This window comes from Mustela erminea, chromosome 14, assembly GCF_009829155.1.
Source record: "Mustela erminea isolate mMusErm1 chromosome 14, mMusErm1.Pri, whole genome shotgun sequence".
NCBI lineage: Eukaryota > Metazoa > Chordata > Mammalia > Carnivora > Mustelidae > Mustela > Mustela erminea.
The window spans coordinates 16608016-16735697 of record NC_045627.1 but is presented as its reverse complement, the minus strand read 5'-3'; the positions used below and the strand labels follow the sequence as shown (position 1 = coordinate 16735697).

Genomic DNA, 127682 nt, shown 5'->3' with positions numbered 1-127682 from the left:
GTCTGCTAGGATCAACTAGGGAAGCAGGGAGACAAGTTGCAAGTCTACTGCAATAGTCCAAGCGAGAGTTAATGATGGCTTAGAACGGGGCAGTGAGAGCAGTGGAGGTGAAGACAAATACTCGAATTCAAATGAAGAAAGCATCAAGAAGAGCAGCTTGGGAGGGGAATCAAGAGTTGGTTTTAGATGTGTTTATTTTGAGATACTCGTTAGGGAGCTGTCTAGCTAAGGCCCTGTCAGCAGACAGAACCCACTGTATTCCAAACAGGGAATGGTTGCACAGGTGGCAGAATTGTTGGGAAGCCAAATAGGATGTAGGCAAACCCCAAAGAGACCAGCAACAGCAGGAAGGGCAGAGGTGGTGTTAGGGGAAGAGAGGGTCACCAGACACCAGAGGTGGTTGTGTTGTGTTGAGCAGCCTCTTTCAGAGACGTTTCTAAGGCCAAGAGAGGAGGATTAGACATGTTGTGGCCTTTCTTGCCTCCTTCCCTCCCGTGTCCCACCAGTACCTCCTCTGGGTCAATTACAACCTGACTCTGGCTAACAGAGGAGCCTAAGAAATGCAAGCTACAGGGCCCAGACCCCTACACCCTCAATGACACAGAGGAGAGGATGGGTAGGGAATGGATCTAGAGACAAAATGGCAAAGATCAGCACTGGCACATACACAGCTAGTGTTCAAAGTCAAATCCCAGCCTGGAGACAGAGATAGAGCTCAAAGCCCCAAGACTGGGTAAAGTCTCCTGGAAAGAAACATAAGAAACAAAGAACACACACAGAGGAAACTAAATAAAGTGAGCCGTGCATTTGCCCCAGATAACAGTCTGGGGAGAATTTCAAGGCTGCAGTTCAGGGAGAGGGGAACATAGGTTAAAAAAAAAAATCAGCAGTTTTGGGACACCTAGGTGGCTCAGTCAGTTGGACATCTGCCTTCAGCTCAGGTCAAAAGCCCCGGGTCCTGGGATCCAGCCCCACACCAGGCTCCCAGCTCGGCTGGGAGTTTGTGTCTTCCTCTGTCCCTTCCCTCTGCTCAGGCATTCTCTTTCTCAAATGAATAAATAAAATCTTTTTTTAAAAAAATCTGGCAGTTTCTCTGCGTGGACTCAGATGAGAATTCATGAAGGCTAAGGCAATCAAGTTTGCAGGGCAGAGGAGTGAGGTGTTAAGAGTTGCAGAGAGAATGAGCTCTCGGGGTCTGCCGAGGGTTCCCCTCAAGTCTGGCATGGAGAAGTAACTGGAGTTTGCATATGATGAAACTATACTAGACCAGGAGAAAAAACACCTGAAAGGAGCAAATGGGAAAATCTCCCAAGTTTACACAGGATTGGGAATAGTTCAGGTGGCACGGGCCAGAATGGAAAAACCTTGTTAGAGAAAAGGCACAAGGTAGAAGACTCACAAGGATATTATTGCCTTAGCATGAAGCAAAATTATCCCTGAGTAAGACTACTTCAAAGTAGTCTTTGAAAATAGACTGCCAGTTGATTTTCACAAGACAATGCCTTGGGGAAAGAATAATCTTTTTAACAAGCAGAACTGGAGCGATTGGCTAGTTAAATGCAAAATGGTAAACTTCAACCTTATGCAAAAATTAACTCAAAATGGACCATAGATAGACATGCATCTGAAAGCTAAAACTATAGGACTTTCTTGGGGGTGGGGGGAGTGGAAATAAGAGAAAATAATGGATTTGCCAAAAGGATTTCTTAAACAGAACATAAAAAGTGCAGCCCATGAGAGGAAAAAAGATTAACAAACTGGACTTCTTCAAAATAATAATAATAAAAAATTCGTCCTTCAAAAAGCACTTTATAACCGTAATGAGATTCCATTTCATATCCCCAAGGGTGATGGTAATTTAAAAAGGTGGATATTAGCACATGTGGATGAGAATGTTGGGACATGAAGGGAACCCAGGGGCCAGGGGGTGGGGGTGGGGGTTAGGGGGACGTGAGATGATACAGCTCCTTTAGATGGCAGTCTGCCGTTCTTCAAAAGGTGAAACATACAGTTGCCATATAGCCCAGCACCTCCCCTGCTGTGTATACACCTGAGAGAAATGAAAATTCACATTCACATAAAACAACTCGTACACAAATGCTCACAGGGTTATTATTTGTAAGACCTGAAAAGCAGAGACAGCTCAATGTGAGCTGATGAATTGAATAAATAAAATGCAGTATGTCTGTATTGTGAATATTATTGCATAATTAAAGACAAATGAAGGACTGATGCGTGCTACAATATGAACAAGCCTTAAACACATGCTAAGTGATAAAAGCCAATCACAAAAAAATAAAGGGAAATAATTCCACAGACATGAAACATCCAGAATATGCAAATCTATACAGACCGAAAGTAGATTAGTGGTTTCCTGTGGATGGGAGTGAGGTGGGGTTGGAACAATGTAAGTTGACCACTAAAGGTTGTGGGTTACTTTTCGCCCTGATGGAAGGGTTACAAATTAATTGTGGTATTCATCGCCCTGATGGAAGGGTTACAAATTAATTGTGGTATTCATTGCACAACTCTGTGGATAAAATGAAAGACATTTAATTGCACGCAGCAAATGAGTGAATCGTTTGGTATGTGAATTATATACCTCAATGGGCTGTTTGTTTAGATCTCATGAAAGTGATAAGTATACACCTTACAATTTAATAACAAGACTCAAAACCCAGTCAAAAAAGGGCAAAAGGAAGTAGATGGCAAATGAAAATAAGTTCACCATCATTAGTCATTGGGGAAATGCTAACTAAACCCACAATGAGATACCACTATTCTACCCAGCAGTGGCTAAAATTAGTTAAGTGTTGACGATGGGGAGAAGTAGTAAAATCTCTCACATTGCTGGTGGGAATGTAAAATGGTACAACTTTAGAAGCCGTTTGACACCTTCTTAGAAGGCTCTACACAGGCTTCCCGTCTGACCCAACTACTGTACTTCTGAGTGCTTACTCAAGAGAAATGAAGAGTATTTGTGCACAAGTGACCATAGCAGCTTCTTCGTAATAAGAAGAAACTGGTGATGGCACATGTGTTGTTAGGGTACGGAGTCGACCACCCCTCAATTAGACAGGGAGCACTCTCGATAATGCAAGTCACACAGCGAGGTTTATTTCCAGCTAGCTGGGCGCAGCGGGTTTCAACAAGGACCCCAAGCACTCAAAGCCAAGGGTTTATGTAGCATTTTCAAGGCACTTTTTCATAGCTACATACATATCACGTACCCCACTTTGACAGTTTCACTCTGTTTAACTTTTTGCCACACTGGAGCCATCTGGCGGTTAAGCGAGATTTAGGTTTAGAGGAAATTTAACTTTATTTACATTTCCTTCTGCCTCAGTCTCCTTCTTTATGGTGCGACTTTAGGCCCTTAGGAACTGAGCCCTTTGTCTCTGGAAACTGGGCCATTGAAGAGATAGCCCTTTTTGTTGTAAGTCACCAGAATATTTGCAATCCAAGGGAGACTCCTGTCTTGCAGGATTGTGGTCTCTGCGGTTAACTATTTTCTTTAACATTTGGTCCCTATGGCACCATCACCTAACCTCCCTGGTGGTATACGATAAAATTGTTTTTTCAGGTTTTAGCTACTTTCTCTTATCTCAAGTTATGTGTGCCCTGTGGGCTGGTTAGGGACGCTCAGTAAAATGGCTTCCCAGCCTTCAGGATGGCCATTCTTATAGTAACCCACTCTTACAGTGCAAGGTGCCAGCTTTTGCTTTGCCAAGATGGCTGTACTTTTGTCAGGGCTAGACTCCAGGTGGGTACAGCCTTGTTTTTTGTGGCCTTCACACCTGGAGCTGGTTTCTGGGACTTGTTTTTAAGTCCCCTGGGGGAGGGGGGGCAGGGACAGTAAAATAGGTCCTTACATTCCCCCCTTTTCTTTGGGCATTAGTCAAATCTTTGACTCTGAAGCCAGTTCTGTACCCCGTTTTAATGGCTGCTAGGCTGTTTTAATGACTCCAGTGTGATTAACCCAGAAACAGTATGTTAAGCACCCCCCCTTTGTTATTTCGCACTTGCTTATACTTCCTGCCTATATCTTAACAACAGGGGAACAATGAATTTAATGAACTTATTGTTTTTTGAGTCCTAGTTTCAGTCCAGGATCAGCAGGGTCCATCAGCAGTGGCATCCACCTCTGGGGGGTGTTCTCATCCTCGGCTCATTTGACATGACCCACGTGAATCCAGGTCCTGACGCCTTCTACTTTTATTGCCATGGGGGTGGTCAGGATGACAGTAAACAGTCCCTTCCAGCGGGACTCCAGGATTCCCACTTGGTATCCAAATCAAATCTCCGGGTTGGTAAGGATGTGGCTCCACCTCCGTCTCCGTCCCAGTATGGGCAGTCCGGATCCCTGCCATGGGCTTTTTTAAGACAGACTGAATGCCCGCAGGGACTGGAGTACAGACTGAACAGTCATTTCTGCTACAGCAACCTCTTGTAGTCGAGGGCAAAGGGGTGGGGGTCTCTCGAAATTCACCTTATTTAAGTAGGGTGTACATCGTGCCCTGAGGACGGTGAAGGGAAGGAAATCTACCCATCCACCGCCAGTCTCCAAAATTAACTCTGCCAAGGACTCTCTGAGAGTCTGTTTCATTCTTTTTATTTGCCCAGAGCTCCGGGGCAGGTAGGCACAATGTAGTTTCCAATTAGTGCCTATAGCTTTGGCCAATACCTGTGAGACTGAACTCACAAAGGCAGGGTCATTGTCTGACCTGACTGCCACAGGTAGCCCAAACCTCTATCTCTTTTCCCTCTTTCCATTTTAGTTCTTTCCGCATTTATCACCTGACATTGAGTACATCTATCAACCATATCATGAGCCATACACCCTAATTTAGAGACCTGGACCTGCTTGCCCATAAGCTCTTTAAGCTTGTGTATCCCCAAATGAGTGCCCTGATGTATTTGGCTTACTAATTTTCTTCCTAGTCTTCGAGGAAGAATTAACTTTCCTGTCCTAGTCTTAGCCCAGTCCCCCAATAGTCTAATTTGCATCTTTGACCAGGAGGGTTGTGGCAGCAATTATGCGAAGGTAAGGGGGAACCCAGCAACTGCTGGATCTGGCTTCTTGCTAAGATAAACTATTGGCCTTTGCTGAGGCCCCAGAGTCTGAGTCAAAACTCCTTCAGTTACCCCTGTCTTCCCATCCACACACAAGTGGATGGGCTTGGTAACATCTGGGATGGCCAGTGCTGGGGCACTCAGTAAGGCTGTTTGTAATTCCCGAAATGCTCCTTTTGCCTTAGCCGTCCACTCTACCATAGTGAGTCCTCCCTTAGCCAGTTCGTATAGAGGTCATGCCATCTCCACGAACTGCGGTATCCACAGCCTGCAGTAGCCCACCGTCCCAAGAAACTCCCTCACGGAGATCAAAACCTAAATAAGTGGCATGGCTCCCTCAGAGCTGTGTTTTCATTGCTGACATCTGATACTCTTTTCCCTGCAGAGTCTGTAAGAGAGCTCTTGTCTCCCCACAAGCATGACCCATAGTCCTCAGCGGCTATTTCTACTATTCCCACTAATTCAGTCAGATGCTTCCTTTCAAATCTTTCAATTTTCTGAAGTTTCCTCCTTATATCTGGGGCTGACTGACTGGCAAAAGCAAGATCGTTTACACGAGTTACTGTGTAACGTCTCTGAAGTTTACCTTAGGCTGTCTAGTTTAGGTAAACAACCATTTGAAAACAATCAACTTTAGGATTTAGCACCCATAAAGGTGGGTTATTAAAACATAATTCTTCTCTCAAAAATAACCACTTCCAGAGATAGCCAAATCAGGACTAACTCATTTGAATAACAAGTCCAGTTTTAACAAACTTGGCCTAATTGTTTACATAAGCTCAGCAAGAACAGTAAGTAATCATATAGATCTTTTAGAATCTGCTTTACTGGAACTTTTTTTTTTTTTAAGATTTTATTTATTTATCAGAGAGGGGAGGAGAGAGCGAGCACAGGCAGACAGAATGGCAGGCAGAGGCGGAGGGAGAAGCAGACTCCCTGCTGAGCAAGGAGCCCGATGTGGGACTCGATCCCAGGACGCTGGGATCATGACCTGAGCCGAAGGCAGCTGCTTAACCAACTGAGCCACCCAGGCGTCCCTACTGGAACTTTTTATAAGAAATCTCTAGGTTGAACTTTTAGTAGCCTCTCCATGCCAGAAGCCAAGCCACGTACTTGCCATCAGACATGCCTGTAATACCTGTCGACTTGGGCGAATCCCTCTTCCTGAGGCTCTGCACCAAGGAGTGACATTCTTTACTCACCTGGAGAGGCTGCTGGGAACTCTGTAAGCAAGGTATCAGGCCAACAGTTCCAAAGGGCTTTAGGGCTCCAGGTTTCATGAAGTCAACCTTCTTTTCTTTAAGCTGTCCGGTCATATCTGAGTCTTTTCAAATATGACGTTCCAGTCAAAGCCTTGGTAAAATAACCAGTTTCCAATACTGTCCTGTTACAAGGAGAACAGATTCTTATTGAACTTGTGCAAATGACTGATTGCCATGGAAGAAAGAATACTTATTGAGCCCTTTTGGTTTCAGAGGGTTCAGATAGAGAGAAAAGTTGAATGCCTTGATTCATGTACAAATGAGCACATTTACATCGCTATAAGTTACAGATAACTTGGGAAAAAGTTTCCCTAGTCTGCAGGAGCAAACATTACAGGACCAGTAATGTTTAAAACATTAAGAGACATAGCATTACAACCTTTCAGTTCATCTAGTCCCGTGTTACTAATTCTGGTTTAGTCTGAATGTAGCCCTTACTTCTGTAAATTTTTACCCCTTTCAGTTCCCAGGATTTTAACATATCAAAGACCTGTATTTGTCAAAACATTGAATTTTAGTAAATGTATTGAACCTCTAGGGTGGCTACAGTATTTATCCAAATCTAACCCAAGGTATAACATTGGTTTAAATCTTGTCAACAATTGCTAAAACCTTAGAAAGTTTTAAAACACATGCCTAAATATAATTAGGGATGTTAAACACCTGATAAAACAAAAAATAGGAACTGAATTTTCTGGGCAGGCAAGGAGAAAACCATTTACATTTTTTTTTTTTTAAACAGAACAATTAACCTAAGAAAACTTTGCCCTTTTAAACAGAGAGAAAACCAGCTTTTCTATACCAGTGTCTTTCTTTCCTTTTTTAAGCATGCAGTCTTAAGACATGAGTTTTCTGGGTTTCCCTCCCATCATGCATGATGTCGCAGATGCTGTCCTGCTCGCGTCCCTCCCGGGAACTTAGGAGCGTCTTAGCTAAGGTCTGTCCATATAAACCCCGGACCAGGCTACTCCATGGAGTAGATGACCGTTATGCCATATGACGCCCCACAAGACTCACGGTGCAGCCCACTCAGACTCTGTAGCCAAAGCAGTGGAGCCACACAGACACATTCACACAGTCAGGCACTCTTCAGATTCAAACAGTTTGGATACCCTCCCCTTTGGGTATCCCTGGATAATGTGAGGCAATCAGTCTCCCCTTCCGTTCTTTACTAATGGGTCCGGTTCCAACAGTGGCCTCGGGGCTGTTTTTCTCTCTTTTTACATATCTCCTACTTTTTACATACAGAGTTGCTTTTCCCATTTCCATCAGTCTTAATTACACCGAACAGAATTTTGTACTCTTAGAAAATACCTTAACCTCTAGTGATGGCTAAGTATTAACCAATTGTGAACAGTTAAAACAATTCTTTAGATGGCAAATTTATCAATCAGCTAAGCACAAAATATGTTTACCAACAGATTTCAAAAGCACAAACCTAGTTCCAGCAACCAGCACTCTAATTTTATCCCATTTGGTTAAAACCCATTCATTTTAATCTTAGTCTGTCCTGACCATCCTAAATTCCATTCCAAAGATTTCCCTTCACAAACCTTCTACAACTTTCTTTTGCATTCAGGTTTTGTCCCAAGTCATTTCCTTCAAACACCTTCAAACAACCATCTCATTTAGGACAAAATTACCTTTTATCTTTAATAAAATGCATTTCCATCCCTTAAATCTTTCTTACATATCATCTGCTTTTCCACAGAGTTGCTTTCTTTATTTCCATCAGTCTTAGTTACACTTAGCATTTTGTACTCTTAGAAACACCTTAATCTCTAGTGAAGACTAAGTATTAACCAATTGTGAACTGTTACAACAGAATTAGTTAAGTGTAAAACATGTTTACCAACAGATTTAAATACTCTTAGTCTCTCTGCAGTAAGAAGTCAAAAGCGCAAACCTATGTTCAATACTCAATGCTTTAGCACTTTATCCTATCTGGAAAAGACCTAGATGTCCAACAAACTTAATTTTATTTGTCATCCAAGCAAAGCTTTAAAGTTTCAGGTCACCAAAGACTTTGAAAGCTACTTCAGCAATTACCCATGAAAACTCTGAGACAGACAATTAACCATCAGTTTAGTCGTCTCTTTGCTAACAGATTTTAACACAGATTTTAACAAATAACACGAGCTTATTTGACCTTCAGTAAACTTTTAAATTTCACATTTGCTACTGATAACTCAAAAGACATGTTCATCCTAATTGACCCGACAAACTTAACTTAGTTCAAATACTGATTTACGTTCCACCTGGGCCCACTCCACTTTGAATGTTTACCTGAGACACAGGTGAGAGGATCTGGAGTGGGGGGTGTTAGGTCCAGGGGGTGCTCTTCTTGCTCCTTGACAGCGAAGAGAGAAGGAGCTGTGGTGCAGGAAGCACCAAGGATGGTCTAGAGGCCAGTTATGCAGGCCCCAGGCATGTTGGTGCAGAAACAAAAAGGGGGAGACAGAAGAACAAAGTGCTGCCAGGAGTCAGAGAAAGGATTCCCAGTTTTAGAGCTCATCAACTCCAACAGAGGAGCAGACACTATGCTTTCCCACCAGCAAGGGGGGAGGGGCTAGGCAGTCTCCATCGGGCCAGAGAGGGCAAGGAATGTCCCCGAAACAAAGTTGTTTTGGCAGCTGCTTGGGAACATTCCTTAAGTCTCTGTCTTGAGTTAGACTACCCCTAGTTGGCCCCGGTTATAGCCTTAAACACACGAAATGAGTGGGGGAGAAGCCCCACAACTATTTAGGAGGAACAGAGAGATGAAAGTCAGAGTCTCTCTATTCTCTGTTTGCCCCATTCCTGCAAACATAACGAACACCACAACAGACTACAAAGAGACAGGACAAAGACAACTACAAACCCAGCAGCCCTCCTGGGGCCATCCAACATTAAAAGATGGCCATTCAGACATGGAGAAAGTCCAAAACTTTCCCTTTTGTAAGTCCGTGCTAAGGTTATGAGCTCTTTCCCTAACGTCCAAGAAGTGGTCAATCATCAGAGACAGAGGGGTCGTCTGCGTCTGTCCCATCACGTCCTCAGTCCACAACAAGACAAATACACTTATAACAATGAACTAGAACACAATGACAAGGACAAATGATCCGGCGCAGCCATGAAGACAAAACTGGAAGGAAGCTAAGGGAGAATTCGGCCAAACACGCAGCGGGCTCTCTTCACAATGAGGACCTCATCCTCTGAGCGAAAGTAAGAGATGTCCCTGTAAGGACCTATTTAGAAACTGTCCCTGCTCCCCTTCCCCCAGGGGATTTACAGGTAACAAAGCCCAGATAGGAAGGTGGGTCAGGCCAGGTGGAGACATCCGATCAGTGGGGGGCATGCATACTGTCTCCGTGGTTACCAAGGAGTATGGGCCCCGCCCTTTGGGAGCCCTTTTGGCGCCAATCCCAATCAAGGTGTAATAGGCTGGTTCAAATGTCTACTAGGGTAAATTGTAACTCAATTGGTCACCTAGCATCACTGTGGAGTTTCCTGTGTGTGTTACAATCTCATTGGCCACCTGTGCATGTCCAGGCCCGACCTCATGGCCTTTGCCCTTAAAAGCTACTCTGTGAAACAGAGAGGGGTCACCTTCTCTTGTAAGAGGTGCAGCCCCAAATGTTCGGTTAGATTCCTGCTGCTTGGCGTGAAATAAAGCTTTGCTTGACCTTCGCTTTGTATCAGTCTCGCTCCTTTAATCACGGACCCATTATTGGGGCATAACATATGGGGGCTCTGTCCGGGATTAAACGACGAGAACTGAGCCAGCATCAGAATTTCTGGGAAAAGCCTCGAGGTAAGATCTCACAGATTTTACTCTGTGGGATCCGCCGATTTCCAGGTGCTCTGTGAGATCGGTTGGTCTGTCTGGGTGGAGCGCCGGGTATAACCCACCGGGTGAAGCCGGACGCGGCCATGCTCCCCAGGTCTGGAGAGGATGCGGGGACGCCCCTTCCCTCCACTGGTAGATCACCAGGGGGTTCGAGTCCCCCTAGGCAGTCAAGGGGGTTCGAGTCCACCTAGGAGGTAAGGGGGTTCGAGTCCCCCAGGTGGTCACCAGGGGTTTGAGATTCCCTAGGTGGCCAGGGGGTTCGAGTCCCCCTGGATGGGCAGAAGATCAAAAAGTCCCCACCAGTGGCAGGTTCTGGGTAAGATCTGCTGGGCCTGCGGTTGTCTTTGTCTTGACTTTTTGTTGTCTGCTGTGCTGTTTGTTGTGTTTGAAGGAATGGGGCAAACGGAGTAAGGGAACTCTGACTTTCAAATGGCTATAACTGGAGCCAACTGGGGTTAGTGTAACTTGAGACAGAGACTTTAAGGAATATTCCCAAGCAGCTGCCGAAACAACTTTGTTTCGGGGACATTCCTTGCCCTCTCAGGCCCGACGGAGACTGCCTAGCCCCTCTTCCTTGCTGGCGGGAAAGCATGGTGTGTGCTCCTCTCTTGGAGCTGATGATCTCCAGAACTGGGAACCCTTTCTCTGCCTTCTGGTGGCACTTTGTTCTGTTCTTCACTGTCGAGAAACAAGAAGAGTGCCCCTGGACCTAACCCCCCCCACTCCGGATCTTCCCACCCGGGTCTCAGGTAAACATTCGAAGTGGAGTGGGCCCAGGTGGAACGTAAGTCAGTATTTGAACTAAGTTAAGCTTGTTGGGTTAATTAGGATAAACATGTCTTTTGAGTTAACAGTAGTAAATGTGAAACTTCAGAGTTTTTACTTAAGGTCAAAACTGTGTTAAAATCTGTGTTGAAATCTGTTAGCAAAGAGATAACTAAACTGATGGTTATTTGTCTGTATCAGAGTTTCAATGGGTAATTGTTAAAGTAGCTTTCAAAGTCGTCGCTAACCTGAAACTTCAACCAAATGGGATAAAATGCTAGAGCGCTGGTTGCTGGAACTAGGTTTGTGCTTTTGAAATCTGTTGGTAAACATGTTTTGTTCTTAACTAATTGATAAATTTGCCATCTAAAGAATTCTGTTGTAACAATTCACAATTGGTTTATATTTAATCTTCAGTAGAGGTTAAGGTATTTCTAAGAGTACAAAATTCTGCTAAGTGTAATTAAGACTGATGGAAATAAGGGAAACAACAGTAGAAAAGTAGGAAATAGGTAAGAAGGAGAGAAAAATACCAGATGCCTGATCCTGTTTGAATAAGAAAGAAAAACAGGCCTGGGGCCACTGTATGAGCTAGATCCATTCCTACAGAATGGAAGGGGAGACCTGGTGGAGGAAGGTGTCCAACCTGTTTGAATCTGAAGAGTGCCTGACTGTGTGAATGTGTCTGAGTGGGCTGCACCCTGAGTCTTGCAGGGCGTCATATGGCATAACGGTCATCTACTCCACGGAGTAGCCTGGTCTGGGGTTTATATGGACAGACCTTACCTAAGACGCTCCTAAGTTCCCGGGAGGGACGCGAGCAGGACAGCATCTGAAAGATGATCCTCCCTTTGTCTGTGACATCATTTATGATGGGAGGGAAACCCAGAAAACTCCTCTCTTAATGATGCACGCTTAAAAATAAAAAAAGGAAAGACACTGGTATAGAAAAGCTGGTTTTCTCTCTGTTTAAAAGGGCAAAGTCTTCTTCGGTTAATTGAAATGTAAACGGTTTTCTTTGCCTGCCCAGAGTTGTAAATGAGATCTCTTTGGCTCATAAGGCTTCCTTGATAAGCTAAGTTACTGATAAACCTTGGGTTGCATTTGGGTAAATGCTGTAATTATTTTAGAGGTTCTATACATTTCCTAAAATTTTAATGTCTTGATAAGGGTCATCACTTGATATTTAACTATATCTGTTCTGAGTTTTTTTTTTTTAATTTGTAATTGCTTTAGTTCTCTTATAAGATGAATTCCGCCTTAAAGAAAATTCATATGGGAAGATTTGATATGTTAAAATCTTGGAACTGAAATGGGTAAAGATTTACAGAAGTAAGGGCTACATTCAGACTAAGCCAGAATTAATAACATGGGACTAGTTGAACTGAAGGGTTGTAATGTTGTGTCTCTTCATGTTTTAAACATTACTGGCTCTGTAATGTTTGCTCCTCTAGACTAGGGAAACTTTTTCTTAAGTTACCTGTAACTTATAGAGATGTAATGGTGTTCATTTGTAAATGAATCAAGGCATTCAACTTTTCTATGGAACCCTCTGAAACCAAAAGGGCTCAATAAGTTCTTCCTTGGCAATCAGTCATTTGTATAAGTTCAGTAAGAATCTATTCTCCTTGTCACAGGACAGCATTGGACACTGGTTATTTTACCAAGGCTTTGACTGGAACGTCATATTTGAAAAGACTCAGATATGACCAGCTTGAAGGAACTAAGGTTGACTTTGTAAAACCTGGAGCCATATAACCCTTTGGAACTCTTGGCCTGATAACCTTGCTTACAGAGTTCCCAACAGCCTCACCAGGTGAGTAAAGAATGTCACTCCCTGGTAGGAGCAGGGGCCTCAAGATACCTTGGGCACCTCAGGAGTTTGCCCAAGTCGACAGGTATTGCAGGCATGTCTGATGGCAAGTACATGGCTTGGCTTCTGGCCCGGAGAGGCTACTAAAAGTTCAACCTAGAGATTTCTTATAAAAAGTTCCAGCAAAGCAGATTCTAAAAGATCTATATGATTACTTACTGTTCTTGCTGAGCTTATGTAAACAATTAGGCCAAGTTTGTTAAAACTGGACTTGTTATTCAAACAAGTTAGTCCTGATTTGGTTATCTCTGGAAATGAGGGTTATTTTTGAGAGAAAAAATTACATTTTAATAACATGGCCTTATGGGTGTTAAATTCTAGATTAGATTGTTATTAAATGTTTGTTTACCTAAGCTAGACAACTTAAGGTAAACTTCAGAGAAGTTGGACGATAACTCGTGTAGGCGATCTTGCCTTTGCCAGTCAGTCAGCCCCAGATATAAGGGAGAAACTTCAGAAAATTGAGGAATTTGAAAGGAAGAATCTGACTTGAGTTAGTGGGAATAGTAGAAATAGCCGCTGAGGACTATGGGTCATGCTTGCAGGGGACAAGAGCTCTCTTAAAGACTCTGCAGGAAAAAGGTATTGGGTGTCAGCAATGAAAACACAGCTTTGTAAGAGCCACACCACTTACTTAGGCTTTGGTCTTCATGAGGGAGTTTCTTGGGACGTTGGGCTACTTCAGGCTGTGGATACCGCGGTTGGTGGAGATGGCGTGACCTCTATGAACTGACTAAGGGAGGACTCACTATGGTAGAGTGGACTAAATTAGACTATAAAGGAGACTGGACTAAGACTAGAAGAAAATTAGTAAGCCAAATACATCAGGGCACTCATTTGGGGACACGCAAGTTTAAAGAGCTTATGGGCAAGCAGTTATAGGTTTCAAATTAGGGCGTATGGCTCAAGATATGGTTGATAGATGTGTTCAATGTCAGGCAGTAAATGCGGAAAGAACTAGAATGGGAAGAGGGAAAAGAGAAAGAGGTTGCTATAGCAGAAATGACTGCTCAGTCTGTCTCAAAAGAGCCCATACAGGGATCTGGACTGCCCACACTGGGACAGATTCGGAGTTGGAATCGCCAACCAGGGGACTTAGTTTGGATGCACTGCTGCCAGGTGGGAGGCTTGGAGCCTCACTGGAAGGGACCCTTTACTGTCATCCTGACCACCCCCATGACAATGAAAATAGACAGCGTCAAGACCTGGATTCATGTGGGTCACGTCAAACGAGCCGAGGACGAGAATGCCCCCCAGAGGTGGATGCTGCTGCCAATGGACCCTGCCAATTGTGGACTAAAACTAAGACTCAAAAAAAACCAGTGAGTTCATTAAATTCATTGGTGGCCCTGTTGTTAAGATATAGGCGGGAGGTATAAGCAATTACGAATAAAAAAAGGGGGGCTTAACCTACTGTTTCTGATAAAAGAGGAGGGGGGCTCTGCATAACCTTAGTAGAGAAATACTGGTTTGGGGTAAATCACACTGGAGTCATTAAGACAGTCTCGAACGTTTGGTTAGATTCTTAATGCTTGGTGCGAACTAAAGCTTTGCTTGACCTTCGCTTTATATCAGTCTCGCTCCTTTAATCACGGACCCATTATTGGGGTATAACAGGACATCTCCCACGACTTCCAGATTGGAGCTTGCAGGCTCATAACCCTTTCGCCCCCCAGATGAGAATTCTCTACCAGATCCAGATAGGGACATTAAGTCCCTCCAGGCGAGAACTTTTAAGTTCTCCAGATGGAGGTGGCCAATCCTCCTTCCTCGGTTCCTTTAGTTAAACCTCGGTATGGGGGAGTTGTTTGTCTCTCTGAGGAGGGTCTTAAATCTCGGTGGGACCTCCAAATATTAGGGTACGGAGTCGACCACCCCTCAATTAGACAGAGAACACTCTCAATAATGCAAGTCACACAGAGAGGTTTATTTCCAGCTAGCTGGGGTCCAAGTATCCACCTGGCGCAGCGGGTTTCAACAAGGACCCCAAGCACTTAAAGCCCAGGGTTTATATAGCATTTTCAAGGCACTTTTTCATAGCTACATACATATCACGTACCCCACTTTGACAGTTTAACTTTGTTTAAACTTTTGCCACCCCGGCATCACCCTGGAGCCATCCTGGTGGTTAAGGGAGATTTAGGTTTAGAGGAAATTTAACTTTATTTACATTTCCTTCGGCCTCAGCCTCCTTCCCTTTTATGGTGCAACCTTAGGCCTTGAGGAACTGAGCCCTTTGTCTCTGGAAACTGGGCCATTGAAGAGATAGCCCTTTTTGTTGTAAATCACCAGAACTTTTGCAAACCAAGGGAGACTCCTGTCTTGCAGGATTGTGGTCTCTGCAAGTTAACTATTTGTTTTTCTTTAACATTTGGTCCCTATGGCACCATCACCTAACCTCCCTGGTGGTATAGGATAAAATTGGTTTTTCAGGTTTTAGCTACTTTCCCTTATCTCAAGTTACGTGCGCCCTGTGGACTGGTTAGGGACACTCAGTAAAATGGCTTCCCAGCCTTCAGGATGGCCATTCTTATGCTAACCCACTCTTACAGTTCAAGGTGCCAGCTTTTGCTTTGCCAAGATGGCTGTACTTATGTCAGGGCTAGACTCCAGGTGGGTACAGCCTTGTTTTTCTTGGCCTTCACACCTGGAGCTGGTTTCTGGGACTTGTTTTTAAGTCCCCTGGGGGAGGGGGGCAGGGACAGTAAAATAGGTCCTCACAGCGTCCGCCAACAGGTAAAAGGAGAAACAAATTTGTATCTATATGGTGGAATATTACTCAGCAATTAAAAAAAAAAGTGAACTACTTTTGCACACAGCAACACACATGGTTCTTTAAATAACTATGTTGAGACAAGATGAAAACAGTATACAAACTATAAAATTTCCTTTGTAGAAAAATCTAGAAAATGTAAATTAATCCACATTGACTAAAAGAATATTACTGTTTGCTTAGGAAGGGAATTGTTTTTGGAGAATTGAGCAGGCTGGATTCCCAAGGGGGCATAAACGAACTTTTGAGGGAGTGAATATCTTTATTTTGATCATGGCAATGTTTTTACAGCTATAGATGTATATCAAAACTCATCAAAATATACATTTAAGTATGTGAAAATGTTTATCAGTTATACCTCAATAAGCCTCTTTTATTTATTTAAGATTTCATTTTCTTATGTGTCAGAGAGAGCAAACACAACCAGGGAGAGTGGCAGGCAGAGGGAGAGGGAGAAGCAGCATCCCTGCTGAGCAGGGAGCCCCATGTAGGACTCAATCCCAGGATACTGGGATCATGACCTGACCTGAAGGCAGACACTTAACTGACTGAGCCACTCAGGCTTCCCTCTTGATAAATCCTTTAAAAGTGCTAATACCTGCCATTCACTGCCTAGTTTCCATACACTACCTTACTGAATCATGAACCACTCAGCACGGTTATTTTTCCTCTCCTGCAGATGAGCATATAAAGGCAAAAATCGTGAAAATAGGGACGTCTGGGTGGCTCAGTTGGTTGGGCAGCTGCCTTCGGCTCAGGTCATGATCCCAGCATCCTGGAGTCGAGTCCCACATCGGGCTCCTTGCTCGTCAGGGAGCCTGCTTCTCCCTCTGCCTCTGCCTGCCATTCTGTCTGCCTGCGCTCGCTCTCTCTCCCTCTCTCTGACAAATAAATAAAATCTTAAAAAAAAATTGTGAAAATAGCAATCAAACTTAAATAGCCCAATACCAAAGCCCAGTTGTTATTCACAATGTGACAGCTGTATTTCATTTCTCTCCTGGGCGCAAGGCTCTCTCCTGGGAGTCCTGGATCTAGAACAAATCAACATGGGCTGCTGCCCTCAAAGACTGTCAGGCAGGAGAAGGAGTTGGGGAACAGGAGCCTTAAAGCAGGAAGGCCCAGCTCTCCTGGCCTGTGGGCAGGAGGCTCAGTAGGTGTAGAAAAAGAGAGGCTGCATCTTCAGCCATGAAAACAGAATGTTGTCTCACCCTTTATGGCCAAGCCGAAGTTCCCCAAGAAAACTGGTTCTACCCTTTTGGGTCTCCTGCAAAGGAGGTCCTGTCCCATCTGGGGCTTAGGGCCTCAGCGTCTCTACTTATACTTCCAAGCTCAAGGTTCCAGAAATTCCGTCTGTATGTGCGCAGTAAATTCTACTGACCTAGCCCCCCAAAGGAGGCAATTTAAATGTGTCTTGTTTTGTTCTGTTTCCATCTGAAGCTCTGATAAAATGCTTATTGGCCTGAAGTTATTACTACCAGGTGAAATCGGTTTGGTTGGGGATGAGGGGAAGGAATTGTCCCAGAGGATCAATGGAGTTTAGGAATCCAGGACACTCCAGGCTTTGACCTGAGAAGGGGAGGAAGTGCTGCCTCTTCCTTTTCTAATTTGAGCTTTCCAGTTAGTTCCATCACAAAAAGCAGATGGTGGCCTGCCCCAGAAGAACTTCTAGAGATCATTAGATAAGGACCCATTACTTTCCAGCACACAATTGCCTTCGAGTCCCATTAACGACATGTATAGACTCCTACAAAAGTCCAAGCCCTGGGTGGGGACTCTGAAATGAAGTCCGAGGCTTCAGTGCCCTCCCACATGACTGAGCAACTGGGCACGATGCCTAAGCAATCCAGAGGTCAGATCCAAATGCCTGCAGGTATGTTTCATCTGCCAACATAGCTGAGCCCTCAGAATGTTTTATTTGAATTATTGGTTGCCAATTAAAAATCAAAGGAGCTCGCCCACCTTCTCCTGCCTTCGGTGGAGAAGAAACTCAGCCAAATAAGCCTAAACAGGATCCATCCATGTGGACCAGAGCTGGCCTGAAGTCATCCTTTGTTGTCTGGTTTCCAATTTCACAGTGTGCTAGGGTCAAGGGATGATTGCAAAACTTGCCCCTCCGAAGACTCCAAACAGACTCTGTTTTGGAGGAGGCCAAGATTGGGAGGGAAACAGTTTAGCCCAGGATCTGTCTCCCCGTCAGCCCATCAGCCCTTCCCTTTGGAAACAGTCTTCAGGAGTTAGGGCACTGTGCTGGTCTATGAGATGTCTTTGCCCATCCCATACCCTCTCCCCACAACCTGCCAGCTTGGGGAGCATCTAGTCATCTTCTAAGATTTGGTTCAAGCAATACCTTCTCAATGAAACCTCCTTCTCCATTTCCCATGCCCCTCATCTCACCCCAGGTACATGGATTCCAAATAAATTGGTCAACCAATTGTTCAACCAATTGTTAAAACACTGGTTGAAATCAATACTAGGGGGACGCCTGCATGGCTCAGTGGGTTAAAGCCTCTGCCTTCGGCTCAGGTCATGATCCCAAGGTCCTGGGTGATCCCCGCATCAGGCTCTCTGCTCAGCTAACAAACAAAAATCTACAATAATCTCACTAAAAGGAAAACTTGGGTAACATTTACTGTAGATCTCTATAGACCAAATTCCTGCATACTTAATTATTTCTTTTTTCCATGATGAAATATTCTATGTATAACATTTTATACGCTGATATTTTTTAGGACTGTGTAAATGTGTATGAGTGTGTGTGTATTTGTGTGTTAGTTCTTATTTATTGTGACTAATTAGGTCATCTGATTTCTTGGACATATATCTGAGATTTTAAAAGGATTTATTTCTGGGGCACCAGCGAGGCTTGGTTGGTGAAGCGTCTACCTTTGGCTGAGGTCATGATCGAGCCCTGCATTGGGCACCTTGCTCAGCAGGGAGACTGCCTCTCCCCTTCCCTCTGCCTGCCATTCCCCCTGCTTATGCGCCCTCTCTTTCTGTCAAATAAATAAATGAATTCTTTTTTTTAAAAAAGGATTTATTTCTTTAGTGTATTATCTGAAAGTAAACTTAGTGAACATACAAGTTTACCATATAGCCTCTGGCCAGAGTCACACAGCCCTTAGTAACTGTGAAAGAAACACGTAAAATTGCGTCAGGAAATAACAAAGTTGCTTCCTGAAAAGTCTGTGGGATGCTCTTTGGCCTCAGGGGAACATACTGTGCAGTGTTTGCAAGATAAAGATAATAAAGAATTGTTGGACAAAAATTTGGTGTCTCTGTACCAGAGACGGGTATTTGGTGAAAAAGGAAGGCAAGGCAGCGCGGACACTGGCTCCAGTGTGGACAAGCCTTGAAAACACGCCAAGTGGAAGGAGCCACAGAATAATGGTACATGTCGTCCAACTCCATCTGTGGAAAGAGAAAGTAGCTTCGTAGCTGGCTGGCACCAAGGAAAGAGGGGAAATGGGCAGTGAGTGCTAATGGGTACAGGGAGTCTTTGGGGGATGATGAAAATGCTCTGGAACACAACAAATCAGATCATGGGGTTGTTGAACCCCAACCCATTTAGTGACTATATCAAAACCACCTAACCGTGAACAGGGCAAATTTTAGGTATGTGAATTACATCCCAATAAGGCTGTTAAGAAAGGTGTGTGAGTCAAAGCAAGCTGGTGTGGGAACGATGTGAGCTGTGGGGCACCTCAGTGACACAATCGGTTGAGCCTCCGACTCTTGATGTTGGCTCGGGTCATGATCTCAGGGTCGTGAGATCGAGCCCTGTGTCAAGCTCCCTGCTGAATGGGGAGTCTGCTGAGGATTCTCTCTCTCTCTTTCCCTCTGCCCCTCACCCCACTCTCTCTTTCTCTCTCTCTCTGAAATAAATAAATAGCTCAAAAACAAAAACAAAACAAAAAACTTGAGCTATGACACACGTCAGGGTATAGTCTGGCAGTTAGCACTTTTATGAGTCTGGGTAATTGAAAGCTTGAGGCTTCTGTTTCCATTTCCCACTCCTTTTTATTGGTTCAGCTGCCTGCAGGTCTCCCTCTCACCCTTTATCCCAGAGAAGGAGACAATAGAGTCGAGTCTTGAAGGGGACAACAGAGTCGAGCCCTAAGGGAAATGGGGGAGTAGCCATGTAGATCTTGGGGCCAGGGTCGGGATGGCCCAGGTGGAAACACAGCAGGAGTGGAGAAGCCTGTCTGCAGCTGGCGTGTGCCTCCGAGGGGGCTGATGGGGTGACGGAGGAGGGCAAGGATGCGGGGCCATCGTGCGTGGCCTCGTAAACCCTTGTGGGGACTTAGGCTTTTACTGACCTGCAAATGTTTTCACTGTTTTATTCGAATATTGGTTATTACTGAGGAGCTGGTGGTCATTCTATTACACACTTACACAGTAGCTTAAAGCAACGAAATTGTGCTTATGTCTTTAACCCATTTATCTAAGGGATCTTCTGTACCCCCCTCACATTATAGTCCACAAATTTCTGTTGGAACTCTATAATATATTATCAGTTGAAAGTGATTTGTGGTTAAAAAACAAACACACACACACACAAACTTGGAGGAGATGTTAGAGAAAGAGTGAGCGTTATACATTTAGCCTGTCCCATTCATTTCAATACAGAGAAGGCATGTTCTAGAGAATGGAAGGAAGGACTAGGCCAAATCCTAGGGACCTTCAGGAGGCAAGTGAAAGGGGCAGGCTGAGACCAGGAAAGCCCACAGTGGGCCAGAGGCCAGCCATGCTGAGTTCTCCCACAGGATCCTTGTTACACGGCAAACCCTGGGAGCTTGGAAGGCAGTGCCAACTCTAAGTTCCAGCCAGTTCTCGACTCCAGGGCCAATCTCACAACTATACAATAAGATTGGTCTTTGCAAATCTTGCAGAATTTACTTACAGATTTCTAGAGAGCACAGATCTACAGGCTGTCAGGAAGCAGCTATAGCTACAACTAGCAGATGCAACATTAGCTTTAAAAGGTGTCCTGTGCCTTTCTATTTGCTGGTCTCCTCCTTATTTGTGTAGGCAATGTTCTAGAATCTCTCCTTAACCCTCCATCCATTCCCTTAACCCATCCCCTTCCTGCGAGAGTCAGAGCTCAACACTTTCAGAAAGTCAAAGCCCTCCAGACTTGTCGGCTTCTGTGAGAGCAGGGAGAAAGGAGGCTCTCCAATACTAGAGCACACATCAGTTGGTGTTGCAGGAGAACCTGGGGCTGAGTGCAAGTTCGGCCACCCTGCAGTGTGGAGAAGAGGCCTACACTCTTCCTGCCCCTTCACCTTCTCTAATCTGTTCTTACTGTTCCTTGTTCAAATCTGCGTATTGATGGTTGACGTTCGACGGGCTGAGCTTGTTAGGGCACACGGAGGAAGAACATTACTGTTTTATTACTGTACTATTACTTGGAGCTGTTTTTGAAATCACCTCCCTGTCCCTCAAAAGCCCCTTGGGCTGATGATCCCTGCCATGACCAGTCCATTTCCAACCTCAGTTTCTCCTTCCTTCACCTCAGACTTTGAGATGGAGCTCAGCCTCCGGAAGGGGGGTGTGCTCTGTTATTTCCCCTTCCCTGGCTTTTCCTACCACCTACGTTCAATTTCTGCTGTTGGCTTCTCCAACCTAGAATTAAATGAGATGGTGGAAAAGGGAGATTTTTTTTTTTTTTTTCATGCAGCTGCGCTAAGAACTTGCAAGCCCTCGCTATCTTCTGTGGGCAGACGTGCAGTTGTTAGCTCTCATTAGCACACATCATGGGACTGAGCTTTCCAAAACAAAAATCCAGGCACGCCACCATGCAGGCAATGAGGTGTTAACTGAGACTGGGTCTCTCAGGGGCACCTGCATGGCTCAGTCAGTTGAGCCTCTGACTCTTGATTTCTGCTCAGGTCATGATCTCAGGGTCGTGAGACTGAGCCCCGTATCTGGCTCCTGGCTAGGCTCTCTCCCTCTCCCTCTGCCCCCATCTCCACCGCTCTTGCACGTGCTCTCTCTCTCTCTATTTAAAAAAAAAAAAGGCAGGGGGGACTGGATCTCTGGTGACCCCTTCCTCAGTGGCCTCAGTCCAGGTCTGGACTCTGTGCCCAAGCTCTTCTCCTGGTCCCTTCATTCTGTATTCAGCATTTCCTGCAGTGTCTCTCCTAGTCTCTGTCTCTCCAAAGCCTAAGGTCCACATCTGGTGCCACGAGGGGTGGAGGGTGGTGGAAAGTTCACCATCTTTTGTCCTGAGTCCCAGCTTTCCCAAGCATACCTTGATTTTTTTTATATCTCCTATGCTGGCGTTATCAGCCTATCCCATCCTTGTGTTTTCTTCTGAGCGGTGTCCACCTCAGTGGCAATGGTGTGCAGTGGGGATCCTTTAAAACCGATCAACACTCAGGTTGTCAGAGTTGGAGCAATTTCTGCTGCACTCCACAGTGGGCGCGGAGGATGTCCGTGCGCCCCGGCGCGGCCCTCTCCACCTGGGAAGCCTCTGCCCCTTCCTGAAGGAGAGCACAGTCCCTGCTGAAGCGAGCTTGCTTTAGGGGGGTCTGCTGGTATCCACAGAGGAACACCCAGGAACGGGACCTGGAATGGTATGTGTCAGTGTCCGAATTCGGGCCCCGTCTGTGTCCACACCCGCATGCGTGCGGTGGCTTTCACGGGGACCCCCGGCCCGCCCTTGCAGGATGGAACCGTGCACTTTGCCCTCCCAGCCCTTCACGTTCTGCAATGGCAGTTTGCAGTTTAGCCACAGAGTCTGAGGTCTTATTACCCTCGGTGGGCAGCTGGAGAATGCAGTTTTTGTTGTACAGAATACCTGCGGGCGTTTGCACGCCACGCGCAGCCCCGCCAGACGCTGCTGCCGGGGCTCCCGAGCCGAGCGCGAGCCGGTGTCAGGGCTCTGGGGCTCGCGCCCAGCACAGCCGTTGAGGCTAATGAATTGTTGCCACACGGCTACTATGACAGCCAGTTACCACGTGGACTTCCATCAGAAACCGTGCGATGATTGCGGAAGGACCGGATCTTATTTTGGGTAACTACCTCGCGATCCATTTAAGATTTGGGAGGGGGTGAATTGTTTTGCTTTGCTTTTTGACAAAAAGCGAGACTAACTCTTCCCAGTCATGAATCTGCTGCAGGTCTAGACTTACAGGTGGCAAGGTGAGGTGACTACCGAGCCCCTGAGGTCTCAGGCTGCCAGAAGGTGGCCTAATGATGGAACCAGATGGACGGGTTTGAATTCTGATCATTTATTGCTCAATATTAACCCTGATTTCTTCTTTTTTAAAGAATTGCTCAATTGTGTTTATACAAAGGGCAGGTGGATTTGGGAGACACTGACGTATTTTCAACTTAATCAGATGGCCACTCCAAGTTAGCTGCTGTCGCGGACATTTTTTTGTTTTTAGAGCAAATCAGCACATTCTCTGGCGTGGGTAGCTGGTCAGTGCTGTATTCTCTGTGTTCATGACCATGGACAAAAGCCATCTGCTTCCAGCTGGCAGGACCAGAAATCCCCTTCCCCTTCCCAAGCTCAGGGATCAGTAATTCTCCAGTCCTCTGTCACTACTGCGCCTGCCAAGAACTGGTCATTTCTCCATTTGACAAGACATCACGCTGGCCCAGTGGGATGGTGGCGGCACTAGGCCAATTTGGATGTGGCAGACGGGAGTTGCAACCAATCTGGATACCTGGCTAAGACCCGTGCATATGGTATACCCCTTGAAATGTCAGAGGTCTGCCACCTCAATGACATTTCTAGGAGTCCAATGTCCAAGACATGTGGACATGTGGTTTCCAATGCTATTGCATTCCAAGCTATTGCACCTGTTCCCTCCGGCCACTGAGAACAATGCACCGAGCCTAATGGATCTCCATGGACCCATGTGTGTGTCTGCTGCTTGGACTCATTTTCTGAATGACCCTAAAGGCGGCCAGTTTTGAGTGGGCCAGAACAAGAGAAAGATCTGGAACAGGTTTGGGCTGCAGACCAGCCGCTCTGCACTTGGGCCCTTTGACTCATCAGATTGGATGGTGTCCAAAGTGCCTGGGGCACATCACAGTCTTTCCTTTTCACCAGGAAGTTTTCCAGCTGCCCTGCCTTCCTGGAATCTTCCCCCCAAATTAAGGGATGGTGGCCCACTCCCTTCCTCAAGCTCCAAGCCATCAGCCTCCTTTGGTCCTCACTGGAATTGCATTTGTTTATCTCACAGAGCCTTCTGCCCTCCCCACAAGGCAGGCGAAAGGACGGAGAAGGGCCGGTGGGGGTCAGCGCTCCAGGGAAAGGCCCCACCTGGCTACGGTTTGGCCCAGGGGGGCAGTGTGGCCTGCACCTGGACGCAGCCTCTCCTCTGGCTCCCAGCAGTGGCAGTTTGGCAGACAGAGCTCTGAGGGCCAAGGAGGTACAGGATCTGTGTTTGCATTGCCCCGGGGTTGGGAGACTGTCCTGGAGGGCAGCCCGGGTCCTGCGGTCGTCTCACCGGCAAGTGTCTGCCTGGGTCACCAGCCTGTCTCCCACATCAGCATCCTGGGCCCCAGAGTGCTTGGAACCTTTGCCCTCTACCTAAAGTGTCGTCAGTGTGTCTTGGCCACGGGAAACTCTTTGTGTCACACACAACGTGTGTTTCTCAAGTGTTTTTTCCTCTTTCTTTGCTTTTTCAGGTTCATTGGAGTTTTTTCCTGGGAAACCTTGGACAAAGATTTCTTCCTGTAGATTTGAACTTGAACTTCCTGCAGAAGCTCCCAGTAGTCTCCTGCCAGCAGTGGACCTTGCCATGGAAAGAGGCAAGGGTCTCGCCTTAGGGCAAAATCTCTGGGTCTAGCCCCTATCTGGGCTGCCAGGATTTCCTGTGGACACCCGCCGGCCTCCAGCACCCCTGCTGACACTGTCGGTTGACGGGAGGTGCAGGGACACACTGGGGTCTTCCTGGGTGGTGGCTCCTCACAGGTACTCTCCATGGGGTGCGGCCCAGAGGCACTGGGGTCTGTGGGGCAGGAGCACTGGCAGACTGTGGCTGAAGCAGAAGCCATGGGGCCACAGACCAGGCGTGGTTAGGCTGCCTTTGCCGTTCTGCACGGAGGCCTGGCCAAGGCTGGCTCTCTCATGTAGTGGGGAATTCCTGCTCTGATTTGAGCTTTTGGAGAGGTCCCTGTTGGCGGCAGGGGACAGGAGGTGCGGGTGGAGGTGGCTTTTTTCCCCCACAGGCAGGCTAGGTAGGGTCTGGCAGCCTGCTTGTGCTGTCCCCTGAGCCGCCTCCGGCTGTGTGGCTCCTCTAAGTATGCTCCGAGTGGCCGTCGCCGTAAGGACAGGTCTGAGAGTGGCAGAGACCCTTGCTGTATTGGCAGGGGGCGGTGTGGGTGAAGGCTCAGGCTTCAAGGTGGTGGGGTCACCCTCCAGCTCAGATCTCTTACAAGCCAGGAGCATATCTATGTAGCCATCGCTTCCTTGGGTTTCTGGCCCGTCAGGGAGTCCTGGGTCCCTCCTTCCGTGTGTAAGCCACGGGCACCCCGAAATTCAGTCTGCCGAAATTCAGTCCTCGTAGTCAGCAGCTCCACACAGAGCGCTAGTTCCTCATGTTTGGGACCCACAAGAATCCGCAGAGCCTTCACGGTTTACCCCAGAAGTCCTCTCTTGCTGGACTTAAGGATGAGGAATTTCTCAAGCAGATGTTCACATACCACTGACCAGGAGGCAGCATGATGGGTTCTACTCAGTCCCCGCTCTCCGAGCTCCCCGAGCTTCCTTCAGAAGGCAGGAATCCATCAGCTGCCTACAGGATGACATCCAGACTCCATACGCCCACCAGGTTGTACTTTTGACCATGGACGAGTTCTGGGGGCAGCAGGAGAGGGGCTACTGCAGACGGTATGTGGCGTGTTGTAAAAGGTCACTTGGCCACTGAAGTCCCAGGATGCCATCTTGATTCTCATGCCAACATCCAAGAGCGGGTTTCCTGACTTTAAGTCTCTATGGACAATACCGCACTGGTGACAGCTGGCATAACAGACAGTACCTGTCAGCCTTCGGCCTCTTCTCTTCCCCACTGGCAGCCACTAGGGAGCTCAAACACCTCCTTTCCACCAGCGCCCTTTCCAGCAAGACCGAGAATTTTCTCAGGCTCTGCCACTTGAAATATTTCAGTCTGTTGGGTTGATCCATGCCTCCATGATTCCTCCAGAGGCTGGAGGTGTTGAGTGTCATCGGTGAGCTTCATGGCTTACACCTTGCGGGTCAGGATGTGTTGGACCAACTTCACCATGGCTGAGCCACCCTTGCCAGTGGTCTTGAGGAGAACTTTGTGGATCTGAGTCTCTCCTCAGCAGAGACAGCCAGAGGCCCCAAAGCATGTTGGATATGCTACTGTGCTTGAAGCTCAAGGTGTCCTAAGGTTAGCTTACATTTGGGAAAAGCTGCTGAGAAATTTGGTCCCAATCAGTTCAAAGTTCACCTCATGAAATTTATGACAGAATCAAAACACAGTGCCAGACAAGAATAAATAAATACTAACAAACTAGAGAGACATGAATAGGAGGAAGGAAAAAAGAAAGAATTTTAGAATGAAAAAGATAAAGAAAAAAATGAGGGAAAGAAAAAGGAAATTAATAACCAACAGACTAAAACCAGGGGGGAAACAGTTAATTTTGGCACAGTCCCTCAGGTCATTGAAAAGCTTCCTGAGCTATAAGGGTCAATGGCCTAGGGCCAACCTGGAAATTTCTTTGGTTCTTGGAATTCCAAAACAATAGCTCAGTGTGAGATCCTAGGAAGAAAAGGATCTATCAAGGCTGGGGGATAATCCACAATGATTTTCTGATTTTTTTTTTTTTTTGGTCTCAAAAATCCCTTAGTCTTTTATAAACAAAGGACCCCAAAGAGCTTTTTGTTTATGTGGGTTATAGCAAATAATGTTTGCCTTATTAGAAGTTAAAACCTATAGGAGGATACTTCGGTGGCTTTTTCTAAGTTTGAAAATCGGCCATAATTTTTGACTTTTGAAGAGCTGTAATGTCTGTAAGGTTTTATAGGCGAGATAAACACAACACCAGGCGAAGTGGGTGCAAGGCAAGGTTTATTAAAGGCACTTTCTGGTGAAGTTTCAGGGCTCAGGAGAAGGGGAGCCAAGAAAGTTGCGCCGGGAGGAGATGGGCACCCTCGGGGTGAGGTTCCATGACTCTGGAAAGCAGAGTGGGGGAATTTCCAGAGTGGGGGAAGTCGCGCTGGGAGGGAGTTGATGGAGACGTCACCTGGGCATACATCCTTTTGGCGGGAGAGTCAAGGGTTAAGGCGGGGGTGGGGGGGGGTAGGTTAGAAGACGGAGGAGGCGAGACCCTGCGGGGGTTCTGGCGGTGAGATGCCGTGGTGGTCATTTCCATTGCTCTTCCTCCACTCTTCCTCCACTCCGGGAGCCTCTGGAGCCGCCGGTCATTTCTATTGTTCCTCCTGCACTCCTGGATCACACTGACCCAACAATGTCTACACTTAAAATTTCAAATCCTTTTTCTTTAAAGAAGGATTGGTCTCAAAATGATGCCACAACCTATTTGGCTTGTGCAACTACGTGATATTATTCTGTTGCATAGCACACAATAAAGTACATTACTAATATCTATAAAGCTGATGGGAAGCTGGTTGTCCTATTTTCATTTCTTATAGTTTTGCCCGGTCTCTTTGGGATAAAACATTCCCACCTCATAGCTCTCCACAAGCTCCTATTTCTGGAACATTCAGAGAACATTCATAGAGCTTCTTCCACATCCCATTCAAGCCTTTGCTAAAACACCACAGTCTACCTATTGGATCTTACAACATCCTTTGCATGTCTTATCTGCCACTCCTATCCAAAACTGTATTACAGAAGTTTTCAAATACACAAGTAAAAGTAGAAAGGCCCTTCCACAGGAATTTTATCCAACATCAAAAAATCAACATTTTTGCAATCTCTATAAATATTTCAGTCTGCATCTTGAAGTAATTACATTTTAGAAACAGAGACAACCACGCCATGATTGGCCGTAATAAATTAACAGTATCATAGGCCCAGCAGGCTTCTGCTGCACTACTCTGCTAAATCTATCACACACCAATCTACATCCAAACTCCCCTGTTGTCTCAAAGATGTCTTGTTACAGTCAACACATTTGACTAAAAGTCCAAATAAGATACACACATTGTTTTGTAACTTTTCCTTAGTAATATTAGTATTCAGAACATTTTACGTATTTGCTCCCATTAGAATATCCGCTTCATATAGAGATTTTGGTTTTTGTACCTTCAGCACCTGGAGTGGTTCCTCACATGCATTCAATAAATGTTTTGGGAAGGAAGGAAGGAAAGAAGGAAGCTTCCCTTCCTTTTTCCTGCCTTCCTTCCTTCCAAGACTTGTTAAAATTTAGTGAATTTTAATCAATAAAAATAATATAAAATGTGGCTAATATACTTGAGTTACAAAACACATCTCCAGGATTGGACCTCATAAAGGGTATCCTTTTTTCTAGCATAACCCTGGGGTCCCTCGGCCCTCCTTTCCCACTTCGTTCTCTCTCATCCAGCTCAGACCTAGGAGTTGGGAGGTTTTTTGTAGCTGGGAACATTTTAGTCTCTTAGGCCTCTACTGACCCAGGAGCGGCTCCCTTCCTGGGGCAGCTAGGAATCTTGGTGATCAGGAATCTCACCGGGTTGACTTTAATTGTGGGGGTATGTTCCAGTCTTTCAATCAAGGACTGCAGTTTCTCAGCTACCTACTGTGCCAGGCAGAGCGGGGGAAATCACAGGGCTCCAACACCCTGCCTCCACTGGTAGGAGCATTTGCAGAGAGCGAGCATAGGCCGAAATCAGAAAAGGAAGAGGACAGGGTCACAGAATGGCTAAGAGCTTGTGCTTAGCCAAGTCAAAGACAATATGCAAGTTTCAACTCTCCTGGGGGATATTGGTGAGGATTTCTTGGCTTCCTTAAGCCTCAGTTTTCTCACCTATAAAATGGTGATCATAACCATACCTGCCTTTGAGGCAGGGCCATCCCTGGGCTGCGCGGGCCCTAGGCAAACATTTGTGTGGGTCCCCTGTCCATACAAACAAACTGGGTCTTTGCAAACAGGTAGGCTGGGACCAGTCTGGCAGCCCCATCCCACACTGTCCCTCCACAGAAACGCTGCTCTGGGTAGCCCTTTGAGAAGAGCTCTGGCCTTGCTCACCAGGCCCCGCTTCTGGAACCCTGGGACAACCCCACAGATGCAAGTTAACAGAGGTCCTTGCTCGGTGGGCCCTACCCCTTGTGTAAAGGAACTGCCTGCAGACCAGTCCCACATGCTGGCAAGGGACCTAGAAAAGTGTGAGTAAACTGCTTCAGAAAAGCCTGGGTTCCCTGAGATGGGGGGCAGGATGTGGGCCCTTCACCAGCCTGTACCTCCTCCTATCTGCTCCTGGTGCAGCTCGCACCCCCAGAACACTGCAGCCTCCCCCTCTCCTGTGCGCAGGGGCTGGCAAGAGAAGCTGAGTGGTCCTTCGCTGGCTTTTGAAGGAGGAGATCAGGTGACCTCTGCCAGGACAATTTACTTTCTTTCCAGATTTCCTGAGACATAATTGGCACAGAACATTGTGTAACTTTGGATGCAGCCAGATGACTTGATACAGGTACCTATTTGGGAAACGGTTGCTACAATAAGTTTAATTAGCAGATCCCTCCCCTTATGTAATCATTTTATTGTTGTTCTGGTGAGATCATTAAAGCTCTACTCTCAAAGTGACCTTCAGGGATACAACCCAGGATTAACTATAGTCACACGCCCTGGCACTTCTTTAATCCTACAATTCAAAGTCTGTGCTCTTGGACCACATCTCCCCATTTCCCACACCCCTTAGCTCCCCGCTCTCTGGTTCTACGTTGGATGTTTATAGATTTCACATAAGAGGGAGGTTGGACAGTATTTGTCTTTCTCTGACTTCCTTCACTTAGCCCAAAGCTTTCAAAGTCCACCCATGTTGTCACAAGTCACAGAAATTCCTTCTTCCTTGTAGCTAAGGAATATCACTCTTGTTTATCCACTCATCCAGCAAGTGGAAACTTAGGTTTTTTCCGTGCCTTGGCTATCGTGAATAATGTTGCAATGAACATGGGGATGCAGGTACCTCTTTGGAACAATAGCTTTATGTCCTTCAGATATATACTCGGAAGTGGGACCGCTGGGTCACAGTGTTGCGGAAAATCCGAGGCGACCGAGGAAACCCAGACGGCACACAGAGAGATGGGAGAACACAGCTTTATTAACGCTAGTGGGCTCAGTGGGGTCCTTCCCAAAGACTGAGCACCTGACAGGGTTAGGAGTGAATTTTTATGGTTACAGGCAATGGGGGATGGTAGTGGGGTGTTTTCTTGGTCTCTCAAGGTCAGGGCAGTTTCCTAGTCTCTCAAGGCCAAATGGCCCTTTCACGTGGCAGTATGATCTGTCTCTGGGGAGAGTGCTAAATCATCTCTGGGGGGCTGTTTCTCTTTCTTTTCTTATTCAAACAGGACAGGCATCTGGTCTTTTTCTTCTGTCTCAGCAGGAGAAATGACTTGTTATCTTATCTTAGTCAAAGGGGATGGCTATTGCTCCTTTTCTTGGCCTTAGCAGGAGCAAAGGGGAGCCTGGGATGGAAAGGGGCTGGAGCCGGGAGTCTCTCTCTGCCTCAGCATGGCAGTTCTTTTATTCATTCATTCATTCATTCACTCATTCATTTTTGAGTCATCTCTACTGCCAAGGTGGAGCTCGAACTCAGGACCCTGAGATCATGAGTTACATGCTCTACCGACTGAGCCAGCCAGGTGCCCCAAGCAGTTCCCTGTAATGTTCTGAGGCGCCCCCATAGTGTTTCCATAGTGGCTGCACTAGCTTATATTCTCACCAACAGCGTGCCAGCATTCCCTTTTTTCTCCACATCCCCACCAGCATCTGTTCTCACTTTTCTACAACAGCAATTTTAGCAGCTGCGGGGTGACCTCTTGTTGTGGTTTTGATTCATATTTCCCTGATGATGAGTGATGCTGAACACCTTTCCATGTCCTTGCTGACTGCCTGTACATCTTTTTTTGGAAAAATGTCTATTCATGTCCCCTACCCAATTTTTTTTAAATTTTTAATAAATTTTTTTAAATTTTTAATAAAAAATTATTTTGCTATTAAGTTGTATGAGTTCTTTATATATTTTGGATATACGGCTTGCAAATATTTTGACCCTTGCCATAGGCTGCCTCTTATTGTTCCCTTTGCCATGCAGGAGCATCTTAGCTTGACGTACTCCCACTTGCTGATTTTGGCTCTTTGCCCATGCTTTGGATCTCAAACCCAAAAAGTCATTGCCAAAACCCACGCCAAGAGCTTTTTCTAGAAAGGCAATTTTAACAGACCCTAGGGGGCTGGAGGGAGCTTGCAGGCTTCCCTACTAGGGGTCTAGCTAGGCTTAGTGACCAACTCTCAGAAGCCAGTTCTCAGTGATGGGTCTACCTGCATCCTCCCCAGAGGCCTTTCTACATCCTCTTCAGAAGTGAGTGCTCTGGGAAGACAAACACAAAAACAAAACCCATATTTTTCTTTTGTGTTTCTTATTTGAAAAAGAATATACTGAAAATTGAGAAAATACTGAAACCCATAAATTAAAAAAACAAAAATACATACATTGCATGTTATGTAAATAAGCTTGTGCCCCTCCTTGGGTGGAGATTTTAGCGTTATAGGGAGGTAGAGACAACCGCTCACTCCACCGTCCATCTGTGCAGGCATGAGTCTGGGTTTAAGCTCACACCGGTTAGGGTGCTCCGGGTGACTGGAGCTCTTCATCTGGACAATTTTTACTGCTTGAGGGATGCTTTCGGTTTCATCTTGGGACGTTATGGCCCTTAGCAAAGTGTCAACATCGTCAAGGTAGCTGAGTTCCTAGAGGAAAGTCATTCTGTTTCAAGGACTTGTCAGTGGGCAGTAGGCAGTAAGGAAATTTAAGTTTTTCCCTTTTTCCTTTGCTTCATATATATAAATATATTATATTATATTATATTATATTATATTATATTATATTATATTATATATTACATCATGTATATACTTGCCTGGAAGTTAGTACGCTGGCTGGAATGGTAATAAGACCCAAAAACTTGATGCCCTCTCTTTACTCGTGTCCTTACACAAAGTCATCTGTTGGACACAGGACAGCAGCCTAAGTCACCAGCACAGCTGCCAATCTTAAGACTCCTGTGTGAGCTTTCCTCCTTGTTGGTCTCATGTGAGCCCCTCAACATCTCTGGTCTAGGAGCTTCTGGCCAGGAGACCTTGAGTGGGAGCCAGCAGAAAGCAGTACTGAGCTGACTCACTCGGTGAGTCAGAGTCCCCTTAGGGATGGCTTGTGTTTCCTCCAGCAGCCTGGATCCTATTAAGAGGAGGCTCTTAGGTCCAGTTCCTGGTTTAGCGCCCTGAAGGCCTGGATCTCAGGTACCTTTGTCTATTTGCCCATGTTTCCTGCAGAGGAGATCTAAATGATAGATTCTACTGAGGCCACGCAGTGTTACAGGACCTCAATCCTTTCCTAAACTTTGTATTCTGAATTGTCTCCAGTGGATTAAAAGGCATTCCAAGGACAGGTCCTTGGGCACTGAAAGAGAGAAAAAGTCCATTTGCACTTCTGACTTAGTGCAAAGAAACTAAGGTATTTTGGTCTGTGGGAAAACACGCTTTGTGCTTTAGATGATTCATAAATTTGCAATCTAAAGAATTCCCACGTGACAACTCAGAATTGGTTACTACTTAGTTTTCACTGGAGACTAGGGTTTCTAAGAGCTAAAATTCTGCTAAATGTACTTAAGACTGATAAGAATAAGGGAAGCAACTCTGTACTTGTACAACAGGTGTAAGGAATGGGAATATGTTTTTGCTGAAGGTAAAAGAAAGTAATTTTGTCCTAGACTGACTGTCTGGAAAGAAACAGCTGGGGACAAAATCTGAATGCAAAAGAAAGTCGTAGAAGGTCTGTGAAGGGAAATCTTTGGGAAGGAATTTTATGTGTGGTCAGGAAGGACTAAGGTTGAGATGAACGGATTTCTTTTTTTTTTAGACTTTATTTTTATTTATTTGAGAGAGAGAGAGAGAGAGCGCACAAGTGATGGGGAGGAACAGGCAGAGGGAGAGGGAGAAGCAGATTCCCCACTGAACTGGGAGCCCAATGCAGGACTCGATCCCAGGACCCTGAGATCATGATGTGAGCTGAAGGCAGATGCCTAACCCACTGAGGCACCTAGGTGCCCCGAAATGAATGGATTTTTAAAAGTACACTGGTATTCTCCTTTCTCTCTGTTAAAAAGACAAATGCAACGAGAGGGTATTATGCTAACTAAGCAAATTAAGTCAGTCAGAGAAGGACAAATATCCTATCGTGTGTTTCCCCAGGTGAACATAGGGGAAGGGAATGAAAAATAAAATAAGATGAAAACAGAGATGGAGACAAATCATAAGAGACTGCTCACTCTAGGAAACAAACAGGGTTGCTGCAGGGGAGGTGGGTGGGGATGGTGTAACCCGGTGACGGGCATTAAGGAGGGCATGTGATGGAATGAGCACTGGGTGTTGCATGCAAATGATGAGTCACTAATAATACACTATATGTTAATTAAACCGAATTTAATTTAAAAAAAAAACAACAACCTCTAACAGCAACATGTAAAGTCTCTGTTATGATTTTCATTATCTTCAAGCATGTGTGATGGCACTGTCAGCTCAGGTCAGAATGTGACCTTCTTATCCCAGAGTGTAACTGTGTAGAGAATGTTAATCTGCAAAGGGCAGTTTTTGAGAATAGAGATGCTGGATGGGGCTCAGACAAGGTAGGGTAAGAGGAGTGGGGCTGCTAGAGCACATCATTTAAGGAGACACTCACACTTAAGGTCATACAAGTGCAGGCGCAGTGTGTAGAGATCAAGTGCCTCCTTAAATTTTATTCCATAGGTCCTCACTCACCTCCTCTCCCCCTGTTCTGGTTCTGGAGCCAGACCACAGGACTGAAGCTAAGCTCTGGCTGCTAGCTTGCTTGGGAGTAAGAGGTCTTATGCAAAGTATTTAACCTCTTTTAGCCTGTTTCCTGATCTCTACAAAGGGGATAATCACAATATATATGATAAAGCTGTTTCAGAGAGAAAACACAATGGTATATGCAGAAGAACTAAAATAACTCCTAGCCCATGGCTAAGGATCAATAAATGTTAGCTATCTTTGCTTTTATTTGTATTACATTCAAATATTAAAGGTATTTACACATGGTTGAAACTCAATAAATACCGAGTTAATGAATGAAGAGAAATGGATGGATAGAGGGATGGATGGACAGATGGACAGAAAAAATATGTATTCCAAGTTCAGTTTTCCTGAATTTCCCCTCAGCTTTTGAGAAAAGTACAGACCCAACAGAGGGAACAATTGTTGATCAGTTACTGGTGATCATTTGTAAATGGCAGAAATCATTTAGAATGCGCTCTGCTGCCCGCGATCGGGTTTGGCGCTGGGACTGGGCAGGCCCCAGGGGTGCCATCCTCATCCCGGTAAAGTTCGAACCTCCGCCTGGTGTACCATTGTTCTTACATAACAGTCGCTTCCCACTCTCCTTATGGGAACAGGGCTCCCCCTTATGGTTTTGTTTTGTTTTTAAGAGTCCCAGTCTCTGAATTACAAAGGTCACTCCAACACACAGAGCGCTGCATCCATGTGGGGACAGGACATAGCACACTGATGGTTTGAGGATCTGTCATCCAACCCTGCCTCTTTCCTTCAGTTCCCCTCTCCTCGGTCGGAATAAGTCTTTGTGTGAATCTCTTGGTTCTAGGCCAAGAATCTCAGGGAGACCAGCAAGATGATGACAGCAGGATAAAGAGTGATTCTTTCCAGAGTAATCTACAGAGTTGCTTTCTCAGGCAGTATGACGAGGGTGATTGCATTTTCTCACTTCCAACAATGTCCTATCCAGGTGGGAAGAGAAAGAAGAGGGGATAAGACTCATGCCCTCCTTATATAAAATTTCTGAAAAGCAGATTTTCATGCTGGGCTGACTCCAAAACTAAAGTCCAAAACAAGAATAGCTGGGATTGATCACTGTGTCCAGGAGGTCCACAGACAATACTGAAGGAATCAATTTCTCTCTGCTTGGGTGTGTCAGGGAGGTGTGGAGGGTGCCCAATGAATGGCCATGCATTAATAAAATGCAATTCCCATTTATCAACGGCTGACAATTTGCCAGGCACCATCCTTGGGGTTTTTTGGGGTTTATTTCATTTAAGCCTTATACAAATGAATACTTGAAGAATCAGAGGCAAAGAAAGGTTGAGTAACTTTCCCAAAGACACACAGCTAGAGTGTTGCCCTATTTTACTTCAGGGCTAGATAACTAGACAAATGCATTGTGTTAGGTTGGAATATTAGCTCCAAAAATAAAAGTGTAGACAGGCTCCAAATAGGTCTTGATGCTCTGAAAAAGAAAGACATCTCACAAAATATAATTGAGTTGTGAAAAATATAAAGTCTTAAGATAGGTTTAAAAAAAGTAATACTAGAAGCACATAGAATATATATTACTGTTACAGACACACAAATTATATAGATGTAGAATATGACATGTGATAGAATATATCACTTTTACTACTATGCAGAAAATATATTATGATAATATAAATACTAACAATATATTGATATAGTTTTATTGTATTATATTTATGTTATATTTAAATATTGCTATAATAGTAGTGTATTTACACATATGTATTATATTGCATAATATAAAATATTAATTTTAAATTTCATATATAATATCATTTAAAAGAATATATAAATATGCCCTAAATAGAAGTATAATAAATAAAATATATTCTTTTTTTATATTTAATTTAAAAAAATTTTTAAAGATTTTATTTATTTATTTGACAGGCAGAGATTACAAGTAGGCAGAGAGGCAGGCAGAGAGAGGAGGAAGCAGGCTCCCTGCTGAGCAGAGAGCCCGATGCGGGGCTCGATCCCAGGACCCTGGGATCATGACCTGAGCTGAAGGCAGAGGCTTTAACCCACTGAGCCACCCAGGCGTCCCAATAAAATATATTCTTAAAGAATATATAATGGAAACAGAATGGAAAAGATTTTTATCGACAATTGCTTTACTGCGGCTCATATGCAAATACACTTAAGAACATGGCTTGTGTGAAGGATCAGCTGGTATGAAGATGATAGGTCCCAGAAAAATGTCCTGACATTTTGGCTGCATTACCAGAAGTAGAGCAGTTAAAAAAAAAGGAGGGGAGATGAGAATTGTTCAAACCTCGCAGGTCATGAGAGTCTGTTTGGTATGATGTGTTCACCTAAGACTCCAGATTTTAGGGATGAACAGAAACCTGGCTCTCCCACCTTCTCCCTTCTATGACATATTCCACCTTCCTCCCTTGCTTAGTTTGGTGAGAGTCCGCTCATCGGTGAATAGTCGAAAGAGCCTATTCCATAGAAGAGGATGGATGTAGGGTATGGGGAGGCCCTAGGCAGCCATGAGGTTGGGGGACAGTTCTGGAAAACATCTGGGGATTAACTTTCTCTCTGAGTGGCAGGTGGTGGAACCCAGGGCAAAATGACAGTGAAGGAGGCTCGCATCTTCAAGAAGGATTTCAGATTTCCAGATGCAGATTTTCAGATGCCATTTCCAGATGGCAAAAACCAAAGTCCTGCCATGACCCTGGGTTGGAGACCAGAAATTCTAGCCAAACCACAAAGAACAAGAGAGATGACCAACAGAGAAATCCCTCCATTTCCTGAGAAATGTCTTGGAGCTGAATCTTAACCAATAATACCTTAAATTATTTTGGCCTTGAAACTTCAGAAGCAGCATGAAGAAAGAGTACAGAGGTCATTAATAGAGGCCTTGATGCAAACTCCATACTTTCTAGTGCAGGCAAAGCTTGACACAGAACAGAAAATCTGGAAAAAGCTCTGAATTACTTATAGAAGGTTTATGAATTTTTACCAAAAACAGCCTACCTGGTTTTCCAGACCTAAAACTACTCTAGGGAAAAAGCCAAACAAGTTCAAAACGCAAAAGCGTATGGGAATGAATAAACTGTACAGGCTCTAAGGTGTGCTATCAATTTTTTTTCCAATAAGGTATTTTACTGTTATTTTTTCCTTCCTTTTTTATCGAAATATAATTGACAACCCTGTTTAAGGTATATAGCCTACCGACTTGACATTCCTACATATTGTGAAATTGTTATCACATTAACATTCATCACCTCACAAAAACTTTTGTTACAAAACATTTTTTTTCCTTGTGATGAGAACTTTTAGCACCTACTCTCTTGGCAACTTTCACATGTACCACACTGCGTTGTTATCTGTGGTCATGTGGTATATTACATCCCCAGTACTCATTTATCTGATAACCGGCAGCTTGCACATATGACCACCCAACTCCCCAAGACTCCTGTCTCTCTGGCAACCACAAATTTGATCCCTTATTCTATGAGTTTGGTTTTTTTTTTTTTTTTTAATATTTCACATATAAGTGAAGTCGTACAGTATGTGTCTTTCTCTTAGTTCACTTAGCATAATGGCAACATTTCTGTTTTCATGACTGAATAATATTCCCATTATACATACACGACATTTTTTTTTTCTTATTCATCCATCTACGGACACTTAGGTTACTTCCATGTCTTGGCTGTTGTAAGTAATGCTCTTCAACAGAGTGGCTTCCTTTCCTTCAGATATATACTGGGAAGTGGAATTGCCAGATCACGTGGTAGTTTCAAATTCTTAAGGAAACTCCATGTTGTTTCCGATAGTGGTCCAAATTCTTTAAAGGCAGCTGCTGAGTCCAATGAGAATATCTGCTGCCTACTGACACCTGGCTCATAGGTACATGGAGACAGTGAAGTGTGGAAAAGCAAGAGGCTACTTCCAGAGAGAATTAAGAAAGGAGTGAACTCCTGCAAGAAAATAGTTGGTACATCTGCAACATAGCAGCTTCCAGCCACAAGAAGTAAACTCTGAAGACAGGCCATGTCCTATGCACCAGGCCAACCAGCTGCCCTGGGGCTCACTGAAGAGGCTGGAGAAGACGGAAGAAGTTAGCCCACGGAGAAAAGCGTGTTCTAATGGTAGCAACTTTCCTCTAAGCAAATCTGGACATGGCAGGCAGTAAATATAAAACATTCCCCTGGATCTTTACTCATCCATGAGGCAGCATAATTGGGCAAATTATGGGGTCTTTCATGAATATAGGGACTAGAAGAAGAGGAGTTTGGGGAGAAAGATAAATTCCATTTTAGACTTACTGAGTTCACTTATAATAGGGGTCAGCAATTTTTTTCCGCAGAGGGCCAGATCGTAGATAATTCTCATTCTAGCCCTTGCGGGCCACAAATGGTCTCTGTCATATTTTTCTGTGTGTGCATATGTATGTGTGTGTTTACAACCCTAAAATTGTAAAAAAAAAATATATTTTTTTAAGCATTCTTAACTTAAGGACTATACAAAAATAAGCAGAGGAATGGATTTGGCTCACAAGGCTGAAGTTTCCTAACTCTTAACTCAGGATTATCCCAGATAAAGATGGCCAGTAACCTATTGAAAGAATTTCTCGAGTCTGAGCAAAAGATTCTCAGACAGACTGACAGAGAGAGAGAAAGATGACAGATGGGTAGATAAATAATCAGATAGAGAGATAACGAACCCACCCAGGTGCCCCCAATTTTCAATTTTTTGAGGAAGCTTCATACTGTTTTCCATAATGGCTGGACCAACTTGTGCTCCTGTCAGCAGTGTATAAATGAACCATGTAGTTGAGATCTTTAGTTCAAGAACCATGTAGTTGAGATCTTTAGATCAAGACTCCTTGCTCATAGGCCCCACAATTAAACAAGTGAGGTCCTTGAGTCAGACAGATCTGGACTAGCCTCCCTGGGCATGACCCATAAGCAGGCTGAGTGTTCTCTTATTCATCTGCTAAATGGCCATCTCTCACATGGGGGTCAAACAGAGTAAATCAGATGAGTCCTACAAAGTCCTGAGCAGAGCTTCACCATCAGTATTAGTCAGTGGTCTGACCGTGGCCATGGCTTCCTGAAGACACACGGGCACGGTGGTCAGTGCGATTTCTAGTTCTCTGACTGCTACAGGTCGCGTCCTCCCTCCAGGAAATTTTCCTCCACCTTGAACATCCTCACATATGCTTCCTCCAAAACATTTTGTCCCAGTTGAGTTTCCAGTCGGAAAGATCAAAGCTCTCCTTGGTCATGTCTCCTTTTCCCCCAACAGGAAACCAGCATGGCTGAAAGCCAGTTGCACTTGCCAGGATACTTTCCATTCAGATGTGCAAGCACAGAGAGGTACCCCTCGTTAGCAACGCTGTGCTTCTCTTCCTCAGGCTGCCCCTTGCTCCAAAAGCCAGTACTTAAGGTGGGAGTTTTTAATGGAAAGGAATATGAGCTTTACACTCTTGGCTAGCCACCTGGGGAGAAGGTGGTAGGTGGACTCTTGTCCAAAGGCCAACTCCAAGGTGTCTGCTTGGCCCAGAGATTTTTAAAGGGGTTAGGGCAGTGAATTCATTAAGGGCGTGCTGTGGTCTGTAACAGCTACGGATGTTATCATGGTGCTCAGAAGTTGTGCAAGAGATCTGGTTCCTTGGTGCCCAGTAGGTGGTGCAGGAGAGTTCAGTGAGGTGCAGAAAATACTCTGCTCCTTCTCTCCAGAACGCCTGATCTTTGGAAATGGCAAGAAAGGTTTAGTTAATCAATCACGTGGGCTTAAAGACTACTAGGCTGCCCAGGGGGACAAGGCAGCTTCCAGCTCAGGCAGATTTCGGAGCAGCAAATCAGCCCTTCCAGAACACTGCAGGACAGCTGGGCAGCCCAAAGCCTCCCACCATGAGGTAAAAGGTTTTATCTTGCATTGATCTCTTGAAATTGTGTCTGGTGTCTTTGAAAAATGTCAAGACAAATTTTTCTATAAGTGCTAGATTTCGGCGCCGGCTTAAATATTTAATATACCTTACATCTAGATAATAATCATTGCAGGTATTTTAAATTTTGCAGCACTTTTCAGACACACACAGGCTTTCTCCCCAGTAGAAGCTTTTAAAAGAAATCCTAACCAGGACGTGGCCAGAGGCTGGAGGAGGGAAGAAAAGGCACTGGAGGCATTGGGGAAGGGGGAGGGGCAAGTTTACTTCATTCCGTTTCAGGCAAATTTTCATCAGCTCAGGATGCCAACCTGGCAGAAATATTCTTACAAGCTTTTGTCTTCCTGTTTTCCATTTGAAAGGAAAAGTCAGGAGCTTGGGGCTATTTAATCAGAATTTTTAAGGGAAGCGTACTCTTTATAAGCTCAGCATTGGATGCCTGACTAAAGGATGGGCTGGATTGAACTATTCTTTTCCAAAGAACTGCAGTCAGGCACTAAACCAGAATTCACATCCCTGAGGTTCCCCAGAGCCTTCAGAGAAATTGGGCTCCATCATTCCCAGTACCCACACTTTCCTTTTCTGTTTTGTTTTTAATCTTCAATGACCTTTAAAACCCAAACAAACAAAAACCAAATAGGCTCATGAAGGTCTTTTTTCAAGATAAAGATACTATGACCACACTAAAGAACTTTGGAAAAATCCCAGCTAAGGGGGAAAATGCCGTTGTCTCTTATATAACCAACCAGAAATAAACTATTTCAACATTGGAGATATATATATATACACATACATACATATATATGTGTGTGTGTGTGTACACATATATATATGTATGTGTATATATACACACACACACACACACACACATACACACACACTTGAGTAAATAGATTTGGGGAGAAATCTTTTCAAAGTTGAAAGTATAGATTCCATATATAGATTCCATACAGTTTCATCTTATATTTTCACTTAACATCAAATTGTGAGTGTCATCAGTAAAATCTTTCAATGATTTTCGAGGGCTTCAATAATGCTGCAAAATATGGATGTATCATTATTTCTTCCTTCCTTCTTTCCCTTTGTTCTTTCTTCCCTCTCTCTTTCCCCTCTTCGATTCCTCCTTCCTTCCCTCCTTCCTTCCGGATTCCTTACTTTATAATCAAATTTATGCATTCACAACACTTAAATAGTCAACATCATCTACAAGGTCGGCGAAACAGCAGCCATCACCCCCAACCATATTTCCCATTCCCCAGAGGTAACCAGTAATTCTTTCAGTGACTATTGTGCTATTTATAACCATATACTTAAATAATATGCTTGTATTGGAAGTTCTTGATTTTTAAATTTTAGCCATTATCTGTTTCCACCACAGCACCCCTTCCCCAATACACACACACACTCACACTTACACACCTTCTCCCCTACATCCTCCCCTCCCAATATCATTTTGTGACTTTGGCTGGATCAATATTCAGAATTTGGATTATTACAATCCCATAAACCCTATTCACAGCTGAGGTTTGTCTTGTTCTATCTACCATGAGCTTTCTTTTTTGTATTTTGTTTCATTTTTTTTCTGAAGCTAAAGGAAACAACAAACAAAAGTGGTTTTCTTTTCTTTTCTTTTGTTTGTTTGTTTCTTTTTCTTCTGTTTCTAAGCACTTATCACCATCTCAGCCCCAAGCTCTAGTCTAGTTGAACAAAGCTCCTTTCCGTATTTTCAAACCTGAGGCAGGCTGCCATTGTCGTGTTTCGGTGGTGATCACTCACAGGACCTTTGAGCTACTCCTATCTACACTGGCTGTTCTCCAGGTTGGTGGGGGAAATATGGAGCATTTCCTTCTCCCCTGCATCTTATGTAAGAGCCTCTCTTGCAGCTCATCTGTTTTTTAAATCTTACTTCTTTATTTACTACCTGGGCTTACTCTTAATTTTGAGGGGGCATCTCCTCTCAGCTTCCTGAGCAAGTGTCTGTAACATAAATTTTTTATTTAAGTGTATGAAAGGGTCTTCACTCTTTCCTTGCATTTTAAATGATTATGTGGTTATGTCAAGAATTCTAAATTTAAAATTCTCTTTCCACAGTTTTTGGAAGGCATTTCTCCATTGTCTTCTCGCTTTTCTCATCGTTGTTCAGATGTTCAACAGCATTTGGATTCTTGTTGTGTTATATAAATTGTTTTCCCCCCGGGGAACTATAGAATTTGCTCAGTAGTGTTCTAAAAGCTTATCATCACATACTTGGTAAGAGGTTTTTTTTTTTTTTTTTAAATAAAGTTTTATTCCTCAAAATGTATATTTGGTAGGACATGTTCAAGCATCTTCACCAGCGCCTGGGACACCTCCACTTTCGGTGTTTCTGGTATAAACGACTTGAGCTCTGACTTTGAGACCAGTTTAATCTCAGTCTTTGACCAAGGAGCTCCCGAAGGGCTGTCCTGGCGGAGGAATACTGAGTCTCTCAGAGACAGCTACTGGGGGTCTAAGCTTATCATGAGAACTTCCGCACAGACTTGTCATAGGTCACTTTGTCAAATGACACTGGGTTATTGAGCTTGTTCCGAGCTTTGCCTTTGCACCACTTGTTTCTGGCCTCACCCCCAGGTCTGTGCCCCGGATCTTTGTCTTTCTTGGCCAGCTTCCCAGCATCTTTCTTCTTCTCATCCTCCGGTGGCATCGCAAAGCTCGGGGAGCAACTGCTCCCCCTGTAGCCTCATTAAGATGTCTGACGAAAGGGGCTAAAGTTTCTTTTTACCACGCGGAAACTTACAGCCTTCCATTCAGGGGAAACTCTGCCACATTCTTCTAGAATGTTCTTTCTCCCTTTCCTTTCCCTTGTTTCCTCTAGAATTCATATTATTCAGATGTTGGTCCTCCAAGTCTGTCCCTTTAATTTTTTTTTCTTACCATTTGTCCTTTCAATCATAAGCTTTTGAGTTTTTCCACCCAATTTAATTGTTTTAATTTCCAAGACTTCTTCCATGTTCTTTAAATGTTTGAGAGTTTTTCCAAGCATTTTCTTTTATTCCATGGATGCAGCGTCTTCTCCCGTATCTCTATTTATCAATGACCCTTTATTTGTTCTGTTCTTGTTGTTTTAAGTCTTCTGCTCCCTTCGGGACACTTTTACCACCTGCCTGTTCGCGCCACTGTCCTGCAGGTGGGAGGCTTTCCTAAAATGTCTGGGGATTCCCTGACGCCCGTTCATGACTGAGAGAGAAACGCTCAAGAGCCCACCGGGAGCCTGGAGCTCCTGCAAGGGGCGTCCTTACATGGGGACCCCACCACGCCAGGGGAGGAGGAACTCCTGATGTCGGTGACCTGGACGTCCTCCGCTTCCTCCACAACAGGCGACTCGACCCTTGCCCGGAAGAAGTAAGCCTGGCGGCGGCATTTTTAGAACTAACTCGGGAAGACGTGGTCTCAACATTCCACACGCAAACTTTATTTAATTCTCTGGTTGGCGGTGCCTGTAACCGCGGCCCAGGACCGACCGTCTCACCCTCTGCACAGGGCCCTCCTTGAGTCTTCTGTGCACGGACTGGAGCCAGAGTCTGTAGGGACAGCTTTTTTTTTTTTTTCCTTTAAATTTTAGAGATTTTATTTATTTATCTGACAGAGAGATCACAAGTAGGCAGAGAGGCAGGCAGAGAGAGAGGAAGCAGGCTCCCCACTGGGCAGAAAGCCCGATGTGGGACTCGATCCCAGGACCCTGAGATCATGACCTGAGCCGAAGGCAGAGGCTGTAACCCACTGAGCCACCCAGGCGCCCTGGGACAGCTTCTTCTTAAGCTGACTTTTTATCAGTCTTCCTGCTGAGACAGAGCGGGGACTGGACTGGGGGTCCCCTCCATCCTGACCGGAACCCCGGGGCTCCCTGACAGCGAAGCCATGCCGCGGAGTAACACACCTTGCGGGAACTCAGGCGGAAGGAGCTAACCAAACGGGCCTCCACCACGAAGACTGGCGAAGACAGAACCAAACCAGTCTGCTCCGAGGTGGACCCCAGCGCTGACCCTTTGACAAGCTGTGTCCCACGTTGTAACATAAAAATCGCCCCCCACCGTGGAGATTTAATGAGCTGAGGGGACGCACGAGGCAGGGTCTGTCTACTGCGCCTGCGCACGGAACTTCCGGTCTCTGCTCCATCCCTACCCCCTGTACCCCCAAGACCAGCCCCCCAGTCCTTAGAGGTCACTTCTTTTCTCAGTCTCTTTAAAATCTTTCCCTGGCGTTTGTTCCGGGAGCCAGCATGAAGGACCCTTTCCTGTGTGGTGTTCGCCTTGTGCTCGAGCATAAGCCCCCGGTAAGACTTGCCTGGAGCTTCCAGTTTGGCTTCTGGTCATTTTCTATTGCGGGAGAACCCAGGGACCCCAGTTCGTTCTCTCTCTCTCTCTCTCTCTCTCTCTCACACACACACACACACACACACTTCTGCAGCACATCGGTGCTGCTAACTCCTGAGCCTTTGGGAATTCTGCATTATCAATGGGTTGTTTCTTGGGTGGGTCCACCCTGCTGGCAGAATTAGCTCTCCCATGTTCCCGTGTTTGGTAAAAGCAATCCCCACTCGCCTAGTTGTGCCAGGGTTTCCAAGATCTTGCTGTCTTTGTGTTCCCTTTCCTTCAGGGTTAGAAGCCTTCATAAACCATGTCATCCTAGTAGGATCTGAGGAGGGAGCTACAACAGTCTCATGTATTCCATGGGGAGTCTCATGATACCTTCAAATATGTTTTTCCACCATCACCTACAGTTTTAAGCAGTTGTAACTCATCCTGTGATGAACATCCCTCATTCACAGACTTGTGTGGCAATCAGGGTGCAGCACGGAAGCAGACAGCAGGAGATATACAGGAAGAGACATGATGTAAGGAATCGGCCTAGGTGATGATGAGGGCTGCTGTCACTGGCCGAATTTCTGCATCAGGAAGCCTCAGCACTATCTCCCGAGCCTTTTGACTGGTTAAGCCAGGCTCACCCTAGTTATGTAAAATAATCTTTCTTATTTAAAATTAAATGCTTGTGGACTTTATCACGTCTCCAAGATACCTTCACAGCAACATTTAGGTTCATGTTTGAGCGGATAACCATGCACGATAACCTAGCCAAGTGGACACATCTATAGGCCGTCACAACCTCTGACTGAATGTTTGGTTTTCTATACATTCTTAACATACAAATTTTTATGTCAAGAGCTCCTTGTATGTTTTGCCACAGTTCCCTGCAAGTTCTATGTCAAAATGTGTTCCAAACCTTCATGTACAAGTAAAAGTGCCCAGCTGTGATTTTTTCAAAATCTTTTTCTGTAACCAAAGTTTTAATGGCACTGAAATGTTATTGATTTAATTTGCATTTCTTTGATCAGTGACTTTTTTTTTAATATGTGTGTTGGTGAATTTTGAACTACCTGCTCGTCTAAGTATCTTCTGAAATACAAATACTAAAAGAGCCTTTTAGGTACTAAATTAGGTATTAATTAATTAATACCTAATTAATAATTAAATTAGGTATTAGGTATTGCCATGCTTATAATTTTTTAATTTCTGTTTTCTAGTTTGCTCTTTGATTTTTGTGAATAGCATTTGCATGTGGGCTCTTTGTGTCCTGTGTCTCTTGTGCTCCAGATGTCCCTTTGTCTCTGTAAGGAACCAGACTACTGTCTTTGTGATCACTGAGCAAATCGAAAGGGTGGTGCACCGCAGCATCAGGGAGCACCCACCCAGGTAGAGGGTGGAGGGCATTGGAGCTGTTCTAGTTCGTGAATCTGCCCAAAGAGCCAGCTCAGCAAAGGAAGAGATGGTAACACAGGTGGGGCCACACTTGTTGGCCCCACGTCAGAAGGGCCAAAAGCCTGTCTTGGGTCAACCTGAATAAATTAACACTCTGTGCACACTCCATCCCTAGGAAAGGACCCCTGAGGGATATCTGTTCACATCCAGCCCCAAATGATTCCCCTCTCATTTCTTGGTGTCCTAAGCCCAGCATTTCTTCTTAGTTTCCCTGAATATTGTGGTGGATCAGAAGCCCAGGCTCACACCCTGGTGTCCATGCTCGAGAAAAGAAACAAAAAACCAACCTCACTAAATATTATTACTCACCTACCACTCCATTCTCCAACAATTTCTACAGAGAAATTTCCTTCCGTTGCAGCTGGAGCTCCAGAATGCCTGTGCCCGTCCTTCTCTAAGACCGGTGGACTTGGGGTGTCGCTGGCTAATAAATTTCCTCCACTCCCCCTTTCTTTCTGGGCTATCCCATCATTTCCATCCCTTTGGGGGTCTATCACAAGATACCACAGACTGGGTAGCTTATAAACAACAGAAATTCATTTCTCACAATTCTGGATCAGAGTGCCAGCATTGTTTGGGCCTTCTCAGAAGTGGTCAAGTAGCCACGCCCTAAACCTGTTGCTTTGTCCATCCGCTCATTCACATCCCCAAATGTCTGCTCTTCTTCCCCAGTGAAATCACCAAACATTCCCTGGAGAATAGCTTACTTCAACTGAAATGCCATTTTACCTGGAATTTATATGATGAAGAAAGTTCCTTAGATGACTTGGAGAACAGAGTGCGTGACCAGGTACAGTTTCTAAACAAAGAATTCAAAGCAATCATGTACAATCTGTTTGCCTATGTTAAACACCTCCAAGGCCAGAACAAGGCAGCTCTGGAATATTTACAGCAAGCAGAAGAGTTTATCCTGCACACACAGGCCCGCCAAGGCAAAATCCGAAGTCTGGTCACCTGGGGAAACTATGCCTGGGTCTATTATCACATGGGCAGGCTTCCAGAAGCACAGGCTTACATTGACAAGGTAGGACATCTTTGCAAGAAGTTTGCGAGCTCCTACAGAATTGAATGTCCCGAGATTGACTGTGAAAAAGGATGGGCCCTTTTAAAATGGGGAGAAAAGTATTATGAACGGGCAAAGGTGTGTTTTGAGAAGGCTTTGCAAAAGAAACCCACCAATCCGGAATTCTCCCTGGGACTGGCCATCACACTCTACCGTCTGGGTGACAAAGCACCAACAGAGAACACCGTTCACCTTCTGAGGCAGGCCATCCTGCTGAATCCTGACAACCAGTATGTTCATGTTCTCCTGGCTTTGACTCTCCAGAAGACCCAGAAACAAGCTGAAGGAGATAAGCTAGTCGAAGAGGCCTTGAAGAAAATGCCATGCCCCACGGATGTACTCTGCAGTGCGGCCAAGTATTATCGAAATAAAGGTACTCTAGACATGGCTATTGAATTACTTAAAAAGGCTTTAGAATCAGTACCGAACAATGTCTTTCAACATCTGCAGATTGGATGCTGCTACAGAGCCAAAATCAGGCAGATACAGAGGTCACGGGGGTACACCACGAAGGAGAAGGAAGCAGAGCTGTGGGAAATGACGAGACACGCACTGAATCACTTTAAGAGGGTTGTCGAGTTGAATGTTAACCTTCCCCGTGCCTGCTCTGACCTTGCCTGCCTCTATGCCATCACTGGCCAGTATGACAAGGCAGAGTATTACTTCCAGAAAGAATTCAGTAAGGATCTGCCTCCTGCCGAGAGACAAGTGCTCCACCTGCGCTATGGAAACTTCCAGCAGTACCAGCGACTGCGGGATGACACCGCCATCCACCACTACCTGCAGGGTTTGAACATCAACGGGACAGTGACCGAGAAGGAAAAGCTGATTGTCAACCTAAGAAAAATTGCCCACAAACGACTCTCTAAAAATGCCTCTGATGCCATGGGTTGGCAACTCTCCAGATTCATTCGTGAGCTGAATAGAAAGGGGCACCCATGGGACAGTGTGCCATCAGAGGCCAGCAGGGTTGTCCCCCCTGCCCTGCGGGCTGAGAAGGGCAGTGAGGAAAAGACCGCAGAAGCAGGTGAGACCCACCACCCAGAGAAGCAGAAGGCCCTAGAGAGAGCCTGTAACCAGTCCCGAGGGTTTCATATAGAGAAGAGCCAGAGAGAGAGCAAGAGAGAGGTGTAGGAGGCCTGGCGAGGTGGTCACGAAGGGGAGGGAAACAGGGACACAGAAAGACTGAGAAGCCACAACTGGCAGGAGCTGGGCCAGGTGGCTGGGCTGCTCATGTCGTTGTCTCTTTTTCTGGGTTCCCCAAAATTCTCTCAGCCAGACCTGGAAATGCAGAATCATTTTTCCTCTGTCCTACAGATATTTTGAGCAAAATCTCCTCTGAGGGCAAGCACTTGCTTTGGGACCGTGGGACTCTGTACCACCCAGCTCTCACCCCACGCCTTGCCCTCGGCCTGGGACACAGCAGGTACTCAACACCACTGATGGGAACAAGGGAAGACAGCAGCACTGGGGCCTGGTCCTCCTTCCTTGCTCCTGACACTCACAAATGAATTCCATACATACCAAAGATTTAAATGTTTCAGAAACAGAAATCACATTTCTAGAGGAATTCTTGAGAGGGTTTTTCAGGTCACACAGTCTGGAAGCTGTAAGTGTGAAACAAAACACAAAAGGGCAAAAGTATTAGGGAATTCAATCACACTATGAAACACGTTTCATAGAAGAGGGACCTCTGAAAAGTCAACCACACTATGAATTCAACCACACTATGAATTCTGGAATTCAGCCACACTGTGAAACACATTTCATAGAAGAGGGCCCTCTGGAAAGTCAAAAGATCAATGACAGACTTAAAAATACTGTTTCAGTATGTTACCAGATAACGGATTAACTTCCTTAATGCTGAAACAGTTCCTCTGGACAAATGGGCAAAGGTCAGGAAATCAAAATGGCTTAAAAAGGGGATTGACATTGATTCTCAATGTCACTCTTATTAAGAGAAAGCAAACCAACACTATTAAGAGAGGTCATCTCAGGTCAACCAAAGAAACACCTTTTGGAAAAAGGTACTAAATAAGGATGTGGGTGAATAGGCTCCATCACACATCGCCGTTGAGATTATAAATCCTGTAGATGGAGGGCATTTGTTGATGGCAGGTAAACATTCATGAATCTTTGTCCCAGCAATTCCACTCATTAATCTATCTTGTATTTGCATATGCATGCAAAGACATGTATAAAGATACTCATGAAGTTTTGCTTATAGTAACAAAGGACTGACAACAACTCAAATGTCCATCACTAGGGGACTCATTAACTCAATTTTCATATTTCATGCTGAGAACAGCATGCAGCTAATATAAAAAAAAGGCCATTCTAACTATAAAAATATAGAACACTATCTCTGAGATATATTTTAAAAATTTTTTAAGTGCAGAAGAGTGTATATGACATGCTAACATTGTTCAAAGGAAGGAAGGAAGGGTAGGAGGAGGAAAAAAAGCCTATCACATTATTTGCAGAATATTTGTGAAAAGGACATAGCTCCTCTAGGGTAGTCTCCAGAGAAGAAATGGGTTGTCTGGGAGTCTATATGGAAGGAAGACTTATATATTTCAACTGTATAGAATTTTTAATTTTTAATTTGATACCCAGAGCATATATCACATTGTCAAATAAAGTATGCAACAAGACAAATTCAAAACAAAAGATGGTGACGCAAGAGTGCTGTGCCCACCCCACTGGTGTCCATTCTGCAACTGGTTCTTGCTGGGTCCAACCCACACTAATAAACATTTGAAAATCTCTGCACCTAATCAACAAGTCTCTAGATTCCAGGTCTTTCTTCATGCCTTCAACTTACATGCCACTACTCATCTACTCACCCCACCCCTAACATATACAGTGTGTCCTCTACTCTCTTCGCCAGTCCATAATGGTGTCCACCGCAACTGATCCTTGAAAGTGTAACCATGTCCTAGACCTTTGCTCTGACCTCTCTTCACCTGTCCCACCATCCATGTTCAGGAATTTGCTTTTTGTGCAACAAACTTCTCTTGAGCTCCCAAAGGCATCAAGGAATTTGATGAATGAGAATGCACCAAGATGAAGAGCACAACTCTTTAAGTTCATGCTCCAATATTGTGTTTCTGCTGACAGCACATGCCCTGTAGTTGTCTCATTTCCCAATGAAGAGGGAAGAGCTTCATCATCCTGTGTGCTTCCAGGTTGCGGGCCTCCCCACCACCCCCGGTCATTAGATGGATGAAAGTTTAACCTTGCCCTCAGAACTCCACAAAGTTCACAATGATACTCCCCTGCCCTGACATTGAAGGGTGATCTTAGCCAGTATTTCTTGGCCTTGCATGTTATGGGGCTCCCTGCCTGTAGCCCTTTACCGAGTGCAAGTGGAGCCCTAAGGAATGGGCAAAGTCTGGTTGGAAACTGAAGTAGCCATGGCTTTCTTCCAGAGAGCTGGTCAACAGTCGGAGAGAGAGGTGGAAAAGCTCCTGTTGCTAATTCAAAGAGAACCAGAAGTCCATACACATGCAGAGATGCACTTCCACACGTTTCCTCTGCTGTCTCTTGTGTCTTTATGTGACCTTTTTCATCTCTCTTTTACTCACCAATGCTTCCATGATCATCAACTTTTAAAACTCTTTATTCTCAGAATCAGACACTGACAAATATTTGAGGCATTCTTCGAAGGCATTGCTCCATTGAATAACTTTTCCATCGAAGGCTATTATCACCAAAGGTTCTGGGGCGCCTGGGTGGCTCAGTGGGTTGAGCCTCTGCCTTTGGCTCGGGTCATGATCCCAGTATCCTGGGATCGAGCCCCGCATCGGGCTCTCTTCTCAGCGGGGAACCTGCTTCCCCCTCTCTCTCTGCCTGCCTCTCTGCCTACTTGTGACCTCTCTCTCTCTGTCAAATAAATAAATAAAATCTTAAAAAAAAAAAAAAAAGGTTCTGTGTGAGCACAGGAGTCTCTGGGGCCCAGAAGGTGAACACAAACCCCAGCTCATGGCAGAGATGTGGGAACACAAGAATTAATGTCACAAAAAGCCTCCCAGGGGATGGGGCCAGGGATATGGAGAATGATGGCAAGGTTCTCATCAGAGAGCAGAATCTTGGTCTCCCAAATGTCTATCCAGCAGAGGCTGGTCATTTCTACTGACTTGTGATCTTTGAACTTCCTCCATGTTTCCTTTCTTCAGTTGGGATGTTTCCTTTGATTCTCGTGCCCCATCTGGTCCTGTAGGAGTTATCTAATCTTATCTAGTCTTTTAGGTTTTTTTCTCACCAGACCATAGGAAGTCACACCCTGTCCATAGAAGGGAACCGGGGATCTCTGAGAGTTCCCTGAGCATCGCTGGGAAAGATGGTTGCCTTGATTCTGGGTGGACTCTGTTGGGAAAGTCCTGAGTACGTTCTGTGTTTAGGAAGAAGGGCACATTATGGATGTTTAGGGTATGAAGAGTCCTCTAGCCAGTGTGAATAGTAGTGAACTAACCACCAACCCTTCTAGGCAGACAAAGCTTACGTCAGACATTCTCTACAGAGACAGAGAACAAAAGAGAGGACCATTTTCTCCCCGTAAATTTCAAGAAAAACCTATAGGGTTTTGTTTTATGGAATTAAAATTTTTACTTACAGACAAAATATTATGTGGTTCTCAGACTTGATAGCATGTATTAGGATTATTTGAGAAGTTTCCTAACACAGAGATTCCTTGGCCCCACTCCTAGAATTTGTGATGCATTTGATGGAGGATGGAACCTGACAATTTGCATTTGTGGCAGGTCCCCAGGTGGACCTGAAATTTCTTGGGGCTGATGGCAGCATGGGCCTAGTGCCTTCTACCACTTTGTAGTTGATGATAACCACAAAGTAGACACATACATAGTTGTAACAGCCTGAGTAATCAGAACACTCGCGGAGTCAGTTTCACTTTTCTCATCATTGACATATTGCCGGAAAAGAGCTGGTTTTCCTTTCCACTTTCTATTCTGCATTCCCACTGCATCTTCTAACACTAACCAGCTGCCAGAGCAGCTGGGACATTCCTCCCGTGAATGCAGTCCACAAAGGCACTGGCCGTACGGATTTCTGAAGAGTACCACAGTCCCTCCAGGCATTTCAGAACACAGCTAGCACGTGCTTTCCCTGTGCTTCTCCCCACCTGGTACCTTTATAATGAGACTTAAACATTTCTATCCGGTTGTCTTCTTGAATGCAAATTCAAAACATACGACACCAAAAAATCCTACCGTGTTCCTAGTTTCCTTCTGCAGCATTTCTTGTACAACTAACATACATTTTTTTAAAGACTTTATTTTTTTTATTTGAGAGAGAGAGAGACAGACAGAGAGAGAGCATGAGCAAGGGAAGGGGTAGAGTGACAAGCAGATTCCCCCACTGAATGGGGAGCCCAATACAGGGCTCCATCCCAGGACCCTGAGGTCATGACCCAAACTGAATGCAGATGCTTAATGGACCGCGCCACCTAGGCGCCCCTAACATCCATTTCTATAAACATATACTAGAACTTGTAACTCCTGAATGACACCCAAAAGTAAGCGTTTCCAACAGGGATAGGCTCGACTCTGTGTCCCACTCAAAGGGTAGAGAACTGTCAAGAAGCATAGCTCCTCCTTCCACCCCGCCGCTCACAGACACAAACAGACATCCAGAAGGCTCTCTCCAAGACTGAACTAATGTGCCTCAGCTGTACTCAGTGGTCCTGGAGAACAGGCTTCACTCATGCTCTGTGTAATTTCCAGGCACCAAAGATTCCTAGTGCTGTTATCTCTTTTCCTCTTGGGTCCACACACACTGTCATCCCTCTGAGATCAGGGGTATGAATAAGGAAAAAGCAAAGAAAGTACATTTCCTCCATCACAGCAAACCGCTGTGGTTGCAAATTGTGATGTGGGAGTGTGGGACACCAGGGTGAGCCACGGGACTTTAAATGTTGCGGCGCTCGGGGAGGCCCAGAATGTGTACAGGTGTGGGGAGCTGTTTGGCTGGGGCGCCTCGGTGGCTCAGTTGTTAAGCGTCAGCCTTCGCCTTGGGTCATGGTCCCAGGGTCCTGGCATTGAGTCCCACACGGGGCTCCCGGCTCAGCGGGAGGCCCACTTCTCCCTCTCCCACTCCCCCTGCTTATGTTCCCTCCCTCTATCTCTCTCTGTCAAATAAATAAATAAATAAATAAATAAATAAAATCTTAAAAAAAAAAAAAAAAGAGCATCCCTCCCTGGGGTCTGCAGACCACGCTGGTGATAAGAGCAGCAGAACGAGGATGGGTTAACATTGTGGTGGAGGCAGGGTACTTGGTGCTTGTTACCTGTGTCCCTCTCCAAGCTGGGCTCCCTTCATGTCAGCTGATCTAGGCTGTCACTGTGATCACAAAGAGGAAGTTCTGACTCACCACAGGGTGGGGGTTGGGGGTGCTACAGGCAGGGCTCTTACTCAAGATTCATTTCTTCTTAGAGCCCTGCTGATTGTACTTTGCAGTTTCAGTTTCTCTTTCCTAAAGCAAACCGCAGGAAAACACAGCAAAGGAACCAAGAAATGCCCCCATATATAGATCTCCCTAGCATCTCTGGGAGGCAGAGCAGGAAGATCTCTGAAGAGCACAGCAGCCTGAGTGACAGCCTTCCAGAACCGCTGAGAAGCACTCCGCAAACATGAGGTAAATATTCTGCCCTGATCGTGTTGAAAATGTCTAATCAGTCTTGCTGTGGAATGCAAATCCCACACGGCCCTGCTCTGAAAACACAAGTTCCTGACTTGTTTTGCTTTAGTGTCTGTTTGTAGCCTTGCCGTGACTGCTCTGTAGGTCGTGGCTTTGTCTTCCCATTGCCGGCTTGTTTATTTCTGTGATGTTCTGCCCCACACTGTCCAGCTTCCTTAGGGCATCTCTTGTGTCCAGAGGAGGGAGGGAGGAAGAATGGCAGAGGGAGAGATGTTTACCGGTGGGTGCTTCATTTAAAATTGGATCCGGGGCAGGGGGTGGCTCCTGTAGACTGTCCCTTTTGTTTCTTATTTGAAAGGATGAAGCAAGGGGCTTTTACTAAGATTCTTATTTAACAAAGGCTCTGTTTTTAGCAGGTAGGGTTAAAATGTACTCCAGGTAGCAACCCCAGCTCATGCTAAGGTGGATTTTACTTTAAATATGTTCTTTCCACTGGGTGTGGTGAAAAAATAATGAATACTGTTTTTCTGAAAATAAATAAATTATTTTTTAAAAAGTTCATAAAAAATAAATAAATATGTTCTTTCATCTCACATTTGCATCAGGGCTGGTAAAATGTATCCCTTTTTTCAACAGAAATATATTTTATCCATTCTTTTAACAGAAATATATTTTACTCCAAAATGCTACTGATTGGCTAGAGTCCTTCTCTATGAAGTATGAATTGGAGGTGGGGTGCTTGGAGAAAACAGCTCCCACCTCTAAAATGCTCTTACACCCCAGAAACATAAGATTGCCCCGGGAGGAGGCGGGGTAGGAAGGGAAATTTTGTTTTCTCCAGTGTGAGGGTGTGGCCAGGCTAGACGCCTCAGCCTCAGTCCTGGGAGCTCCAACAAGTGGGGAAACCAGCCCTAGCTCTCACTTCCTAGAGAACACATTGCCCTCCTTCTATAAGCTTCCTGATATCTCTTCTTGAAGCGATACATTTTCTGCTACTCTCCATGTCTGCCTGATAAGAAAAAGATCTGATATATTTCCAGATATCTATTTCTAGGGTGACTCAGAATATTTAGAAACCTTGTTCCTATTCCTTGGAACTTTAGTCTTAGAATCTCTCCCTTAATAACACAAACCCACCCAACTCTTTTCTAATTTTCTTTGATCCCTTATCTATAGGCACTGTCACCAGGCATTGGCCCTGTGCTCTAAGACAGTCATTCTCAAATCTGAGCATGCATAAGATCTACCTGGAAGGCTTGCTAAAGACAACCCTCCCCCCCCATTTCAGATTCTAATTTGGTAATTCTTTTTTTTTTTTTTTTTAGATTTTTTTTTTTTTTTTTAGATTTTTTAAAATTTATTTATTTGTAAGAGAGAGAGAGAGTGAGAGCGAGCACAGGCAGACAGAGTGGAAGGCAGAGTCAGAGGGAGAAGCAGGCTCCCTGTGGAGCAAGGAGCCCGATGTGGGACTCGATCCCAGGATGCTGGGATCATGACCTGAGCCGAAGGCAGCTGCTTAACCAACTGAGCCACCCAGGCGTCCCTAATTTGGTAATTCTTAATTGAGGTCCAAGGATGTGCATTTCTAACAGGCTCCTCAGTGATGCCAGTAATACCCTTAGACACAGGCGGCAGCATTAGCTCTGAGCCTGGGGAACGGTGTCACTGTGGCTTTTCTGCGGACAAGAAGCAGGGTAACACACTGCTGTGTGTAAATATTTGGAACTTCTAGAGTCATAAGGTGTATAGGTCTCAGAAGTCTGAGTCCAGGAAGCAAGTGTCTGGAACCAGCTTCTGAATTACTGGTGGAAACAAAAACTCGTAATTACACAGTGAAATTGGATGCTTTTGAACGGCTGCTCAGAGGGATTCTACCTAAGTGTGTCTAGTAAATGCCTCTATCCTACAAATACACAACTGTCTATGTGCTTTATATGCTGGAGATAATTTCAACTGGATTCATTCTCTCTGCTTCTTTTATAAAATGAGGATGTTGCAGGGAGCCTAGGCAGCTCAGTCAGTTAAGTGTCCAACTCCTGATTTTGGCTCAGGTCATGATCTCAGGGTTATGACATTGAGACCCACATTGGGCTCCACACTCTACATGGAGTCTGCTTGAGATTCACTCTCTCTCTCACCCTCTACCACTCCCCCCACTTGCACACTCTCTCAAATAAATCAATAAATCTTTATAAAACATTAAATGAGAAAGTTGATAAAAAGCTTATTGCTAAGCTTATGCAACCTTACTGAGAAGGAAAATAGATCCATTTGGACACAAACTTTTCAAGGGGAGGCTGCTGTCATTACAATGCCAGATATCACGCCAGGCACACTCCTGGGTGCGTGCATGCGTGCACACACACACACACACACAGCCACCACCCATACCACCCCCCATATTGCATCAAGAGGCTCAGACAAATGGTGAGTGCTGTGAAGTTTGTAAAACATGGTGATTCACAGACCTGTACCCCTGGGGATAAAAATACATTATATGTTTATTAATTAATTAATTAATTAATTTTTTAATTTTTTAAAAAGAGGCTCACTGAGACCTGTCTGGGACTTTGAACAGACAGAGGGTCCTTCCCCTGGCAAAAACTCCTACTGGTTTTCTTTCCTCTCTTCTGTTTATTCTACTTGGAGTTAAGTCTCCATCCAATTCAAGTAACAGAAATGAACAGGAAATGATTTAAGGTTCCTGGAATGGCTCACGGGACCCACACACAGGACTAGAGCAACACCAGGCAGGCCAGAACAGGACAATGGAGAGCATCAGGGACCCAGACTCTGCGTCTGCTCCGTGTGCATCTGGGTCACACTCTCTGCTGGCCACACTGCAGACCATGGCCTCTGGGAGCCCTCCAGCACACACGGTGCTCCTCCTAAGTCCAGACACCTGACTCCCCACCCCCTTCCCCCGTACTCAGCTTCCACTTGAGTTTAGGTGCCCAGCTCTGATCTAATCATCAAATTGGTGGGGGGGGGGGGCTAAAAAGTGAAGGCTAAGGGGTAGGAAGAAAGTGGGGGAATATAATCTTCCATTTGGACAAGCATTTCAAACATGGTCTTTGCCACATTACATAACTTTCCACATATCTACTGCTTTTCTATGTCAGAATCCATAATAGAATATCAGCTTCTGATAAAAGGGCTAATTAATATACGCCATGAAAAAATGTTTTGAAGTGAGAAAAACAACACTTCAGGGACTCCAATATGTAGGCAATGCAGAGAAATTATTTGGGGCAGCTAATGATTTTTAACCTTCTCATCTCTAAAGTTATTCAAAATAAGGTTTCTGTGTGGTGAGTTTTCCTTATTTGTTATTTGATTTGATTTGATTTTTAAGAACCAACATTGAAGGGAATGGGAAATCTTCCCAGAAGAGTACCTTAAGGGAAAAAGAGCATTTCCCATAGAAAAGAAGCTAGTGTGAGCCTCCTCCTATAGCTTCAATTCTAACACCTTGCGTGAAAGCAAACCACAGGAGAGGAAAAATAAAATTTGAAAAGATAATTATAGCAACAAAATGCAGAAGTTTTAATACACAATGAGAAATGTTAAAAACAGAAATCACCGGTCTAAGAAATAGCAGTGGGGCGGAGAGGAGAAAAAAAAAAAGATTATATTTTCTTCCAAAATAAAAGTTTAAACCTTGCTAACATATATGATGATAATAAACTTAAGCAGTAGAATAATATAAAAGCAGAGGATATAAGTAAGCATTTAGAATTGTTGAAATATGATTTAAAATATCAAAATGGAAAAGTTCAGATAAAAGGAGAACAGAGAATGCCAAATTAATAAAAGACAAGACAAAACCAATTGGATTAAAAAAAAAAAAAGTTTGGATAACCACAGAAAGTCAGTTAAGGATATATGAAAAGGACAGATTAAGGGGAACTAAGAAACTGAAAATACAGGAGACAAATGTGGTTGAATTTCAGAGGGATAATGAGATTAAAATCAAGCTTTCAAGACAGAAACAGAATAGACAATTCTAAAGCTAAAATTTTCAAACCAGGAAAGCAAATGCTGGGTAAGATGAAGAACAGGAACATAAAGCAATCAAATAGGCTTTCTTCTTAAAAACTGTGTCAAGTCAGGGGTGGCTCAGTCGGTTCAGCATCTGACTGTGGCTCAGGTCATGATCTCCAGGTCCTGGGATGGAGCCCCAGCCCCAAGTCCTTGGGTTCTGCATTCAGCAGGGAGTCTGCTTCTCCCTCTCTCTCCCTCTGCCCCTCCCCTGCCCATGCTGTCTCTATGTCTCTTTCTCATAGAATCTTTAAACCAAAGCGACACAAAGTCAATCCTCCTCTGGAGCTTACTTACATCCTCTGCTTTTATATTATTCTACCGCTTAAGTTTATTATCATCATATATGTTAGCAATGTTTTAAGCTTTTATTTTGGAACAAAATATAATATAATCTGTCCGCCCAGATGTGCTGCGCCTGCACAGGCCCTCACGGCAGACAGCAGAGGGCCAGCCCGACCCTCACAAACCGCCCTGTTCGGGGAAACCTAGCTCCGGGGCCTCCGAATCCCACCCCAACCCTCTCTCTAATCCTTCTGCCCCACCCCCCCCCCATCACCCAACCCCTGCGTCCCTGTGCACTTAACACAGATGCCAAAATATAGAAAGAAATGGAAAGGAAATACTGTTCTTTTCTGGTTGGAGTGAACACCGTCGAGGAGGAGAAGGAGCAGGAAGAGAATTGCACTTACTGCACTTGCTCTGCTGCCCGGGAGAACCCACGCCCTGTCTGACAGCCTGCATCTTTCTGTTTTGCCCTCCAGCGAGAGCACCATGACCGCCCTGGAGAGCTGCTTACCGCAGCTGAAATGCCATTTCAACTGGAACTTGGTGGAGGGAGGAGAGTCGCTGGATGAGTTCGAAGACGAGGTGTGTAATGCCACGGAGTTTCAGAACAACGAGTTCAGAGCGACGGTGTTCAACATCCAGGCCTACATCGAGCACCGCAGAGGCCGCGGCGAGGCGGCGCTGGAGAGCCTGCGGCGGGCGGAGGAGCTGATCCGGCGGGAGCACCCGGAGCAAGCCGACCTCCGGAGTCTGGTCACCTGGGGCAACTTCGCCTGGGTCTCCTACCACCTGGGCAGACACGCAGACGCGCAGATGTATGTAGACAAGGTGAGACGAGTCTGCGCGGAGGCTCGCAGCCCCTACAGAATGGAAAGCCCCGAGCTGGACTTCGAGGAGGGATGGGCCCGGCTGCAGTGTGGAGGGAGGCACAACGAGAGGGCCAAGGTGTGCTTTAAGAAGGCTCTGGAAAAGGAACCCAAGAACCCGGATTTTGCCTCGGGTCTGGCCATCGCCAGCTACCGTCTGGACACCTGGCCGCAGCCTCAGAATCCCGTGGACCCTCTGCGGCGGGCCATCCGGCTGAATCCTGACAACCAGTACGCGAAAGTCCTCTTGGCTCTGAAGCTTCAGAAGATGAAGGAGGAAGAGGAAGCAGACAGGCTCGTGGAGGAGGCGCTGAAGGGAGCCCCGGGGACGACAGATGTGCTCTGCCAAGCAGCAAAGCTGTATCGGAGGAAAGAGGCCCTGGACCAAGCTGCAGAGCTGCTAAGAAAGGCCCTGGAAGGTTCTCCGGACAGCACCATCCTGCATTGGCGAATCGGCTGCCTCTACAGGACCAAAGTCCTCGAGATGCTCCAGGACCCAGGAAGGAATGAGATGAGCGTCCAAAGGGCGAAGTTACAGGAAACCATAGAACAAGCTGTGTATCATTTAAAGAGAGTGGATGAGGCCAATGCAGAGTTCCCCTGTGTCTGCTCCTACCTGGCCTGCCTCTACGCGCAGGCAGGCAAGTATGATGCCGCGGAGCATTACTTCCAGAAAGAATTCAGCAAAGAGCTTTCTCCAGGAGCCAGGCAAGTGCTCCACCTGCGCTACGGCAACTTCCAGCTGTACCAGCTGAAGTGCGAAGACAAGGCCATTCACCATTTCATACAGGGCATGAAAATCAACCAGGAATCAAAGGAGAAAGAAAAGATGAAAAATAAGCTGCAGAAAATTGCCTGTACCAGGCTTTCTAAAAACGGAACTGATTCCGTGGCTTTGCACCTCTTGGCATTTCTTCAGGAGCTGAATGGAGACATGCGGCCAGCAGAGGAAAACTCCGAGAGGTGTTTGGACTCTGGAAGCTTCCTCCATTCAGTATCTTTCACTGAGGAATAAGGAATCAACATATGGTGCTGGTGGAATGATGCAGGGAAGGGAGCAGAAATCCCTCCACCAAGTGGGTATTCATGATATGGGGCAACTTTACAGCAGCATAGGCGTGGACTGAGCTGCTGGCCATGGGTCTGCACCGGGTTTGGGGAGGATACCTGCTGGGTATCACACATGAATTTCTCAGGGAGTTCTGGGACAGGGACTAGATGGGGGGGGGGGTCACAGGGTTTGGTTAGGGGGCTACTTCCCAATTGACCTATTGGGAGTAGTTTGCATTATGATATTCCCTTAGTCATCCTCCCTGTGGTGATGTCTTGGGTTTGTCTCTAGGTTTAGATAAAGCAGCCAGATCCCTCACATCTGTTAACAGTGTGGTCCGTTTTTGCAATGTCTTTCCACCCTTGGAATCATTTTAGATCTTGTGCAGTTTGGTCCTGCAGAGACACTAATGTGTCCATTCAAAGGCGGGGGGACCAAAGCCTCCATAGGGCTGGGTATCTTCTCTCCCTCACTTCTGCTTCCTCCCCAGACAGTCCTCAGTCTATTTGAACTCAGGTTGTATGGACAGTCTAGACTGAGGACTGTCTGGGGAGGCAGGGGTCGCCTGGGGCTGGGGTCAGTGGCAGGATCACAGGTGTCAGGAAAGTGATGTGGAATTGTGTTTTGGGAGTGATGGGAATCTTCTAAAACTTACTGTGGTGATGGTTGCACAGCTCTGTGAAACGCTGAAAGCTACTGAATTGGACCCTTTAAGTGGGTGAACTGCACAGCATATAGATTATATTTCAATGTAACTATTAAAAAATCATAATAGCCAAAAAGCAGATTCAACTGATGAATGGACTCTTGTTCCAAATGAACATAAAGAAAGCCAGCTCTTCTGTTGCCTTCTATTTTTAACCTCTAGGTTTGTTTTCATTGTATCGCACCCTTCTTATTACTAGCATTTAAAATGCTGTTACTGCCTTTATATTCAAAAGACAGGTTGGACAACTCCCGTACCCTATTGTCTGGGTATGTATGGGTATGAAAATCTAGTCCTATATCATTTTATCTTTAAACACTGGTACCAAACAACCATTCATGGGCAAGTTGGCTCCAAAAAAGAGTCCAAATGCAAAAGGAAGTTTGGCGTAGTGTAGAAATCTAAATCTACGTGCTTACAGATTTAAGAGGACTGTGCAGGGGTGCCTGGGTAGCTCGGTTGGTTAAGCCACTGCCTTCGGCTCAGGTCATGATCCTGGAGTCCTGGGATCGAGTCCCACATCGGGCTCCCTGCTCAGCGGGGAGTCTGCTTCTCCCGCTGACATCTCTCCTCTCATTCTCTCTCTCTCTCTCTCTCTCGCTCTCAAATAAATAAATAAAATATTTTTTAAAAAGAACTGTGCATTTCTTAATTTGCAGAATGTTATTTGACCACCATATGCAACTGTTGTGAATACTATATGGATTCATGAGTACTTCTTGAGCCAGGAATTAGAATAAGAAGAGAAGCCAGGAGAGAGGCAGCCAGTACTAATGCACTGGAAAATAATTCTTCATTTGGGCTAAGAGGAAAGCTTTGAGCAGATGGGTAAATTTGCCTTTTCTCTAATCTAACCACTTCTGTTGCGCAGCTCCTCCCTCGACTCCAAACCCGGTGTGTGTCTCTCACATCAGCACCCTCCCAACAGAGAAACTTGCACAATACAACTTCTTTCCTCTCTGAGCGAAGAAGGTGAGACACAGAGATGAATTTCCCCTGGGCTGGATGTTGAGGTTGTGCAACTCCTGCTCTGCCGGGATTAAGAACCAGATTCTGAGCAGCAGAGATGCCATGTCTTCTTTTAAAAATTTACATTTTTTGTGGGTATCTATGAAATGTGGGACTTTGTAAAGCATAAGGACAAAGTCAGGGGCCCCTTTTCCCTCTAAGGGTAGTATTGATACCGACTATAGTACCACAAGAATTTATACCATTTATAAATGTATGTCCCTTTATGACAACAGGATAACAAATTGTGAAAAGAACCAATCAGAATTACAGAATTATCCAAGTTGCAGGTTTCTCTCACTAGATATCATCTCTGGACTCGCAATACCTCATGATACTCCTGTTGTTGGGAAAATCATCCGTCAGTTTTGTTTCGCAAGAGTCTCTGCTTTCTATAGTTTCAAGAATGGAGGGAGCCTTTCTCCTATCTATCTACTTGACCATTCTTTCACCAAATCAACTATGAGAACTATACTCCCTAGGTTTTTATGATTATATACATCATGGGTAGAAGTTTTATAAAAATTAAAAAAAAACCTCTCAGGATAATATCACTCCTTCAGAGACTGAAGCATAAACACATGAATTTCTGAGATAGCCATTAAACAATATTACATGGGTTACTATTCCCATTTTACAGCTGGGAAAACTAAAGGATCGCCTTAGACCTCAAGATCTAAACTGCACTCCAGGGCCTGGCATTCCATATTTGGTGTGGGGCAAAGAAAGGAAATTCAGACTCAGTGATTTGACTCATGCATCATCCCACAGGTAGTAAACTGAACAGGCAAAATTAATCCAGGTCTCGCGTTGCAAATTGTCTCCCACAAGAAAATTTATTGCAAGAGACTACTTTTTACCAAATATTTCTGGATAGTCTTTCACATCACGTGGTCCCAGAAACCCCTGTATCAGAATCTCCTGCAGACTGTATTAAAAATGCAGTTCCTAGGAGCTCTTGGGAGTCAGGCCCAAGACGCAATGCAGGAAGACCCTGAACTCACTTTCTCTCCCAGAATATATATCAAATTACACCTACCAATAGAACAAGTTCCCCTGAAGTACTGAGGACTGACTGAAGAGCTACTGAACAACCAAAGGCAGAGAGAATGACAAGAGAAGAGCAAGAGACATTGGAAGGAAGGGAACCCCGGACCCCCATCCCCATGCTGTTAGCGGCCACGGGGAAAGAGGGACTGAGGGACAGAGAACACATCCCTCTGTCCTGGGGCACAGAAAAAGGCTATGGTTTAAAAGAGAAGCTAACATATGGAAGAGACAAGGCGAGATGGCCCAGGAGCAGAGGAGGTGGGAGAACACTCTGGGGTAGAGGGGCGACCGTTATACAGTTTACAGTTTACCCTCTCACTCCACCTTAAGGCAGAGTCTGGACACCATCGCAGGCAGGTCCAGCTGTCACAGGGAGTTCCTAACCTCAACAAGCCCAGGGTCCACAAGCCCACACCAGCTCTGGTCTCACTGAGACACAGAAAAAATGCCAGAGTTTATAAAAGCCAAAGAACTGTGGGGTTGCTCTCTCCTCCTCCATCTTAAAAGCCCAGAGTGGAACAGGGTCTCGATGCTGTAAGTGGTGGGTCCAGTTTCCACAGAGAGCTTGTAACCTTACCAACCTCTGTATTGCTGGGAGACAGAAAATAAGCCATGGCATATTTTTTTGTTTTGTTTTGTTTTGTTTTTAATTAAAATTTTTTCTTAATTTGTATTTTATCTTACTTTTTTATTTTTTAAAATTTTGTCTTGTCTTATTTTAATTTGTGTTCTTTTTGGTTTGGTTTTGTTCTCATTTATTGTTTTTCTTTTCCCTTTTCTGCTTTTTTCTTTTTTCAATTCTTCTTTTCTTCTTCTACTCTTATTCTTATTCTTATCATTATCATTATTTTCTTTCTGTAGAAAAACCACTATTTTTTTTTCTTCCAAGATTTTATTTAAATTCAGTGTGAAATTCATTAATATACAGGGTAGTATTGGTTTCAGGAGTGGAATTTAGTGATTTATTACTTACATAACAACACCCAGTACTCATCCCAACACATGCTCTCCTTAATACCCATCACCCTTTTAGTGCACCCCCATCCTCCTCCCCTCCAGCAACCCTCAGTTTGTTCTCCATAGTTAAGAGTCTCTTGTGGTTTGCCTCTCTTTCTGTTTTATCTTATTTTATTTTTATTTTTCTTCCCCTATGTTTATCTTAAATCCCACACATGAATGAAATCATATCGTATCTGCCTTTCTCTGACTGACATTTCTAAAAAGCCGTTGTTTTAAGACATATGTAGCATATACAGCTACAGCTCCAGCCAGCCAGCAAAAGCCACCAAGCACACAATCTACAAAGAGGACATTATTGACAAGACTATGCCTTCAAGTTTAGGAGAAGTAGCCATTCCTCCTAATCCACAGACATAAGGTCAAGCAAAATGGGGAGACTGAGGAATATGCTCCAAAAAAGAAAAAAAAAAGAACAACAACAACAATAAGAAAAAACTCAGGTTAAGAACTAGGTAAAACAGGGATAAGAAACATGCTTGATAAAGAATTTTTTATAAATTTTTTTCAATAGCTCTAACATAGGGCTTGAACTCATGACCCTGAAATTGAGGGTCTACTGACTGAGCCAGGTAGGTATACCACCTGATAAAGAATTTAGAGTAATTATTGTGAAGATGCTCACTGGGTTGGAGAAAAGAATGGAAGACCTCAGTGAGACCTTCAATAGAAAGATAGAAAATCTTAAAAAGAACTAGTCAGAGCTGAAGAATACAAGAACTGAAATATAAAACACACCACAGAGCATCAGCCATAGATGAGAGTATGCAGGACAAGGTATCTGCCGTCTAGAACACAGGGTAAAGGAGAGCACACAGGCTGCATGGCAAAACAAAAAAATAATTTAAAAAAATGAGGAAAAATGAAGAGATCTCTCAGACAATATCAAGTAAAGAAATATTCACAATATGGTGATCCCAGAAGAAATAAGAAAGAGAGGTGTGAAGACCCACTTGGAAGAAATAATAGCAGAAAACTTTCCTAACCTAGAGAAGGAAACAGATAGCCAAGTCCAGGAAGCACAGAGATTTCCAAACAAGATGAACCCAAGAAGGTCCATAATACCTAAAATGTCAAAGGATAAAGATAAGAAGAGAATCTTAAAAGCAGCTGGAGAGAAACAAAAAGTTACCTACAGGGGATAACCTATAAGGCTATCAGCTGATATTTCAGCAGCAGTTTTGCAGGTCAGAAGGGAGTGGCATGATATATTCAAAGTGCTGAAGGGAAACACCTATAACCAAGAATACTCTACCCGGCAAGGTTATCATTCAGATTTGAAAGTGAGATAAATAGTTTCCCTGGACAAAAAGATAAAGGAGTTTATCAGCAGGAAACCAGCCTAACAGGAAATGTTAAAGAGACTTCTTTAAGTGGAAAGGAAATGACTGTGATTAGACATAAGAAAATTATGATTAAAAGATGTAAAATATGGGGCACATGGGTGGCTCAGTGGGTTAAATCCTCTGCTTTCAGCTCAGGCCATGATCTCAGGGTCCTGGGACTGAGCCCCACATTGGGCTTTCTGCTCAGCAGGGAGCCTGCTTCCTCATCTCTCTCTCTGCCTGCCTCTCTGCCTACTTGTGATCTCTGTTAAATAAATAAATAAAATCTTAAAAAAAAAGATGTAAAATACGACGATGTATACATAAAACATAGAAAAGGGAAGAAAAAGTGATGAAGAAAAAGTTAAAAGGGCTTTTTTCTTTTTTTTTTCCCCAGAATGTATTTGAACTTAAATGAACATCAAATTAATATAGACAGCTATTTACTTAGGATGTTATATGTGAACTTTATTGTAGCACAAACACAAAACTTATGATAGATACACAAACAAAAAAGAAAAATACAGCCAAACATTACACTATAGAAACTCATCATCCACAAAGAAAGAGCAAGAGAAGAAGGAACAAAGAAAACTTATAAAAACACCCAGAAGACAAATTTTAAAATGGCAGTAAGTACAGACCTATCAATAATTACTTAAATGTAAATGGCCTAGGGGCACCTGGTTAGCTAAGTCAGTACAGTGGGTGACTCAACCTTAGGATCATGAGGTTAAGCCCTATGTTAGGTGTAGAAACTACTTAAATATAAACGGCCTAAATGCTGTCCAAAGACATAGGAGGTAGAGTGGATAAAAAAATAAGACTCACCTATATCACCTATAAGAGACTCACCTCAGACCTAAAAACATACACAGACTGAAAGGGAAGGGATGGAAAAACATTCACCATGCAAATGGAAGAAGGAGGAGGGAAAAAAAAAGGCAAAGTAGCAATACTTATATCAGATAAAACAAACTTTAAAATAAAGACTGTAGGGGTGCCTGGGTGGCTCAGTGGGTTAAATTCTCTGCCTTTGGCTCAGGTCATGATCTCAGGATCCTGAGCCCCACATCAGGCTCTCTGCTCAGCAGGGAGCTTGCTTCCTCCTCTCTCTCTGCCTGCCTCTCTGCCTACTTATGATCTCTATCTGTCAAATAAATAAACAAAATCTTTTAAAAAATAAAATAATGACTGCAAAAGCAAACAAAAAAAGACCCTAACAAGAAAAAGAAGGGCATTACCTAATGATAAAAGGATCAAGTCAACAAAAGGATATAACAATTGTAAATATCTACATACCCACTGGAGCACCTAAATACATAAAGCAAATATGAATGGACATAAAGAGAGAACTGATGGTGATATAATAACATCAGGGGACTTTAACACTCCACTCACATCAAAGGATAAATTGTCCAGACAGAAAATCAATAAGGAAACAATGTCTTTGGATGATAGACATATTATGTCACATGGACATAACAGATATATACATACAGAATATTCCATCCAAAAACAGAAGACACATTCTTTTCAAGTGTACATGGAACATTCTCCAGAATAAATCATATGTAAGGCATTAAACAAGACTTGATCAATTTAAGAGGACTGAAATCATACCATACATTTTTTCCAACCACAATGGTATGAGACTAGAAATCAATCACAAGAAAAAAGCTGGGAAAACCACAAACACATGGAGATTAAACAATATGACACCAAACAACAAATGAGTCAACGAAGAAATCAAAGAAGAAATAAAAGAAATACATGGAGACAAATGATAATGAAAACACAGTCGTCCATAATCTTTGGGGGATAGTAAAAGCAGTTCAAGAGGGAAGTATGTAGAGATATAGGCCTACCTCAAGAAACAAGAAAAAACTCAAATTAAGAATATAACCTTACACCTAAAGGAACTAGAAAAATAAGAACAAAACCCAAAGTAAGTAGAAGAAAGGAAATAATAAAAATCAGAGTGGAAATAAATGACACAAAGACTAAAATGACAATAGAGAAAATCGATAAAATTAAGAGCTGGTTTTTCAAGAACGTAAACAAAATTGACAAACCCTCAGCCAGACCTATCAAAAAGAGAAAGTACCCAAATAAATAAAATAAAAAATGAGAGGGACATCATGACTCACATCACAGAAGTAGAAAGGATTATAAGAGAACACTATGAAAAATTATATGCTAACAAACTGGACAACCTATTAGAAATGGATAAATTCCTAGAAACATACAATCTTCCAAAACTGAACCCAGAATAGAAAATCTAAACAGATCATTTATAAGTAACAAAATTGAATTGGTAATCAGAAAACTACCAATAAGTAAAAGTCCAGGACAGTATGGATTCAGAAGGAAATTTACCAGATATTTAATGAAGAATTAATACTTACTCTCCTCAAACTATTCCAAAAAAATAGAAGAGGAAGTAATGCTTCCAAATATAGTCTATGAGGCCAGCATTATCCTGACACCAAAGCCAGAGAAAGACACCACAAAAAAAAGAACACTGTAGGCTAATATGCCTTATGAACATAGCAGCGAGAATCCTCAACAAAATATTAGCAAAGAGCCTACAACAATACCTTAAAAAGATCACTTTCCATGAGCCAGTGGAAGTTTTTCCAGGGAGGCAAGGATGGCTCATACTCAGAAGTCAATTAACACCACACACCATATCAACAAAATGAAGAATAGAAATATCTGACCATCTCAACAGATGCAGAAAAAGCATTTGCAAGATTCAACATCCATTCATGATAAAAACTCTCAACAGAGTGGGTTTGGAAGGAATATACCTTAACATAGTAAAGGCCATATATGAAAAATCCATAGTTTGCTTACATCATACTTAATGGTGAAAAACTGAGAGCTTTCCCTCCAAGGTCAGGAACAAGACAAGGATGTCTACTCTCACCTCTTTTACTTAACATAATACTGGAAGTCCTAGCCACAGCAATCAGACAAGTAAAAGAAATGAGGCATCCACATTGTTAAGAAGAAGTTAAACTGTCATTGTTTGCAAACGACATGATACAATACATAGAAAATTCTAAAGGCTCTGCAGAAAAACTACTAGAAGTAATCAACAAATTCAGTAAAGTGGCAGGATATGAAATTAATACAGAAATGAATGGAGCTTCCACACCCAAATAACAAAGTAGCAGAAAGGGAAATTAAAAAAAAAATCTAAAATTGCATCAAAAAGAATAAAATACCTAGGAATAAACTTAACCAAAGATGTGAAAGACCAGTACTTTGAAAACTATAAAACACTGATGAAAGAAATTGAAGATGACACCAACAAATGGAAAGACATTCCATGTTCCTGGATTGGAAAAGTTGACATGGTTAAAATGTCCACATTACCCAAAGCAATCTACAAATTCAATGCAAGCCCTATCAAAATATCAACAGCATTTTTTCTTTTTTCTTTTTTTTTTTTTAAGATTTTATTTATTGATAGGGGCGCCTGGGTGGCTCAGTGGGTTAAAGATTTTATTTATTGGGGCACCTGGGTGGCTCAGTGGGTTAAAGCCTCTGCCTTCGGCTCAGGCCATGATCTCAGGGTTCTCGGATTGAGCCTTGCATTGGGCTCTCTGCTCAGCAGGGAGCCTGCTTCCTTCTCTCTCTCTGCCTGTCTCTCTGCCTACTTGTAATCCCTATCTGTTAAAGGAATAAGTAAAATCTTTTAAAAATACATTTTATTTATTTATTTGAGAAAGAAGGAGGGAGGGAGGGAGAGAGAACATGAGCAGGGAGGGGCAGACGCAGAAGCAGACTCCTCACTAAACAGGGAGCCTGGCACTGGGCTCTATCCCAGGCCCCTGGGATGATCACCTGAGCCGAAGGCAGACATTTACCTAACTGAACCACACAGGTGCATCCTCCCACCAAACGGCAGCTTTTGCAAAACTAAAATAAATATTACTAAAATTTGTGGGGAACCACAAGAGACTCCAAAGACCCAAAACAATCCTGAGAAAGAACAAAGTTGGAGGTAGCACAATACCAGATTTCAAGATCTACTATAAATCTCTAGTAATCCAAAGATTGTGGTACTGTCACAAAAATAGACACATAGGCCAATGGAAGAGAAATGAGACCTCAGAAATAAATCCACAATTATATGGTCAATTAATCTATAACAAAGGAAGAAAGAATATTATACAATGGGGAAAAGACAGTTTCTTCAACAAATGATGCTGGGAAAAATGGACGGCTACTTACAAAAAAGTGAAGCTGGACCACCTACTATATACAAAAATGAACTGAAATTGGATTAAAGATCTAAAGGTGAGACCTGAAAACATAAAAACCCTAGAACAGAGCAAAGGCAGTAGTTTATCTGACATCAGCCACAGCAACATCTCCTTGATATGTCTCCTAATACAAGGGAAACAAAAGCAAAAATAAACTCTTGGGACTACATCAAAATTAAGAGTTTTTAACATAGCAAAGGAAACCATCAACAAAACAGAAAGATGACCTACTGAATGAGAGAAGACATTTGCAAATGCTATATCTAATAATGGGTTCATATCCAAAATATATAAAGAACTTACACAACTCAATACTGAAACACCACACAATCCAATTAAAAAATGGTCAGAAGACCTGAACAGGCATTTTCCCAAAGAAGACATACAGATGGCTGACAGATACATGAAAAATACTCAACACCACTAGTCAGGGAAATGCAAATCAAAACCACAATGGGAAATCACCTAATACCGGTTAGAATGGCTAAAATCAAAATGACAAGAAATAACAAGTGTTGGTAAGGATGTAGAAACAAAGGAACCCCTGTGCACCGCCGGTGGGAATGTAAACTGGTACAATCACTGTGGAAAACAGTATGGCATTTCCTCAAAAAATTAAAAGTAAGATAGTATGTGATCTAATAATTCCACTACTGGATATTTACCCAAAGAAAATGAAAACACTGAATCAAAAAGACAAATGCATCCCCGTTCACTGCATCATTATTTACAATAGCCAAGATATGGAAGCAACCTGAGTGTCCATCATTAGAGGAATGGATAAGGAAGATGTGTACCCGCACACACACGCACACACACACAGACGAATATCACATAGCCACAAAGAAGGATGAGATCATGCCACCCGAGACAACATGGATGGACCTAGAAGGTATTATGTGAAGTGAAATCATCAGACTTAGACAAATACCATATGATTTCACTCATAAGTGGAAACTTTAAAAAATGAACCAATGAGAAGTAGAATCGGGACTATCAACACAGAGAACAATTGATGAGATTGTCAGAGAGGAAGGAGGTAGGAGGTTGGGCCAAACAGGTGGCGGGGAGAGGGAGACACAGCCTCCACGTATGGAATGCCTAAGTCATGCGAATAAAAAGCAGAGCATAAGGAATACAGTCAGTGACTCAGTCATGTAAGTTAATGGGACACATGGAAGCCACACTTGTAAGCATAGCGGAATGTGTGCATTTGTCAAATCAGAGTTGTACATCTGAAACTAACGAATATTGTGTGTCAACTACACTAAAAAAAAGTTTTGGGGGTCCCTGGGTGGCTCAATCGGCTGAGTGGTTGACTTCTGACTTCGGCTCAGGTCATGATCTCGGGGCCGTGAGATCGAGCCCCACGTGAGGCTCTGCACTGGGCTTGGAGCCCAGTGCTCAATCTCTCTCTCTAGGAAAAAAAAAAAAAAAAAAGTTTTTGATTTTGAGAGAAAAGTCAATTGAATATGTCATGTTTACAAAATGCCTTGAAAGTAATACCTTGGTTGGCATATGATTCAATACTAGGGATTCAATACTACAGATAGTCAAGGTGACACACAAACACCATAACATTTATATTTTGTGTTTCCTCATTCTAGGTTTTTCACTAAATTTTTCTTTTCATTTTCAATAGAAAAACAAGTTATTTAAAAAACATTTTTCTTGTGTCTTGTACCTGTATGATTTTATTGTATTTGATGTTTTGTTTGTTTGTTTTCAAACAAGGTAAATAAAACGAAGTGTTCACCTGCAAGAAAAAAGCCGTTTCCTGGGACTTGCCCTAGATTTACGCTCAGATTCCTGGGAGTGCTTTTGATGAGGGAGCAAGAGGCTGGCTGAAGACAAAGCAAAAGCTGGCGCCTTGCACCCCCCACCTTTCATCCGCTCCCCTCCATACGTGTGGCATTCCTCAGGACCCCTGACTGCCATAAAATGATAAATAGTTAACTTGCAGAGATCACAGTCCTGCAAGGTAGGAGTCTCCCTTGGTTTGCAAATATCCTTGAGATTTACAACAAAGAAGTTACCTTATCAATAGCCCAATCTCCAAAGACACAGAACTCAGTTCCTCAAGCCTAATGTTACCCTCCCCTCCATAAAAACCGAAGGAGGTGGAAGTAGAAGGAAAAGTAAATAAAGTTAAATTTCTCCTAAACCTAAATCTTATTAACAAGGATGCTTGATAGCAGGAATGGAACATTCCACCAGACTTCCAATTGTCTTTACTCGATAACAACTAAGCCTTCAATATCCTGATAGTATTCTTTGCCCCAATAGCCCTTCTGAACCCCCTTTGTCCTCACCTACCCAACCATGGGGTATATAACATGCCCACCTTCACAACCCGGGGCAGCCGCATCTCTGCCTGCCCACGGGCGACTTCACCACGACAGACAATCCTTGTTCGCGCGCGAGGACGCCTCTTCACTGTCAGCGCTGGATTCAGCTGCCTCTACCTTTCGTAACTCCCATATACGTTCCTACCCTGATCAATATTGACCCGAGCAGGTAGGGACAGCTCTACGCCCCTATTCAGCACGAAGAAGTTACAGAAGATGAGACCTTCCACCTTCAACCACCTTAAATATTTAAGGGTCAAAATTGTTCAGGGGGGAATGATGAGGGAGCAAGAGGCTGGCTGAAGACAAAGCAAAAGCTGGCGCCTTGCACCCCCCCCTTTCATCCGCTCCCCTCCATATGTGTGGCATTCCTCAGGACCCCTGACCGCCATAAAACGATAAATAGTTAACTTGCAGAGATCACAGTCCTGCAAGGTAGGAGTCTCCCTTCGTTTGCAAATATCCTTGAGATTTACAACAAAGAAGTTACCTTATCAATAGCCCAATCTCCAAAGACACAGAACTCAGTTCCTCAAGCCTAATGTTACCCTCCCCTCCATAAAAACCGAAGGAGGTGGAAGTAGAAGGAAAAGTAAATAAAGTTAAATTTCTTCTAAACCTAAATCTTATTAACAAGGATCCTTGATAGCAGGAATGGAACATTCCACCAGACTTCCAATTGTCTTTACTCGATAACAACTAAGCCTTCAATATCCTGATAGTATTCTTTGCCCCAATAACCCTTCTGAACACCCCTTTGTCCTCACCTACCCAACCGTGGGGTATATAACATGCCCACCTTCACAACCCGGGGCAGCCGCATCTCTGCCTGCCCACGGGCCCTGTCCCCGTGCTCTAATAAATCACCTTTTGCACCAACGACGTCTTAAGAATTCTTTCTTTAGTCGTCGGCTCCGAGCCTCCTCACCCCACCGAACCTGACTTAGGTTCTGGGACTTCATCACTTTCACATTCTCTCCAACTGTAAGTTTCAGGGTCATGTTTCGAAAAGACATGCTTTGACTGAATCAGCCCAGATTTCCACATTAAGTTTTCTTTTCCTCCTCTTGCACTCAGTCAGTTTCACTTTCCATTTCCCCTCTCTGTCACTGAGGTCATCGCTCAGAAGCCGGGAGAAAACATCAGCTGAGGTCCCTTCACCACCCCCAAAGCCCTTATATAGCTCCTTCAGCATTGACTTCAGGCAGACGCTGAAATTTTCGGAAGAACGAATCAGCTGGGAGCTCTGCTTTTCAGAATGGAAGAGGAGCAGGTTGCAGACAAGAGGTCAGTGACAGGAACGCGTCAGCACCCTTGATCTTGCATCCAGCTTGTAAACCAAGCTTCTCGGTGCAGGCAGGGTCTGTGTGGTCGGGCTGCTCGCAGATGAAACATGCACTTTCTCTTTCTGTGTTTTTTTCTGGTGGACATACTCAGGCTCTCAGAACTTCTCGAAATGCTCCCCTAGCTAGCTGGGAGCCCAGACCAGCAGAAAGGTTTGGCAGGACTGTTAGACCCACTGCAGCACAGTCTGCAGAGTCAAAGTGTGACCTCGAGGGAATTACTCATTATGGGCTTTTGATGATTGTTTACTTTTATTTTTTATTTTTTTATTTTTTATTTATTTTCAGCATAACAGTATTCATTGTTTTTGCACCACACCCAGTGCTCCATGCAATCCGTGCCCTTTATAATACCCACCACCTGGCTTCCCCAACCTCCCACCCCCGCCCCTTCAAAACCCTCAAATTGTTTTTCAGAGTCCATAGTCTCTCATGGTTCACCTCCCCTTCTAATTTCCCCCAACTCCCTTCTCCTCTCTAACTCCCCATGTCCACCCATGCTATTTGTTATGCTCCACAAATAAGTGAAACCATATGATACTTGACTCTCTCTGCTTGACATATTTCACTCAGCATAATCTCTTCCAGTCCCGTCCATGTTGATACAAAAGTTGGGTATTCATCCTTTCTGATGGAGGCATAATACTCCGTAGTGTATGGAGTATTATGCCTCCATCAGAAAGATATCAGAAGATATCTTTCAGATATCATATCATATCAGAAGATATGTACCACATCTTCCTTATCCATTCGTCTGTTGAAGGGCATCTTGGTTCTTTCCACAGTTTGGCAACCGTGGCCATTGCTGCTAAAAACATTCCCTAGGACCCTGCAATTGCACTACTGGGTATTTACCCCAAAGATACAGATGTAGTGAAAAGAAGGGCCATCTCTACCCCAAAGTTTTTAGCAGATGATTGTTTACTTTGAAAGGACTAAGAGGTTAAAACCTTCTTGCCGTTTAAAAGGAAGCATTTCTTTTCAGCAGATATTAGTATAGCTGGAATTGGTAGTGCAAACTCAACTCCTTTTGTCCTGAAACGTATGATCAGTCTAAGGTGGGAAGTGGAAGAAACAATTCTTACAGATGGGCATTTTTCCAGAAATCTTATATAAAAACAAAACAAGAAGCTTAGGGTTTGTTTTCATTTCTGTGGTGAGAGCTGGGGAGCAGCAAGCAATCTCCCTTCAAAATATAATGACCTAATCTCTTTTTTAGTACTGATGTCATCTCTAGTGATGGAAAGCAGGTCAGTGGCTGCCCGGGGTGGTGGAGGCCAGTGGCCCTGGTCAGGAGGGCACACTGGGGAAACTTTGGGGATGGGATTGAGTCTCTAAGGAGCAAGTGTGGTGTCTGCTTGGGTGTATACATTGGTCCAAATTCATCAAACTATACACTTCAAATTTTATTGAATGCAAAGTATAGTCTTAGCAAACTTTTTTTTTTTTTAAAGATTTTATTTATTTATTTGAGAGAGAGAGACAGTGAGAGAGAGCATGAGCGAGGAGAAGGTCAGAGGGAGAAGCAGACTCCCCATGGAGCTGGGAGCCCGATGTGGGATTCGATCCTGCGATTCCGGGATCATGACCTGAGCCGAAGGCAGTCGTCCAACCAACTGAGCCACCCAGGCATCCCAAACTTTTTTTTTTAAATGCATGTAGACATGCTTAAATTCTGTCATCAGATAGAGCTGAGAGAAGAAGCTGTTCCCATCAAATACTCATGGGGAGGGAGGATCCCAGTGACCACTCAGGGAGTGAGGAAAGAAAGAGCAACACCCCACCCCCAAAAGGCTCTGCACGCTTGTACTTGGGGATGGGCTGCGTAAAGGAAAGTCACTGCCGAGTGCCTTTGGTTATGCTTTTCTGTCTCTATGAGTGGGGCTGATCAGAAAACATGACCCTGGCCAGTGCCTTGTTATCCAGTTTGCCCAAGAGGCTTTACAGAGGCCTGTGCTTGGGTGTGTCCAGAGCCCCTGACCGGAGGAAGCCTGGGGGGCCGGGGGCTCTGTGGACTCTGCTGGACTGATGCCCACATCAAGCTACCCTGTTCCCAGAGGCTGTATGGACAGGGCCCGGTGGAGCTGCTCCTCACCAGCAGGGCTTAAAATTGCCAAAGCAGCTGGGAGGGGGGGAACCCCTAGTTTCTGGGGGCTGGCTGATGGGCGCCCTCCTCTGCCCCCCGAAAAATTCACTTAGAACTAGGACACTCATATGCCGGCGATCGTGGCGGTCAGCAGTCGGTAGTGCTACTCTGTTAAGTCCTTTTCTTGTTCATATCATGTTCCCAGTAGCCCGAGGAAGGAAGAACTGTGATTTTTTATTAGCCCCATTTTCGAGATGAGCAAAATGAGGCTCAGAGGGTGAATTACTTGTCCAAGAGAGTAGGTGTCAGAGCTGGGTCATTAGTGCTAAGCGTCTGGCCGGAAGGGTGGAATGTCTTCAGGCTATTAATTATGCTCCTGTTGGAGAGAAGGGGCAGGGCCAGAAGGACTCAGCTCTCAAAGCCACACGGAGCCACAGCTTAGGAGAAGGAAAGGTGGACCTCCCCAGGGCGTGGTTTCCTATAATTTGGATGGAAGGAAAAAGGAAATTCATTCAGGAATAATTTGAATGTAAGGAAATGAGGCTTAGTAACATGATTTTAAGAAATATTCCAGAGCAGATCAGAGAGAGAATAGAAATCTGGGTGTCTTGCGGTCATTTTCCTCTGTTCTAGATTGCCTGACTCGTTGGTTGATACATTCTCTCTGACAAGTACATGGGAAACTGCTTTCCAAAATCCCTCTGGAACAGTGCTTCTCAAAATGGGGAACAGGGAGGGGCTTCTGCAGGTACAGAATTCCCAGGAGGCTTGTACAGATGCAGACCCCTGAGCCCAAGCCCACCCCCAGATTGCAACAGGTGCTCTGGGACTAGGGCCTGTTTCTAGAATGCCCTTTTCCAACCCCCCAAACAGTTTGTGTGGAACCCTGCTCCCAGCAGAGGGTGACCTCAGCTCTGACACATTCAATTTCAGCTTCTCCTTGGAGAGGACCTCCTCGATAGTGTGACATCAGGCTCATTGTCCTTTCCCATTTGACAAAAGCACAGACCTCAAGGCTAGCTACCCCAGGGGTGGGGTTGCGGGGGTAGGGAGGTAGCCTCTTCAGCATTTGCTTCCGATCCACCATCCACGAGCAGAAAATAAAATCAGCCCAGACCCCAGCTTTCCAGAACCGAGAGAAATAGCCATCATGAGGTAAATCTGCCCAACTTTTCTGAGAGGAAGTTGGAAATTTCCCACAAATCTTGTTCCTGCAAGCAGCTTCCCTGAATGATGCCGATTCGGTGTTTGCTTATGGATTAAATTCACATTGATCCCATTCCGTCATAAATCTACCTTAACAGTTCCAGCATTCTTATGTCTGTGGCCGGTTCTGATTTAAAGACACTGGGGGAAGTGCTCCCAGGGGAGCTGGACGGGGCAGGTGGGAAGGGGAGGAGTTGTTGCGAGAGCCCTGAGGGAGATCCTTCCGGCAAAATCCTGTTAAAAGGGCTGGGGCCTCCCTGCATCGTTACAGGAGGTCCTGACCCCTGTTTTGTCTCTTGTATGAAAAGACTGAGTCCGTGAGTTTTGTCTTGGTGGTTGTGGTTATTTCTAAAGTGTGCTTCCTTCTGTGCAAAGGTGCTGAGGCCCAAGTCTGAGCATGACACAGCTCTGGCTCATAACGAGGTTGCCCTTCCCTGGAAATCTACTCTTTCAGAACTGAGTAAATATGTCGAAGGGGAGGAAGAAATGCCGGCCCAAAATGCGCCCCTTTGGACTGGAGGTTACTTCGAGCCAAAGGCAATCAAGACCCAGCAGGCTCCAGAAAAACTTTGGCCTCTCCCTTAACCGCCTGACAGATAGACAGGCCTGCCCCCCAGAGGAGCTGTGCCCAGAGATAACTTTTTATCTGAAAGACTGGCCTGCACAGCAGGGCAAAGGCTGGTCACCAACGCTGTGTGCTCATCTTCCTGGGAATTCCTCCTCACTGCCTTGAAATCCCAGGCCCCCGTCCACTCCTCAGCTGAAGGTGGCCGCGAGCCCCAGCGGCCTGCCTTTAGGTTTTATACTTTTATGGGGCTCCTGCACATATGAAATTGAAGTTTTTCTCCCTGTTCATCTATCTTGGGTCAATTTAATTACTAGACTAGCCAAAGAACCTAGAACAGTTCTGAGTCTACCTGAGGCACCCTCTTCCTGACCTGCCATCATCCCCTGCGGACGAGGAGCAGGGAGAAAGTGTGCAGTATCTCCAACTGCAGCAGATGGCGGGTATCCCAGCCGAGCTGAGGGGGGGAAAAAAGTATTTAAAGAGGACCACGGGTATTTCACCTACACGAGAAATGCTCCTTGCACCATACTTATGTGCAAGTGCAAGACACCCAGAGTGGGTGGGGAGTGGGTGGCCCAGGAAGGACGTTGATACAAAGCATGGCTTGCCCACTGAAGGGGTGTTTGCGGGTAAGAACCTGGTGATTGGAAATCTCTGCCAAAAAGGGAAATCTTCCTGGAGCCTCGCTACTCCTGCTCACAGTGTGGTCTGAGTCTGACATCCCTGGAGGTTGTAAGAAAGGCAGCACCCCACCCCTGCCGATTTCAGATCTGCATTTGCACAAGGTCCTCGGGTGATTTGGTCCCTGTGCACATCAGAGGGGGAGCAGAACGGCTCTGGAGAGTTCCTTGGCTCACTTTCCAAAGTGATGGGCTCCCCAAGTGGTACCTGTTCTGACCAACTAATTGGGTATGAGACCTGCCTGTCCCTGCCCGCGGTCAGCGAGACCATAACCAGAGCCTCCCAAGTGACAAGCTGCCTCAGAAATGCCCTGGAAACTCCTGCTCTTATCATTCGGAGGTTAAGAGTCTCTTTCTGAACATTTCAAGGTTCTACTCTAGTGATGGCTTTGACTAGGCCTTGGAAAGAGAAGTGGCGTCTACACTGGGGTCTGTGGGTCCCGCCAAAGATGGTCACCGTGCAGGAAGATGGGAAAGAGAAGCAAGGGGTGTCAGTGGGTTAAATCTGGGCACTTCCTAAGGACTAGTACTGACGGTTTCACCTGCTTTCCTCCGCAAAACCTCATGGCTGCAGCTGGAGGCTGTGAGGAGTCTCTTCCTGGGCCACAGGGCCTGCCCCCTCCCCACGGTTTCTAGTATACGAAGGGAGGGAGGGAGGGTATTCAACTACCCTTGTTTTACGTGAACTTAGACGTTTTCTTTATCAAATTTCTGCAGCAGTCATCCTACCCAATTGCTTTGTTTTCCCCTTTAAATATCCAGATTTAATTATTGCTCAGTAATTTCACAAATTGCACACATAAACATATAAGGAACATTTAGAGCAACTTTCTAAAACACATATGAGCTAAACTGCTAAGTGAGAAAGGCTGACAAATGGGTATTGGTTTTTGTTTTGTTTTGTTTTTAAGATTTTATTTATTTGCAGAGAGAGACAAATCACAAGTAGGCAGAGGCAGGCAGAGGATGGAGGGGGAAGCAGGCTCCCGGCTGAGCAGAGAGCCGGATGCAGGGCTCGATTCCAGGACCCTGAGATCATGACCTGAGCCGAAAGCAGAGGCTTAACCCACTGAGTAACCCAAGTGCCCCTGGGTATTGGTTTTTAAAAAAGCAATAAGTAGGGGTGTATGAGTGGCTCAGTCGTTTGAGCATCTGACTCTTGGTTTTGGCTCAGCTCATGATCTCAGGGTTGTGGGATCGAGCCCTGCATTGGGCTCTGTGCTCAGTGGGAAGTCTGCTCGAGATTCTCTCTCTCCCTCTCCCTCTGCCCTTCCCCATACATGCTCTCTCTTTCTTTAAAATAAATAAATAAATCTTAGAAAAAAAAAAAAGATAAGATGCCTGATATGACTTCAGTCTTCTTAAGTTTTAAGATTTGCTTTGTGAACTAACATATGATCTATCCTAGAGAACGTCCCATGTGCACTTCAGAGGACAGTGTATTTGGCTGCTGTTGGCCAGAATGTTCTGTAAACATCTGAGTTCGTCTGATCTAAAGTGTTGTTTAAGTCCGATGTCTCCTCCTTCATTTTCTTTCTGGACGATCTCTCCACTGTTGACAAAGGGCACAGAAGTCCCTCCCTGCTGCCGTACTGCTGTCTGTCCCCTTCAGGTCTACCAGTATTTGCTTCACATAGTTCGGGGCTCATGTGTTGGGTGCATAAACATTTAAATATTCCATCCCATTCTCAGATCGACTGTTTTGTCATTACATCTTGACTTTGTTTCCCTCTTTGACTCGAAGTCTCTTTAGTCTGGTGTGAGTAGAGCCACCCCTGTTCCTGTCGGCTTGCCTGGAGCATTTGTGCGTCCGCCCACTTCAGTCCATGTGTGTCCTTGAAGCTTGAGGCAGCACAGTGTTCTTACATCCATTCAGCCCTTCTATGTCTTTCTATTGGAGAATTTAGTTCGTTTATATGTGAAGCAATTTTGGACAGCTATAGGCTTCCTATGGCCACTTTGTTCATGGTCTTCTGCCTGTTTTATAATCCCTTTGCTCCCTTTTTAGTCCCTTGCTCTCTCCCTCTATGATTTAATGCTTCCCTGTAGTAGTGGTAGCTTTGTGTCCTTTTCTCTCTACCTCATGGTGTATTTACTATAGGTTTTTTCTTTGATGTAACCATGAGGCTTAAATAAAACATCTTATATTTTCAGAGTCCAGAGTGCTCACCATTACACCATGGAACCACCAAACATCTTATATTTTCAACAGATTATTTTAAGGATGTAATTTAAGTTTGAAAGAGTCCTTTCTACTCCGCCCTCCCCCCACATTTTATGTTTCCGATGTCACAGTTTATATCTTTTTTACCTTGTCTTTACATTAACAAATTATGGTAGTTACAGTTATTTTCTAAAACCTTTGTATTTTAATCATTATACTACATTTGGAAGCAATTTACCTACCAAGGCATTAGTGTTTTAAGGCAGATCTCCTGGATGCCAGCTCTAAGTTTTATGTTTCTTCTTGTCAAGATACCAGGACTCCCATATACTTTGCTCCAAATCTTACTTCAGGGGGATATCAGGTATCAAATATCTAATCAACTTGGAAACCTACAGAGGAAGGTTTATGAAAAACCAACAGACCTTAGTTCCAGTTTTCAATAGACCTTATAATTATGAAGCCACTTATGTAGTGGCTATCTTCCTGAATAAACTGCCCTTTGTTACCATAAATGTCCTAGCATGGCCAGCTCAAGCACTGTGAAGGAGTGGTGTGATGGGATAACCCAACACGTTCCATCCTCTCAGTCTTCTGCTGGGGTCAGGAATGTAGAGTGAGTTTTTCTGCCTGTCCTACACTTCATGACATCTCCCAGAGCTTATATATGACAGAGTTGGAATATGTTTCATCTTGGAGAGAGAATCTTTATCAATAAGTGCTTAAAAATGTAGTCTGTTGGGGCACCTGGGGGGCTCAGATGGTTAAGCATCTGCCTTCAGCTCAGGTCATGATCTCAGGGTCCTGGGATCAAGCCCCGCATCGGGCTCTCTGCTCAGCGGGGAGCCTGCGTCTTCCACTGCCTCTGCCACTCCCCCTGTTGGTGCTCACTCTATCTCCTTTCTCAAATGAATAAATAAAATCTTTTTTTAAGAAGGTAGTCTGATAAGCTCTCTCTGGTTTACTGATATGTCAGCCTGCATCACCTCCACAGGGGGAAAAAAAAAAGAAAGAAAGAAAGAAGGAAAGAGTGTGATCCAACTGGCAAAGTGGCTCCTGGTTTTGTTGCGGCAAAGACCTCCAAAGTCTCCTGCCCTTCTCTAGGCTCACTGAGAAGTTGGATGAACACTCTCTACCAATCCTTAGAATGTTCAACCTATTATTTCCGGGCACCTATATCTATGGATACATTGTACTGATCTGAAATTGCTGCCTGCCTTCCTCTCTCTAAATGTCCTAACTGGGCAATCAGCACAGGTAACCAATGTCCAAACACGGAAATACCTTTATCACTTTATCAATTCCTTGATCTCATAACAGTTATAAATATATGTGTTCAGTGAGCATCTTTGTAACTTGCCCTTAATATTTATTCTCTAATAATTGCTACCCTGAGTTATGATCTGTAGTCCTTCACACAGGGCAGCTAGAATCACCAGATGAAGCCAGATTGGAAAACCCTAGAATGGAGACAAAAAGACATTGGCATTGCGGGGCTCTAGCCAGGGACCCAAGGAATGGAAAAGATTGCCAAGAACAGAGGCCCACACCTGAAAGGCTGTCTAGAGAGACAGCAGCCTCCCCCTCTTCCCTGGGCTTGGCTCGATTCCCTCACCTCTGCGTCTCTCACTATAAAGCATTTTGGCTGCAACCACATCGGGTCAGCAATGGCTCAGCTAGGACTTACTGGAGAGACAGAAGCAGCTAGAACAGAGCACTCGCAGCCATGCGTGTGGGCTGGTGCTGGTCCACATGGGAAACTGCAAATAAAGTCAGCAGCTCCTCACTGAGTAAAATTGTATTTTGACTAAAGGACTTCCCTTGATTCTGATTTTATCTTTCTTCCTTCTTCAGTAAAGATAAAAATGCTTCTTTTCTTCCTCTTTGTTTTAATACAGTATTGGTAAGCATAGGTGGTTGGTGTCTTTGGGGTTACGTTTTCCCCCCAGTGAGTTGGCAACTCTATTTGGCTCATAACTTTTTTCTGATACTGTGCTACTCCGTGGAATCTGAGACTATGGACAATAACTGGGTTTCATGATTTCTGGAAGTTCTTTCTGAGCTCATGGAATCTACTGGTAGGAAGAAGGAACACAAACTCAGTAAAACACCCACCTAAGCCCCCAGGCAAATATCGACATGAGAACACACTTTAAGAACTCCATAACTTATTGAACTGAATAAGGCAAATGATCTCCCTTGATCTTCCAAACAAACAGTTTTGTTTGTTTCTCAAAATACATTGGTTCTGTCTGGGGATCTGGCCTGTGTCAGGGATTTTGTCTCAGTGAGGCTGACCCCGAGCCTCCGGGGGATCTGTGTGTGTGATACAGGGAGAAGTTGGAGCAGCTGAAGGGAAAGATTTGGTCGCACAGCATGGTAGCAAACACCCCTGGGCTTTCGATTCTTTACGTGGCTCCTTCAAACCAGTGTGGGAGCTCATAGGCCGAAGAGGGCCAGGATATCTAACCTTGATTGCTCTTAGCATCCTTTTAAACTAACCAAGTGATGCAAAGGCATAGCCCTGGAAAGGGTCATAGGATGGCTGAATCAACCTTGCCCAGAATGCGAGGACTCAGCCTGACTTCCAGTGGAGCAGAGCAAGAGATCCCAGCTCCTGTCCTCTCATCCATGTCTGCCCACACGGTGGAGGCACCTGCTCCATGGATTCTTGTAGAGACCACAGCCAGAGGAGATGAAGCCAGGAAGCAAGAGGGAGGGTACCTCCTCTTCTGTCTAGAAAAATGTAGGGTGTGGAGTACACAGGGCTCACCAGAGAAACAGAACTGGTAGGAGATACATATACATACATAGAAGTTGCTGGGTGATGCCAGGCCCCACCCACCAAGGCTGCGGACAGGTAGCAGGCATTTGCTAAAGGGAGTTGTTCCAGGTTCTTCCCTGTGTTTGCTCACCGAGAAGTAGACAACTCTGAGCACCATAATAGAGGAAATTCAGTCAGCCCACTCCAGAGCTCAGGCTTCACTAAGGGCTTTTAGTTCAGGTTCTACTTGAAGATTAAGACAGGATGGACTCCGGGATGGAGAACACTTGGCTGTGCTGCCACCAGCTCAGCCTTGCCCCGGAGCCGTCAACTTTGATCAGATAGAAAGTAGGCAGGTACAAATAGTGAACTCACAGCATTTGACCTCAACTGGTTTTTCTGTCACCTTGTATATTTGTCAACAGCAGAACCAAACTGCATCTTCACGGCTTTATTCCCATTTCTTGCAAGGGAGGAGCCTTTATACAATTGGACATAGTTTTTTGTTTCCCTCACTGAGAATTTTAACCCTCTTTTTAAGCATTCTACAATAACTTCTAAGCATACTTATTTTTACCTACTTTTTTTCCTACTCTCCAGTAAAATCAAGCTTAAGATAAAGATCCTCACCTACTGCTGCTTTAAAAAATATGTATGTGTGTATATAGTACATATACATTGTATACTATATATAAAATGTATATATATTTTGGAAAAGAGACAGATTTATGATCAGAAATTGACTCACACGATATGGAAGCTGAGGCTCATAACCATGGGCCACGGGCCACAAGCTACAGACCCAGGAGAGAGCAGGAGCATGATTCCAGTCAGAGTCCAAAGGCCTGAGACCTGGAGGGATAAAGCCAGAGGCTCCGGTCCGAGTCTGAACACCTGAGAACCAGGAACGCCAACAACATAAGCTCCAGTCCAGGGAGAGGAGAAGGCCAGTGTCCAGCTCACACAGACAGACAGACAGACAGACAGACAGACAGACAGAATTCACACTTCCTCTGCCTCTGGGTTGGACTGGGGCCCTCAGCAGACACAGGAGGCCCGTCCACACCAGGGGAGGGCGGTCTGCTTTCCCCGCCCACCCAGTCAGCGGCTCATCTCTCCTGGGGACACCGTCACACACACCCAGACCTATCGTTTAACGAGAGCTCGGGCACCTCACAGCCTGGCGAGCTGACACAAGCTGTCACCGCGTCCCAGGTGCGGTGCCTCGCAGGTGCGTGTCCCAGTGACCGTGTTTATTTTCTCCACAGTGAGGTCAATAAGGATTCTCTGGAGAAAACCCTTGCACAGCTGAAATGCCATTTCACGTGGAACTTACCTAAGGAAGATGGTGTCTTAGGCGATCTAGAAGATAGAGTGTGTCACCAGATCGAATCGGTAAACGCTGAGTGCAAAGCTACGATGTACAACTTCTTGGCCTACATAAAACACCTGCGTGGTCACCACGAGGCGGCGCTGGAGAGCCTGCGGCGGGCGGAGGAGCTGATCCGGCGCGAGCACCCGGAGCAAGCGGACACCAGAAGTCTGGTCACCTGGGGCAACTTCGCCTGGGTCTCCTACCGCCTGGGCAGACACGCAGACGCGCAGATGTATGTGGACAAGGTGAGACGAGTCTGCGAGAAGTTTTCAAACCCATATAGTGTGGAGTGTCCCGAGCTTGACTGCGAAGAAGGGTGGACATGGCTGAAGTGTGGAGCACAGCACAGCGAGAGGGCCAAGGTGTGTTTTGAGAAAGCTCTGGAGGAGAAGCCCAACAACCCGGAATTCTCTTCAGGGCTGGCCATCGCCACGTACTGTCTGGATAATAAACCACAGAAGCCGTGCTCCGTGGACGCTCTGAAGCAGGCCCTGGAGCTGAATCCCGACAATCAGTACGTCAAGGTGCTCTTGGCTTTGAAGTTGCAGAAGATGAATGAAGAAGCTGAGGGCGAGCGGTTGGTCCTGGAGGCCCTGACCCTGGAGGACACGCCTTGCCAAGCAGATGTCCTTCGCAGTGCAGCCACGTTTTATCAAAAAAAAGGTGATCTAGACAAAGCTATCGAACTGTTTCTAAAGGCATCGAAATCCATTCCAAACGATGGTTACCTCTGTCACCAGATTGCGTGCTGCTATAGGGCAAAGGTCAAACAAATTCAGAATACAGGAGAATCCGAAGCTAGTAGGAATGGAGAGAAGATTGGAGAACTAAAGAAGTGTGCTATTGACTATGTGATTAAAGCTATTGAGAAGGGAGTAGATCCGCTGTATGCATATTCTGATGAGCTCCTGGAAACAGAAGACTACCATCAGCTAGCTTGCAGTAAGGAGCTCCCCGGCACCCAGAGGCAACAACCCCCCCAGCACTATCACAGCTTTCAGGGGAATCATGCGAAGTCTGAAGACACTGCTACCCAACGTGATTTTGAGGGTTTGCCCACAAGTGCAAAATCATCGGAGGAAGGAAAGACAAAATACTCACCACAGAACTTGGCTGGAAATCAGCCTCTGCAAAATGCACCGAATTCTTGGTATCTCCAAGGATTAATCCACAAGCTGAATGGAGAGCTGCTGCAGGCAGCCGAATGTTACGAGAAGGAGCTGGGCTACCTGTTAAGGAGCAGCCCCACAGGCATAAGCAGCTTTTTCCTGCCGCTGGCTGAGCTTGAAGAAGGCGGTGAGGCCTCGGGCACAACCCCACTCCCAGAGCTCCTGAAAGCCTGAGCTGAAAGGCAGCGGAGGGCCAGGAGCACAGACAGGGAACCCGGGACGCCCCGGGATGGCTTTAGGGTATATTTGTAGGGTTGCTTCCTCGTATCTGCTTCCCATTTCCATCTCAGCCACACACACTCCTCTAGCCTGTGGGCCTAACAGTGAAATCACCTATGGACACAGGGCTTCCGGCCTGCCTGGGGCTGGCTGTTTCTCAGTTCGTGCTCTGCTCATCAGCTCTCCCTGCTCTGACCTCCTCACCGAGACTCGCCGCGGGGGCTGCCTGCCAATGGCTCTCCTGGCCTCTGGCCCACTGCCATCTCACCTTCTGGAGCCCCTGAAAGACCACCTTTGGACTAACCCTAGACTATTCCTTGTCTTCCTCTTGGCTTTAGCCCTGTGTTTATATACATTCTCTATCGCAATACTCCAGTAAATACGTGTTCCTGATGGTGATGTTATAATAAATTTTTTTAAAATTTCAACTCAGAATTGAAGTAAGTGTGTGGTTTGCATGTGTGACTAAGGGTGATACTCCTCTCCCAAGTTTCTCTTCAGGACAGTATGTAGGGACAGTGGATAAATGATACAGTCGTACCGTACTATTTTCAGCATGCCCGGGGTAGGTCTGAGGAGCTGGCCTGCCCTTGAGCCTGTTCCAGGCCAGGCGCTGAGCCCAGGGCCCAGTCAGCAGCTGCTGCTACTGAACAGGGTGGTTCTTCACCCAGAAATATGTGGGCAGTGGCCTCCCTGACTGTGTGTAAGAGGCACTAGTACGAGGCTGGAGGGAACCAAAGATCTTCACCCTCCTGAGTGAATGAAAATATTCGAATAGTCACCTCCCAGCTGGGAAGCCCATAGTGTCGTCCTCCATGCAGCAACCGTCTGGCTCTTCTCACCCACTCCAAGTCCTGCATTCGTACACTTTCCTTGTGGTCTCATCCGATTACCTGTGTGCAGAGGAAGACTGTTGGCTATGCCAGTACCCAGACAAGACAGAGGGCCTGGCATTCCCGTCTCCTTTGTGAGTGGAGGGTCAGAAACTTGACTCTTTCCTCATGCAGAAGGGGAATTCTGGGAAGGTGTTTCAAAAGCTACATTGGCTATAAGAGCAGCAGACTTCAGTGAGGCGCCCCCCCCCCCACCAGCCCCAAATTGTCTGCTGGTCCCGCAAAGCTGGGGGTGCAGCTGGGTGCCCAGCACTGAACTGTTGACGCCTGGCCAGCCTTGGCCTGGAGTAGCACTGCCTCTTGTGTCCAGTTCCAGAGGAGTGGGCTGGGCCCAAATACAGACTATTGCCATGGAAACCAACATTGAGAGTGTGGAAGAGCATGGGGTCAGGGGCAAGGTGGGGACTGGCTACCGCTACCGCTGGGGGGCAGTGTGATGTGGAGTGGCCCGCCATATGCAAACACACATGCTCAACGTGGTTTCCCCAGCAGGGGTTTCCACCCAGGCTGTCCTTCTATGCTCCGAGTCCCATCCGCCTCTAGACAGTGTTGAGGCTCCCAGACTTTCTATTGACTGGTCCCGACCTACACATGTAAACTGTGATGTATTTTGCTGCTGGACAACTTTATTGAAAAGATGCCTCTCCATCTACCATCTACCATTGTCTGAGGGAACACCCCCAGTCCACTCTTTCTGGTGTGTGAGCCTGACCTCACACAACTCTACCCCTGGAGACCCAGAGGGAGTAACATAAACTGTTGGTTTCCACTGACATCCTCTCTTCCTTACTACCTGGGGCCATACCCAACCTCACCCAGCTAGGAACCCAGTGGGGATTTTGAGCTCCGAGACCCAAACCATTTTGCCACCGAGGCTGTGGGGCAGGCTCGACTGGTGACCACACAGCATGTCCCGGCAGATTCCTGGGCTGTCCACGAAAGAGACAATTGGAGGAGCGCGGGGGTGGGGGGTGTCAGTCTCCCCAGGGGAAACCATGGGCTCCTCCCCTCAAGCTTACCAGCTCCGGGGAGGCAGAGACTCTAAGTCCTCTGCTCACAACTGTATGCCCGTCCCCAGCCCCATAGTGCCTGGAATAAACAAGGCTCTCAAAAAATTTTTTAAGAATATAGGAACACGTTGTCTCCACTGAGAACTATGACACTGCCATTATCATCAGCTCAGGGATCACATCTTCCACAACAACTTCCCTGAATCCTAGAGGAGGGTGCTGGGAAGAGAAAATAGTAAGTGTCCTAAGCTATAAAATAGTAACAATGAAACAAGTGCGGGTTGACGTGCTGGCCTCTGAACTACTTTCCAGGATCTGTGCTCAGCCCGTTGCTAGCATCTAAATCTGGTGTGGAAGATAGGAGGCTCAGAAAGGTTGGCTAACTTGCCCGAGGCCACACAGCTAGGGAGAGGTCTGACTGGCACTCGAGCCTGTAACTGTATGAAACCAAAGCACTCTGCTCCCGTGTATTTCTGTGCATTCTGAGATGCTATGTCCTGATTCTGCTGGCACAAGCTGAGAGGTTTCAGGCTCTGCTACAAGGGCAGCTCAGAGCCCCGATTTGTAGATTTCTACTAGACTCTTTGCCTGTCATTTTCTCCGCTTAATCCAAACTCCCCGTCCTTACATTGACTCCCGTGTGTGATTCCTGAGTGTTCTGGCTTTCCATCTTCCTCCTCCTTCTCACCGTGTTTTGCAATCTAGTCTCGGGTTTTTAAATTCATCCTGATCCGGCCAATTCACAGGACCTGACAGTGGTAATGCTCCTCAAGCTACATGCAGAGAAATTTAGAATTATGTCCGTGCCGGGCTGGAACAGCCCCTCCAGAACACCAGCAGCTGACATGGGGAGCCCCATTTTGTCAAAGTCAGGCCTGGACGCCAAAGATCTCTTCAGCTCTCAGGAAATACTAGCCTTGGCCTCTAGGATTTTCCTCTGTGGTTCATCTTTGGTTCATTCTCATAGGAAATTGGGAAAGGTGGAGAGAGACTCACACTCAGCAATTCTTGACCTGTCTTCCCTGTCCTTTGCTCCGCTGGATGGAATTACCATTCTCTTATAGGCTGCTACATTGTGTTTTCCAATGAGAATACTAGGAAGTTGGCATCAGGAGTCCCCAAGACACACCTCTGGGTCTGGTGATTCACTAGAAGGACTCACAGGACTCAACATACAATCCTGCTCGTGCATTAGACTTATTACAACAAAAACAAACTCAGCACAGGGAAAGAGAACATGGCGGTGAAGGCAAGAGAAACTCAGGCACAAATTCCCCAGAGTTCTGTCCCAGTAGAATCCTGCAGGATGTGCTTAATCCCTCCAGCATTGAATGTGACCACACCTCTCAAGCTAGTTGGAGCCTCAGTGCCTAAGTGTTTTACTGGGGACCCATCACACGGGCACCCTCTGCTTATTAGCACATATCAAAATTCCAGCTCCCAGGTGGAAAGTAGGTGTCAGCATTAACCACATTTTGCGCATGAACATTTTGGGCATGGTAAGCCAAACTAACCAGTTAGGGAATGGTGGGAACATTCCAAAAATCCAAGTTGCCAGATGCCACCCAAGGGCAAACCTCGCAGGAGGGCCTTTCTAAGGATCGTAGTCTAGGCCTGATGTGTCAGCTCTTTCCTGCAGCCCCTCCGCTTGGTGTCTGCCTCCAATGACTGCACAGCCACCAGGTACCACGGGTACCTACCCCTTCGTCCTTCCTTTTCCCAAACAGTGGTCTCACCATGTTCTGGTGAGTGAGGGTCCTTCAAGCATGGAGTGAGGGGACCCACGACCCCCCTCAGGTTTGCCAATATGCTAAAAAGACTCTCGTGCTCAGCACGGTGTCGGAATCGAGTTTTACGACAGTGTAAGGGAGGAGAGGAAATCTTTTTCCCCTACACTCCTGGCCTATCATCCTACCAATTAGGCTGACAAGAGAAAGACCAGCAAGAGAAAAACAGCTGTCTATTAACTGGGACATCCGCCAGTACACCTGGGGGAGCTCAGGGATATGTCACTCAAAGGGGTGGCTGGAAGTGAGCTTATATAGTGCAGGCGAGCAAACGTCTTTCTCCTTCGAACCCACTTTCAGTGGCTGGGCCCATGAATCCAACCGATCAGAGCCAGGTGAACAAGAGAAAAAATAGTTTGAATTATATATGTCAATGGATTTTTCCTCTCTCTTCATTTTTCTTAAGGGTTTGTTTATTTGAGAGAGAGCGTGCACAAGCCTGGGGTGGGGGCAGAGGGACAAGCAGACTCCCTGCTGAGCACGGAGCCAGACATGACATGGGGGTCCTGAGATCATACCTAAGCAAACTCAGATATCCCCCTCCACATAAAGCAATGTTTGGCTGAAAGCCACTCTTCCCTTTAAGTGAACGTCTGCTTCCACTGTGGGCCCTCTTGGCCCTGGTTCCCTTCCTTCTGCCCCCTGGGTACTCCCACTCTCCATTTCCATGCTCCCATTTTGCTAAAAGAGCTTTACTGCTACTTCTATCATCAGAGCATACTTAGGGAGTGGGACTGGGATTCTCTATATATGGGCAGTCTTGAGACGTGCTGAGTTTGGAAGGAACACATAGATCTAAACCATTTCCTGTGCTTATAAGATGTTAAGAGGGCCTACATTGTTCCAGGAACTAGGAATGGGCAGATGCGGTCTACTGCAAATTGCCCAAGTCCCACCCTGGATGAGAGATAGAAAGATGTCTTAAACTCATCCAGAGAGAGATCTTATACTATGTTCCTTCTGAAGCATACACTTTTCCTAAAAAAAAAAAAAAACAAAAAAACACACAAAAAACCTTTATACTAGAATGCATGAAATAGACACATTTCCTGTTCGATATTCTTTTTCTGGGTAATCCTTCTTGTCTATATAACCTTCAACTTAAAAAATGTCAGGACACCCCTCTGTGTGCTGAAGCCACAATGTAGAAGTTCCTTGAAGAGAAAGAAGAGAGAGCCCCCACCTCTGGGAGCCACCCCACACCATCAGCCAGGCCCTGGTGCTGCTGGACAGAGACCCACAGCAGGAACCCGAGTCCTTCCACAGCACCTTCGCATGACCTCAACACTAGACTGGGAACCCTGATGCCAGGACAGATCACGACGACCAGGCCACTCCACAAACATGTCTGAATGCAGACAAAAATATGAAGGCCCTCCAGCAGGGTCCAAAAATGGCCCAACACAAGGGGACGCTGTCTCCACTTCTCTTCAGATGGCCTTAGGGATGTATCGCAATGTTGAGAGGGGGCAGAGGGACAGAAGGGTTTTGTAGTGTTGAGGGTGGGGCTAAAATGATGTTGATATTAGCAGAGTTAACCTCTTTCAAGTTGCTTCTAGAGAACACATACCCTACCTGCTGGCACCATGAAGGAATTAGCATTTCCTCAGGTTTTCATGTCAATGACCACAGAAGCCAGAGAGGCAACAGATACTGGGAAGGAAAGAACAGTGGGGGTGGTATTTGACCAGTCAAAGTGATGGCTTCGTTTCCATTACACTGAGCGCTCCTAAAGTTGCAAATAATTGTCCTCTATGTTTTCAGTGACAAATGCGAAGGGAATCTCCTTGAAGAGAGCCTGGTTCAGCTGAGATGTCACTTCACATGGGAGTTGCTAGTGGAAGCCACCGAGCTGCCCGATTTAGAAAACAGGATCTTGGATGAGATTGATTTCCTGGACACCAGATACAATGTGGGGATCCACAACCTGCTGGCCTACGTGAAACACCTCAAGGGCCAGAACCAGGAAGCCCTGGGGAGCCTGCAGGAAGCCGAAGCCTTGATCCGGCAGGAACAGACCGCCCAGTCAGAGGCGAGAAGCCTGGTCACGTGGGGCAACTACGCCTGGCTGCATCACCGCATGGGCAGGCCGCAGGAAGCCCAGGCTTACCTGGACAAGGTGGAGGACGCCTGCAAGAAGCTCGGGGCTTCCTCCCGCTACAGAGTGCAGTGTCCCCAGATGGACTGCGAGGAGGGGTGGGCCTTGCTGAAATGCGGAGGGAAGAACTATGAACGGGCCAAGGCCTGCTTTGAGAAGGCTCTGGCAGTGGACCCAGAGAACCCTGAATTCAGCACTGGGTATGCGATCTCCACCTACCGCCTAGACGGCTTTAACAAAGCAACACAGGTTAGCGAAGCGTTTTGTCTGCAGCCCCTGAGAGAGGCCATCAGGCTAAACCCAGAAGATGCGTATGTTAAGGCTCTCCTTGCCCTGAAGCTCCAGGACATAGGCCAAGAAGCCGAAGGAGAAAAGTACATAGAAGAAGCACTAGGCAACATGTCCTCGCAGACCTACGTCTTCCGGTATGCGGCCAAGTTTTACCGAAGAAAAGGCTGTCTGGATAAAGCTCTTTGGCTCCTAAAAATGGCCCTGCGGGCCACCCCGTCCTCTGCCTTCCTGCATCACCAGGTAGGGCTTTGCTACAGGGCACAGGTGATCGCAATCAAGAGAGCTGCCAACTGGCAGCCCAGGGGACAGGACAGAGAAAATGTCCGCAGGTTGGTTCACTTGGCTATAGGTGAAATTCAAAAGGCTTTGGCGATAAAGCCCACATTTGAGTTGGCTTACATCGACCTGGCTGATCTGTATGCAGAAATAGGCCGATACGCAGAGGCGGAAGACACTTTTCAGAAAGTGCTGTGCAGGGCGAACACCAACGATCAACTACAGCAAGTGATTCATTACCACTACGGCCTTTTCCAAGAGCTTCACAAGAGATCTATAGATAACGCAATCACCCATTATTTAAAAGGTCTCAAAATCAACACAGCTTCCTACACCAGCGAAAAGATTCTCACTGCCTTAGAGAAGCTGGCAAAGAGATGTGTTCGTCAGGATGTCCGTGTGGTGGAAAGTTTGAGCATCCTTGGATTCATCCACAAATTGAAAGGGGAAGTGAGCGAAGCCCTGCAGTGTTACGAGAAGGCTCTCAGGCTGGCTGCCGACTTCAACGCTGCCAGTTGAACTGGAGGTCACCGTTACCTGTTTAATGTGTTCATAGGAAATAGAACAAACATTTTTGCTGATCGCCACTTTCAGAAACCTAGAACATCCTGAAATACAGAACAGTTGATAGAACACAGACTCAGCTGCCTGCTGACTCCCCTCTTTCTTCCTCCCTAACCCCCTCTCCCCCTTCTTTCCCCTTCCGTCCCTGTGCCTTTGAAAGGAGCATCCATTCTTCTGTAACCCACCCCTGTACTCATTGGCCAAGGCTGATGAATGCTGCTTGGGGCACCTGTGACCTGCTAGACCAACAAGAGCCCTTTTCCTTCTGGCTTTGCATTTGGAACGAGCAGCTTCCATCCTCAGTCTGCCTGGTCTCCTGCACAGAGGAGTCTTAAACAGGGAAGATTTCAGTCCCTCCTCGGCCTGCACACCGGTCACATGCCGGTGTACCTGCGTGCGCACTCCCGTGTATCTGCAGACACGCACACACAGGACACCCATGCATCCATCCAAAGACCCTCCTGTGGCTTGGTTCACACACTCAAGGCGTGAATTCCCGGAGACTGTGATCCTGAACCACGGGCAGAGGCTGCTCCTGTGCACATGCCTCACGCATCTCTCTCCACACACGCTGACTCCAGAGCTCACACAGGCACACTCCTGCGTATTGGTGCATGTATGCATTCTGTATCTGGAAGATATCCGACCATCCACTCAGAAGTTAAAAAGCATAGAAAACAGAAAACAAAAACAGAAAGGATTTCTTTTTCATCATGGCCAGGGGTGCTGACCTACCAGATCTGAAGGCAAAGCGAAAGAGCAAAGATGAGAAAGAAAAAAGGAGAAGGGACTGCAGTGGGTCACTGCCATGTTCCGGCCCATAGGGCCCTTTTCCCAGGGCCCTCCTGCAGCCAAGACCCCGTGCTCAGGAGGCCAAGTCTCTAACCTCAGAAGAAACTCAAACCCTGCTGTATACGGTTGTCCAGCCACCGGCAGTCACAGAGGATCTCTGTGCTCCAGACATGCAGCTGGACATGACCTCACATCTACGAAAAACTAAAGTGTAGTGCAGGAAAGACAAATAAGGGAAAAGCCTATTTCCGAGTCACCAGCTAAACGTGACAAATACATGAAGGTTTTAACTGCTGTGTGGGGCAGAATATAATCTCCTGTTTCTTAACCAGAACATTCTCTCCCAAAACATTCAGTAAAATAAACCTGTTGATAAGCTAACAAAGTCTTTGAGTGCATTTTAATGGATGAGATTTTTTTTAAAAAGACGTATATCCTCTATTTGGGTGGAAGTTGAAAAACACAGAAGCAACCTCTAGAGCAGTAGAAGGTCAGACGTGGGAGAAGCCTTGGGAATACAAACACTACCGAGAATCTTTTTTAAATATTCTACAGGCCATGGAACTGTAAGGTTGGTTTTTTTCCTGAGAGCGGGAACTGACTGGTGTTGGGGTGGTCACGTAGGGGACATCCACGGAACAGACAACACGTCATTATCATCCTTTTCAACTTTGTTTCTCTAAACAAAGAACGGGTTTATTATATTTAACCTGCCAAAAACTACTAGAGCAGAAATACTTTCTTTTTCTTGTAAACAAGATGGGACTAAAGTCATCATGGTATGCACACTGACGTGTTTTATCAGCTAATGGTACTGACTGCTTTCCCACACAACAAAAAGAAAGATAAACTAATAGACAAAGACCTGATGGGTGAAAACATATGGAATCGAGCAAATACAGTCAAATATTACCATAGAATCTAGGTGCTGAGTGTATTGGTGCTTGCTGTAAAGTTCTCTCAGCTTTTCTCTGTCTGCTGATGCTCAAAACAAAACCATTAGGATAGAAAGGTTTAAAAAGGCCCTCTCTAAAAGGGACACCAAAATGAGGCACGGGAACCGAAACATACACAGGCTAGAGGATAAAAGTGCATGGAGAGAAAAGAGCCCAAGTGATTTGTTTGAAACGCCGGGTGTTTCTCTTCCCCACGCGTGGAACTTCGCAGATACACACCACATACCACACACAAGCGTCGGCACCCCGGGACAGAGCCGCACCCCTGGCTCTCAGCCCTCGGCCTCATGGCGCCAGACGGGAGAAGAGGATGGCTTCTCTCTCCTGCTCTGATTGAGGACTGAGGGGACCCACCTCTCCCCTTTCAACCAAGGAGAAACCACCTTGGTCCCCTGTGTCATGCTAACCATGACAGCAAGCGGAGAAAGGAGAGGCCGGTCCCAACTATTACAGACCAAGGGGTAAAGATAAAGAAGGGGTACGGTTTGGATTAGGCCACGAGATGGGGCAGGTGAACCATCCAGAAGCATGTGCAGTTTTGGGGGGCAGTCTCTGGCCGAGCAGGAAGAGTGGGGAAGCAGATGGGGTGCAGTTTGTCATGGATGCTGTCCCCCCGTTTGGGCTTGAGGAAGCCGCCCACAGCCGGCTGGCTTGCCAGCTCCTTGTAGCTTGCTCCTGTCCTGGGACCTCCACAGATAAATGCGACACTCCGAGCCATGGCATTGGCCACGTGAGACGTAAGCCAGCCCTGGAGCGTTCCGTGTACTTCCTGTGGCAGTCTGGCCAGTACCCGTAGCCCACATGGGCTCATAGGCCTGGACAGCCTTGCTCCAGTTCTTTGCATTAGCTATGGTGGCCTTGGTTTGCTCAAAAGTGTCCTACTCAGTGACGCCAGATTCCCTCTCATGCAGCTTCTCCCCAGTGCAGGTGATTATGTCCCTTGGCAAGGGTGTGGGCCCCTTTCTGCCCTTTCTGCTCATCTGAATTCCCAGAGACAGGCCTATCTTCCAAGCACCCCAGGACGGCCAGGGGTGATCCCCCGGGGAAGGCCCCGTTTGTCACTGGGCACCAGTTCTCCCAGCCACCGCAGTGCTGGGGTCTTGCTTCTGCCAGGCCAAGTCCATGTGACGATGGGGGACACACAAACTTCCTAGGTGTCTGCCCCAGCTTGGCGCCGTTCAGGGAGGTTATGTGTTTCCCCAGACTCTTCTTACAGTTCTCCCCACCACGAAGAACTTTCTGAGGGCACCACGGCGTTGGAACCAACACACTAAAGGTCAGTATCACATCCCCCCCACCCCCAGTGAGTTTTCAGTACTCAGCAACTGGACACAATTTTTAGAAGGATCTATCTTATGGACAAAAAGAAAAGCAAAAAAAAAAAGAAAAAAATCTTAAACTCTACCCAGCCGTGGTTTTGAAGGTTGTTTTGTTGATTTCCTTACTCTGAGGCTGTTGTAGTGCATTGTGGAATAGATTGTATGAACATCAGCATCACTTAGACATTCCAGATCAGGAGAAAAAATTCATAATTAGATTAAGTAAAAATCTTAAAAACTTGAATTTGTAAGATGAACTCATGACCTATTTTATCTTTAAAATATACACACAATGTTGGGGGTACCTGGGTGGCTCAGTGGGTTAAGCCTCTGCCTTTGGTTCAGGTCATGATCTCAGGATCCTAGGATTGAGCCCCAAATTGGGCTCTCTGTTCTGCAGGGAGCCTGCTTCCCCCTCTCTCTCTGCCTTCCTCTCTGCCTACTTGTGATCTCTCTCTGTGTCAAATAAATAAATAAAATCGATATAATATATATATATATATATATATACACACACATACAGTGCCAATGTCACTTCCCCGGTTTTGACCCTGTACTGTAATCATTTGGAATTAGCCATTGTGGCGGGGTGGGGGGAGTGGAGGAAAAGGCATACAAGTCTCTTCCTACAACTTCCTGTGAGCCTGTAACAATTTCAAAATAAGCCTGAAATGTCAAAAAGGCAATGATAATAATTCAGTTAGTACTTGAAAATGTTGGAATAGGCCAGACTGGGGGTCAAGGTGGACTGAAAGGACACATGAAGAGCCAAAGATGTGAAATCCATCAAACCATTCACAGCAAAGGATTTCTGTGTCTTTGAGTTCTTCTCCACAGATGTGATTGCAAGTACGTGGGAACAATCCCAAAAGCCAAGAACATGCTTTTCATGCAGTGGTCCAGACACTCAAAATTCCATTCTTCTTCCATGCCGTCCTGTGGACCAGGAAGACTGTGGAGTTAATTGTCCACTGTGCAGGTGGGGAAATAAGGCAGAGTAATGAAGACACTGAATCTGGGCCACACAGAACAGGAGGCAGGTCTGGGATGGAGTCCCAGGTCCCTCAGAGAATCTCAGTTATACAGGAGATTGCAGGGATCATCTAGGCCCTGCTTCCTGCCCAAATATTCATCAAAATCACCCCTGGATTTCTATTTAACACAGACACTGGGGTGGGGGCCCATTCCCAGACATGTACTCAACTAGCCTGGAACAGGGCCTAGTTAGCATTATTCCTTCCCCCCCGCCAAAGATTTTTAATTTTATTTTTGCAAGAGTGAGCGAGAGAGAGAGAGAGCGTGAGAGCGCACAAGGAGGGGGAGGGGCAGAGGGAGAAACAGGTTCCCCATTGATCAGAGAGCCCAATGCAGGACTCGATCCTAGGACCCTGGGATCATGACCTGAGCTGAAGACAGACACTTAAGCCACTGAGCCATCCAGGCACCCTAGTTAGCATTCTTTTTTTTTTTTTTTTTTTTAAGATTTTATTTATTTATTTGGCAGAGATCACAAGTGGGCAGAGGGGCAGGCAGAGAGAGAGAGAGAGAGAGAAGGAGGCTCCCCATGGAGCAGAGAGCCCGATGCGTGGCTCCATCCCAGGACCCTTGGGTCATGACCTGAGGCAAAGGCAGGGGCTTTAACCCACTGAGCCACCCAGGCACCCCCCTGGTTAGCATTCTTCTTAAAACTCCGTAGATGCTTCCAGCCTGCAGGGAGGGCTGAGATCCAATCATCTATTCCAAATCCCTGTTTACCAGCAGAGGAGCCTGAGGCTCATGGAGGTGAAATGACTCATCCCAACTGGTCAGTCACTCAGGACTCAGGGAGCTAGTCCGAGACTCCTGGTAATGGACTCTCCACCTAGTGATGAAATTTCGTTTTCTGAAAGTTTTGTTTTCTCCAGCTCTTGTTTTCTTTCTCAGCTGTAAACACACACACACACACACACACACACACACACTCACGGGTGTGTATGCGTGTGTCCTTTGTTGGCTGTTTCCTCTCCGCTCTCTCTAATGTCACTCATGGGCAAGAGTCTGAAAATCTGTTCATTCTGAGCCAAAGCCTCTTAGAACTGGGACAGCTACCAAACTCACAATAATGACAGACATTCTGTGTGCTTCTCTGCATGCTATCCGGTGCATATGAAAATTACAAACCCAGCTGCTTTTCTTTGCAAGAATTCCAAAGACACTTGTTTCCCAAAACAGGAGAGCTTTTCTAATTCCTTTTGGCATTTGCTTATGGCCTGAGCATTTGTCTGAACACGTGGATAAACCCATCTCAGGTATTGAGAAGTATTTATTTACGCAGAACTTTTTGGCTAGTTCAGGATGCCTCTGAGGAAGCTTAGATGGGCGGTGAGCTGGGCACTCTTACGTCAAACCACAACACTTTGATCTTAATTCCTGCCCAAGTGCTCTTGATATTTGGCTCATTTCCTTCATTCCTGAACCCGGTGGCTTGTTTATTTCTGTCAGATTAAAACCAAAAGTAACCACCAGAATCCTTACCATTTCAGTAAAAGTGGGGTTTTATATATTACAGTTGATTCCTTCTATAGTTAGGAGGCTAAGTGACAATGGGGCTGCCTCCTTTAATCCTTCCTTCCATACGCAGCCATCTAGAATCCAGTCACCAATCTCCATGACGGGCAACAGTGGGCTGAAGCTCTCCTGTAGGGTGTGAGGCAGATCTGGCAGTTACTGCGTTTTCACACCACTCGGAACATCCCTCAGTACAGTGCCAGGTCCACAGCCACTGTGGACTGTTTCATTTAACTCTGTACTCACATGGAGACCCCACAAGATACTGCACACAGTCCCTATCCCTTGACTCTGAATGGTGAAGCTGTGGACGAAAGGCATCAAAACCTTCCATCTCTTACCTCAGTTCTCTATTCTATCATCTCAACCACTTCCTGTTCTTCTCTCTCAATAAGCTTCTTCTGTTTTTATTATTTTCAGGCCACATGAAAAAACATGGCTGACACTGCTACCCAAATGGCTATGGTACAGGTCCGACATCCCCAGATTTAGCTTTCCAGGGAAGCAAGTCTGTGTCCTCTTAACAAAAAAAAATTTCTTAAGGTTTTATTTATTTATGAGAGAAAGAGAGAGTGAATGAGCCTGAGTCAGGGGAAAAGGCAGAGGGATAAGCAAACTCCAAGCTAAGCAGGGAGCTTGATGCAGGGCTCAATCTGAGGACCCCAGGATCATGACCTGAGCCAAAAGCAAATGCTTAATAGACTGAGCCACCCAGGTGCCCTTCCTCTTAACAAATTCCAAGCTGATGGGAGAAGAGAGGTATTTATCCATCATAGGAAGGCTCATTTCTGGTATGGCATGGCCCACAGACGAGAAAAAGAGGTGTATGCAGGAGTTGTTGTCCTAAGGACAGTGGCCACATTTGAGCAACAGGGAGACTCAGGGAAGTGGATCTTGGGCTTTGTCCTTAGCCAGATGTATCAGCTGGTCAGCTGAGGAAAGATGTTCAGGAGGGAAGGCGTGGCCAAACATTTCTGGTCTCTGAGTTACCATCAGAATATTTTGGGAAGAAACAGCAAAAAGGAATAAAATGCATGACAAAAAATAGTTTGAAGATGCTAAATAAGGCACAAATTAAAACTATGATTAATAGCACAAAAATTTGTAATCCTGAGTCCAATAGGAAGTCAGCTTAAAATAAACTAAAATCACACCATTGTGATGTAAAATGTGGATGTCTCTTTAAGGATTTAACTCATCTGAGGAATTTAAGGGTTCTGCTTCTACCTGTGAAGAAGTGTTTATCCTCGTACATGAAGTGTTAGCAATGGCACAGACCCTTACCTGAGCTATATAGATAAATAGTCCAATGCTATTCTATCATCAAGGATCACTTGGGCTAGGGAATCTAAAGATTTTCACTGGGTCTTAATGATTCAGGCAGTGGAGTGAGCTCTTTGGTTAACAGCTCTTGTGATGTTTTTCATTAGAACTTTTTTTGTTTGTTTGTTTGTTTGTTTTAAAATGTGATTTTTTTCAGTGTAACAGTATTCGTTGTTTTTGCACCACACCCAGTGCTCCATGCAATCCGTGCCCTCTATAAAACCCACCACCTGGTTCCCCCAACCTCCCACCCCCCCACCCCTTCAAAACCCTCAGATTGTTTTTCAGAGTCCATAGTCTCTCATGGTTCACCTCCCCTTCCAATTTCCCCCAACTCCCTTCTCCTCTCAGAACTTCTAAGTCAGCCCTGTCTACACCAAGCCATGAATTTATGATCCCGAGGTATAGGTTAAACTGATCTCCAGAATATCTGGAAGGAAGGTCACAGCCTTGGCTATGACCACAGCTGTTGTCTTCATATTCAAAAAGTTCCTCATCAGGGTAACCATCTATTATTGATAGAGCCCTTTTCCTTCTTGAGTGAGATTCAGGATTAGTGGTTGTAACCATTTTGAGAAAGTTAAAGAGGATGTTAAATGCCAAACACACACACACACACACACACACACACACACACACAACAAACAAAAAAACCAGGAAAAACACATGCCACCAAGGCCTTCTAATTATCAGACATTCATAAACCCAAAACTGATGCTCATATCTACAAACAAAAATATAGCCCTTGGGTGCATACATCAAACCAGTCTAGAGTCATTAACAGGCAATGAAGGGAGCTGAGCTCAAGCCAAGGGTCAGTTTGGGGTAGTGGCCCACAAGCTTCATTGGGCTGGCAAGTTTAGGGATGGGCAGCCATGGGAGAAAGGTTGGATATACGTAAAGATAGGGAGGGAAAAACAATAGGCATATAAATACCTTTAAGATTTAATTACCACCAGTGAAGAAGTCCTACTGAGTGTAAAACAGCAAAAATCATAAAAATTCCTATACAAAGAAACAATAATCTCAAGATCTTGGTGAGAGTAGGAACTCCCATTAAAGTGTGTCAGTTATGAAAGAGTTATTGTACTGGTTTGGTCCTGACTCTTGGGAGAGTATATTCAGAAGTCATCTGCTTCTTTTTCTAGGATGTGGTCAGCTTGAGGTTTTCTTTTTTTCTTTTCTTTTTTTAAATTTTGTTTATTTATTTGACAGAGATCACAAGCAGGCAGAGAGGCAGACAGAGAGAAGGGGAAGCAAGCTCCCTGCTAAGCAGAGAGCCCGATGCGGGGCTCGATCCCAGGACCCTGAGATCATGACCCAAGCCCAAGGCAGAGGCTTTAACCCACTGAGCCACCCAGGCACCCCAGCTTGAGGTTTTCAATTGATTTGATCATCCAGTTGGATGTTGGAGCCTTTTTAGAATGAGAAACATGAATCCATGAGTCAGTGCCTTCTAATTTTGTGCCGCTGGATGAAGTCTTTGCGGAGATGTCTTCTCCAATAAACCACATCTCCAGATTGGAGGCTATGATGTTCAATGTCTTCATCTCCAAGGGGAGCAATGTGGAAAGGCTATTCTACCAAAGTAGGATTATCCTCTATGGATTTGATTAAGCTTTTGTAAAATTGAAGCATATCCTTTTTATAAGCTGTGGATCAAAGGAAGCAAGGCAAGCTACATCGAATGTCCTGCTACAAGAATAGTCTCTCAGTTAGCTGCCGTCAGAATGTTAGGAATTGGGGCACCTGGGTGGCTCAGTGGGTTAAAGCTTCTGCCTTCAGCTCAGGTCATGATCTCAGGGTCCTGGGATTGAGCCTGCATCAGGCTTGTGATCTCTGACTGTCAAATAAATAAACAAAATCTTTAAAAAAAAAAAAGAATGTTAGGAATTTCATATAATTTTTTGGGAACATTACGTTAACATACTCCATGCAAATATAACATAAAGAAGGCTTAGCACTACTATTTTCTTTTTTCAAAGTAGGCTCCATACTGGGCTTGAACTCCTGACCCTAAGATCAAGACCTGAGCTGAGATCAAGAATCAGATGCTTAACCAGAGCCACTCAGGTGCCGAGGACTACTTTTTGACAATGCTTCCCATGTAATTTAACATATCAGATAAGAGTAATTGATTTAATAGATCATTGTCATGCTCCAGGGACCCTCTTCGAAAAAACATCCCAAGGGGAGCCTGGGTGGCTCAGTTGGCTAAGCTGCTACCTTTGGCAGCCGTCGTGAACCCAGGGTCCTGGAATCGAGCCCTGCACGGGGCTCCCTGCTGAGCAGAGAGCCTGCTTCTCGCTCTCCCTCTGCCAGCTGTTCTGCCTACTTGTGCTCTCTCTCTCTATCAAATAAATAAATAAAATCTTTTTAAAAAATCCCAGGGGCACCTGGGTGGCTCAGTGGGTTAAAGCCTCTGTCTTCAGCTCAGGTCATGATCCCAGGGTCCTGGGATTGAGCCCTGCATCGGGCTCTCTGCACAGCGGGAAGCCTGCTTCCTCCTCCTCTCTCTCTGCCTACCTCTCTACCTACTTGTGATCTCTGTCTGTCAAATAAATAAAATATATATATATATTTAAATCCCAAAGTTTCTTCCAGGCCAAAAAGACTTCATTTAGAATTTGATTTGGGGAGGTTTATAAAGAATATCAGAAGCTTTGGACACATGGCTAAATAGGATCACAGAAAATTATGAGACGATACTTACTAATTCAACCAAAGTGACAAAAGGATTTCACGGACAATCTTGAAGAAGAAGAAGGAGCAGGGGAGGAGGAGGGGGTGTGGGGAGAAGAAAAGGAGGAAGGAGGAGGAGGAAGAGGAGGAGGAGGAGATATAGTTACAAAAGCCTTACCTCTTTTTGAGGAGAGAAGACTTAAATTTTTCTAAGTAATCAACGAGGTAATAAAGATGAAACCCAGAATCACTGCTTCCCAGGCAGATTATATTAGGGATAAAGAAACCTTTCTTACTAAGAACAGACCTACAGGGGCGCTTGGGTGGCTCAGTTGGTTAAGTGTCCAATTTTTTATTTCAGCTCAGGTCATGATCTCAGGGTCTGAGATCAAGCCCCACACTGGTTGCTTGTGCTCAGCATGGAATCTGCTAGAGTCTCTCCTTCTTCCTCTCCCCCTCCCACCACTCACGTGTGTATGCATCCTCTCTCTCTCTCTCTCAAATAAACAAAGTCTTAAAAAAAAAAAAAAAGAACAGACCTATAATCTAAGAAAATGTCGTTCTTGGTAGTTTTATTTTTACATATATTAATTAGAATTTTTAACTCTTAGAATTCTTATTTCCTAGTGAAAACTAAGAAAGAATAATTCTGGCCTGGAAAATTTATAAACACATTTCATAACTTCTAGAAGTATAGTCCTCCTCATAAAACCTATTTATTGGGGCGCCTGTGGCTCAGTGGGTTAAAGCCTCTGCCTTCGGCTTAGGTCATGATCCCAGGTTCCTGGGGATCGAGCCCCGCATCGGGCTCTCTGCTCAGTGGGGAGCCTGCTTCCTCCTTCCCTCTGCCTGCCTCTCTGCCTGCTTGTGATCTCTGTCTGTCAAATAAAAACAAAAAAAAAACACCCTATTTATTAATAGGCCTAAATATATATAAAGTCTACACACACACACACACACACACACACACACACACACACAATCTCTCTGTAAAAATTAAAAACCAAAAGAAAATAAACTTACATAGAGAGACTATATATAAAGCAAAAATTAAAAAGCCAAAAGCAAATACATTTATGCTCAATGTCTTAATGTATTATCCTATTAAGAAATGACTTATGGGCTCTCTGCTCAGCAGGGAACCTCCTTCCCCCCTTCTCTCTCTGTCTGCCTCTCTGCCTACTGTGATCTCTGTCTGTCAAATCAATAAACAAAATCTTTAAAAAAAAAAAAAAGAAATGACTTAAATATTTAAAGATTACATCATCTAATTTAACTCAGCAAAACTCTAAGGTTTTAAGTTACCAAAAAAGACTTGGGGACACTATTTCTGAAGACATTACTATTGTTGGGAGATTAATTTATAAACTTTATCTTACATCTATTTAATTCACTTGTTCTTAATAATTATGTTTAGATGAGTCATGAACATTTCACAAGACATTAAACAGCTGTTATCTCCAACATATCTTTCTTGCTGACAAATTCTGTAACAGAGGTAATATGACCTTGTATGATTAGTAAACCCAGGTAGAAGTTGTTGTTTATCTGTATTACATCTAATGCTGGTAACTCTGAAAACATGCCTCTTTTAATTAAATTCAGTTAGTTTTTATTCATTAAAGATTTACCATAGGGAGACCTGGGTGGCTCAGGTGTTTAAGTGTCTGACTTTGGCCTGGGTTCCCCCATTCTGTGCTCTCTCTCTCTCTCAAATAAATAAAATCTTTAAAAAAAAAAAAGATGAACCTTAGGGCACATGAACTTGAGAATTATTTGGATTAATTGCTATTATGTTTTTGAGAGTTGTTACGAATACTAAATCTATATAAGCACTTGATATTCTTTTTTTAAAGATTTTATTTTTATTTATTTGACAAACAGAGATCACAAGTAGGCAGAGAGGCAGGCAGCAGGCGGGGGGGGGGGGGGAAGGCTCCCTGCTGAGCAGAGACCCCCCCCCCCCATGCAGGGCTCAATTCCAGGACCCTGAGATCATGACCTGAACCGAAGGCAGAGGCTTAACTTACTGAGTCACCAAGGCTCCCCTTAAAATTCTTTTTTAAAAAGATTTATTCATTTGTTTGTTTTAGAGAGAGAGAGAGCACGAGCAGGAGGGGCAGAGGAAGGAAAGAGAATCTCAAGCAGACTTGAGATTCGATGCCCATGGAGCTGGACGTGGGGCTCGATCTCACCACTCTGAGATCACAACCTGAGCCCAAACCAAGAGCTGTATGCTTACCCAACTGCACCACCAGGTGTCCTAGCATCTTTTATTGTATAAGCCAATTAATCAGAGCCACAGGCACCTAGAGAACTTGACAGAACTGGACAGGGCTCCTGCCAGCTCTGAGAGTCAGGTCTGAGAAAAAGAACACTTTAGACCACCAACCTGGAGAGCATTAAGCTCTAGTGTGTTCTGTTTGAAGTCTCAAGATGCTAGCACAGACATTCTCCCTGTTCCAATGAACAAGGACACAGACCCTTACTGTCCCTGGCCATTCTTTGGAAGGGTATGCAAGACAAACGCAGAGTAGAATTAGTGAAACAAAACCTCTTGGATAAGTGCAGCAAGTCTGGGGTGAGACTCCAGTTTGGAGATATATACACAGAATTTTATACTATGAAAGGGACACTTTCTTTCCAGATGAGCCACCAGAGGCACAGATCTGGGGCATGAGAACTTGGCAAGTTTGCAGAAGCTGATGTGCACAGGCATCCCCGGCTCTGGGCTCCGTGGACTCTACATGCCTGGCATCACCCCCTGCCCACTCCCCACAAGGCCATGTGGAGCCTGAAAGAGGAATTGGGGTTATCAGTGAAACTGCTTTCACCAGCCTCTTCTCAATCCGGTTTTTCAAACAGAACAAAGAAAGCAATCCTTGTTTCATTTTCCCCAAGCAGGAACTCTGCTAACTAGTTTCAGTTTCCACTTTCGGTTCTTATCTTGGTTTCCAGTTTAATTTGGTAACAACACGCCCACAGTTGACACCATTAACTGTCTATCTGATAGAACCCTGTGTTGGGACTGAGTGCAGAACATCCTCAAGACTGGCTGGAATCTCAGAAGAGCCCATCAGCTCAGCATAACACTGCAGAACCGTTGTCTGATTCATCGCAGCCATGAGGTAAGGATTTCTCTGCTTCCCCACCTTTCAGTCTAAAGTTTTAGAAGAATGTTCATCAAAACCATCTCAAAAGACTTTGTTTCAGTAATGTTAAGTTTCCTCGGTCTTCTATCTGAGCATCTGCTTGTGGACTGAGTGTTCACTAATTCAGGCGAACTCTTTTTTCCTTTGTTCCTTTGTGTTAGCATCAAGCTTACCTCATAATAAAGCCCAAAGAGGCAGAGGGATGCAGGAAAAGAGTTTCTTGGGAAGGGAGAAAATGACCCCCAATCTCCGAAATTCTTTTCCCTAAACTCAGTACCATATGACCGAGGGAAGGAAGGGACATTTGGTCTGGAAAAAGACAGTGCTTTCTGCTGGCTCATCACTGTGGGGGAAGAGTGGGACCCACACAGCTCTATGAGCCACAGTCCTGGGTTCTCTCAGATTCTTGAGGAAAATGCTGTGGGCATGGGGTCGCAGAAGCTCACAGCCTAGAGAAAAAGACCTTTCTCACTGTACTGCTGGGTTCCCATAGCAGGTCTTCTCAATCTGACTGGATTTAAGATGAGCAGATTACGTCTCCCCTAGGGAAGCCAGTGCTCCTCAGAGCCCTGATATCCTCCGGGCCACGGGGCTTGACCAGAGTTGCATGCTTGGGAACATCCACATCTCCCGTAGCTAAAGGCCCTCATGTGGGAATTGCTATGTTGTCCAAACTGAATCTTGATTTAAATCATCTTTAATATTAACAGACTAAAGAATTTTAAATAATATCGACTTGCAAATTTCCCCTCAGTGCTCTGGTGGACAAAATTTGAAGTGACGGAAGTTCCACAAAGTGCATAATTACAAGCCTATGATCAACCCTCCTCCCTGGTCCATAGACAGATAGAGGGGGTTATCACTGATAAAGGAAATAATAATGATGATGATAATATAGAAGTAGCTATCGCTTCCTTGATGCTTATTAAGTACCAGCCTGGCTTCTAAAAGTATTATGCAAACTATTATATTTAATCCTCAACAGACAGCCATGAGGCAGGTACTCAGATCATACTGATTTTGCAATAATGAATCTCAGACTTAGAAACATTAAAGATCACACAGATAACAAATGATAGAGCTGAGACAGGAACCAGAATTTCTAGTCAGTGATACCTTATTTAACCTTTAAACCAATGTTTCTTTTTTTTTTTTTAGATTTGTTTATTTATTTTAGAGAGGTGGGGGAGGGGCAGAGGCAAAGAGAGAATCTCAAGCAGACTCCATGCTGAGTGCAGAGCCCAGCCCGGAGCTCCATCCCAGGACCCTGAGATCATGACCTGAGCTGAAGATGCAGATGCTTAACTAACTGAGCCACGCAGGTGCCCCTAAACCAGTATTTCTTAAAGTGTACCAGTGGGGGGGTGCATGAGATCATTTCAGACTGCATACTTATCAGTTTTTATGTTTTAGTGCTTTTGTGTTTATTTCAACACGTACTAGAGAAAAATATGTATATATCACTTGTAGAATTTCTCTTGGGTGAGTAGCATAATTTTTTTTATTGTGATAACATATATGTATGGTAAAATTAGCCACTGTCACTTATTTTCAAGTGCATGATTTTGTGGCATTTAGTACTTTCACGACATTGTCCAACCATCACCAGTATCGCCTTCAAGAATATTTTCATGGCTCTGAGGAGAAACTCCACACCACTTAAGGAGTCGATTTCCACTCATCCTTCGCTCCAGGCTCTTGCAACCATTAATCTGCTTTCACTCTTTGGATTTGTCTACTGTGGATATGTCATATCAATGGACACATGCAAGAAGTGGCTTTCTGAGGCTGCCTTATTTCACTCAGCATAATGTCTTCAAGGTTCACCCATGTTGTAGCAGGTGTGAGAATGACCTTTTCCATGTTCAGGCTAAACAATATTCCACTGTATATAGACTCCATTCATTCCTTGATGGCATTTAGGTTGCTCCCACGTTTTGACTGTTGTGAACAATGCTGCTATGAATGTAAGCATGCCAATACCTGTTCAAGTCTCTGTTTTCACTTGTTTTGGGTATACCCCAAAGTGGCACTGCTGACTCATATGACAAATCTAATTTTTTGAAGAATCATCACCATTTTCCACAGCAACTGCCCCATTTTATATTCCCAGAATTAATACACAACAGTTCTAATTTTTCCACATCCTCATCAACACTCACTTTTTTCTCTTTTGCTGATAGTAGTCATCCTAATGGATGTGAAGTGGTATCTCATTTTACTTTTTTTTTAAAAAAAAGATTTATTTTTTAAAAAGATTTTATTTATTTATTTGATGGCTAGAGATCACAAGTAGGCAGAGAAGCAGGCAGAGAGAGAGGAAGAAGCAGGCTCCCTGCTGATCAGAGAGCCCGATGCGGGGCTCCATCCTAGGACCCTGAGATCATGACCTGAGCCAAAGGCAAAGGCTTAACCCACTGAGCCACCCAGGCGCCCCCTCATTTTACTTTTGATTTGCATTTCTTTCATGTGTTTAAGGCAACCTGTTTATCTTCTTTGGAGAAATCTTCATTCCTTTGCCCATTTTTTAGTCAGTTGTTGTTTATTCTTGTTAGAGATTTATTTGAGAGAGAGAGAAAAAGCATGAGTAGGGGGAGGGGTAGAAAGAGAGGAAGAGAGAGAATCTCAAGCAGACTCCCCAAAGAGCGGGGAGTCCAATGGGGGATTCAATCCCAGTACCCTGAGATCATGACCTGAGCCAAAATCAGGAGTCAGATGCTTAACCAACTAGGCAACTCAGGCACCCCTGTTGTTTGGTTTTTTTGTCGTTGAGTTACAAGAGTTGTTTATGTAGTCTGGATATTAATCTCTTATCAGATATGTGATTTGCAAATAATCTCTCCCATTTTGTGGGTTGTCTTTTCATTCTGTCAGTAGTTCCCTTTGATATACAAACATTTCTAATTTTTATGAAATCCAATTTATCTGTTTCCTTGTGTTGCCTCTGCTTTTGCTGTCCTAACCAAGACAGCCAAATCCAACGTCATGGGTTTTTTTCCTATTTTCTTCTAAGATTTTTGTAGTTTGGTTCATTTTGAGCTTAATGTTTTGTTTTGTTTTAGTATCTAGTATAAGGGTCCAACTTCATTCTTTTGAATGTGGCTATCCAGGTTTCCTGGCACTATTTGTTTTTTTTGGGGGGGGTTGTTATTTTTTTTTAAGATTTTATTTATTTGAGAGAGCAAACAAACACAAGTCAGGGGAGGGGCAGGGAAAGGAGGGGAAGAAGAAGACTTCCTGCTGAGCAGAGAGCCGGATGGACCTAGGACCCTGAGATCATGACTTCAGCCGAAGGTAGATGCTTCACTGACTGACCCGCCCAGGTGCCCCCTGCAACCATTCGTTAAAACATCTTTCTCCATTAAATGGTCCTGGCACACGTATTAAAAACCATTTGGCCATTGTTATGGAATGAATTGTGTCCCTCTGGTCATATGTTGAAGGGTGGTTGTCATACGGGTGACCATCATATAGGTGGTCTAACGCCTACTGTGACTGTATTTAGATATGGGGCCTGTGAGGAAGTACTAAGGGTAAACTGAGGTCATAAGGGCCCACCCTTATGGAAGAAGAGGAAGTGCACTCACTCTCTCTCAATCCATGCACCACAGAGGAAAAGTCATGTGGACACCAGTAAGAGCCCTTATCAGGAAACAAATCAGTAGGCACCTTGATTGGGGCCTCCCAGCCTCCAGAACTATAAGAAAATAAATATCTGTTGTTTAAGCCAGTCAGTCTGTGGTACTTCATTATGGTAGCCCTAGAAGACAAATGCAACCTTATACCCGAGTGTTTATTTCTGGGCTCTCTATCCTGTTTCACTGATCAATATGTCGTTCTTTATGCCCATACCCCCGTTTTGATTATTGTAGCTTTGTTGTAAGTTTTGTATGAGACCTCCAACTTTGTTCTTTTTCAAGATCATTTTGGTTCTTTGTGATCCCTTAAGATTCCATCTGAATTTTCAGATGGATTTTTCCATTTCTGCAAAAAACAAAGACAAAAAACCAAAAACAACAACAACAAAAAAAAAAACAACACAAAACACCATTAGGATTTTGACGTGGATTGCACTGAGTCTGTGGATTGCTTTGGGTGATATTGACATCTGAACAGTATTAAAGCTTCCCGGCCATGGACACAGGATGCTTCTTACTTTATTTGTGTCTTCCTTACCTTCTTTCAGCAGTGTTCTGTAGTTTCCAGTGTACAAAACTTCCACCTCTTTGGTTGACTTTATGCCTAAGTATTTAATTCTTTTTGATGCTATTATAAAAAAATTGTTTTCTTACTTTGCTTCCTGGCTTGTTTATTTTTAACTCACAGAAACACAACTGATTTTTACATGTTGATCTTGCATGCTGCGATTCTGCCAAAATCATTTCTTAGTTCTAACAGGGTTTGTGTGAAATCATTAGGACGTTCTATGTACAAAATCATGTTATTTGTAAACAGAGATCATTTTACTTCTTCTTTTCCAACTTAGAATGTATTTTATTTCTTCTCTTGATTGACTGCTCTGGCAAGGACTTTCAGAACTACGTTGAAGAGAAGTGGCAAAAGTGAGCACCCTTGCCTTGTTCCTAATTTTAACAGAGAAGCTTTCAGTCTCTCACCATTGAGGGTGATGTTAGCTATGGAATTTCCTTTTTTTTTTTTTTAAAGATTTTATTTATTTATTTAACAGAGAGAGATCACAAGTAGGCAGAGAGGCAGAGGGGGCAGGGAAGCAGGCTCCCTTCTAAGCAGAGAGCCTGATCAGAGCTCACTCCCAGGACCCTGAGATCATGACCTAATCCACTGAGCCACCCAGGCGCCCTGGATGTTGAGGAAGTTTCCTTCTATTCTAGTTTGTTGAGTGTTTTTATCATTAAAGGGTGTTGTGATCCTGTTAAATGCTTTTTCTACATCAATTAGATGACCATATGGGTTTTTTTCCTTCATTCTTTTAATGTGGCATATTAAAATGAGTGATTTTCCCACATTGAATTATTCTTGAATTCCAGGAATAAATCCTACTTGGTCATGGTGTATAATCCTTTTCATATCCTGTTAAGTTCTGTATGCTAGTATTTTGTTGAGGGTTTGGCATTAATATTCACAAAGAAAATTGGTCTGTAGTTTAGTTTTGTGTTTTTGTCTTATTTGACCTTGGTATCTCTGTCATATTGGCCTCATAGAATTTATGAATTTGAAAGTGCAGTGTTTTTTCCTCTTTCACTTTTTTGGGAGCATTTTAGAAGAATTGGTGTTAGTCTTTTTTTTTTTTTTAAAGATTTTATTTATTTATTTGACAGACAGAGATCACAAGTAGGCAGAGAGGCAGGCAGAGAGAGAGAGAGAGAGAAGGAAGCAGACTCCCTGCTGAGCAGAGAGCCTGATTCGGGGCTCAATTCCAGGACCCTGGGATCATGACCTGAGCCGAAGGCAGAGGCTTTAACCCACTGAACCACCCAGGAGCCCCAGTGTTAGTCTTTTTTTATGAGTCTTCCAACTCCTGGTTAAATCTCCATATGTGTCCTGCCGGACAAAGGCTTCCCCTGACAGGCCTCGTGAGAGACGGCTGCCTCCCTCACCCCAGACATTGCACAGCCAGTGAAGTGCAGTCTCTGAAGGGAGCTGCAGTCCAAAACGCACGCAGGACCTCTCTGGCTCATCATCTCTTCACGTGTTTGCAGTTCCTAAGCTAGGACCCCTCATTCCGTAGTCTCTTTCTCTGAGGCCTTGGGTGGAGGTCCTCCTCCCATACCTCTGCTGAGACAACGTGACAGGAGGGTAGAGAGGGAAAACGGGAAGACACGTCTCCCCACTCTGACTCAGTACCCAAAACATGAGATGATGATCAGGTGACAATAGGTATGTGCCTCCATAAAATGTAAAAACTCTGCCAACAAAGAAAAATTCAGGACCAGATGGCTTCACTGGTGAATTCTACCACACTTTTGAAGTGTCAGGAGCAAGGTGGAGATACCAGATGTCAAGGGAGCTAACACGGATGGGCCCACATTTTTACCAAGTAAAAGGCCACTGTTTCGGACTTGAACTTATTGAGCATCTTCTTCTCAATTCTCTTTCCCTGATGCTGAAGGCTGTTGGGCAGGGCTTGCCTGTGCAAGATGCTCTTGGCTGTCTTGTCCAAACACCAGCAGGATCAGTTCTGTATCACGAGTCAGATCAATGCATCTCCACATCCCCCAATCCAACTCTACCATTTGAAACCTTGGTTGGACCTCTCTATTCGGGAAGTCCATGTGTATCCTACAGAGAAAGAGTAAGAGGACGTGTCCTTCCCCTCACCTAACAAAAGAAATTGCCTTACCTACCGACCAAACAGGGAACACAGGGAAAGAACTCATGAACTTAAAGATAGAATGATAGAAATTATCCAATCTCATACTAACTTTAAGTAGCTGTGCAAACACCAAAAAGGATGAACCCAAAGAAATCCAAGACATAATGCAGTGAAAATTTTGAAAACTAAAGACAAAATAATGGACAGAAATGATATCTTACCTTTGGGGGGGAGCGGAAATCCATAATTCTCATGCCAGCTAATTTCTCATTAGAAACCATGGAGTCTAGAAAAAAGAGGCACACCATTTTTCCAGTGCTGAAGGAAAAGAACTTCCAGCCCAGACTCCTATATCCAACAAAAATATCCTTCTAGAATGAAGATGAAATCCAGACATTCTCTGATGAGGGGCACCTGGTTGCCTTAGTCAGTGGAGTGTGCAACTCTTGATCTCAGGGCTGTGAGTTTGAATCCCACAAATCTCTGTCAGGTGCAGAGATTACTTAAAAATAAAATCTTTAAAAACAAAAAACATTCTCAGATGAAGGAAAACTAAAGGATGTCACCATAAGATTTACCCTAAAGGGATACGTAAAGGAAGTTCTTCTCCAATAAGCAAAAAAGAGGAAGCAAAAGGCATATAGCTCAGAAAGGAAAAATAAAACTGTCACTGTTTACAGATGCCATTATGGTCTACCTAGAAAATCCCATCTATAAAACAACTCCTAGAACTAATGACTGAGCCCATCAGGGTAGCAGAATGTAAGACTGATGTACAAAACCCAATTGTATTTAGGTATACCAGCAATGAACATGTGGAAATTGAAGTTAAAATAGAACAGAATTTTAGGTTGCTTAAAATAAATATTTAATTATAAATATAACATAAAATATATAGGATATGAATGCCTAAAACTACAAAATACTTATGAAAGGAATCAAAGAAGGTCTAAATAAACAGAAATACAGCATATAGATGGATTAGAAGACTCAACATACCAAAACTGTCAATTCTCCCTTAATTGATATAAAATTCCTATCAAAATTCCAACAATGGGTTGGCTGGGTATCTCAGTCAGTTAAGTGTCTGCCTTCAGCTCAGGTCATGATCCTGGGGTCCTGGGATCAAGCTGCAGTCAGGCTCCCTGCTCAGTGGGGAATCTGCTTGTCCCTCTCCCTCTGCCCCCGCAGATGTTCTGTTGCACACACACACACACACACACACACACAATTTCTCTCTCTCCCCACCAAATAAATAAAGTATTTTTAAAACGAAATATTAAAAAATCTCCAGCAAGGTATTTTATAAATATAGACAATATAAATCTAAAATTTATATGGAAAGGCAAAGGAACTAGAATAATAGTTTTTAAGAAGAATAAAGTGAGAGGAATCACCCTACACAATTTTAAGACTACAGTAAGTGAAATTATATGGTATTGGTGTAGGGATAAAAACATAGCTCAGGGAAACAGAATAAGGAACCCAGAAATAATCCCACATAATTTTTGCCAACTGACTTTTCACAAAGGTATAAAAGCAATTCAATGAAGAAAGAAGTCTTTTCAACAAATTGTGATTGGAACAACCAGATACCCATAGGCAGAAAATGAGCCATCAAATTAATCTTCATACATTATGCAAAAGTTAACTCAAAATGAATCATAGATACAATGTAAAAAGTGAACCTATAAAATGTGTAGAAGAAATCACAGGCAGGGCACCTGGGTGGCTCAGTCAGTTACATGTCTATCTTCGGCTCTGGTCATGATCTCAGGGTGTTGGGATGGAACCTCTTGTTGGGCTCCCTGCTCAGTGGGGAGTTGGCTGCTCCCACTACCTCTGCCACTCCCCCAACTCATGCTTGCTCATTCTCTCTTGCTACGAAATAAATAAAAATCTTTAAAATAAAAAAAATTAATAAATTAAAGGGATGCCTAAGTGGCTCCATTGGTAAGCATCTGCCTTCAGCTCCGGTCATGATCCCAGGGCCCTAGGATTCAGTCCTATATAGGGCTCCTTGCTCAGCTGGGAGTCTGCTTCTCCCTCTTCTCTGCCACCCCCCCTGCTTGTGCTCTCCCCTCTCTGACAAATAAATAAATAATATATTTTTAGAATTAATTAATTAAAAGAAAAAGAGATCATAGGAGAGAATCTTCAGGACCCAGTGCTTGCTACAGAGCTCCTGGACATGATACCAAGAGCATGACCCATGAGAGACCAAAAAAAAAAAAAAAAAAATCAATAAACTATAATTCATCAAAAGTAAAAACTTGGGTGCCTGGGTGGCTCAGTCGTTAACTGTCTGCCTTTAGCTCAGGTCATGATCCTGGGGTCCTGGGATCGAGCCCTGCATTGGGCTCCCTACTCAGTGGAAAGCCTGCTTCTCCCTCTCCCCCACTGCTTGTGTTCCCTGTCTCACTGTATCTCTGTCGAATAAATAAAATCTTAAGGAAAAACAGTAAAAACTATTGCTCTTCAAAAGACCTTATTAAAGGATAAAAAGACAAGCTACACCCCGAGAGAAAGTATTTGAAAACCACACACCTCACAAAGGACTCATATCTAGAATCTATAAAGAATTCTTGAAACCTGACAATGAAAAAACAAACAATCCAAATAGAAAACAGGCAGAAGATATGAAGAGATATTTTGCCAAGGAGGATTTGTGGGTGATGAAGGAGCTCAGGAAGAGATTTTCAACAGCATTAGCCCTTAGGGAAGGGAAATTAAGCCCACAATGAGATATCCTATTAAGAGAGCTAAGAAGAAAACATTTTAAAATGAAAATTCCAAATGCTGTTAAGAATGCAGAGAACTGGATCCTTCATACATTCTAGTCAGAATGGAAAATGATATGGTCACTGTGGGAAATAGTTGGGCAGTTAAAAACATAAGCACATACTAACCATATAACCTATATGCCACTCCTGGGCATCTATCCCATGGAAATGAAAACTAATGTCCACACAAAAGTCTGTGCACAGCTCTTCACAGCACCTTGATCTGTAATAGGTCCCAAACCGAAAATTCTAGGATATTTCCTAGAATTCTAGGAAACATCCTAGAATAGATGCATAGGTAAACCAACTGCGGCATGCTCATGCCGTGGGATATCATTCCCCAATAAAAAGGAATGAACCATAGATAAGCTGAACAATGGATGGATGTCAGGGCATTATGATGAATAAAAAAAAAAAAAGGCTATCTCAAAATGTCACATACTGTATCATTCCATGATATGACATTCTTGAAGTGACCAAATCATAAAGAAGAAAACAAGTGACCAGAAGCTAGGGATGTTTGGTGAGGAGAAGGGAGGGGAACAGGTGTGATTCTGAATAGTATGAGGGCAGCATTTGTGATGATAAAGTATTCTGCATCTTGACTGAGGTCGTGGTTCCATGGATTTACTCATGCGGTGAAATGATGCAGAACTGACAGATACTGTCTCACTGTCAGTCATCTTTGCTCTGGTATGATCATTCAGTAAGGTGCAATCTCCGGAAGAAACTGGGGGAAAGGCACGCCCGGACCTCTGTACTCTCTTTGCAAATATCAGCCAATCTATAATTATTTCCAAGTAATAAGTGCAAAGAAAGAGTTGGTTGAACAAATATCATCCCTCCTAGGTGGTCTTCATTTGTTGCAAAATCTACAGACTAAAGTCCTGAAGTGAATAACAGATATTGGGAAGGAAAGAACAGTGGGGGTGGTATTTGACCAGTCAAAGTGATGGCTTCGTTTCCATTACACTGAGCGCTCCTAAAATTGCAAATAATTGTCCTCTATGTTTTCAGTGACAAATGCGAAGGGAATCTCCTTGAAGAGAGCCTGGTTCAGCTGAGATGTCACTTCACGTGGGAGTTGCTAGTGGAAGCCACCGAGCTGCCCGATTTAGAAAACAGGATCTTGGATGAGATTGATTTCCTGGACACCAGATACAATGTGGGGATCCACAACCTGCTGGCCTACGTGAAACACCTCAAGGGCCAGAACCAGGAAGCCCTGGGGAGCCTGCAGGAAGCCGAAGCCTTGATCCGGCAGGAACAGACCGCCCAGTCAGAGGCGAGAAGCCTGGTCACGTGGGGCAACTACGCCTGGCTGCATCACCGCATGGGCAGGCCGCAGGAAGCCCAGGCTTACCTGGACAAGGTGGAGGACGCCTGCAAGAAGCTCGGGGCTTCCTCCCGCTACAGAGTGCAGTGTCCCCAGATGGACTGCGAGGAGGGGTGGGCCTTGCTGAAATGCGGAGGGAAGAAGAATTATGAACGGGCCAATGCCTGCTTTGAGAAGGCTCTGGCAGTGGACCCAGAGAACCCTGAATTCAGCACTGGGTATGCGATCTCCACCTACCGCCTAGACAGCTTTAACAAAGCAACACAGGTTAGCGAGGCGTTTTGTCTGCAGCCCCTGAGAGAGGCCATCAGGCTAAACCCAGAAGATGCGTATGTTAAGGCTCTCCTTGCCCTGAAGCTCCAGGACGTAGGCCAAGAAGCCGAAGGAGAAAAGTACATAGAAGAAGCACTAGGCAACACGTCCTCGCAGACCTACGTCTTCCGGTATGCGGCCAAGTTTTACCGAAGAAAAGGCTGTCTGGATAAAGCTCTCCGGCTCTTAAAAATGGCCCTGCGGGCCACCCCGTCCTCTGCCTTCCTGCATCACCAGGTAGGGCTTTGCTACAGGGCACAGGTGATCGCAATCAAGAGAGCTGCCAACTGGCAGCCCAGGGGACAGGACAGAGAAAATGTTGACAGAATGGCGAGATTAGCCATATCTCATTTTCAGTTTGCTCTGGAACAAAAGCCCACGTTTGAAGTTGCTTACATACACCTGGCGGGCATGTACATAGAAGTCGGCGACTATGGGAGAGCGGAAGACACGTACCAAAAAGTGCTCTGTTTGAAATCACTCGAAGAAGAAAAACTGCAAGAGATCCATTTCCACTATGGTCAGTTTCAGGAATTTCAAAAGAAATGTGAGATCAATGCAATTATCCATTATCTGAAAGCAATAAAAATAGAGAAGGCATCACTGTTGAGGGATAAAAGTATCAATTCTTTGGAGAAATTGGCTTTAAGGAAACTTCGTAGAAATGCATCAGATGTAGAAAGCTTGAGCATTCTCGGGTTGGTCTATAAAGTCAAAGGAGAGATAAATAAGGCCCTGGAGTACTATGAGCGCGCCCTGCGGCTGGCGGCTGACTTTGGGAACTCTGAGACAGAACCCCTAGCCGTGGAAATGTGAACCTCGTTCACATTCTGTTTGACTTTTAGGTAACTCTAAACTTAAACTCTAAACTGTAGTCATTTTTTTCTGCTTGCTACTTTCAGAAACATATTAAGTAATTAAGTCATCTGCTATAGTGATAGACGTTTTTAACATTTATACTCAAACCTTATAAAATATTGTTAGTAGTCAGTAGTGAGGAGTGAAACAGATATACACACATTTCTGTATGTGAGAGTGAGAGGAACCATTTCTCTGTTAATGTTATCTAGCAGAAAAGCAATTTTTTGAGTAGATTTGTAGCAAATATAGCAGTGGATTTATGTAAAATAAAATGTTTAATTCATTCATTTTTATCAACAAATCATTGTCAGTGTTAGATACCAAATATGGTGATGTGGGGAGGGAAAAAAATCTTTTTACTCTACCTATCTTAGGTTCACTGGCCAGGACCCCATAGTGAGACTGGTAAGGACAGATGAACAAGAGAAAAACAGATTTATCAACACATGCATCTCACATATACATGGGAGCACCCAGCAATGAGTAACTCAAAGGGTGGTTTAAACCTGGACTTCCGGGGCACCTGGGTGGCTCAGTGGGTTCAGCCTCTGCCTTTGGCTCTGGTCATGATCTCAGGGTCCTAGGATGGAGCCCCACATCGGGCTCTCTTCTCAGCAGGGAGCCTGCTTCCCCCGACCCACGCCCCCACCTCTCTGCCTGCTTGTGATCTCTCTCTCTGTTAAATAGATAAAATCTTAAAAAAAAACACCAAAAACAAAAACCTGGACTTCCAGAGCATTCTAAGAAATGAACATTACATTTAGAGAGGGATAAGGAAAAGGAAAAGAACCTTGAGTTTCTAGTGTGGCAAACTATAGAAAGGTAAATACATGGGGGAAATTAATGGAAAATAAGAGTTAGTTAATAAGGTCTGTTGTGTAGATTTCTCCAGTAGTGACTCTGCGCTGATAAAGGCCTAGAGTTGTCTCAGGCAATCAACTTCTCTCTCCAGGTGGAGGGGTCGAGAAGGTAAGGGAACACCTTCACAAAGGCATGTACTGCTTTTAGGCAGATAGGGGATGGCAGAAAGTTTTCCTTACATCTGCTTCTTCTCAGTTGCCTTCAGTTGAAAATAATCCACATACCAAGTGCCTCAGTGGCTTAGTCCCTTAAGCATTTGCCTTGCCTCAGGTCATGGCCTCAGGTCCTGGATTGGACCCACATCAGGCTTCCTGCTCAGCCAGGAGCCTGCTTCCCCCACTTTCTCTGCCTCTCCTCCTGCTCATGTGCATGCGCATTCCCTCTCTCACTCTCTCAAATAAATAAAGAAAATCTTTAAAAATAGAAACAATAATCCATATGCCGACGGGGCCTATTTTAGGATGGCATATGCTGCTGTCCTTCAGTGAAGAAAGCAGACATTTTCCCAAACCTCCTGTAGTTCACAATCCAGACAGAGAAACAGTAAAACAAGTGCACAGTCAAGTCAAGGTCAATTTTCTCCATGAAGTTAATTTATTGCCAAATTGTTCCAAGCAGTTTCTCTTGTTTTATGCTTTTGTTTTTTTAAAGATTTTATTTATTTATCTGACAGAGAGAAATCACAAGTAGACTGAGAGGCAGGCAGAGAGAGAGAGAGAGGGAAGCAGGCTCCCTGCTGAGCAGAGAGCCTGATGCAGGACTCGATCCCAGGACCATGAGATCATGACCTGAGCCGAAGGGAGCGGCTTAACCCACTGAGCCACCCAGGCGCCCATGTTTTATGCTTTTTGAAGCACTATTTATTCAGTCATTTTCTGGTCTTGATCAAGAAATTGGAAAAGGATACTAAATGATTTGAGAGACCATCAGTAACAATCACCTTTGAGTACGACATTTAATGAAAGCGGTTGCACACCGAGCAGTATTTTTAAGAAGAAAAAAATAAGGAAACCACGTGATTTTTTTCATTCTTGTATTTATTTTGGGGGGAGGATATATTAATTTCACACTGCGGCTGTAACTAGTAAATAAAACTTGATGGCTTAAAATGACAGAAATGTATTGTCTTACAGTCCTGGAGGTCAGAAATTTGAAATGGGTTTTGTTGGACTGAAATCAAAAGTGTTGGCATGGCCACGCTGCCTCCTGAGGTTGTCAGGGACAAGTCCTCTTGTACCTTTTCCAACTATGAGAGGCTGCCTGCATTTCTTGCTGGGGACCCTGATCCACAGGAATACAAGTCCTCAAGGAATTCACAAACAGACTGCACAGGCCTTTGGATTTCTACCAGAATTCTATAGGAATTGAAGGGACAGAATTTTTATCATCGAAGGGCAGGCATCAGAGTTACAGAGGTGCAATCTTCTCCACTCACTTGTAACTAAAACCAGAGATTTAGAAGAGCGAAAAAATGGCATCTTGTAGTGCCTATATATTTGGGGTAGGAGCCAGGTGGTGCTAAAAATGAGTTTGACCACTGCCAACTCTCCCAGACTGAGAAATACTCAGTGTAAAGAACTGTTGAATAATTGGCTGATTCTCGACTAGGCAACCCTTTCCAGGTATTGCTATCCATTGTTTGCTGCCCAAAAACAGAGCTCATTCATGCAAAATAAGTATTTGGATTATGTGATGTGTTTATGTGAAGTGTGCTTGACAGTCCGCAGAGACCACAGTTATTAGAGTGTCTTTTAACCGAATACCATCTCTCTAACCCCTCCCTCCTTACTCTGGAGGAGGTCTCTGAACCCTCAGGGCTCCGTAGCTCTAACACGTGGAAGAGCCTGGATGCTTGTGGAGAAAAACAACAAGCAGCAAATCCAGAAAAACAGATGCTTTTTGGTATTGAAAACGCTATTGCCCAAATTACACATGACCATCTCCAGGCATTACCAAGAAGTCTCTAAATTGACAGCTGACTTCTAGGAGCTGGCTACTCCCACGGAAATGACTGGCAGAACCTCAGCTGCTGTGCTCATTTAGAGTTTCCAAAATTTATCCAAGTGCCTAGGGAGTATCTCTCACGTCCCCTAAATCACACCAAGCCACAGCTCCTGCCATTCACTACTGTGAAGGTGCCCTAGGCCAGATCTTTGCTACTGCTGTCTACACACCACGGCAAGCTTCAGTTCCTTGGGGACCCTCCCAGCCACCGATGTCTCCATTCTCCTGCTGCTGCTCGTGAGGGAACTGCATTGGGAATGGGGACACCCACCCCGTAGCCTGCCCCAGCTTGAATGTCCCACCCTCACTCTGCATCCACACCTCTGTGGCTTATCCTCAGCCACACCAAATGTGCTAATAGCCACCTCCACTCGGGAGTCCCACGTGGAAGGGAACAGGCCTTCTCTGACGTTCCCTGGATGTCCACGCTTTCACCCAGGCGTCTTCTTGAACTCCATCCCCAGCGGCTCTTCATCTGTGGTGAGCTCTTCCTCTCCTACCTGAAATCCAGCTCTCTCTCTCTCTCTCTCAGGCTGTGTTGCAAGGATGAACTCAAATGAAGTCAAACAACCACATGAGGGTGTTATTTATGGGATTGATTCTCAAGGAGGGAGGTGCGAGGGGAGAAGAGAAAGCTGCCTTGGGGGCGGGGCGGGGCCGTTGCTTTTGGCAATTTACAATTTTGACTGTTGCACCTGCAGGGTGCTACTAGCATCTAGTGGGCACGTGGAAGGATGCTGCTTCCGTAGCTCACGATGCTGGGCAGCTTCCCACAACACAGAATTACCCAGCCCAAGTGGCAGTAGCTCCAACATTGAGAAACCCTCTCCTACACCTATTTCTTAGAAGAGTTACTACTTAAGTTTCATTTCCCAAGGAGATTTTAGATCAACTGCCATGCTTCACTTTCTATTTCCCTTTATCACTAGCTATTGTGTTTTACATGTTGGTCAGAATGAATTCAAAGACAGGGCACTACTGATTTTCCCAAGAGCACACCCAATCCAACAGTCTGTGAAAAAGATCTATATTCAAATTCCATCTAGTAATTTTGATATGTTCAACATGCGCGGAACAGCCAGGCATGTTTTTTCTGTATCCTGAAAATGTACCCTCCTTTGAAATTTTTACAGATGGCTTTTGTGTTCCTGAATTTGAATTCCTAAACAATATAACTAGAAAAGCAGGATTTTTTTTTTTTCTGTTCATGTTTACCTCTGATTACTTAGTTGCTCTCCATCTAAATCGTAATAAGCAAAGACAATCTCTCGGCCCAGATACGGTTTAAAGAAAAGAAGGGAAATAAGTAGGAATGAGCCAGAAAACAATCAATGCACTGAAAAATTTTTCAAGCACAGGAGTGCTATTAAATTTTTCTACATCCTTGGTAAACAGGAAAATATGGGTTTATTTTTCGCCCACAACAAGCTCTTCAGTACCTTTTCTAAAATGTGGCTTCCTGGGTCACCTGGGTGGCTCAAGCATCTGCTTGAGTTGCTTAAGTTGGTTAAACATCTGCTCAGGTCATGATCCCAGGATCCTGGGATCCCAAGATAGAGCCCTGTGTCAGGCTCCCTGTTAAGTGTGCAGTCTTCTTCCTCTCTCTCCCCCGTTCCTGCTCTCTCTTTCTCACTCACTAAAATCTTTACAAAAATCAAATAAATAAATAAATAAATAAATAAATAAATAAAACATGGCTTCCTGCTTCAGTGAAACAGGCCCATGCCAATACCTCTCTGACCTCATTTCTTATGACTTTTCCCCTGCTCTTGCTACTCCGACCACACCATCCATGGATGGCAAGTACGCTCCCACCTCCCAGGGTTTGAACTTTCTTCCCTGCCCCAAAACCACAGCACTTTGAACTTTCCCTGCCTGAACCTCCTTCTCTGGCCCCATAACCACAGAGCTCACTCCTGCACTTGCTTCAGCTCTTTACTCAAACGTCACTCAGTGAAACCTCACCTCCCGCACATATTTATAATGGAAATACCCTGCACTGTAACCCTCTCTGTAGTACCATCTGACACACGCTGCTTTTTTGTGCATTATCTACTCCCTCCAGAAATTAACTCCATGAAGGTAAGTCCCTTGTCTGTTTTCTTTGCTTTATTGACCTTGTCTGGCACAATGTCTGGCTCTTAGAAGTTCAATATAATTTGTTGAGTCAATGAACAAATGATTGAAGTCCAAAGGGACAAAAATTTTGTGTATGGATATTTGGCACTTTCTGTTTAGATTCCCAATACCACCCCTATCTTTATTAGAAGTCTACTAAGCAAGCACAGTTTCCAAGGGCACATAAGGCAAGCACTGTCACAACTCTGGATACGGGTGTGGAAATCTCTCGGGAAAGCCATTCGGCAACAGTTACCAAATTTTTAAAATATATATTCATTTTGATTCCAAAGTTTCTCTTAACTTTACCCAATGGGAATAATGGCACAGGTGCTCAGCCGCGCACCTCTATTGTCTGTTGAATCAAGACAGGAAGCAGGGACGTCTCTCCCCTTAGGATGCAGAGACACAGAGCATCACGGCCACCCTCACAACAAAATAACAGGAAACAATCTCCTGTTGTGTGCTTTTTAAAGATTTTATTTATTTATTTATTTGAGAGCGCGCCCGCGCGGAGCGAGGGGGAGGGGCAGAGGGAGAACCAGACTCCCCGCTGAGCAGGGTGCCCAGGGTGGGGCTCCATCCAAGGAGCCTGAGACAAAGGCAGATGCTCCACTGACTGAGCCACCCAGGCGCCCCTCTCCTGTCATTTTATTAAAAAAAAAAAAAAAGTTACTGGAGTGCACGCAGACTCGGCGAGGCAGGTGAGACCCCAGACCAAGGTCCAGAGGCCCCGCAGCAATTCCCAACTCCGAACCACCCCCAGCTCCGCAAACCTCTTCCCCAGGATCTTGCAGAACCTTGTTTCCTGGATCTGGCCTCCGCCCAACCCGGGAGCAGGGTGACTCCAGGGTTTCATTTTCCCGCGCGGGTGCGGCTTTTATAAAGGCCAAGGCCGGGAACACGGACTCACGCCGCAGACACCTGCGGAAGCGCACTCCCGGCCCCGCCCGCCCCGCCCCCTAACCCTTCGTTGGGGGGGCCCCGCCCGCGCCCCACTAGTACCCCTCGCTCAGCAGCCCGGGCTCCCCATCCTGAGCAGAAAGCCCGAGCAGACTGCCGCCTCCCAGGACGGCGCACCACCACCATGAAGTGAGGATTCTCTCCGCGGCTGCTCCCAAACTCCGCGTAGGCCTCGGACTCCGTGGCCCGCGCTGCGCGGTGCCCCTTCCAGAGGCTGAGCCCTGGGCGCCCCGCAGAGGGCGTCGGGTTGGGGCGCCCCCGCGAACCCGGGCTCTGCCGGCGTTGGCCTCCCGCTCCCTCCCGGGACTGTCGCTGCGGACTTGTCACGTGGACCTGCCTCTACTGCCTGGTGCCTTTCTGACTTCGGGGTCTCAGCTCATCCCCTACTGGGAGCTACAGATTCTTGCTGATCCGCCTCGATTTTGTCTCCTTTACGAGCTTAAAGCGTAGGGCTGCTTTTCTCACCCGGTTTGTATGCCCAGGAGCTAGGGCCCTACCCGGCACCTGATTAGTGAACCGTCCGCGTTAAAGAGCTGAGCGATTAGAGGCTAAATTCTTGTTCTGAGTCCTAACTCTGAACACCTACTGGTTGGATAACCCAAAGCAACATTTCTTAAACTCTGCGAATCCTTTTCTTATTTGTAAAAACGAATGGCATCCAGATTTTAGGGCTGTGGAGTTAATCGACTGCTTAGCACGTTAATATTTGCAAATGTTGATTCTATTATGTGAAGTAAAAAATGAAATTAATAAGTGCCCCACCTCTAACATCTGTAGGAAGGGAAGGAGGTTTCAGGAAGGAAGAGGACAAAGGGGTGCACTGTATGTGTAAGCAGGGTGGCCTGGAAGCCAGTGGACCCCACTGTGGACTGTCCCCCAAGAACAATGAATGACTGCACCTTCCTGGTCAAAAATCAAAATTGCCTAAAGATGAATGTTGCCTCTTTCAGACACAAGAGGCTCTCTGTGCCAGCTTCCAAGAGACAAACTTTAAAAATTAAGTGGACAAAGTTTAAAAGTAAAACTTACCATGGCATCCAGTTGTGTAAAATTCCAGAGTCTGGGCAAAGCACTTCAGTGGCCAACTGAATGTCCCTTTGAGACCTCACGGCCACATTCATATTCCCTGGGACAGCCCTCCTCTACCTCCTTGGGCTGGGCTGGGGTAGACCTTCAGAACAGAAGCAGAAGGTCACTGTACTGTGTGGATGGGCAGGGGGCTGGGCAGGCTGTTAAGGGGTTGTCTTGCCATGATTCTGGTGCACTTGCACCAGAGAAAGAAACCACTAATCACCAAGGGACAATCATACCAGGTTTCCCAGTCAGGACCATAGAAGACAATGAAAACCTATTTTCAGAATCCAAACATAGGGCCAGACAGAGAGCATGCCAAAGATATAAAGCCAAGTGGAAAAGGGAAGACTGAAGTGGGAAAAAATTTGGAGCCATCGGCAGGAAGGGAAGAATTAGCAGGAATTCCTCATCTAGAATCCAGGTGCTTTTTATGCTAAGCCTAACCCCAGGGCTAGACGTGCCAGAAGCTGCCAGTATATATCCACATTTTCATTCATTCAACAAATATTTCTTTACTGAGCTTCCACTATTTGCCTAGAATAGAAGATGCTGTGGACACAGAGGTGAAAAAAAAGAAAATCACGGTAAGGTCTCTATACTCATGGGGCTTATATTTAAATGGGAGGAATAAACAAGGTATATGAGTAAATAATCAGCATAATTCAGAAAGTGGTAAGGGCTTAAAGGAAAATAAAATAGTGTAATGGGCTAAGAGAGTGATCTAGAATAGAGTGGGCCATTTTAGATAGTTCTGCCCCAGCAGCCTCTTGGGTAGGGTGTGCTTAAGCTGAGTTACAGGAAAGAGCTAGTCGTGCAAACATTTAGAAGCAGAGCATCCCAAGTAGAGTAAAAACAACAGGTATAAAAGTCCATAAACTTGATGTGTTTTAGAGATGAAGAAAAGTCAGTATATGTCAAATACCATGAATGAGGAGAGTAGGAGGAAAACGGTTTGATGGGTAGGAAAGGCCGGGTCCTTTAGGGACTTGTGGGACGTGGCAGGGCTAGACTAGTATCTAAGGGTGTTGGGTAACCATTGGGAGATTGTAAGCAGGAGACTGACATGGTCTGGCTTACAGGTTCAAAAGTTTACTAGGAGTGTATGGGGAATTAAGACAGGAAGCAGGGAGACCAGATTTTTGCCCCAGCCCCAAGAAAAGGTGATTGTGGTTCAGACTAGAAAAACAGCAGTGGAAATGCAGAAAAGTGGATGGATTTGAGATATGGTAGAATTAACACTTTGTACTGGATTGGATGAGGGGTCAAGACGAGAGGAATGGAGGGATCAAAGATGACTCCTAGGCTATTTTCCAATCAAGATGGGGAAGACAGGAGGAAAAGGATCAAGGAGTCCGGGTGTCCGTACTGGATATGTTTATTTCAGATGCCGACTGAACTTCTAATTGAAGATGTGAACGAAAAACTCCTGGAGTCTGGAATTCAGGGGAGAGATCAGAAGTTGAGGAAGTATGTTGGAAGGTCATCAGGGTATATGAGCAAGTCTCTATTGGACTGTAGGAGTAAAGTATTTTAATTCATTTCCTTTAATGATAATTATATCTTTGATAATTAAGATCATTGCCCTTCCTTCAGATCACTTTTTAATAAAGATTTTATTTATTTGACAGAGAGAAAGTACAGCAGGGGAGTGGCAGGCAGAGGGAGAAGGAGAAGCAGGCTCCCCCCTGAGTAGGGAGCCCAATGAGGGGCTCAATCCCAGGACTCTGGGACCATGACCTGAGCCGAAAACAGACACTTAATGGACTGAGCCACTCAGGCGCCCCCAGATCACTTTTAATACATATTCACCTAGCTCTTTAATTGTTTGAGAAAGCCCAATAATGCTTAAAGAAATAAACACCTCTGCCACTTCTTATCTGAAGCACTCCGTACAGCAAGTCCTGGTGAGAAGTGGCTCCGTCTTAAGCAAGCGCAACAATGTAGAACGTTGGGACTTTGCACTGAGGGCTCGTATTTGAAACCATTACTTTCTTAACCTGAGACCTTTAAGTACCTGGCTTGTCCTTCCCCCCTGGGCAGCCACACAGGAACTGCAACACCAGAAACAGAATTTTCATCCTTAAGAGAACCCTAGGGATGCTGGATCTCTCTCCAGAGTTCCAGAATGGAGACAGTCCCAGAAAGGGATAGAACCTGGCTTGTCCTTCCCCCTTGGGCAGCCACACAGACTCTTAGTTGTTCTTTTGGCTGCTCTTAAATACCTTCCAATTGTCTTTTTAGGTCCTCCCCAGGCAAAATGAATTTTCAATATGTTACATATATCCTATATTTTAAAATAAGCTACTCAAAAACCAACTTCCAATTTTTATGTTAAAGAGGTAGTATAACATTATGGTTGGAAGACATTAGCTTAAAAAAAAAAAAAAAGCAAAGAAAGAAAGACATTAGCTTTAAACACCGAGTCAGGCAGAACGAGGTCTGAATCTGTGCTCGGCCACTTTATAGCTGAGTAAACTTGGACGTGCGATTTAAACTCTGTCCCCCAGTCCTCATCCATACAACTGTGAAAATAATAAAATGTTATAAAAATTAAATGTCATTTGGAAGTGCTTGGCACACTGCGTGACAAGCATTTAAACTAGCAAGGAAAGGCAGCTTCTGGTTTTATTGGGGTTCCTTTTGTTTTGTTTTACTTTTAGAGTACTCATCTGCTTAATTCTGGATAGAATATTATAAATGGTGCAGTATTTACATTATTGAACCGACTCTGCAGTGAGCCCAGGTCATATGTACAAAGTTGTTTTTTAAAATCTAATCTTGATTTGCCATTTAATTTAGCTCTTCACCTTGAATAAAATAGCAAACAATTTTAAGTTAAAGGAGAGCTCTAACCTGTTATGCTGGAGACCTTTTATTCTATGAAGCCGGACAGGCCCAGTGTCTCCAGTGTCCTGTCTCATACAGGAGCCACAAGTCATATGTGGTTATTTAAATTAATTAAAAGTATGGGCGCCTGGGTGGCTCAGTGGGTTAGGCCGCTGCCTTCGGCTCAGGTCATGATCTCAGGGTCCTAGAATCGAGTCCCGCATCAGGCTCTCTGCTCAGCAGGGAGCCTGCTTCTCCCTCTCTCTCTCTCTGCCTGCCACTCTGTCTACTTGTGATCTCTCTCTGTCAAATAAATAAATAAAATCTTTTAAAAAATTAATTAAAAGTAAATAAAATTTAAAATTCAGTTCCTCAGCCATCGTACCCAAATTTCTAGCGATCAGTGTTCACTTGTGGCTAGTATCCTTGCACAGATAACATTTCCATCATGGCAGGAAGTTTCTGTTGGCAAGTCTGGCCTAAAACCTACAGTCACTAAAAGGTGGCACTTGTAGATAAGTGCATATGTATATACACATAGAGAATGAAAATATGAAAATTATAAATTGACATTCATAATTTACAAATTAACTTAAATGTGTACTTAAGATTAATACTGTCATTAAGGTTGAAATTTAGTTTTTATAGAAGTTGGAAGGCAATTCATGGAGTAATAGATTAGATTATAAGTATGAAGTGGTTTTATTTGTCCACTACTACTAGTTGTGCCACTAATCCAGTTCTCTAACTCTTGTCACTTTTGGCTATTAAGACAGCCTTTTCCCTGTCCTAAAGACTCAGTCCCAACCAGTTTAAAACCTCAGTCTCACATGTTATTCAAAGCACTCTTCTCCTTCCCAGCTCCCAGCAAAGATTGATATGAGTGCTTATGCAGGACAAGAATATGAGATATACTAGATTTTAGGATGACTGGCAAGGTGGGGGTGCAGCATTAGCTAGAGAGGTCAGGGGTACCCCTCTTTGAAGAGCTGATATTTGAGCCAAGACCAGAATTACAAGAGTAAGTAATCCCTAGAATTCTCATAGGAAGGATACACAGAGTAAGGGTATGAAAAGCAGGTGCAAATGCCCTGAGGTAGATAGATTTGGTAGAGGAAAAAAACTTTTTTTTTTTTTAAGGCCAGTATGACTGGAGCACAATGAATGAGTGCAGATTGTACAAAATGAGGCTAGAGAAATAGACATGGGCCAGATGATGGAGGGCATGGCAATCATGGTTCAGAATTTGAGGCTGGAATTAAAAGATTTGAATATTAGCAATGTATAGCTTCACTTCTGCTTCAAGTTCCACCTTCCTTGCTGTTATCCTCACCTCTCTCCCATAGACATCACTTCTTCCTTTGATATCGGATCATTCCCACTGGCATATCATTAAGTCATTAAAAATTTAATGATTAAAACTTTTTTTGACAGTCCCCCCAGCCTCCTTCCAGATGGAGCTCTGTCTATTCCCTTAATAGTAAAATTCCTTGAAACCCTCCTACACTGTTGGTGGAAATGCAACTGGTGCACCCGCTCTAAAAACAGGATGGAGGTTCCTCAAAAAGTTGAAAATAGAGCTATGACCCAGCAATCGTATTACTGGGTATTTACCCCAAAGATACAAACGTAGTGATCCAAAGGAGCACATGCACCTTAATGTTTATAGCAGCAATGTCCACAATAGCCAAACCATGGAAAGAACCTAGATGTCCATCAACAGACGAATGGATAAATAAGATGTGGTGTGTGTGTACACACACACACACACACACACACACACACACACACACACACAGGAATACTATGCAGCCATCAAAAGAAATGAAATCTTGCCAATTTGCAATGATGTGGATGGAACTAGAGGGTATTACGCTGAGCGAAATAAGTCAATTATCATATGATCTCCCTGATATGAGGAATTTGAGAGGCAGTGTGGGAGTTTGGGAAGGGAAGGAAAGTAAGGAAGGAAAAAATGAAACAAGATAGGATAGGGA

The 127682-nt window shown here is 44.8% G+C and overlaps 5 protein-coding genes across 5 annotated transcripts; all 5 read left to right on the top strand.

Moving 5' to 3' along the window:
• Positions 1–38888: 38888 nt before the first annotated feature.
• Positions 38889–49158, top strand: LOC116573547 (interferon-induced protein with tetratricopeptide repeats 2-like). Its single transcript, XM_032313711.1, has 2 exons — positions 38889–39468; positions 45966–49158. The coding sequence occupies exons 1-2, from the start codon at positions 39464–39466 to the stop codon at positions 47488–47490; spliced, it is 1530 nt and encodes a 509-aa protein (XP_032169602.1). The 5' UTR covers positions 38889–39463; the 3' UTR covers positions 47491–49158.
• A 3653-nt stretch (positions 49159–52811) lies between these two features.
• On the top strand, positions 52812–60042 carry IFIT2 (interferon induced protein with tetratricopeptide repeats 2). Its single transcript, XM_032313972.1, has 2 exons — positions 52812–53011; positions 57820–60042. The coding sequence occupies exons 1-2, from the start codon at positions 53007–53009 to the stop codon at positions 59222–59224; spliced, it is 1410 nt and encodes a 469-aa protein (XP_032169863.1). The 5' UTR covers positions 52812–53006; the 3' UTR covers positions 59225–60042.
• A 12148-nt stretch (positions 60043–72190) lies between these two features.
• Positions 72191–92253, top strand: LOC116573707 (interferon-induced protein with tetratricopeptide repeats 1B-like). Its single transcript, XM_032313971.1, has 2 exons — positions 72191–72278; positions 90020–92253. Exons 1-2 carry the CDS (start codon positions 72250–72252, stop codon positions 91437–91439), a joined length of 1449 nt encoding a protein of 482 aa, XP_032169862.1. The 5' UTR covers positions 72191–72249; the 3' UTR covers positions 91440–92253.
• IFIT3 (interferon induced protein with tetratricopeptide repeats 3) lies at positions 72195–84993 on the top strand. Its single transcript, XM_032313969.1, has 2 exons — positions 72195–72278; positions 83071–84993. Exons 1-2 carry the CDS (start codon positions 72250–72252, stop codon positions 84518–84520), a joined length of 1479 nt encoding a protein of 492 aa, XP_032169860.1. The 5' UTR covers positions 72195–72249; the 3' UTR covers positions 84521–84993.
• Positions 92254–92769: 516 nt separating the features above from the next.
• LOC116573706 (interferon-induced protein with tetratricopeptide repeats 1-like) lies at positions 92770–116126 on the top strand. The gene is made up of 3 exons (XM_032313970.1): positions 92770–94508; positions 104117–104231; positions 114348–116126. The coding sequence occupies exons 2-3, from the start codon at positions 104227–104229 to the stop codon at positions 115792–115794; spliced, it is 1452 nt and encodes a 483-aa protein (XP_032169861.1). The 5' UTR covers positions 92770–94508; positions 104117–104226; the 3' UTR covers positions 115795–116126.
• Positions 116127–127682: the final 11556 nt, after the last annotated feature.

What these genes read in the sequence shown, in the direction of transcription:
- IFIT3 (XM_032313969.1), top strand. Translation starts at nt 72,250, where the DNA reads ATGGAAGAGGAGCAGGTTGCAGACAAGAG. An exon ending in GAGCAGGTTGCAGACAAGAG is followed by an intron (nt 72,279 to 83,070) that starts GTCAGTGACAGG and finishes TTTTCTCCACAG; the next exon opens with TGAGGTCAATAAGGATTCTC.
- LOC116573707 (XM_032313971.1), top strand. Translation starts at nt 72,250, where the DNA reads ATGGAAGAGGAGCAGGTTGCAGACAAGAG. An exon ending in GAGCAGGTTGCAGACAAGAG is followed by an intron (nt 72,279 to 90,019) that starts GTCAGTGACAGG and finishes CTATGTTTTCAG; the next exon opens with TGACAAATGCGAAGGGAATC.